This window comes from Mixophyes fleayi, chromosome 4 (genome assembly GCF_038048845.1).
Source record: "Mixophyes fleayi isolate aMixFle1 chromosome 4, aMixFle1.hap1, whole genome shotgun sequence".
Classification (NCBI taxonomy): domain Eukaryota; kingdom Metazoa; phylum Chordata; class Amphibia; order Anura; family Limnodynastidae; genus Mixophyes; species Mixophyes fleayi.
The window spans coordinates 189,787,477-189,931,655 of record NC_134405.1 but is presented as its reverse complement, the minus strand read 5'-3'; positions in this window follow the sequence as shown (position 1 = coordinate 189,931,655).

Genomic DNA, 144,179 nt, shown 5'->3' with positions numbered 1-144,179 from the left:
CTCTAACCTCCTCACTTGAGCTCTCCCTGTGGATTGAAGCTAATCAGGATGGCTACTGTCTTGATCTTGTTTTCTCTAGTTTGTTTGCTCAGTTTCTAATTTCCTTAACACTCCTTTCCCTCTCTCGGATCATTACCTTATTAGTTACTCGCTCTCAGTTCTTTAACCTTCCTACTGTCAAAGCCTTCTCATACCTGCAGGAATATTAACTCAATTGATTTTCAACAGTTTTCCACCATTCATCAACACCTTCTCTCCCCAATTTCTACATTCTCCTCCCCTGATAGGGCAGTTCCTTATTTTCACCAAACCCTAGCAACTGCCCTTGATCAAGTGGCTCCAGCAACTCTTCATACTCCACGTAGACTTCTTTGTCAACCGTGGCACACTAAAGTAACATGCAAAAACTTTCTTGTAAAGCTGAACATCACTGGCGTAAATCTGTACCTCTAATGATTTCAGAGAATATACTGCTATCTACCACTCCTATCAAAATGCTCTGGACTCTGGATTTCTGTGTATGACCTCTGCCTGTTTCCTGGATTTTGATACTTGCTTATTGCCCTGATCTTCTGCCTGTACCCGGACTCTGAACCATTGCCTGTTAACCTGACCTCCTGCCTCTACCCAGACACTGAACCAGTGCTTGTGACCCTGACCCTGCTAGTATCTGACTTCTCCACCAGTGCTCTGTCCAATCCGCAGACCCCCTGGCCTGTCCTAGTCTGTGCATTACCTCCTGTATATGTGCGCCGCCGTGCAGGCATAAACTTGTACTACTCTGAGCATAAGTCCTGGATGCATCCAAGTACCTGTGACCATAACCAGTCTCTAGGGGAAAGGCGGCTGCTAAAGGTGAAGACCTCTACCCCTTGTTCTACAAGTTTATGCCGCACTGGTGACCATAACAATATCAAGGAAAGAATTATGTTGGTGATTTGTGAAAGCTTCTCTAGTCTATGCAGATTCTGAAATTATGACCTCTTGTCTCTACATATAAGAAAGCAGCACCAGTATGAGAAGTATATTTCTGTCCAGAATTTGGAAATAGATTAAGAATATTTTTGGCCACTAGGAGAGAGTTTGCCAGGCAAGACGTCAAAGACATAGTTATGATGGGGTTACAGGGTGTCAGAAATTTACATAATACATAATTAAAACATAGCACTCAATATTTGTTTTTTAAAAGTACATACATCAACTTCTACAACTCTCATCTTCTCCAAATCTGAGACTGAGCCCTTCTCACTGTAACTTGTGCGTCACATTTGTGCAACTGTGTTTTTTAAAAGTACACAATAGGAATTTGTTAGCTATTGTTATAACCTGTGTTGGGCTGCTGATCAGTGAGGCATATGACATAATTCGGGCCTTGCTCTCATCTAGCCTAAGACCAATATATTTTCTTTTGTTCAGCTGATCAGTGAGCACAGCTGTAACTACTTTCTTTTCTTTCCAAATATACTTTAGCATTGACTCTAAGGGGAAACATGTTGAGGTGTGAATGTAGTGTTTTTTTTCTACACTTTGTATATTTACTATGCGGCAGTTCCATAGAACCGCCAATTCCCGCGCTTTGAAGTCATTTTTTAAAACAGCACTTTTATTGAAGACAATGCCCATCGGGTTTTGACTTTATTAAAACTGCAGTTTGAAGAAAATTGCTTTAAAGCACCGTGAATCGGCGGTTCTATGGAACTACCACATAGTAAATATACCACTAAGTGTTTTCTCTCACAAAGTGCAAGGAATTGCAGTTAACACAATTGAACAAACAGGGAACAACCTCTGATGCCTGCCAATAACTAAATTGCAACCTTCAAGGTAGTTATTAGCAGTGCCGTAACTAGACATTTTAGTGCCCTGGGCAAGACAATGCACCGGCACCCCCCATCTAAATGGGAGTGACATTTGCCGAGTGGGTGTGGCCAACCTAATGTGGGGGTGCGGCGACGGCACTGCCCGCACCTGCCTAGATACGGCTCTGGCCTTACAAGAAGCATTGCTGAATTCTGAAGATGTAAAATTGACACCAGCTACATTTATTCATCACCAATGACAATACTGACATACAGTAAACAGTAGATTTAAATAGATTTACAAAGAGTGATTTGGAGAAACCCCAACCCTTTAGCAACTGTCACTCCCCCCTCTCCCCAACGGAGAAGCAAATCAATTTAAAACAAAAAAAAGGTTGTACACATCGCAAATGGTGCAAAACTGCAGAGGTTCAATTGAAAAAAAAATCTCACTAAATTCAAACAATTATAAAGTAAAAGTGTTATTTCTGCTGTGATTACAGGCTATGTATGTACTGTACTTTCTAATCACTAATATAAGCTTATAAATTGTATCCCCTTAAAATCATTAAACCAAATCGAATTGTTCACACTAATAGGTTAAAAAATGCATGGAAAACAAAAATACATATTTACAATAGCAGTGCCACCAACTGAAAACATTCCACTAAAATGCTGCTCCTCCTAGCCGAAGCCCTCTGTGCAGCCAGGCATTTTTTTGGGGCTTTGCTAGTTCTGTAAGGACCAATCATTATTAGGTAACAAGTACCAACCTCAGTAGTTGTCTATTGCAGTCACTGGTACCGGTAAATTAGAAAGTTGTATCCGGGAGCAGGGGCAAACGCAGGATTTAAAAAAGGGGGTTCCAAATGTTTGTAAGGGGAAGCCTATTTAACAAGCATCATGGTGGTAATTGCACCGCCATAATACCTGTTCTGTTATTGCCATCACAGGATGGAAACAACAGATTAATATAGTTTGAAAACAATTTATTCTTTGAATAAACATTTATAATGAAAGGTTTTAAAATAAATAAATATATTTTTTATTAAATTTAATCTATTTCTTTAACCTATTTTTTCCACAGTATTGTAACTGAAAGCCCTAAACACTTAGTATAGTTTACAGCTATAAAACTCCTACATATTGCTGAACTGGGGGGCGCTATTTATAAATAGGCCTCAGTGTCTCAAATATAGTTTATAGCATACTAACAGCCACTCACTTCTCAGCAGAACTGCTGTCGTCCCTGTTGTGGGGGTATAAGGGGTGCCACCTCTGCTGTGTTACGCTCAGGCTGCGTCATGTGACGGGCATGAAATCATGCATGCGCCCCTTTCTTTCTTGTTGATCTATCTGCGACCGCAGACAGCTTCAGCATACGTGCAGATTCCGCTTTCAGGGTGGTTTGATTTGAATGTGAGGGGGTTCTGGACAACTGTAAAATACACCTAAGAGCCACATGGCACACATATGTAATGAGATGGCAAAATGAGATACACACAAAGGGGAGGAAAATAAAGGTACAATCACAATTGGGGGAGGGGGGCAGAGAAGCACACATAGGGAGACAGCATACTTGCCAACTCTCCCGGAATGTCCGGGAGACTCCCGCATTTTGCGAGAGTCTCCCGGACTCCCGGGTGAGTATGGCAATCTCCCAATTCTGCCCACTTCACTGGGAAGTTCCCCGCCCCCCTCACGCCCACCTCCACTGGCAGGTTCCCGGAAGAGAGCTGAAGAAAGTTGGTAAGTATGGGAGACAGGCACACAAATGGAAAGGCAAAAATGGACATAAACACACAAAGGGAAGAGCTATGCACACATAAACAGGGGGGGGGGCACACAAATACAGAGGGAGAAAGAGGGCTTTACATGAAAATTTGGATAAAGAGAAAACACAACCAGGGATAGAAGCTGATACAGACAGATACACTAGGAGGGGGAGGGGCAAGAGACACTGATACACAGTACACACAAACATGGGGGGAGACAGGAGTCAGGACTGGGCTGCTGAAAAGTGTGAATGAAGACAGTCACCTGCTACTCTGAGTAGTGGATCTGCTCTGTTTACTAGCAAACATGAATCAAAGTATAAAGAAAGGGGAAACCCCTTCCGATTTCAAAATATCCCTTATAATCTTCTACCTCTCTTTACCCCCCCCCTCTCATTTAGTTCATCCCCATTTCCGTTCCTCTGTCTCTTCTTTTTACATAACAATTACTTTCACTTACCTCTTGCTGTCTGCTGTAGTGTGTGGCAGCAACAATCTCCTTTTTTCTGTTCCTGCAGGGGCTGTCAGCAGGGTCCGTGAGCTGCAGTAATAGGCTGCACGGACCCTACAGTCACACAGTAAAGAGGAGGGTGATTCCTGGCCCCGCCCACTTTTTTAATAATGATTAAAAAAAAATGCAAAAACCCTCCGATTACCGGAGGTGGGGATACAAGCACAGGGGAAAGGGTTTTCTGGGCAATTGAACCTCCCCCACCCCACCCCTGAGTGCGCCCTGCGGGAGGTTACAATTCATTCCCTGCATCAGAAGCAGTCACTGAAAGCAGGAAGTTGGCATTTGGAAAGCAAGTTTGCGTTCCAAATGCCAAACTTCCTGCTTTCGGTGACTGCTTCTGATGCAGGGAATGAGCTGTTGCTTGTGGCACTGTGTGGAGCGATTGAGCCTGGGCATAGAGGCAGGTATCGGGTGGCTGCGCCCCCCTGGGCTTGCGCCCTGGGCGACGGCACCGCCCGCACCTCCCTAGTTACGGCTCTGGTTATTAGTTATTTCACTCTCCTGGACATTGTAACTTGTTAATTATATATTTGTTTTCTCTCTTATTTCCCTGCTTCACTCTAACCTTCCAGATACTCAACTCCTGCTTTCTCTCTGACCATACCCTTTCCAGTGGTAGTCATTATCACTATGCTGAAAATGCCCAATATGGAATAGCCCAACATGAAGAGACAGAAGGTGTCATGCACCACAGGGTGCTAATGGTGACAGCTTTAAAAGGAAACTTTAAACAGTTCTGACAAATGAACATCCTGTCAGCCTACAATGAGGTCAGTTTCAAGGTCCCACTGCTACTAAGCTGCTATTTTAAGGAGGCGCTGGCTGTACAATGTATTAGGTTTTATAAAGAACATTGTACAGCTGGCGTCTCCTTAAACTAGCAGCTTAAAAGCAGAAATGATAGTGGAAAGCTTGAAACTGAGGTCACTGTAGGCTGCTGGAATGTTCATTCCTCAAAACTGTTTCAAGTCTCCTTTTCAAGCTGTCACTATTGTCACTGTCATGAATGACATCTTCGGTCTCCTCCATGTCAGCATTTTCAGCATCGTGATAAGGTTGGCAACCCACCCTTTCATTTGCTTCTACTTTCCACAAATTCTCTCACCTCTATTTTCTCACCACTTCACTACAGTCACTGTCTCTTCTCTGCTCTCTTGTCACTAATTCTCACTCCCAACCTATGTTCCCACTGATTTTGTGTTTACTGTTCTTAAATCTAACATTATTGTACTGCACTACCTTTGCCATCATCATCATTTATATAGCACCATAAATTCCGCAGTGCTGTACAGATAATATCTGTCATTCACATCCGTCCCTGCCGCATTGGCGTTTACAGTTTAAATTCCCTAACACGCTAGGGTTAGTTTAGTGAGCAGCCAATTAACTTCCCTGTATGCGCCTTTACCATTGTTTTGCTCTACTATAAAGTTGCTGTGCCATAATATTGCCTTGATGTTGTTTTACCACTTTGATTACATTGTTACTATAATATTTCCCTTTCCACCATCCAGACATTTATATTAGGTCCAGAAAGTATCATGGTCCCTGCACCATCTGGACCATATATGACTCTGTACCCCCCAGGCCCCTGCAATCTCATGGCCCAATCTAACATAGTAACATAGTAACATAGTTGATGAGGTTGAAAAAAGACACCAGTCCATCAAGTTCAACCTATTTTGGATCTCCTGCGATCCTGCACTTATATTTGAAATTAATCCAGAGTAAGCAACCGCCAATCTGTTTTAATTTTGAAAATCCCCCCAGACTCAATATTGCAATCCAATTTTTACCCTATATCCACTACTATCCTTTATTTTAAATTAACGGTCGTATCCCTGGATACACCTTTCCGCTAAAAATTTGTCGAACCCTTTCTTAAACATATCTATTGAATCTGCCATCACAACCTTCCCTGGCAATGAATTCCATATCTTGACTGCCCTTACTGTAAAGAACCCCTTCCTTTGCTGGTTGTGAAATTTCCTCTCCTCTAACCTTAGGGGATGACCACGTGTCCTGTGTATGGTACTGGGGGTAAAAAGTTCCCATGAAAGCTCTCCGTATTGACCCCTAATGTATTTGTACATAGTAATCATATCTCCCCTTAGACGCCTCTTTTCTAAAGTAAACATGCCTAAACTGGCTAACCTTTCCTCATAACTTAATGACTCCATACCCTTTATCAATTTTGTCGCCCTTCTCTGAACCCTTTCTAGTTCCAAATTATCTTTTTTATAGAGTGGTGCCCAGAACTGTACTGCATATTCAAGATGAGGTCTTACCAAAGATTTATACAGTGGCAAAATTACACTGTCTTCCCTTGCATCTATGCCCCTTTTTATGCATTCCAATACTTTGTTTGCCCTTGCAGATGCTGCTTGACATTGAGCACTATTGCTAAGTCTACTGTCTACGAGCACTCCCAAATCCTTTTCCATTATAGATTCTCCTAAATTAATTCCATTTAATTTATAGATTGCATTCTTGTTTTTGATCCCTGAATGCATAACCTTACATTTATCTGTGTTAAACCTCATATTCCATTTGGCCGCCCAATCCTCCAGTTTATTTAAGTCCCTCTGTAGAGAAGCTACATCTTGCTCTGATTTTATTACCTTACAGAGTTTAGTGTCATCTGCAAAAATAGAAACTTTACTCTCTAAACCATCACCAAGGTCATTAATAAATATATTAAAAGGAGTGGTCCCAGCACGGAACCTTGAGGTACTCCACTTAAGACTTTTGACCAATTACAAAATGTTCCATTTATCACAACTCTCTGTTCCCTATTCTCTAACCAGTTTTCGATCCAAGTACAAATTTTGATTCCTAGACCCAGTTCCCTTATTTTGTAAACCAACCTCTTGTGTGGCACTGTATCAAAGGCCTTTGCAAAATCTAAGTAGACCACATCTACTGTCCTGCCCTGGTCTAAGTTCCCACTAACTTCCTCGTAGAAACTAATTAGATTAGTTTGACATGACCTATCCCTCACAAATCCATGCTGATTCCCACTAATAATTTTATTGCGTACCAAGTAATCCTGAATACTGTCCCTTAAAATACCTTCCAGTAGTTTCCCCACTATTGATGTCAGGCTTACAGGTCTATAATTCTCTGGTTGTGATCTCGTCCCCTTTTAAAACGACGGCACCACATCTGCTATTCGCCAATCCCTTGGTACTGAGCCTGATGAGATTGAATCTCTGAAAATTAAGAATAGCGGTCTAGCTATTTCCGAGTTTAACTCCATAAGGACCCTTGGGTGTATGCCATCTGGACCTGGAGCTTTATTTATCCTAATATTCTTCAGTCGCCTTTGGACTTCTTCCTCTGACAACCAAGTATTAATTAATGGCATGGTTTCATTTCCATTTTTATGTATTACTCCTGCCATTTGTTCCTCTCTGGTAAATACTGAAGAAAAGAACGTGTTTAATACCTCTGCTTTTTCCTTAGTATCATTTATCAATTCACCCATCTCACTTCTTAGGGGTCCTATATTATCTTTTTTAATCCTTTTGCCATTTATATACTTAAAAAACTTTTTGGGGTTTGTCTTACTTTCTTTTGCAACGTGCCTTTCATTTTTTAATCTATTCCTCTCTACATCATGACTTCAGTATCTTGCAAACCCATGCACCATAGTGGACCCCTACCGTGCCTATTGTTCCCATTTGCTGATTTTGTGTACCCTTAGAATATAAGCTCTCCCGTGCCTCAACCCTATGATTATATCTCATGTCTGCCCATTTTCCATCCTTCTAGTACCTGTTTATTCTGGTAATTGTATCTATGCATTTATAATTCTGCTTACCTTTACCATCATCATCATCATCATCATCATTTATTTACATAGCGCCAACATATTCCGTAGCACTTTACAATTGGGGACAAACATAGTAAACTAATAAACAAACTGGGTAAAACAGACAAAGAGGTGAGAAGGCCCTGCTCGCAAGCTTACAATCTATTGGACAATGGGAGTTTGTCACATGAGGTTAAGTCTACATATGCAGTCGGCCCAGCCAGACTGCAAAGGTAAAAGTGACTCATAAGCTAAATGATCCTGTCACACAACAATGTTGGTCAAGGGGTATTTGTATAACAGGTGGTAATAGGGTAGTGTAGTGAGGTTAAGAGGGTGGTCGAGGAATATTAAAACTTGTCTGAAGAGGTGGGTTTTCAGAGAACACATGAAAGCTTGTAGACTAGAGGAGAGTCCTATTGTGCGAGGGAGAGAGTTCCATAGAGTGGGTGCAGCCCGGAAAAAGTCCTGTAATCGGGAATGGGAGGATGTAATGAGTGTGGATGAGAGACGCAGATCTTGTGCAGAACGGAGTTGCCGAGTTGGGAGATATTTTGTGACAAGAGAGGAGATGTATGTTGGTGCAGCTTTGTTGATGGCCTTGTAGGTTAGTAAGACTATTTTATATTGGATTCGGTAGAAAACAGGCAACCAGTGTAGAGACATACAAAGTGATTCAACAGAGGAATAACGTTTTGCAAGGAAAATCAATCTTGCCGACTGTAAGGGTTTGAGTCTGTTTTTGGGAAGAATAGTAATGAGGGAATTGCAATAGTCAATGCGGGAGATGATAAGTGCATGAACTAAGGTTTTTGCAGTGTCTTGGTGAGATTTCTGTGCAAATTCTAGAAATGTTCTTTAGATGTGTGTAACATGATTTAGATATAGAGTCAATGAGGGGAACAAAGGATAGGTGTGAGTCAAGGATTACACCTAGGCAGCGAGCTTGTGGGATGGGATTTATGGTCATGTTATCAACAGAGATAGAAATGTCAGGTATGCTCTTGTTGGTGGGTGGGAACATTATTAACTCTGTTTTAGAAAGATTAAGTTTGAGTTGGCGAGAGGACATCCAAGATGAAATGGCAGAAAGACAGTCAGTTACACAGTACAACACAGATGTCGAAAGATCAGGAGAGGATAGATAAATTTGGGTATCATCCGCATAGAAATGATACTGAAATCCAAAGGAACTTATTAGATTTCCAAGAGAAGCGGTATAGATAGAGAACAGCAGAGGACCTAGCACTGAGCCTTGTGGTACTCCAACTGATAAAGGAAGCGGAGCAGAGGTGGCCCCAGAGAAATTAACAGTGAAAGAGTGATTAGAAAGGTAGGATGAGAACCAGGATAGAACAGTGTCTTGAAGCCATAGGGGTTGCAGCATTTGTATGAGAAGAGAGTGGTCAACGGTGTCAAATGCAGCCGAGAGATCCAGGAGAATTAGGAGAGAGTAATGGCGTTTAGTTTTAGCAGGGATCAGATCATTGACAACCTTAGTCAACACAGTCTCTGTGGAGTGTTGACAACGAAAGCCAGACTGAAGAGGATCCAACAGCTTGTTTGCAGAAAGGAAGCGTGTGAGGCGAGTGTAGGCAAGTCTCTCTAGAAGCTTGGAGGGGCACGGCAGCTGAGAGATGGGACGGTAATTTGAGAGAGAGTTTGGATCGGAAACTTGTTTTTTTAGAATAGGAATGATCACTGCATGCTTGTATAGTGACGGAAAGATGTCAATGGAGAGCGAGAGATTACAGATTTTAGTTAGAGGTGAGATGAGAACAGGAGACAGGGATTTACCAATTTGTGAGGGAATAGGATCAAGAGGACACGAAGTAGAGTAGGAGGATAAGAAGAGAGTAGAAATTTCCTCTTCATTTGTGGGGTCAAATGAAGAGAGGGTGTCAGAGGTTGGGAAGGAATTGAGCCAATTGCTTGTCAAGGAAGAGGATACCAATTCTCGTCTCATCTTATCAATCTTGTCCTTGAAATAGGAGGCAAGATCCTGGGCACTGATAGTAGATGGAGGGTTTGGGGTTGGAGGATTGAGAAGAGCTTTAAATGTCTTAAAAAGGCATTTGGGGTTAGAAGCCTGAGCATAGATAAGAGATTGGAAGTATGTTTGTTTTGCAGTGTCCAGAGAAAATACTCTTACATTTATGTACTTATGTAATTTTGTTGTATTTCACTGCAGAAGCCTTGTGATGCCTTATAAATAAAAGATAATAATAATAATATGAACTTCCAGATTAGGATTGCTGAAAAAACCCTGTGACATTGAAAATACATCACTGAGACTTCCTCCTAAATGGGCTGGTGTTGGGGTATCGGGGTTCACCGATAGTTCTATCAATCACGTTCAATGTCAGTCAGATCTTCATTGATTTTCAGTCGACTGGTAAACAGAAAAACACCCAACACATGTATGATATAATGCTGAGTAATTCTGATTCTGTTCTCACCAGAACTTACTTCAAGGTCTTTATTTATACATAAAGATGTATAGGTGCTTAACAACCAATTATAAGACAGTAGATTATGAAAACACCATGAAAACAACAAGCTAATTATACATTATGCGTACTCTGCAACTTGTAAGTTTAAACAAATCTTTCTATGCTTTTATCTTCTCAAGCATTCTGCCACCAGTCTTGTTGTTACTTTACATAGAACATTCAGCTGTGCGTCCTTGGGTTGTTCATGATCTCTGAGAACTTCTTGTTGTAACATTTCTCAAGACTTCAATCTTTTTCTCTTCTCATTTTGAGTAAAATATCTGCTAATTTATTTTAAGGCTATAACATATTATTTTCTAAAGCTTGGCACATGAAAGATATTAAATCAATAATCATACAATCTTACCCTTACACTCTCCTCTTTTGATTAAATATCTATTCTTAAAATCTACCTATCAGTTATGGTGATAATCAGCAGAAGACAGCTAGCACTTACCTTTACACTATATGGTATCTTAAGCACCCCATATAGGTAGAATAATGATTTATTCAGCATGCATCCCCTGGTATCTTTATCACCATGCCTCTTCTTTCCCTATTTAATGTTTTATCTAGGTATATAGAGGGGAATACTTTGCTGATATCTATTTAGATTTTTCCTTGTATTACATGTTAGGTAACAGTTCCACATAATCATTATAGTTAATGCAAGAATGATTAGTAACAATGGATGAATCTAGATATTCATTGCTTTCTTCATGGAATAAGATCCATTAACAAATATGTCCCACTAATGATGTGACAATCCATTTTACAATTCCATCGCACAATTGTTTGCCCATTCTGCTCATAGGTTTTTTTATCCGACCTAGTATTTGACCCAGGGTCCACGCCTGCCCTAGGATTCTCATCAATCCCACCACAAAAAGGATATAAATTTTCTTTCTGGTCACTGTCAATCTCTTGTTGCAGACTGTGCAGCTTTTTGGTTTGATTGCTGACCATTGTACATAATGTTCACTGTTTGTCTCAGGCATTAAACTTGTAGAAATTTCTGTGATCATTACTGGTTCAGGAAGCTTATTATTTTTCCTGCAGGAACAACAATCAAGTGTCAGTAATTTCTTAATCAGCCATATAACAATTTTCACTACCACATATACGATCAACAGTAATTCCAAACCCTTTGCTACTAATGCCAATATTCCCAATATCCAAAATGAATCATTACTGACAACTTTGTCAATGAGGTTATGCATCCACACAAAGGCATTTTCAGAGTTTACTTTCCTATGAGTGCAAATTGTTGAGCACTCCTTCCCCTTCTGTTTCTCATAGTGGCATAGAAAATGTGTTATTTATCTGTCTGTTTTCACACTGGGTTAGGGAGGCCTTGATCCCTACTTCAGTCACAACTATTCTGGCAAGACATTTCAATACCATAAGACAGTACATTTCTATTTATCAGAACAAGACTCCCCTGATTTGAAGATTTTGCAGTGTGATGCATGAATCTAGGTGTCTTTTTTCCTGTACTTTCACTGCCATGGGAGTCATCAACAGGACTTGATAAGGACCCTTGTATCTGGGTTCAAGACTTCTCCTGATGTGCTCACGACCACCCAGTCCCCAGGTTAAAGTCTGTCAGTACCTGTATCAAAATTAGGGTCTGGAATGGAAGAGAACACTTGACCATGTATGTCAATTAGTTGTTTCTGTAATAAGACAACATAGTTCAACAAATCACCATGTACATACCATAGTTGCTGTGGAAAATAACAGACTGTTCTGTGTGCTGTGCCAAACAGAATCTCATATGGTGTTAAAACTGTGTCTTTCCTAGGAGTGTTTCTTACTGAATGTAGGTCATAGGTAAACATGAGATCCATGGCAGGCCTGTTTCAGCCATTATTTTCTGCATTTACTTTTCTGCATGCCCACGTCTCCACCCAGTGACTGAAAAGGTCCACACACACAAGTACATTTTCATACCCTGAGCATTTGGGAAGCTGAGTAAAATCTAACTGAATCCTTTGAAAAGGATATAGTGTCTGAGGGATTCTTTTCTGTGGAGTTGGGACAGACTTACTCGGGTTGTTTTGTGCACAGATTAGGCAACCAGCCACTAATGCCTGGGCTGCTTGGGCAAACCCTGGTGCTCTCCAGTATTTATTTGTTAGTGCTACCATAACACCCTTCCCCAGGTGCACTTTCCCATGTACTATATTGGCCAGAGTCGGGTAAAGTGCTTTTGGCAGACATAATTGCTGAACTTTACACCATTCTCCTTGCACTTCTAATGCACCTATTCTAGCCCAAACTCTTTTCTCATTCTCTGTTGCTTGCTTTTGCATAGCTTGGAGTATGGTTCGGTCAATCTTGGGGTCTGGGGCTACCACGCAGATTTCCACAAAGGAGCAGTCCCCAATATCACAAACAGGGAATATCAAAGTTACGTGACCTGGGCGAGTGTTCAAAGCCACTTCTTTCTCATCATCACCTAGTACAGCCCCCTTGAATGACTCCAATTTGTTTTTCTGGTTTTCAAACATTCAATGAACCAGTTCTCAAAAGGTTCCAGGCAATCAGCCATTTTGAAAGCAACACTGCTCCTCTCATAAATACGAGTACTTTCGTTAGACACTTCGTATTGTGTCTGCAAATGACTCAGTATGTTCTCAGCAGAATCTCCCATCACCAAATACTCACATATATTTCTGCGATATTCACTTAAACAAGTCTTGCTCACAGACAGCATTTTAACTCGTAACATTTCTTTATGGGCATAACAAACCCCCCTGATTTCTGAGAACATTCATTAGCACCATTTTCACACAGATTAAAGCCGCTTATGATATCTACATGCAAAACCTCACTACCACCTTTATCTTTTAACTTAAAGTGAAAGCTATTTTTCCTCAAATTCACAGACAAAAACATTTTGCTCAACTACAGAAACAGCTAGTTGGACCTCAGACAGCTGAAGGTCAGTGTTTTCTTCTGACACTATCTGTACAATATTTACAGTCTTGTCCATCCACTGAATTGTGCAGTGACGGACCAAATATTTTAAAACTTCTTTTGCATCTCTTCAAAAGCTTACAATTAAGCATTGCAGGCATAACATTTACAAATGTACAACTTTTTCAACCTTGAAACATGTATCTTTTAAAACGGTCAAGACAGACAAACACGGATCTCCCTCACACACAGTAAGACAGAGACAAAACTCATATACAGGAAGAAAAATTAACTCATATCTTCCAGCCTACTGATGTGGAACTACAAGTCCCAGCATTAAACTAAATGCAAGTCAGCTTCAATATATTATTGCCACTCACCCCTCCGGACACATTTTAGTTACTCTTGAATTATTGAAGCATACTCGAAGAATCCTTTTATCAATGTTAAATACATTGTCAGATAGCAAAAACAGAATCCTTCTTCAAAATTTCTTTCACATTGTACGGATAGGGGGAGAGCGATTTGCAGTTTCCCTGCTGCTCATAGCCCCCTTCTTATCTCAACACACTGAAATCTTTTACACAGAATAAGGGGGGCACGTTTCACTCATTCAGTTGCGCAGGATCAAACATACATTTATAGTACACAACCTACTTGATTCATTATATCATTCAGCTTCTCATGCATTTAGCATATCCACATATTGACCTGATCTTCATAGCCAAGCCTTTTTATTCATTCTTTATTATTTAAATAAAACCAAGACCATTTCTCGACATCCAATGTCCCTTCTGGGGGAAATCCTGCTCTCTTGAGTACTTTATGAATCCCTTTAAGAGTTTTACTATCTTCTCTTTCCTTCATTATATCCATGGGTTTGCCTATAATAGGCATCTTAATGTTCTGTGCCCCCATTACTGGGTTACTGGTCACAGTACTGTCAGTATCTAGGATACAATGTCCTGTAAGCGGAATAAGGTAATACAATTTTCCCCTTTGTACAGACTACAAGTGTCTTTAATCCTTTGCCTAGTCTGCCCTAGGAACACCAGATGTAAGTTTTATAGGCTTTAGATTAAAAGATTGGCACTTATGGCTGATCCGATTCTTCCCCTAAAGTCCGTGTATGGGCATATGGGTTTATAATCTGGTAACATATGATTTCTTGGCCAGTAAGTGATAATGTGAGACCAATCATGGCCTAAATTTTTCGCTAATGACTCTTTATTTAAATGGCAGCCTAATGTGCAGTATAACTCTCTTTCATTACTTATAAAACCTTAATGTACATTTTTAGTTGTACCACCCTCTAAACTGGGTCCTTTACACCCTGAATATTTTCTCAAGATGGAGTAGGTACAATTTTTACATACATCCCTCTTGTTATCTTCTAATTCAAAATGTCTACACCCATCACAAAAACTCTATCCATACATTCACAATTTCATTCTCTTTTCCTCTGACTGAACTTTGGCTTCATGAGATACCCTCTAATCACCACAACTGACTGTCACGAAATCTTTTGAAATTTAGAGAGTCCTGTGTATCTGACAATAACTGATGCTCGAATTGGGGCGCGGAGTCTAACGGTAGGTGGTATTCACCATTCACCCCTAGGAGAGGGTATGGACTTTGCAGCACCTATTCCCGCAGGTCGCGGTTCCCAGAAGGAGTGATGGCAGAACAGTAGGTGGAGCCTAATATAGCAGGAACGCTATGATAGCGGGGACTTCTCCGGCAGATACAAGTAAATTACCAGTAGGAACTTAGCTTATCCGCCAGATGGTAACTGTAACAATTATGTAATGTGTACAAAAATGCAGTAATATAGGTATGAAATATGGAGTACTTGCCTTACTCTAGATCAGCGCTGGCCGGCCGGTGGTGCGGAGTCTAACGAACCCCCTGGTGTTCACCAAGAACCGCCGCAAGGCGGGATGGGCTTTGCTGCGGAGGATCGCAGGTCGCGGTCCACTGGTCTGCCTCTAGAGGAAAGGATGTAGGAGGTGTAGGAGAACTGGAAGGTAGTATCAGGATAGCCGGGTCTGGTACACTGGATACAGATAATGCGTAGTCAGCAAGCCAGGGTCTGGTACACTTGGAGTGGAGATACACACGTAGTCAGCAAGCCGGGGTCTGGTACACTTGGAGCGGAGATAATACGTAGTCAGCAAGCCGGGGTCTGGTACACTTGGAGCGGAGATAATACGTAGTCAACAAGCCTGGGTCTGGTACACTTGGAGTGGTGATATACACGTAGTCAGCAAGCCGGGGTCTGATACACTTGGAGTGGAGATAGCCTGAGAAGTCAGCAAAGAGAACTGGTACACGGAGAGTCACGCAGAAATCACCAAGTCAGGGAACATAGGAAGATGCTCTGACGCTGCCCAGGCGTCAGAGCAGGTCTTTAGTAGTTTGCAGGTTTGAATTCCCCGCCCCGAACTGTCATGTGACAGTGCCGCCGCGACCCGGAAGAGAGAGAGGATCGCTGCGCTGGAGCGAGGACAGGTGAGTTGTAACAGTAAGTCAGAGCAACGGTATGTGAATACTGGTGCATCGACAGTTCGAGGGAAACAATAATGATGAAGAACTAGCTGATCCGTTAGATGGTAACTCAGTGCAACTAAAGATGAATCACTGGTACAGCAACAGTTCGGTAGAAACAATAATGATGAAGAACTTAGCTGATCCGTTAAATGGTAACCCAGAGCAACAGCGGGTGAATTACTGGTACAGCGGCAGTTCAGTAGAAACAATAACAATGAAGAACTTAGCTGATCCGTTAGATGGTAACTCAGAGCAACAGCAGGTGAATTACTGGTACAGCAGTAGTTCATTAGAAACAATAACAATGAAGAACTTAGCTGATCCTTTAGATGGTAACTCAGAGCAACAGCAGGTGAATTACTGGTACAGTGGTTGTTCAGTAGAAACAATAACAATGAAGAGCTTAGCTGATCTGTTAGATGGTAACCCAGAGCAACAGTAGGTGAATTTCTGGTACAGCGACAGTTCAATAGAAACAATAATGTTGAAGACTTTAGCTGATCCATTTAGAGGGTAACTCAGTGCAACTAAAGATGAATCACTGGTACAGCAACAGTTCGGTAGAAACAATAATGATGAAGAACTTAGCTGATCCGTTAAATGGTAACCCAGAGCAACATTGGGTGAATTACTGGTACAGCGGCAGTTCAGTAGAAACAATAACAATGAAGAACTTAGCTGATCCGTTAGATGGTAACTCAGAGCAACAGCAGGTGAATTACTGGTACAGCAGTAGTTCATTAGAAACAATAACAATGAAGAACTTAGCTGATCCTTTAGATGGTAACTCAGAGCAACAGCAGGTGAATTACTGGTACAGTGGTTGTTCAGTAGAAACAATAACAATGAAGAGCTTAGCTGATCTGTTAGATGGTAACCCAGAGCAACAGTAGGTGAATTTCTGGTACAGCGACAGTTCAATAGAAACAATAATGTTGAAGACTTTAGCTGATCCATTTAGAGGGTAACTCAGAGCCACAGCAGGTGGGTTACTGGTACAGCGATAGTTCAGTAGAAACAATAATGTTGAAGCACTTAGCTGATCCATTAGATGGTGACTCAGAGCAGCAGGTGTGGAGAGATCATAATGAGGCTAGAGTTCCAGTAGTGAAGTGCTGAAGTCGGGGCAGTAAAGCGGAACAGGAAACACAGAACACGGCTGCAGAGGACAGGTATTGTAGAAGTTTCAGTGGAGGCACCAAAGAGAAACTACAGCTGACTTTGGAGCAGCAATGCACAGCAGCCACAGGTAAGTCACACGAAGGAAGCCCAATCCTGATGAGAGTTAGTAACTCGAAGAACAGACATCAGACAGCAGGAACTGGGAGGTTTAAATAGCCAGGGCCAATGGGAACGGGTAGGAGGTCATAAAAGAGTGTGGTGGCTGACACATGCGCAAAATGAACAACCAAATCGAGACTGATAAGCAAAACACTGAGTTCAGGGTGCCGTGATAACAGCTTACGAGATAAAGGTAACAAAGCCAGTACCCGATGTGTGACACTGACTTTCCTTAGAATACAAAGAAATACTGAACAGAGTAAGATGGTAGAAATATACACTTTTTCTTACTCACCGTACGGAATTTAGTTCAGCAGTTCTCTGGACATGAGGGGAGTCTGGCGTCAGGTGTGGAGATATTGGGGCATCCCGGACAAGAGACCACAGAAATGTTGGGGTTTCGGGGTTCACCGATGCTTCTATCAATCACCTTCAATGTCAGTCAGATCTTCATTGATTTTTAGTCGACTGATGAACAGAAAAACATCCAACACATGTATGATATAATGCTGAGTAATTCTGATTCTGTTCCAACCAGAGCTTGCTTCAGGATATTTACTTATACATAAAGATTAGGGTTATAGATGCTTAGCAACCAATTATAAGACAGTAGATTATGAAGACAACATGAAAATATGAAGCTAATTATACATTATGCATACTCTGCAACTTGTAAGTTTAAACAAATCTTTCTTATTTATGCTTTTATCTTCTCAGGCATTCTGCTACCAGTCTTGTTGTTACTTTACATAGAACGTTCAGCTGTGTGTCCTTGGGTTGTTTATGTTCTCTTGTTGTAACATTTCTCAAGGCTTCAATCTTTTTCTCTTCTCATTCTGAGTAAAATATCTGCTAATATCTTTTAAGGCTATAACATATTATTTTCTAAAGCTTAGCACATGAAGATATTAAATCAATAATCATACAATTTTACCCTTACACTCCCCTCTCTTGATTAAATATCTATTCTTAACATCTACCTATCAGTTATGGTGATAATTAGCAGACGACAGCTAGCGCTTAGCTTTACACTATATGGTATCTTAAGGACCCCATATATCTAAAATAATGATTCATTCAGCACATATCCCCTGGTATCTTTATCACCATAACTCTTCTTTTTGGCCATATCAGGACATTGTCACGCCTGAGGTTTTGTCTGTCCCCAGACTTGGTTGTTTCTCTGGAGCTGAACTGGTGACTATGTGCACAAAGCTGGCTGGCTTGATTATGTCCTTTCGCATGAGAGAGAAAGCGCAGTTGGAAGTAATGAGCAGCAAGAAGGTGATCAGATTAGCAAAGAAGACCAGACTGGAACAGAAATTTTGGACCGGACTGGAACCAGAATGCTGAGGCCGGAATGGAATCGAAATGCTGTAGCCAGAATGCTGAGGCCGGAATAGAACCGAAATGCTGGGACCAGAATGCTGGAATTGGAATGCTGGAACATGAATGGAACTGAAATGCAGCCTGCGTTTTCTGGGCAGAAGGAACTGAGTAGACTGCAGACTGCTAGAAACCAGGTTGGCGTCTAAGTAATCAACGTTGGACTGACAACAGGTTTGGGCTCCAGGATGTCCTTCCATGGTAACTGCTATCCACTGATTGAAGACTGCAGTCAGCTGAGGTGAAGCAGCACTCTGACTTGCTGAGAGGGATCAGGTGATTGGATCCAAGATGGAGGCACCCAGGTAATGATTTTGGAGGGAACTCTGCAGTGTAGACAGACTAGGCAACTTCTGTCACAAATCGGGGTCATAGTCCTGTTTACCCCATTCGGCGGTACCATATCACCGTACATCTACCCCCTGGTCGAATACAGCATTCTATCCTGGGACAAGAGTGACTTCTGTCTGCAGTACTGGAGGCTGCCATCTTGGGTAAGACATTTGCTAAACATCCTGCTGATTTCGTCCACAAACTAGCTTCCTCTGCAGATTATAAGAGTCTCCTCCTACTCTCAGAAAATTGCCAGTGCAACACTTTCCTAGTTCTTGGTTCCTGATCATCACAGTTGCTGTTTGTTTTGCTGCTTCATTCAGCCTGCTATATACAGATCTCAACCCTTCATGTGAATTGAGCATCATCCTGGTTGCTGCTTCAATCCTCCTGCAGTATACAGATCTCCACCATTTACCTCTGAGTGATTTCAGCCTCATCCTTCTGCTGTGTTATGGACATCTCTGAGTGAGTTCAACTTCATCTTGTTGCTGTTATATGAACTGCAAACCATTAACCCTTCGAGTGAATTCAGCTGCTTCATCTTGTTGCTGTTATATGAACTACAAACCATTACCCTTGTGTAAATTCAGCTTCATCCTATTGCTGTTATATAAACTGCAAACCATTAACCCTTCGTGTGAATTCAGCTGCTTCATCTTGTTGCTGTTATATGAACTGCAAACCATTAACCCGTGTGTGAATTCAGCTTCATTCTGCCTGCTGAAATAAATACTTTGGTTATTTATTCCTTGTGTGGATTCACCTTCATTCTACCTGCTTATGTACAGATTCCAGCTGTTATCTTCTGTGTGGTTCCTCATCCTAACATCCAGTATACAGGACTAGAGCAAGCTCTATGAGCAAGGCATTCATCCGGCCCACCCAGTTTCCACTACACTCCTGCCACAGCTAGTCCCAGGGGTCCCGAGACGGATCCCAGAAATCTATTGTAGTGACAGCTTCCAGCAGAGAGATCTGAGACCAGCAGAGCCTGTGGACTTCAGGAACAGGTTAGAAAGACAGCGGAGGAGTAAGGAACAGGACCTGGGGCCCTGGTGGGTGACAGACAAGAGAGATGCAATCCATGTCACTGTCAATAGTCACCTAACATTGCTGAGGAGCAGGGGAGACGTGTCAGTTTAAAAACAAAACAAGAAATTATTTATCCTTGAAAAATAATATAAAACTTACTTAAGTAGATTAAGAACTTAAAAAAGTAGTCCCATTTAAACTTATGCCCAAAAAGAGATTTGAGGCTAGATTTACTAAAGGTCGATTTGATGAAACCGCCCGTTTTACAACATTTTTCTAGTGGTTTTAAAATTGCCAGATTTACTAAACGCCAAATTACCATTAAACCGTCCAGAAGGAACAGTTTCAAAAAACAGCACTTTATAGATCGCTATCCCGATTTCAACAATGATGAAAATACAAACAGCTGGATTTACAAAGCTGGGTGTTGCTAAACCTCTGCAAAACTGCCATCCACACAGCCAAAACAAAAGAGATTGTTGTGAGAGGCGAGATTGCTCAAACTGCATGCTGTAAAGGCTATCTGGCCATTCAGGGGAATCACCATTGACTTTAAATTATGGAGGCAATTATTATTTATTGATTAAGGGGCAAAATTAATTTATAATTAACTTAAGAGGCAAATTTTAATTTTCATTATATTATGGGGACTATATTATTGTATTATATTATGGAGAAATATGAATATGTAATTATATTAACTGGACAAAAACTATTTGATTGCCAATGGGGGCAATAATTATCTATGATGCACTTATGTGGCACTATATATTGCCCCCAAGAAATAATAATATGATATTGTCCCCTTAATATAATGAAAAATAAATTTTGTCCACGTAAGTTCATTATAAATTAATTTTTCCCCTTAGTCAATAAAGAATGATTTCCCCTATAATTTATTTGTCAGTAGTGCCTCCTCTTATGTTTTTAATGGCAAGATAGCTCAAACTGCATGTGTGAACTGTTAAGCCAATCTGAAGCAGGTATAAGAAAAACCTGCCAGGCATTTTACAGTGCAGCCTCAAACCGCCCTATACTAAAAGTAGCGGTTTAGAGTACTAAATTACCTTCAATAGTGTGGAGGTTTAACACCACCCCCCAAATGCGATTTTCAGTAAATGTATCTCTTGATTTAACTATGCAGGCACAGAAAATCCCTGATCATTATTTAGTTAATTAAGTAGTGTTACCTTAATGTATTTTCATCTATACTAAGTCAGTGTCAGGGATTAGAAACTTATTTCTAATGTGACTGTTAAAAAGAGTAAATAAACCAAAGTGAATTGAACTCATTAGCTGAAAGCATATTAAAACAGCCATTAGTTTAAAGTGTCAATGGTTTCTTTTAGCCCATCTAGTATTAGTGATTCCAGGTGATACATCCAATAGGAATTGCTGTTTATAAGTCTTTAGAATTTATCATATTCAATACGGGTATAAACTCTAAGGCAGGTTGTTATTGTGAAAAGCTGCAAAATGCATGAACACCTCTTCTGAGCCCAATGTAGGATTACAAAGGTGATGGGTGTCATTTCTTTAATGTCCTCATTTAGCTAATTTACCATTAAGCTGAATGTGTCTGAAGAACCTTATGTTGTTTCTGTGTCATTTGACTCAGTATGTCAATCCGTGCACCCAGGTAAGAAGTTTTGGGACATGGCAGGGGGGAGAGGATATTTAGCTGTCAAATTCTGGAAGGCTACGGGGGTATAATTGTGAAACAAATGGCTGGCAAAGAGGGTAGGATACAACAAGGGAAACGTAAGTAAACATTTTGCTGTTATGTCAGTGGTACTTTCACTATGCCTGCTGCACCCCCTCTCTTTTGTATGGGGGTTTCATATCTCGCTGCTTCATATAGTCAAACTACTGTTCTTCCATATTAAATGTGTAAAGTTTAAGTTTAGAAGATGCGGTATGGAATTTTAGAAGCAGCAGTATGGAAAACGTAAGTGAATGGTATTTCATAGTTTTAAAATCGAACCAGTCGGAGAAGTGGCAGTATGGCATACCACTGTAAACCTAACACTATAAACTACTGGTAAGGTATAAACTACTGGTAAGGAGGAATTTGCACTCTCTATGCAATTTTTTCTCCATGTCTAATTAGGAGAGGCACAGTTTGGTTCACCATGACAGCAAGTTTGCCTAGAAACAGTTCAAACTGGTGGTGTACATGGACAGGTTTTGAATGGAGTCCAAGTACTACCAATGACACTTGGTATGATTTACTATACCTTGTAATTGATCTTTCAGATAATCTGAACATTTTACTTTCACTGTGGTAACCTTGTGAAACATCTATAATAGTGACAGTATGCATGACATGATTAATGGATTTTATTTTTCTTTTTTGTCTGGAAATAAAACAGTTTAATGTTTTGAAGCATCCTCCCTGCTGACTATGGAACTGCATTATTCAGTCACAGCTATTCAATTTCGAAGTGATTTATACTACTGACGAGCCACAAAGATTTGGCTAGTGATCAGATCTGTTTCCAGTGCTGAGAAAGGTATTAAAGACTGAACTATGCCATCTCTGGCCATTTTTCAAAGACTGACAATATTATGTTATTAGAACATTTACTTTTTCCATTGTAAGAAGGAATCAGTTTGCATATTTGTGTTAAACCTCTGGACACCTCTAATATTTTAATTAAAATGGCCATGCCACTTATAAAATTGCATTAAGGTAAAAATACTAATCCATTACAACGATGTTAAGAGGACAGTACAAAGAGACAATGCTTAATACATATACAGAGGTTAAGCCTAAGCAGACAGCTGTCTTAAGAAGTCTTTAGGGGCAACAAATTGTAGGTAATTATGGTATTAAAATATCAATATTTTTTTTTTAGATTGCAAACAAGGGACACCACACCACTAGAATTTAAACTACTAATGGTAATAAACTTAAATATAAAATTCTATTTAGCAATAGAATAAAAGCCATATGTTTTACTAAATTGTTAGAGGAACAGAGAAACTGAATATAGAATACATAGAAAACACAATATAGTAATGTCTCTTTGCTGTGAGCTTTGGAGGACCACTTACTATTGATCAGGACTGCTGGGTAGCTGGCAGACAGTTGACACAGAGGCGATGGGTTCAACACAGGACAGCAGGGCATCGCACTGGAATGTAAGTTTTTATCTGTTGGTCACAGGATACAGCAGGTAATAGTCGCAGGCAGAATCTGCAAGCAGTGATGGTTTATTGCACAAGAGTCCTGACAAGTTTCAGGTACTGGTGATCATCCAGGAGTGTACAGATGGAATGATACATTACATGGTAAGACAGTGCTCCTTTTATACACCTTCTGATACACATGTTAGCAAGGGGTAACACTGCCCCCTGATCCTAGATGGCTCTGCAAAGACTGAGATATTACATCAGAAATTTAACATCAGGATATAATCTAATCTTGCATCTAACACAATTTAACTTTTACACCAATCTGATTTCCTCAAATTTGCTGTCTATTTTGTTAGCAGGTTTCCTGCCTCTCTAACAAGACATGCTAACAGATGACGACCTTCAGGCTAATGCATGTGTTTGTCACTTCTAAGATAAAAATAAGATAAAAATAATTAATTAACTTAATTTAGGATATCCTTTCCTCCTTTCTTACACAAACACATTATCTCCACCATGGCTACGGTACATTTCCAATACCCAATACACAATACACAATATAACACAGTATCAAAATCAGTACATTTGTAATTATATACAGAGCTCCACCACACCCTTATTAAAATACATATCAACTTAAAGTTATTTATAAGACATCCAGCCACACTCCCCCCCCCCCCTCGCCGTCTCCATGCGGGCAGCCAGCAGGTTATGTCCCCATGATTTGGCCTCTGGTCCCGCAGTTTCTTGGAGTTACCGGAGGTGACACAGGGAATCTGGCTCTTCCTGCTGAGATAGTTCATCCGCATTGCTGTGGGCCTTTACTTGCATGTGAATGATGTGAAAGTCATAAACTTGAAGTGCAAGGCTCCATCGCAAAAGTTTGCTATTCTCCACTGAGGCTTGTTGTAGCCATTTGAAAGCATTATGGTCAGTCACCACAGTAAAATGTCATCCGTACAAATAATGTTGAAGTTTCTTCACTGCCCAAACAATTGCCAAATATTACTTTTCAATTGTGGTATACCCCACCTAACAGTACAGCAGTTTCCTGCTCAAATAGGCCACAGGGTGCTCCTGCCCATCTGGCCCCACCTAGCGAAGTACTGCTCCAAACCTGTACTGCGACATCAGTTTCCTCAATAAAGTCTTTGTCATAATTGGGCACCTACAATACTGAAGCATGACCGAGGGCATCCTTTAATGATTTAAATGCCAGCTCACAATTGTGGGTCCAGTCAACTACTTTGGGGAGTGTATTCTTAATTTCTTAGTGAGATCTGTCAGGGGCTTCACTACAGTACTAAAGTCTGGGACAAAACGTCAATAGTACCCTGTGGTCGTTAAGAAGGCCAGTACATGTAACTGGGTTGTTGGCCGGGGCCAGTCTCCTAACCGTTAACGACCCCTTGCCGGGCTTTCAGACCAAAGCAGGTGTTTGTCACTTCTGGGATGAAAATAATTCACTTAATTTATTATTTCCTTTCCTTCTTTCTTACACAAGCACATTTCCTCCACCATGGCTACAGTACACTTCCAATACACAAATATAACACAGTATCAAAACCGGTACATTTGCAATGATATACAGTGGTGCACCGCACACCTAATTAAAATAAATATCTACAATATATTTATAAGCGATCCAGCAACAACATTTGTATATCTTTTTGGTGCTGTGAAAATGGGTTACAAATTAAGGTAAAGTTGTCCATTCCAGTAGATTAAGGGTTCTTTCAGTTTTATTAGACAACATATAAAATATAATACACATTTTTTTATTTGTACATATAAGGACGACAGCATTTGTGGCTGTTACCTACCATTGCTAAAGATGTACCAGGTTATCCAGGTTAAAAGAAGTGACCCTGCTTATTATTTTAGGAGGAAACTAACACTCTTCTACAGGCAACATGCCACTATATATTAGCAAAGCGTGTCAATCAAATATCTCCCAGAGCAAGTATACATAGCTACATAGCTGACAGAATCTGTCCAAGAAGCAGACATAAAAGGACAGGCTCAGTTAAAGGACCAGCAAACTTTAATGTATTAACTTTTTTTAATGCCTGCTCCCCATTCTGTATTGTATAAGGTTTCATTGAGAAGCTCTTACTGGGGTACCACTGTTGCCCCATGGCTATAGAGAGGCCATTTCCATGTGATCAACTGATGTGCAAAAGCTGTTGTTATAAACTGCAGAACCTCATGAGAGAAGTGGAGCTTTGTAATCGTTGTATATTTCCTCTTTTCTTCCACCCCTTCCTGGTATAAAAACATAAGAGGAACGGGCATGTAAGTGTAAAGAACAACCTTATGCCAGTAGAGCTTGCCACTGAAGCCCGGCGCAAATGGAGAAAAGCACAGTGGTTATACAGAGTATGTTAGAATAGATATGGTGGGAAAACATCATGTTAGGGTTTTTTGGGCTTTTAAAGGTTTTCATGCCTGAGTCTCCAGCATCTTGCTAATGTTGTCCTTTTGCTATTTTTTCTTAGTTTAATGTCTAAAAGTGTGATTATTGAGGCACATGTCATTTTTATTTTACAACATTAAAATTTTCTCAGAGCAACCTTTGTCTGTCAATTATCCCAATTGGACTGCAATTTGGTTGCTGTAACTCAAGATATTATCACAAAAATAGAGAAAAAGACTACCCAAAACCTACAAAACCACAAAATTTTGCAATATTTTTTAATGCAGTCTTTCCTAAATGTATAAATATATGTGCATGAAAGTTATTTTCATGAAGACATCCATACTTAAATGAACCAGTATCAAATATGTCTATTATACAGAGTAACAAAGTGACACAAATCTGAAATGTATCTTTTTTAATTACTTTGTTGTAAAGTACATTGTCTAATATTCCGTATCACAATACTTTAGAACATAACTGTGCACATTGATAAGCACATATTCCCTGAAAGTACACTCCAAAAATAACTTGCTTCTTTTAATTAGAGATGGGCGGGGTCGGTTCCTCGAGATCCGAATCCTACCGAATTTAGGGTATCCGAGTACCGAGCTGAGCATTTGCTTTTGGGGTGTCCCCCATTATTTTGCAGAAATTTATCTGGCTGTGAAAAAAGTACTATATTGCAGCACTTTAATAATAAATATATTTAGCACTTCCATTTGCTTTTGGGGTGTCCCCCATTCTTTTGCTGAAATTTATCTGGCTGTGAAAAAAGTACTATATTGCAGCAGTGTCAAAAACAATTTGTAGCACTACAAGTGCTTTGGGCTCAGAATGGATTCAAAGCAGTCCACATATGAGCAAAATGAGCAACCAGGTTCTATCACCAGTCCTGATGGTAGTGTTCCCAGTACGTCATCTGGGAAAGGCGATGTCAAACTACACCGTCTTTTGAAATCATCTAATAAAACACACACCAAAAATTTTTTTACAGTGTTGAAGCGAAAACAAAGTCTAACTGAGGAAAAGTTAAGTGCCGATAAAAAAAAAAATTGCCAACATGCCATTCTACACACACATTGTGGGAAAGAGAGAATGAGGCCTACGCCTTTCTCTATTAGTGGCAGATCCAAAAATGTTACCGAGCCTACAAGTGGTGCACAACTACTGTTACGCGTCAAAGCCGAGCTGCAAGATAACAGTAAGGCATTAGAGGATAATGTTTGCTCTGAATCAGAAATCAGAAATGACACCAATCCCTGTGGAGAGTCCATCCAACAGTGGTATGTCTAATCGTGAGCATTCTGTTTGTGTACCCATAAAGGAGGGCCCATTCAGCAGTGTAGCCGGTGATACACAATTTGAGGATGCCACTTTGGAATTAAAAGAGGATGAGGGGGAGATTTGTGTAGGCGACGAGGGCGCTAATGAGGATGTTGATAAGGATGAGGTTGTTTGTGTAAGTCCTGTACTAGTGGCAGCAGTTCTGGCACGTGACAAGAAAAAGGCCATTGTCATGCCTGGCCATAAAACAAAAAAATCCACTACTTATGTGTGGAATTATTTCTACCCAAATCCAGACAACAATTGTCTAGCCATTTGTAGTGTATGTCAAGCCACAGTCAGTCGAGGGTGGGACCTTAACCATCTTGGAACCTCGTCTATGTTACGCCATTTAACTAGAGTTCATAGGAAATTGTTGGGAAAAGCTAAAAGTTCTTCCAAAAATAAAACAGCACTCCATCATCAGCTAAGACCCTCCAGTCAACGACTGTCAGAATCACTAGGTGGAATTGATGATACCTGCCAGCAGTTGGCGCTATGAGTACTGAGGCGCGGAGTCTAACACGCCCCTGGTTTTCACCAGGAACCCCCGCAAGGAGGAATGAACTTCGCTGCAAGGGAAGTGCAGGTCACGGCCCTCAGTATCAGTCAGCTGGCGAGGTAACAATTGAGGCAGCGGTGAGAGCCCACCAGGATGCAGGATGGAAGAGTAGTCAGCAAGCCGGGTCAAAACCAGAGAAACGGATATAGCCAAATCAGAAGCAGGAGAATGGTCGGGAAGCCTGGTCAATACCAAATATCAGTCTAAGCCAGAATCAGGAACCAAGGAGAAGTCAGGAACAAGCCGGGGTCAGAATCCAAATAACAGCAACACAGGAACAAACACTGGAGCAAGGCTGAAGACCAAATACTCTGGCACTAGACATGTGTCAGAGGCTGACTTATATACGCTAAGGTGCCACCTGATAGGGTTAGGGAGATTTTGGCTGTAAAAGACCTGCTGGCTGCAGACAGGTAAGCAGAGATAGCGTCCTGCTGCTAGGCAACAGGACGTGGTTGCTTGGAAGGTGCAGGCGTCCGTCTCCTGCACCAAGTGTCAGTGCGGAGACGGCGCCTGACAGTACTCTCCCCTTTCTTCTTTTTCAGGGCTTGCAAGGTCGCCTCTCTCTCCTTCTTGAATTTGGCCAATAAGCGAGGGGCATGTATCTCTTGTACATCGATCCAAGATCTCTCCTCGGGGCCATAACCCCTCCAGTCAACAAGATATTGGTGGCGACCCCTGGAGATCCGGAAATCCAGAATCTGGTTGATCTCATATTCTTCCCCATGATCAGTCTTTACTGGGACCGGGGGTGGGGTTCTTTTGACAAATCTGTTGAGAACGAGGGGTTTAAGTAGAGCAATATGAAACACATTGTGACTCTTGAGTGATGGAGGAAGAAGGAGTTTGACTGTCACGGGATTTATAACTTGAGTTATTTGAAAAGGTTCGATATAACGGGGTGCGAGCTTCACGGTGGTAACTCAAAGTTTTAAATTCCTTGTGGACAACCACACTTTGTCCCCAACTTGAAGTCTGGGGACTGGTCTACGGCGACGATCGGCGCTAGCTTTGTAGCGTCGGGAGGATTCCAATAATTTGGACTTCGCCTGAGACCATATTTGAGAAAAGTCCTGAATGAGATTCTGCACGGCCGGAAGTACTGAGCAGGTTGGGAAAGTTCAGGAAGGAGAGGGTGAAACCCATATGTAAGAAAAAATTGAGACGAACCAGTAGATACATGCACCTGGTTATTATGAGCAAATTCTGCCCAACACAAGAAACGACTCCATTCAGCCTGATTACCCGAAGAGTAGGTCCTGAGAAATTGTTCCAAGTCTTGGTTGACCCTCTCCGTTTGGCCGTTGGTTTGAGGGTGGTACCCTGAGGAAAACTTTAGATTGACCCCCAACTCTTTGCAGAATGATCTCCAGAACTTGGACACGAACTGTACTCCTCTATCCGAGATAATATTCTGGGGACAGCCGTGAAGACGGAAAATCTCCTTGATGAAGAGGTTAGCAAGGATAGAAGCCGAGGGAAGTCCCTTGAGAGGTATGAAATGTGCCAACTTGGAAAATCTATCCACTACCACCCAGATAGTATTGAATCCATGGTATCACACGCCGGGTGTGCGGGCAGCGCACCCGACACCCGGCAGACTTACCTGGCTCCAGCGCTCCGCTTCCCGCTGGGCGCCGCCATCTTGGATCCGGGTCTGCGCATGCGCAGACCCGGCGGTGACATGAATCTCCCTGCCTGCAGCTGATTGGTCCTTCTCATTGGCGGCAACTTTAAAAGGCACCTCCTCCCTATCCTCAGTGCCTGTTCTTTGAGTCACCTCCTGGTGATAGAAGTGGCTTCCTGGCATCTCCTGCTACTTTCTTCCTGCCTAGTCTGCAGAGCTGACGCTCACCTCCGGACATCGTCCCTACGTGGTCTACAGAGCTTACGCTCACTTCTACTGAACTCTATACCACATAGTGGTCTACAGAGCTTACGCTCACTTCTACTGAACTTTACACCACATAGTGGTCTGCAGAGCTGACGCTCACCTCCGGACATCGTCCCTACATTGTCTGCAGAGCTGACGCTCATTTCTACTGAACTCTACACCACATAGTGGTCTGCAGAGCTGACGCTCACCTCCGGACATCGTCCCTATATGGTCTGCAGAGCTGACGCTCATTTCTACTGAACTCTACACCACATAGTGGCCTACAGAGCTTACGCTCATCCTACTGGACTCCCCGCCACATAGTGGCGTGCAGAGCTGACGCTCACCTCCGGACATCGTCCCTACATTGTCTGCAGAGCGGACGCTCACTTCTACTGAACTTTACACCACATAGTGGTCTACAGAGCTAACGCTCACTTCTACTGAACTTCACACCACATAGTGGTCTGCAGAGCTGACGCTCACCTCCGGACATCGTCCCTACCTTGTCTGCAGAGCTGACGCTCATTTCTACTGAACATAACACTACATACTGGTCTGCAGGGTTACACCGAACTGCATCTTCTTCAGTGGCTCTACTTATTCTGTTCCCACTCTTTCTACGGTACAGCTGCCGAGTCTCTCGCAAGAACCGTGACACATGGCTAGCTGGTAAATCGGTGATGAAATCCATAGAAATACTAGTCCATGGTCTCTCTGGAATATTAAGTGGTACCAAGGGTTCTGCAGGAGACTGCCTAGGTGTCTTGTGTCTGGCACAGATTCCACAAGCGGCAACATAGGCCTTAACGTCCGCCCGGATGGAGGGCCACCAATAATGCCTAGAAATCAACGAGAAGGTCTTCTTGACACCCGCATGCCCGGCAAACAGAGAATCATGGGCCCACTTGAGAGCCTTAGGCCGAAGCCTGAAAGTGAGAAAGGAGCGACCAGGAGGAGGAACCTTGGTTGAAGTTCTGGTGAGGGCCACAATGGTAGTAGGATCCAAGATGGTTCTGGGGGTGGGGGCGGGTTGAAGATCTTTATCATCAAATGACCGGGAGAGAGCATCCGCCCTGATATTCTTAACCCCAGGTCGAAAGGTCAAAATGAGATTAAAACGGGCAAAAAACAAGGACCATCGGGCCTGACGTGGGTTCAGACACTGAGCTGTTTGCAAGTACGTTAAGTTCTTATGGTCCGTGTAGACAGTAACATGATGCTCATCCCCCTCTAGCAAATGTCTCCACTCCTCTAATGCTGTTTTGATGGCCAATAACTCTTTATCCCCGATACCATAGTTTAATTCACTGGAGGTAAATCTTCTGGAACAGAAACCACAGGGATGAAACTTTCCATCGGAATCTTTCTGTGAAAGAATGGCTCCTATGCCAATGGAGGATGCATCAACTTCAACAAAGAAAGGCCGAGACAAGTCAGGTTGTAGCAAAATAGGGGCGGAGGAGAACGCCCTTTTTAATGACTGGAAGGCACTGAGGGCTTCGGCAGACCATGATTTTGCTGCTCCCTTGCAGGTGAGAGCAGTAATGGGAGAAATGAGAGTTGAAAAGTCTTGGATAAAGTATCGATAATAATTGGCGAAGCCAATAAAGCGTTGGATCGCCTTAAGGCCCAATGGTTGTGGCCAATTGAGAATTGCAGCCACTTTCCCAGGATCCATGGAAAGACCAGCACCGGACACAATATATCCCAGGAAGTGGACCTGAAAGGCTTCAAAGACACACTTCTCCAGTTTGCAGTAAAGGTGGTTGGAACGTAGTCGAGAGATAACCTCCTTGACGTGACCTTTATGGGATTCTAAGTCTCTGGAGAATATAAGTATGTCATCCAGATAGACAACAACTGAGAGATAGAGTAGGTCTCAGGAGATGTCGTTAATGAACTCCTGGAAGACCGCTGGGGCATTGCATAGGCCAAAAGGCATCACCAGGTATTCGTAGTGGCCACCCCGAGTGTTATAAGCGGTCTTCCATTCATCGCCCTCACGAATCCTAATCAAATTATAGGCGCCCCTGAGGTCTAGTTTGGTGAATATTGTGGCACCTTTGATCCGATCGAATAACTCGGAAACCAGGGGTATGGGGTACCTGTTCTTCACGGTAATGGCATTGAGTAGTCTGTAGTCGATGCATGTTCTTAGAGGACCATCCTTCTTCTTTACAACAAAAAATCCTGCACCGACAGGTGAGGAAGATTTTCTAATAAATCCTCATTCGAGGTTTTCAGATACATACTCGGTCATGGCTCGAGTCTCAGGGAGGGACAGAGAGTACGTTCTGCCACGAGGAATCCTTTCTCCAGGAATAAGTTCAATAGAACAATCACAAGGATGGTGGGGTGGAAGAGTCTCAGCGGCAGTCTTACTGAAGACATTCACGAAGGCAGCGTATTCAGATGGCACCCCAAGACTGGGTCTGAGAGCGTGACATCTAATAGGTAGGTTATTGAGGCATCGATCAGCACAGAGCGGACCCCAGGAAGTAACCTGAGCATGATGCCAATCAAATTGGGGTGAATGGTCCCTTAACCAGGGTAGTCCTAATATTACCGGATTAACTGTCTGTGGAAGGACTAGAAATGAGATCCATTCAAAATGGAGGAGATCAACTTGCACTCGGATCGGCTCGGTGGCCTGACAGATAGATCCATTGGACACTCTGTTACCATCCACCGCTGTCAGAACCAAGGGTTGCAAAAATGATTCCAGGGGGAGATGAAGGTTAGCTGCTAAGGATGCAGAAATAAAGTTTCCAGCTGCCCCTGAATCCACGAAGGTCCGAAGGGAGACCGGACCCTGGGAAGCATGGATGATGATGGGCATCAAAAAGTCCATCTTGTCTGGGGAATAAGGGGAAGATGTACTCAGTCCTAGATCAGCTTTCCCGGCACCGACTAGGATCTGGCGTTTCCCCGGTCTCTTGGGACACTGAGATAGAATGTGACAGGGGTCAGCGCAGTAGAGGCATATATGGTTTTTAAACCTTCCTTCCCACTCCTAGACAGTTAGACGCGAACGCCCGATCTGCATGGGCTCCTCAGGTAGAATTGGTGGGTTCTGAATAGTGGAGACCAAACGTGGACTAGCCTGGCGAGATTGTTCTCGTTCCTGATTACGCTCCAGATACCGGATATCGAGCTTGATGCATAAGGAGATCAGATCATCTAGGGTAGCTGGTAAATCCCTGGAGACCAACTCGTCCTTGATCCGATCTGTCAGCCCCTGCCAGAAGGTAGCTATAAGGGCCTCATTATTCCAGTTCAGTTCAGAGGCGAGAGTTCTGAACTGAATCGCGTACTGACCCACGGGAAGGCTTCCCTGACGTAGCTTCAAAATGCTGAAGGCCGCAGAGGCAATTCGACCAGGCTCATCGAACACTTTTCTGAAGCTTTGTATGAAGGAGTATGGATTTTGTAACAGGGGGTCATCATGTTCCCATAGAGGAGAGGCCCAGGCAAGCGCTTGATCCGTGAGTAACGAGACAATATATGCCACCTTGGCTCGTTCTGAAGATAAATTTCCTGGTGATAGCTCGAACTGTATAGCACATTGGTTGAGAAACTCTCTGCACTTTTTCGGATCACCACCAAATTTATCGGGAGCTGGGATGCGAATCCCTTCAGTAGGATTAGGTGCAGCTGCAGCAGGAGAGCCGACAACGGGTGGTGCGGGAGCAACAGAAATTCCAGGAGGAGTCAGGGTTCTCTGGAGGGTATCCATATGCGTAGTCAGTCCCTGAAGGCATTGCAGGAGCTGAGTCTGGTTAACCTCTTGTTGATCAACTCGGCAAGTCAGGTGCTGCAGGAGGTCAATAGCAGAGAGATCACCGGTGCCTTCGGCATTTGACATGGCCAGAGTATACTGTCAGAATCACTATGTCACTCACCGGACTGTGAGTGCCATTTCCCGTGTGTTCAGGAACCGTGGCCGTCCGCCATCCTGAGGGTCTGCGCATGTGCAGCCCTTATCAAACCTTCAGTACCTGTTGCTTTTAATTGATTGGATGATCAGGCAACCCTCCCTATTTAAACCACCTGTGATCATTACCTGGTTGCCTGATCTTGGAGTCTCATTCCCCATGAGCCTCTGAAGGTGTTCCTGTGTTCCTCGTGTATTCAGCTCCTGCTGATTCCTGTTTACTGCTATTGTGGTTTCCAGACCACTTCAACTCTCCTGTGTTCATCGTGCCTGCACTCAGCTGATTCCTATCTGCTATTACTACTGGACTCCTGTTCGTTTCAACTCTCCTGTGTTCATCCTGCCTGCACTCAGCTGATTCCTCTCCGCTGCCTCCGTTACTACTACAGAGTTCCTGATCGTCTCAACTCTCCTGTGTTTATCGTTTCAGCTCTCCGCTGCCTCCGTTACTACTACAGAGTTCCTGATTGTCTCAACTCTCCTGTGTTTATCGTGTCAACTCTCCGCTGCCTCCGTTACTACTACAGGGTTCCAGACCGCCTCTACTCTCCCGTGTTCAGCGTGCCTTCTCTCCACTGCCTCCACCACTACAACTGGATACCAGACAGCCTCAACTCTCCCATGTTCATCATGTTTCCAGTTTCACTTACTACTGCTTCCTGAGTATTGCTTCGTTGATTCTGGATTACCTGCCGTGCGCTGCACCAACCTGATTACTGCTTCCACCCTCCAGTGGTCTCTCCTCCTGCCGGCCTTCAGCTGTTCAGGTATCCCTGCACGTCTCTCTGACAGCCTGCTCTCCTGAACCGCGGTATGCATACTTTCCATTGATTTTGCTTTTGTTTTGCATATCCATCTGGACTGAGTTGTGTTATCCTCCGGAGCCTCCTATCCACTGAAGCTATTGTTACCATTGACTTTGTTTCCTATTGCCTGGATAGCTATTGTGACTTTGTATACTTCTAGCAGTGCTTGTCAGTTATCGTTGTATTGTGGATATCATCGTGGGATCAAGTTCTGTGTGCCCCGTGTATACTCTGCTTTACATTCATCTCCTCGTGCCCCTCCTCACATATATATATCAGTGGTACAACTTGCTGACGCAGACCACTGACTCCTGTTCCCTGTGACACCAGTTTCAAGTATCCTCTCACATAAGCAGTGGTACAACTTGCTATACGCAGACCACTGACTTCCACGTTACCTACTTTCACCTGGATTCCATTCCTTCACTATAGACAGCGGTACAACTTGCTATACGCAGACCGCTGACTCTCACTACCTCCTCGCTACTCCTGGACATTCCTCCTCACTATAGCAGTGGTACAACTTGCTATATGCAGACCACTGACTCTTCTCACGTTTCCTTGTCCATCTGGTTCCTCGTGTACATTCATCTACTCATTACCAGTTGCTGCTAGTCATAGACTTTCCTTGAGCATTCTCTCACCATCTGCTGTTTCTCCTATTCCGTTGTCACCCTGCTACCAGAGAACCATAGTACCAGCTATATTACTCTGGTAAGTCCATCATCTGGTGATATCATGGGCAAAGACGCCTAGTGCCCGTGACAGTAAGATCAGGCCATGACAGACCCAGGTGCGGAACCTACAGCTAAAGAGATGCTGCAGTATCTGGTTACCCGTATTGAACAACAGGATGTTCGCCAACAACATTTGCTGCAATGTTGCCAGGCGTTAGCCTCCCAAAGAACATCTGTGCAAAATATCACAGCTACTGTTGATGCTCCTGTGCCTTCTTCCGTTTCCCCAGTGTCATCCCAGGTGTCTACTGCTTCCACGCTACACCTGCCTACTCCCTCAAAATATGATGGAGACCCCAAAACATGCAGGGGTTTTCTAAATCAATGCTCAGTTCATTTTGAGCTTTAACCTCACAATTTCTCTACTCATCGTTCCAGAGTGGTCTATCTCATTTCCTTGTTTTCCGGACAAGCTCTCGCATGGGCTTCCCCTCTGTGGGAAAGAAATGATCCATTATTACAGGATAGTGTCAAATTTATTTCCACGTTTTGAAGTGTATTTAATGAACCTGGTCGTGTTATTTCCGCTGCATCCAGCATCCTCCGTCTACGTCAGGGTTCTCGTACTGTAGGCCAGTACGTCATTCAATTTCGGATATTAGCCTCTGAACTTCAGTGGAACACTGAAGCGTTAATTGCCGCCTTCTCGCAGGGGCTTTCTGATAAAATTAAAGATGCACTGACTACTCAAGAATTACCTACTTCTGTAGAAGATTTGATTTCTCTTTGCCACCGTGTAGACATGAGATTTCGTGAAAGAGAGTCTGAAAAAACAACTTCATTTAAAGCACCTCTTCGCTCAAGCCCTCAAGTTCGCCCAGTTTCATCTCCGGCGATACCCATGGAGATAGGACGCTCCAAATGAACTTCCGAGGAGAGGGACCGAAGAGTAAAAAATAGACTTTGTATCTATTGTGCTGATTCTACTCATATGCTCAATTCATGCCCTAAAAAATCGGGAAATGCCAGGCCCTAACCAGTTCTGGAGAGGTGAAGTTAAGGTCACTGGAGTCCTCTCCATGTTCTACGAAATTAAAAGTTTGTGCTTTTGATGTTACAGTTTTCTTTGCTACCAAATCCTTTAAGTCCCAAGCACTTATTGACTCTGGAGCTGCAGGAAATTGTATTTCTAAATCCCTCGTGAATCAATGGTCCCTACCAGTGATTACTTTGAAAATACCTATTACTGTGACTGCTATCGATGGATCACGCATTATTAATGGTCTCATCACCCAGAGTACGTCTCCAGTAACCCTTCAAATTGGTGTATTACACCAGGAAGAAATTTCATTTTTAATTCTTCCTGTTACTACCAGTCCGATTGTATTAGGCCTTCCATGGCTTCAACGTCACTCTTCTCAGATTGACTGGCACACTCCTCAAGTTACGTCTTGGGGGCCTGAATGTCATCATCGTTGCCCCTCTCAAGTTGTTCCTCTCAAAATACAGCAATCCTCCATTTCACCTTGTTCACCGGGACTTCCTCCTCAGTATGCTTCTTTTGCCGATGTATTTAATAAAACTCAGTCTGAACGTCTTCCTCCTCATCGTTCTTGGGATTGTCCGATCGATCTTCTACCTGGCAAGACTCCTCCTAGGGGACGGGTGTATCCACTTTCGTTACCTGAAACTCAAGCTACATCTGAATACATCCAAGAGAATCTCCAGCGAGGATTTATTCGACCTTCTACCTCTCCCGCTGGAGCAGGGTTTTTCTTCGTAAAAAAGAAGGATGGGTCATTACGCCCCTGCATAGATTTCCGTGGACTTAACGCCATAACTATCAAAAATCGGTATCCCATTCCATTAATTACTGAGTTATTTGATCGTATCAGGGGAGCCCGGATCTTTACCAAGTTGGATCTTCGTGGTGCCTACAATTTAATTTGAATCAGGTCCGGTGACGAATGTAAGACAGCTTTCAACACCAGAGACGGGCATTATGAATATTTAGTAATGCCCTTCGGGTTATGTAATGCCCCGCTGTTTTCCAGGGTTTCATTAATGAGATCTTCCGGGACTTGTTATATGTTTGTGTCGTCGTCTATCTGGACGACATATTGATCTTTTCACAGGACCTGCCTTCTCATCATCAACATGTGGCAGAGGTCCTTTCCAGACTCCGGAGAAATTCATTATTCTGCAAGTTAGAAAAATGTTCATTCGAGTTGCCCCAGATTCCATTTCTGGGATATATTGTCTCCGGAGTTGGTCTTCAGATGGATCCAGAAAAGGTGAATGCTGTGTTACATTGGCCTCAGCCAACTACTCTTCGTGCAATTCAGCGTTTTTTTAGGTTTTGCCAATTACTATAGACGCTTCATTCAAGATTTTTCCTCGATTGCATCTCCTATTGTGGCCCTAACTCGTAAAGGGGCCAATACTAAACAATGGTCCTCTGAGGCTCTTCAAGCATTCCAGTTTCTCAAAGAGTCCTTCTCCTCTGCTCCTGTTCTTCGAAAGCCTGATGTGACGCTTCCCTTCTTCCTAGAGGTAGATGCCTCTAATGTTGGTTTAGGAGCCATTCTCTCCCAAAGATCGGAGCAACAAAAATTCCATCCTTGTGCCTTTTACTCTCGGGGTCTTCTGCCTGCGGAGAAGAATTATACCATCGGGGACAAGGAGTTGCTGGCTATAAAAGTAGCATTAGCGGAATGGAGATATTTGTTGGAGGGAGCTCGTCATCATGTGACAATTTTTATTGATCATAAAAATTTGTCATATTTACAGTCTGCTCAATGTTTGAATCCTCGTCAAGCAAGATGGTCTCTTTTCTTTTCTCGTTTTGAACTAATCATAACCTTCAAACCAGCTGCAAAAAATAAAAAAGCAGACACCCTATCTCGAGCTTTTGTGACGTCCTCAGACGTTGAAGATGGTCCCAACCACTCTATATTAGACCCCAAATGTGTTTCTCTGGCTGCTTCTTCCACTAAGGTGCTACCATTTAGAAGAACCCTCGTGCCTCCTGCTCTTAGGAAGAAAATCCTTTCGTGGTTTCACTCTTCTCGTTTTTCTGGACACTCTGGTGAACGCAAGACCTTTGAAATTCTTTCTCGAAGTTACTGGTGGCCTTCTATGAGGAAAGATGTCAAAGATTTTGTGGCTGCGTGTGATTTGTGTTCCCAGTTTAAGACTCCCCGCAGAACTCCAGCGGGTTTGCTTCAACCACTACCCATTCCTTCCAAGCCTTGGACCCATATTAGTATGGACTTTGTTACTAATCTTCCTGCTAGTAAAAACTGCAATACTATTTGGGTAGTGGTGGACAGATTTTCGAAGATGGCACATTTCGTTCCTTTGACCGGTTTACCTTCTTCATCTACTCTGGCTGATTATTTCATCAAAGAAATCTTCCGTATTCATGAATGTTCTTCCGAGATTGTTTCAGATAGAGGAGTACAATTCGTTTCCAGATTCTGGCGGGCCCTCTGTAAGACCTTGGGTATCCGATTATCACTCTCATCCTCCTACCATCCTCAATCAAACGGACAAACTGAAAGGGTCAATCAAGATCTTGAGACTTTTATAAGGATGTTCTCTTCAGCCAACCAAGACAACTGGGTAGATTTGCTTCCATGGGCTGAATTCGCTCATAACAACATGTATCATGAGTCATCTTCTAAAACTCCATTCTTTGTGGTTTACGGTCACCATCCGTCTTTTCCGGAATTTCCTGCCCTCCCTCCCACCCAAGTTCCTGCTGTAGAGACTGTTTGTCAGACCTTCAAAAATATTTGGTCTCAGGTCAAAACCTATTTAAAGAAAACATCTGCCAGATATAAGTCTTTTGCAGATAAAAAGAGACGGGCTATTCCCCCACTGAAAATCGGAGATCGTGTTTGGTTATCAACCAAAAATATTCGTTTGAAGGTCCCATCTATGAAGTTCGCTCCCCGTTTTATTGGTCCATATAGGATCATTCAAGTGATAAATCCAGTTTGTTTCAAACTTCTACTACCTAAGAACCTTCGTATTTCCAATGCCTTCCATGTGTCTTTGCTCAAACCTCTTATCATCAACCGTTTCTCGGTCCCTCCTTCAGCACCTCGGCCAGTTCAAATTCATCAAGAGGAGGACTTTGAGATTACTCACATATTGGATGCAAAAATTTTGCGAGGAGTTCTTCGTTTCCTCGTTCATTGGAAGGGCTTTGGTCCTGAAGAGCGGTCATGGATCAAAGCAGAAGATCTCAACACTCCAGCTCTTCTTAAGAAGTTTTATTCCAAGTTTCCGGACAAACCCGGTTCCAGGTGTTCTGTGCCCACCTTTAAAAGGGGGGTACTGTCATTCACCGGACTGTGAAGTCCATTTCCCGTGTGTTCAGGAACCGTGGCCGTCCGCCATCCTGAGGGTCTGCGCATGTGCAGCCCTTATCAAACCTTCAGTACCTGTTGCTTTTAATTGATTGGATGATCAGGCAACCCTCCCTATTTAAACCACCTGTGATCATTACCTGGTTGCCTGATCTTGGAGTCTCATTCCACATGAGCCTCTGAAGGTGTTCCTGTGTTCCTCGTGTATTCAGCTCCTGCTGATTCCTGTTTACTGCTATTGTGGTTTCCAGACCACTTCAACTCTCCTGTGTTCATCGTGCCTGCACTCAGCTGATTCCTATCTGTTATTACTACCGGACTCCTGTTCGTTTCAACTCTCCTGTGTTCATCGTGTCTGCACTCAGCTGATTCCTCTCCGCTGCCTCCGTTACTACTACAGAGTTCCTGATCGTCTCAACTCTCCTGTGTTTATCGTGTCAGCTCTCCCCTGCCTCCGTTACTACTACAGAGTTCCTGATCGTCTCAACTCTCCTGTGTTTATCGTGTCAGCTCTCCGCTGCCTCCGTTACTACTACAGGGTTCCAGACCGCCTCTGCTCTCCCGTGTTCAGCGTGCCTTCTCTCCGCTGCCTCCACCACTACTACTGGATACCAGACAGCCTCAACTCTACCGTGTTCATCATGTTTCCAGTTTCACTTACTACTGCTTCCTGAGTATTGCTTCATTGATTCTTGATTACCTGCCGTGCGCTGCACCAACCTGATTACCGCTTCCACCCTCCAGTGGTCTCTCCTCCTGCCGGCCTTCAGCTGTTCAGGTATCCCTGCACGTCTCTCTGACAGCCTGCTCTCCTGAACCGCGGTATGCATACTTTCCATTGACTTTGCTTTTGTTTTGCATATCCATCTGGACTGAGTTGTGTTCTCCTCCGGAGCCTCCTATCCACTGAAGCTATTGTTACCATTGACTTTGTTTCCTATTGCCTGGATAGCTATTGTGACTATGTATACTTCTAGCAGTGCTTGTCAGTTATCGTTGTATTGTGGATATCATCGTGGGATCAAGTTCTGTGTGCCCCGTGTATACTCTGCTTTACATTCATCTCCTCGTGCCCCTCCTCACATATATATATCAGTGGTACAACTTGCTGATGCAGACCACTGACTCCTGTTCCCTGTGACACCAGTTTCAAGTATCCTCTCACATAAGCAGTGGTACAACTTGCTATACGCAGACCACTGACTTCCCCGTTACCTACTTTCACCTGGATTCCTATCACTCACCAGACTGTGAGTTCTTCTTCCCGTGTGTTTAGGAACCGTGGCCGTCCACCATCCTGAGGGTCTGCGCATGTGCAGCCCTTTCAAACCTTCTGTTCATGTTCCTTTTAGTTAATTGGCTGATCAGGCAACACTCCCTATTTAAAACACCTGAGTTCCATACCTCGTTGCCTGATCTTGGAGTCTCATTCCCATGAGCCTCTGAAGGTGTTCCTGTGTCTCCTCGTGTATTCAGCCCAGCTGATTCCTGTGGTTTCCAGACCACTTCAACTCTCCTGTGGTTTCCAGACCACTTCAACTCTCCTGTGTTTCATCGAGACTGTATTGCTGATTCCTATCCGCTGCCTCCGTGCACTACAGTTATCAACTCACTTCAACTCTCCTGTGTTTCATCGAGACTGTATTGCTGATTCCTATCCGCTGCCTCCGTGCACTACAGTTATCAACTCACTTCAACTCTCCTGTGTTTCATCGAGACTGTATTAGCTGATTCCTATCCGCTGCCTCCATGCACTACAGTTATCAATTCACTTCAACTCTCCTGTGTTTCATCGAGACTGTATTAGCTGATTCCTATCCGCTGCCTCCGTGCACTACAGCTATCAGCTCACTTCAACTCTCCTGTGTCCCATCGAGACTGCACCAGCTGATTCCTATCCGCTGTCTCCGTGCTCAACAGTTCCAGCTCATCTCAACTCTCCCGTGTTTCATCGAGACTGCACCTGCTGATTCCTATCCGCTGCCTCCGTGTACCTGCGGTGTCCTGCTTGCCGCTACCCTTCAGTTCTATTCGTGTCTGCAGCCAGCTGATCCACTCTCCGTGCTTCTACAGTGTTCCTGCCTGTGTCAACTCGCCTGTCTGCATCGGATCAACGCCTCGCTGCTTTCATCTCGGCTAGACCATCTCTACACGTCAGTGTTCTCCAGGTGTCCAGTTCTATATACTACTGCTTCCTGAGTATTTGTTCCCTTCTCCGCTGGTCTACCTACCTGTGCGCTGCACCTACTTGACTACCGCTTCTACCCTCCTGGGACTTCGCATCCTGCCGGCCTCCAGCCGTTCAGGTATCTCTGCACTCCTGTCTGACAGCCTGCTCCTGAACCACGGTATGCATACTTCTCATTGACTGTGCTGGTGTATTGCATATCTTGCTGGACTGAGTTGTTCTCCCCTGGAGTTTACTATCCGCTAAGACTATTGCCATCATTTGACTGTGTTACCTTTTGCCGGATAGTTCCTGTGACTTTGTAGTATTGTGCAGTGCTGTTCAGTCATTACTATATTGTGCATATCATCGTGGGATCAAGTTCAGTGTGCCCGTGTATACTCTGTATTGCAGTTCTCTCCCCGTGCTCCTCCTCACATATATATTCAGTGGTACAACTTGCTAGAGGCAGACCACTGATCCCTGTTTCCCGAGTCACCTGTTCTAGTATCCTTTCACATAGCAGTGGTACAACTTGCTAATGCAGACCACTGACTTCCCGAATACCTCCACCTGGATTCCATTCCTTCACATAGACAGCGGTACAACTTGCTAAACGCAGACCGCTGACTCTCATCACCTCCTCGTTGCTGCTAGACATTCCTCCTCACTGTAGCAGTGGTACAACTTGCTACCGCAGACCACTGACTACCCTCACGTTTCCTTTGTCCATTCAGTTCCTCGTGTACTACTATCTGTATATTACCAGTGCTGCTAGTCATAGACTTTCCTCGAGCATTCTCTACCATCTGCTGTCTCCTGTTCCGTGATCACCCCGCTACCAGAGTACCATATTACCATCTATACTACTCTGGTAAGTCTATCACCCGGTGATCCCTGGGTAAAGACTCCTAGTGCCCGTGACAGTAAGATCAGGCCATGACAGACCCAGATTCGGAACCTACAGCTAAAGAGATGCTGCAGCATCTGGTTACCCGTGTGGAGCAACAGGATGCTCGCCAACAGCTGTTACTACAATGTTACCAGACATTAGCCTCCCAAGGAACATCTGGACAGAATGTTACAGCTAATGTTGAAGCTCCTGTGCTTTCCTCCGTTTCCCCAGTGCCATCCCAGGTGTCTATGGCTTCCACGCTTCACCTGCCTACTCCGTCAAAATATGTTGGAGACCCCAAAACTTGTAGGGGTTTTCTCAACCAATGCTCAGTTCATTTTGAGCTCCAACCTCAAAATTTTTCTACCCATCGTTCCAGAGTGGCCTATCTTATTTCATTGTTTTCAGGACAAGCGCTGGCTTGGGCTTCTCCTCTGTGGGAGAGGAACGATCCAGTATTACAAGATAGTGCCAAATTTATTTCGATGTTCCGAAGTGTGTTCGATGAACCAGGTCGTGTGACCTCCGCTGCTTCCAGCATTCTCCGTTTACGTCAGGGTTCTCGTACAGTAGGACAGTACGTCATTCAATTTAGGATATTAGCCTCTAAACTTCAGTGGAACACTGAAGCATTAATTGCCGCCTTCTGGCAGGAGCTCTCCGATAAAATTAAAGATGCACTGACTACCCAAGAGCTACCTACGTCATTAGAAGATTTGATTTCCCTCTGCCATCGTGTAGACATGATGTTTCGTGAGAGGGAATCTGAAAAAACAACTTCAGTTAAAGCACCTCTTCGCTCAACCCCTCAATTTCGTCCAGTTTCATCTCCTGTGATCCCCATGGAGATAGGACGTTCCAAATTAACTTCTGAGGAGAGGAACCGAAGAGTAAAGAATAGACTCTGTATCTATTGTGCTGATTCCACACATCTGCTCAATTCTTGCCCCAAGAAATTGGGAAATGCCAGGCCCTAACTAGTTCTGGAGAGGTGAAGTTAGGGTCCCTGGAGTCCTCTCCATGTTCTACGAAATTAAAAGTCTGCGCTTTTGATGTTACGATTTCCTTTGCTACCAAATCCTTTGAGTCCCAAGCACTGATTGATTCTGGAGCAGCAGGAAATTTCATTTCTAAATCCCTAGTGAATCAATGGTCCCTACCAGTGATTATTTTGAAAACACCGATTACTGTGACTGCGATAGATGGATCACGTATCATCAATGGTCTCATCACCCAGAGTACGTCTCCAGTAACGCTTCAGATTGGTGTGCTACACCATGAAGAGATTTCGTTTTTAATTCTTCCTGTTACTACAAGTCCGATAGTTTTAGGCCTTCCATGGCTTCAATGTCATTCTCCCCAGATTGACTGGCGCACTCCTCAAGTTACGTCTTGGGGAGCTGAATGTCATCATCGTTGTCTTTCCCAAGTCATTCCTCTTAAAATACAGCAATCTTCCATCTCATCTTCCTCACCGGGACTCCCTCCGCAGTATGCTTCATTTGTCGATGTGTTTGATAAAGCTCAGTCTGAACGTCTTCCTCCTCATCGTTTTTGGGATTGTCCGATCGATCTTCTACCTGGCAAGACTCCTCCTAGGGGACGGGTGTATCCACTTTCGTTACCTGAAACTCAAGCTACATCTGAATACATCCAAAAGAACCTCCAGCGAGGTTTTATCCGACCTCCTACCTCTCCCGCTGGAGCCGGGTTCTTCTTCGTAAAAAAGAAGGATGGATCACTACGCCCCTGCATAGATTTTCGTGGACTTAACGCCATTACTATTAAAAATCGGTATCCCATTCCTCTGATTACTGAGTTATTCGATCGCATTAAGGGAGCTCGGATCTTTACCAAGTTGGATCTTCGTGGTGTCTATAATTTAATTAGAATCCGGCCCGGTGACGAATGGAAGACAGCTTTCAACACCAGAGATGGGCATTATGAATATTTAGTAATGCCTTTCGGGCTATGTAATGCCCCCGCTGTCTTCCAGGGCTTCATTAATGAGATCTTACGGGACTTGTTATATGTATGTGTCGTTGTCTACCTGGACGACATATTGATCTTTTCACAGGACCTGTCTTCTCATCACCAACATGTGGCAGAGGTCCTTTCCAGACTCCGGAAAAATTCATTATTCTGCAAACTAGAAAAATGTTCATTCGAGTTGCCCCAGATTCCATTTTTGGGTTATATTGTCTCCGGAGTTGGTCTACAAATGGATCCAGAAAAGATGAATGCTGTGTTACATTGGCCTCAGCCAACTACTCTTCGTGCCATTCAGCGTTTTTTAGGTTTTGCCAATTACTATAGACGCTTTATTCAAGATTTCTCGTCCATTGCATCTCCTATTGTGGCCCTGACTCGCAAAGGAGCCAATACTAAGCAATGGTCATCTGAGGCTCTCCAAGCCTTTCAATTCCTTAAAGAGTCCTTCTCCTCTGCTCCCATTCTTCGACAGCCTGATGTGACACTTCCCTTTTTCCTAGAGGTAGATGCCTCTAATGTTGGCTTAGGAGCCATTCTCTCTCAACGATCGGAGCAACAAAAATTCCATCCTTGTGCCTTTTACTCCCGGGGTCTCCTGCCTGCGGAGAGGAATTACACTATCGGGGACAAGGAGTTGCTGGCTATCAAAGTAGCATTAGAGGAGTGGAGATACTTATTGGAGGGAGCTCGTCACCCTGTGACGATTTTCACGGATCATAAGAACTTGTCATATCTACAGTCTGCGCAATGCTTGAATCCTCGTCAAGCAAGATGGTCTCTTTTCTTTTCTCGTTTCGAATTAATCATAACCTTCAAACCGGCTGTCAAGAACAAAAAAGCTGATGCTCTATCCCGAGCTTTTGTGACGTCCTCTGACGTTGAAGAGGTTTCCAACCACTCTATACTAGACCCCAAATGTATTTCGCTGGCTGCTTCGTCCACTAAAGTGCTACCATTTGGGAAGACCCTCGTGCCTTCTACCCTTAGGAGGAAAATCCTTTCGTGGTTCCACTCTTCTCGTTTTTCTGGACATGCTGGTGAACGCAAGACTTTTGAGATTCTCTCTCGAAGTTACTTGTTGCCTTCGATGAGGAGAGACGTCAAAGAGTTTGTAGCTGCTTGTGAATTGTGTTCCCAGTTTAAGACCTCCCGCAGAACCCCAGCGGGTTTGCTTCAACCACTACCCATTCCATCCAAGCCTTGAACCCATATTGGTATGGACTTTGTTACTGATCTTCCGCCTAGTAAAAATTGTAATACTATTTGGGTAGTGGTAGACAGATTTTCGAAGATGGCTCATTTTGTCCCGTTGTCTGGTTAGCCTTCCTCTTCTACTCTGGCTGAGCATTTCGTCAAGGAAATCTTTCGTATTCATGGATGTCCGTCTGAGATTGTGTCAGATAGAGGAGTACAATTCGTTTCCAGATTCTGGCGGGCCCTTTGTAAGACCTTGGGCATACGATTAGCACTCTCATCTTCTTACCATCCTCAATCAAACGGACAAACTGAAAGGGTCAATCAAGATCTCAAGACCTTTATAAGGATGTTCTCATCAGCCAATCAAGACAACTGGGTAGAATTGCTTCCTTGGGCTGAATTCGCTCATAACAACATGTACCATGAGTCATCTTCCAAAACTCCATTCTTCGTGGTTTACGGTCACCATCCGTCTTTTCCGGAATTTCCTGCCCTCCCTCCCACCCAAGTTCCTGCTGTAGAGACTGTTTGTCAGACCTTTAAAAATATTTGGTCTCAGGTCAAAACCTGTTTAAAGAAGACATCTGCCAAATATAAGTCTTTTGCAGATAAGAAGAGGCGGGCTATTCCACCACTGAAAATTGGAGACCGTGTTTGGTTATCTACCAAAAATACCCGTTTGAAGGTCCCATCTATGAAATTTGCTCCCCGTTTTATTGGTCCATATAGGATCATTCAAGTGATAAATCCAGTTTGTTTCAAACTTCTACTTCCTAAGAATCTTCGCATTTCCAACGCCTTCCATGTGTCCTTGCTCAAACCTCTCATCATCAACCGTTTCTCGCTCCCTCCTTCAGCACCTCAGCCAGTTCAAGTTCATCAGGAGGAAGATTTCGAGATTACCCATATATTGGACGCAAAAATTTTGCGAGGAGTTCTTTGTTTCCTCGTTCATTGAAAGGGCTTTGGTCCTGAGGAGCGTTCATGTATCAAAGCTGAAGACCTCAATGCTCCAGCTCTTCTTAAGAAGTTCTATTCCAAAAATCCGGACAAGCCCGGTTCCAGGTGTTCTGTGCCCACCTTTAAAAGGGGGGGTACTGTCACTCACCAGACTGTGAGTGCTTCTTCCTGTGTGTTTAGGAACCGTGGCCGTCCACCATCCTGAGGGTCTGCGCATGTGCAGCCCTTTCAAACCTTCTGTTCATGTTCCTTTTAGTTAATTGGCTGATCAGGCAACACTCCCTATTTAAAGCACCTGAGTTCCATACCTCGTTGCCTGATCTTGGAGTCTCATTCCCATGAGCCTCTGAAGGTGTTCCCTTGGTAAAGACTCCTAGTGCCCGTGACAATTCCATTCCTTCACTATAGACAGCGGTACAACTTGCTATACGCAGACCACTGACTCTCCTCACGTTTCCTTGTCCATCTGGTTCCTCGTGTACATTGATCTACTCATTACCAGTTGCTGCTAGTCATAGACTTTCCTTGAGCATTCTCTCACCATCTGCTGTTTCTCCTGTTCCGTTGTCACCCTGCTACCAGAGAACCATAGTACCAGCTATATTACTCTGGTAAGTCCATCATCTGGTGATATCCTGGGCAAAGACTCCTAGTGCCCGTGACACACTCGGTGGAATTAATGATACCTGCCAGCAGTTGGCGCTACTGAGTACTGAGGCACAGAGTCTAACACGCCCCTGATTTTCACCAGGAACCCCCGCAAGGAGGTATGGACTTTGCTGCAAGGGATGTGCAGGTTGCGGCCCTCAGTATCAGTCAGCTGGCGAGGTAACAATTGAGGCAGAATTGAGAGCCCACTAGGATGCAGGATGGAAGAGTAGTCAGCAAGCCGGGTCAAAACCAGAGGAGCCGATATAGCCAAATCAGAAGCAGGAGAATGGTCAGGAAGCCGGGTCAATACCAAATATCAGTCTAAGCCAGAATCAGGAACCAAGGAGAAGTCAGGAACAAGCCGGGGTCAGAATCCAAATAACAGCAACACAGGAACAAACGCTGGAGCAAGGCTGAAGACCAAATACTCTGGCACTAGACATGTGTCAGATGCTGCCTTATATACCCTAAGGTGCCTCCTGATAGGGTTAGGGAGATTTTGGCGGTAAGACCTGCTGGCTGCAGACAGGTGAGCAGAGATAGCGTCCCGCTGCTAGGCAACAGGACGTGGTTGCTTGGAAGGTGCAGGTGTCCGTCTCCTGCACCAAGTGTCAGTGCGGAGACGGCGCCTGACAACGACATCCCGACGGCTACAAAATACACCCACCACACCATCCTCATCAATATCCTCAGTAGCTCTTGGAGTTGGCCCTGCATCCCACTTATTAAGGCTGGTCTTCCCAAAAACAGACTCAAACCCCTAAAATCTATTTTGCATGCTTCGGCAAGACTGATTTTCCTTGCAAATAGCTATTCCTCTGTTGAATCACTCTGTATGTCTCTACACTGGCTGCCTGTCTTCTACCGAATCCAATATAAAATACTTTTACTAACCTACAAGGCCATCAACAAAGCTGCACCAACATACATCTCCTCTCTTGTCTCAAAATATCTCCCAACTCGGCAACTCCGTTCTGCAAAAGATCTGCGTCTCTCATCCACCCTCATTACATCCTCCCATTCCCGGTTACAGGACTTTTTTCGGGCTGCACCCACTCTATGGAACTCTCTCCCTCGCACAATAAGACTCTCCTCTGTTCTACAAACTTTCAAGCGTTCTCTGAAAACCTACCTATTCAGACAAGCTTATAATATTCCTCAACCACCATCTTAACCTCACTACCTTTAGCCTGTTACACAATTTCACACAAGACAACTACCCCCGGACCAACATTGTTGTGTGACAGGATCATTTAGCTTATGAGTCACCCTACCTTTGCAGTCTGGCTGGGCCAAGATGCAAAATGTATACTTAACCTTATGTGTCAATCTCCCATTGTCCCATAGATTGTAAGCTTGCGAGCAGGGCCTTCTCACCTCTTTGTCTGTTTTACCCAGTTTGTTTATTAGTTTATTACGTTTGTCCCCAATTGTAAAGCGCTACGGAATATGTTGGCGCTATATAAATAAATGATGATGATGATGATGATGATGATGGATGACTCCTACACTCTAATTGATTTCTCTGAAGAAAGCGTTAGTCCCACTGCTGCTGCTGTTGCTACTGCTCGGGGTGAATCGTCAGCCCAGAGGCAGGTAAAGAAAATGAGCAGTCCTACATTTCAGCAATTAACTGTGAAACAATCATTTGCTAGGGGAAGCAAATATGACAGCAGTCACCCAGTCGCCAAGTGAATCACAGACGCAATGGCTGCAATGTTAGTGTTAGATCTGTGTCGAATCTCCACAATAAACGCAGCTGGTTTTTCACAGTTAATTAAGGTTTTGTGTCCGTGTTACAGAATTCCATTGCGACACCATTTTACCCGTAAAGCAATTCCACAACTATACCAAAAAGTGGGTAAAAATGTAGAGATTGCGCTGAAAAATGCCATTCTGCCCACTGTCCACTTAACCACAGATATGTGGACAAGAGGAAGTGGCCAAACCAAAGACTATATGACTGTGATAGCCCACTGGGTTGGTCATTCACCTTCACCAGCAGGAACAGCAGCAGCATGTACACGACTACGTAACATTTGTCACAGGCAGGCCACTCTTTTTATCAACGGCTTCACTAACAGGCATACAGCTGACAATTTGTTACGCAAACTAAGAGATGTGATTGATACATGGCTTATACCACTTGGACTCTCCCCAGGATATGTCATTTCTGATAACGCCAACAATATAGTGCGAGCATTACAGCTGGGTGATTTCCAGCACATTCTCTGTTTTGCTCACACCATCAACTTGGTGGTGCAGAGCTTCCTACAAAATAACAGTGAGGTACAGGAGATGCTTTCGGTGGCCCGTAAAATTTCCGGCCATTTCAGGCATTCTGCCACAGCATGTAGGAGATTACAGCAGCTCCAAGAGCAGTTTAACTTGCCCTGCCACCAACGTAAGCAAAAGGTGGTAACTCGGTGGAATTCCACCCTGTACATGCTTTAGAGGATGGAGGAACAGCACAAAGCCATCCAAGCATATTGCACAAGCCATGACATTGGGAAAGGAGGGGGGATGTATTTCAGTCTTGCACAGTAGGGAATCCTTTCAGTGCTGTGCAAGGTGCTGAAACCATTTGAAGTTGGGATGTGTGAGGTGAGTACAGACTCTGCTAGTTTGAGCCAAGTTATTCCTTTAATTAGATTATTGGAAAAGCAGCTTGAGAAACTGAAGGAGGAGCTGAAAGCAAGCAATTCAGCAAAGTATGTTGGCCTTGTCGATCAAGTACTTCATTCGCTTTACCATGATCCTCAAGTTATTAAGATCTGGATCAGTACGTTTTGGCCACTGTGCTTGATCCAAGGTTTAAGACCTACATTGAGTCTTTACTTGTAAATGAGCGAGATGTGAACTGTTGCAAGGAGCTATTGCTCAGCAAGTTGGCCGCTGACCTGGGCCTCGGCTTGACTACGTGTCCTCCTTCACTTTCTCAAGCTGCTGCTGCTTGAAAAAAATTAAATTTCCAAAAAAGAAGCAGGGAAGACGCAGGGGTAGACCAGAACCATTTAACATCTGGGGGTAAATGTATCAAAGTGCGATTTTGCAACTCCAGTGATTTTCTCGGGAGAGTTGAAACTCACAGATCTATGAAGCTGAGCTTTCTTGCAAAATCACTATTTGCAAAATCGCCAGAGATCAAACTGCAGCTATACAAGTCTCCAATGTATGAAGCTGCGAGTAAGCAAACTCAGGAGAGTTTGCTTCAAAACACGCCAGATACAACACGCTGCTTGATAGCAGCGTGTTGTATAAACACATCACTGTTACACTGCCCTGGCAGTGTTAAAATGTTAAAGAATAGAAGTTGAAAAAAACAAAAACGTGAGCCCCCCCCGCTATTCATGCTTAACCTTAACTAGGGTTAAGCATGAATAGCGGGGGGACCTCACGTTTTTTTTTTTTCACTTTGATCTATTCTTTAACATTTTAACAGCTGCCGGAGCTCCAGCAGCTGTATGACAGGTCAGTGTAACAGTGTTGTGTTTGACAACACGCTGTTACAACACAGGAGAGTTTGCGAAACACAGGAGAGTTAGCTAAACTCGGGAGTGTTTGCATCGCACAAAATCGCCAGAGATGACCAGCGATTTTGAACATCAGTGTCAAAATCGCAGCTTGATACATTTCAGTTTTTTTTTTCAAAACTCGCGGGTAAACACCCGCGATTTTCCGCGATTTAAACATGCTGGCAAACTCGCACTTTGATACATTTACCCCCTGGGCTGGTTTGAAGGATTTTTCTAAAAAATGTGTCACCTTGTCCATAACTCCATGCAATACGAGTATAAACATGCAAAGGATGGTGGAGGATTATTTTCAAGAGGTAATTGATATGGAAATGTCAGACAGTCCCTTTCCTTACTGGGAGGAAAAGCAGGCCATTTGGAAACCCATGTACAAACTTTCTTTGCAATACCTAAGCTGCCCCCCCTCCAGTGTGTACTCTGAACAAGTATTCAGTACAGCCGGGAACTTAGTCAGTGATCGCCGTAGATGGTTACTTCCCAAAAATGTGGAGAAAATGATGTTTATAAAAATGAACTACATCTTCCACGAGGAAGGCCTTCACCATCAAAGACATCCAAGCACTGACTGTTCTCTAATGGCGGATTCAAGCGGCGATGAATTGATAGTCTGTGATGATGACATACACACTGATGAGGGTGAGGATGAAGATCCAGATGATGACAATAACATCTTTTTAAAACTTTCTATTTAAGTCTAGGGTTCAATCTATCCCAAAGAGGAAAGGGACTTGGGGCATTTCCATATCACGTACCATCTTGAAAGGTTGCTGTTTTGGCAATTTCTCATTATGGGTAGGGTTTCATACACAGACTGACCCCAAACTGCCTTTGTCCATTTCAAATAATATTGTACAGTCCATAACGGCTGATTTTTTTTGTGTTTTCTACAACTGGAGGGGGGCCTATAGAGACAGAAACCAAACTGCCTTTGTCCATTTATTTACATATTTAACTATAAGTGTAGGGTGTAATATGCACCCAAAGACAATGGCTGCATTGCCAATAAGTATAGATGGAGAGGAAGACAATCTGGTTTGTGTGTAGAATTAATGAAGGCCTACCTATAATTTATTAGCTTTACAATCACATTACTTATCCAAGAAACAGGTGGAGCACTAAATTTGGTTATTTTAGGCCCAAAAACATTGATTTTCCAACAAAATAGCAAAACAAAACCAAAACACGCAATGGCGGTTTTGCAAAACCAAAACCAAAACATGACGGTAATCCAGATACAAAACCGAATACAAAACCAAAACACGGGGGTCAGTGACCATCTCTACGTTTAATAAACTCAGGCTCCCTCAAACGTCTCCAAATGTACCAAAAATCATTAAAAATCCTCATCAATGGGTGTAGAATTGCATGATTTTCTAGTTTCTGGGACAGGTTCTAACCATACACGGGTGATCCCCTTTATTGATACAGGCCATTAAGGTATGGTGATTTTCATCCCGGATTGGGGGTGGACTGTACTTGGACCCATGTACTCCACTTTGGGATAATTTGGACTTTGGAGAATTGGTTAGGATAGAGGGAGCTGGAGCTTGGCGAATTTACAATATAATACATATTGGACAATTGTATGAGAATGGGATACTACATTCATTTGAGCAACTACAGGGATTACATGAGTTTACTTTTATAGGTATTTACAGTTAAGACATGCTCTTGCCTCGCAGTTTTGGGGAGCTGCCCCGAGTTTCAATGCAGATTCTTTGAGGGTGCAACTGTCAAGGTTGGGCCAGAGGCGGCAAATTTCATTTCTGTACTCATTATTGGTGGAAGGATCTGGTGTGGGAGGCTTGCTGGAGGGTGATCTTGGGCAAATCAGTGATAAGGCATGGGATAGGATGTTGTGTATTCCGAAAGAGGTCACTGCATCAGTTAAATTTCGTCAAGTTCAGTTTTTTCTGCTGCACAGAGCGTATCTTACCTCTCTTCGGCTCTCTAAAATTAATAGGAGTCAGGTGGTCCTGTGTCCTAAGTGTGGGAGTGAGAATGGGAACTTTTGGCATATGCTCTGGGAGTGTCCATTGGTTTCATGCTTTTGGGGAGAGGAGGAGGATTGTATTAAACGATTGGAGGTGGGAGTATCTGCCTTGACGCCAAAACTGTGTATATTTGGTTTGGGCTTGAACAAAAATATCCGTAGACTTATCAGACTGCTCATTAATACGTTACTTATGTTGGCAAAAGTGGTCATAGCTAGGAAGTGGATGGCATCGGAAGGCCCGACTGTGAGTAGCTGGATTGACCTTGTTAACAATACAGTAGGCCATGAAAGGTTCATGTACACCAGTAGAAACCTAGTAGATAAATATGAAAGAATATGGTACAGGTGGAGAATATCCCCATATGTTACAGAAGGATTGAGGGAAGTGGAGCTTTCCTAATGCAATGCTCGGGGCAGTCATCCGGCCACCTCCTTTGTTATTAAAGTCAACGATTGTATTTTGTATTAGTACTACGGTGTTATTATCTTATTGTATCTTGAAATTTTGGATAAAGTGTATACCCTGATTTGAAAATCTGAATACCAATGCATTTTGAATCTACTGTGCATGAATATTTGACACTGCTTGTATCACTGTGTGGGCTGTAGTTATTGTTTTAGCCTAATGTTTTGGGCTTTTTTTTGCTGTTAAAGTGTAAAAAAAGAAAAAAAATGCAATAAAATTTTACCTGACTTAAAGAAAAAAAATAAATATCCACATCAGCTCACTGTCCACGAAAGTATTCAGGGAGAGGAATAAAAAAAACCTCTTATTTACCTTCCTTGGATAATTAGTGACCACTAAAATTCTCTTAAGCATAACACAGCGGTTCCCAAAGTGTGCGCCGCGGCTCCCAGGGGTGCCGCGGCGCAGTCACTGGGGTGCCGCGGGCCAGACCTAGAAAAAAGAAAGCAAACAGAAACTTACCAATCCGCGCGGCGCTAGGACCCTGCAGCCTCCTCTCTCCCGTAGCTGTCACTGAATATCGACGTCAGAGATTGGTAAGTTTCTGTTTGCTTTCATTTTTTTCTATAGCTGGCGCCTGGAGGGGGGCAGAGGGCAGAGGAGGGGGACAGAGGGCAGAGGAGGGGGGCAGAGGGCAGAGGAGGAGGGCAGAGGAGGAGGTCAGATGGCAGAGGAAGAGGGCAGATGGCAGAGGAGGGGGATAGAGAGCAGAGGAGGAGAGCAGATGGCAGAGGAGGGTGACAGTGTGAGAGAGGGCAGAGGAGGGTGACGGCGTGAGAGAGGGCGGAGAAGGGGGTCAGATTGCAGAGGAGGGGGACAGAGAGCTGAGGAAGAGGGCAGATGGCAGAGGAGGGGGACAGAGAGCAGAGGAGGAGAGCAGATGGCAGAGGAGGGTGACAGTGTGAGAGAGGGCAGAGGAGGGTGACGGCGTGACGGAGGGCGGAGAAGGGGGTCAGATGGCAGAGGAGGGGGACAGAGAGCTGAGGAAGAGGGCAGATGGCAGAGGAGGGGGACAGAGAGCAGAGGAGGAGAGCAGATGGCAGAGGAGGGTGACAGCGTAAGAGAAGGCAGAGGAGGGTGACAGCGTGAGAGAGGGCAGAGGAGGGTGACAGTGTGAGAGAGGGCAGAGAAGGGTGACAGCGTGAGAGAGGGCAGAGGAGGGTGACAGCGTGAGTGAGGGCAGAGGAGGATGACAGCGTGAGAGAGGGCAGAGGAGGGTGACAGCGTGAGAGAGAGCAGAGGAGGGTGACAGCGTGAGAGAGGGCAGAGAAGGGTGACAGCATGAGAGAGGGCAGAGGAGGGTGACAGCGTGAGAGAGGGCAGAGGAGGGTGACAGCGTGAGAGAGGGCAGAGGAGGGGGACAGCGTGAGAGAGGGCAGAGGAGGGTGACAGCGTGAGAGAGGGCAGAGGAGGGTGACAGCGTGAGAGAGGGCAGAGAAGGGTGACAGCGTGAGAGGGTGACAGCGTGAGAGAGGGCAGTGTGCCTGAATGCAAAGGGGGCAGTGTGCCTGGATGCAGAGGGGGCAGTGTGCCTGGATGCAGAGGGGCATTTTTGCATACAACTAAATAAGTATTTCTGTCGCGACCTAAATACTTATTACAATTTTTTGACCCAACTACTTCTAAAACAGGACTGCTCAATAATTATTTTGGAGGGGTGCCTTGAAAAAATTTGGAGACTCTAAGGGTGCTGCGAACTGCAAAAGTTTGGGAACCACTGGCATAACACATTTTGTATAAGAATTGTGAAGACATTGTGATGAAAATTCCAGACTTCATCCCCCCTCTCCCAACTGGTTACCCTGCTCTCCTGACACTTCTCCTCCATGACATGCCTGGGTCCTTTTAAACTGGCTATGAATATCACTTCTTTAGCAGCATCTGTTTTAACTAATCTCCTCGCTTAACTATAATGCTTTTACAGGAATGTTTATTATTTATTAACAGGTTTTTTTATATAGTGCCTACATATTATGCAGGAAATTTACAGAGAATATTTCACACATCAGTCCTTGCCCCATTTATTTTTATTTATCTTGTCTATTGCAGGTCTACCTGTACTATTGTACTCTTGCATCTTCTGTCTATTTGTCTGTATATACATGTATTGTTACTTACTACTTGACTTGTGCAATTCAGGTCCACCTTGTAAATAATCTTGTTCAAAGGTGTTCGCCTGTATAAATAATATGATTCAATGATTGAAATGTTACATTTTCATGCAAACATTTTCAAATATGACTGTAGAGGGTATAGTTACTAAACTGCGGGTTTGAAAAAGTGGAGATGTTGCCTATAGCTAACGCAAGACAACAACCTTCTGACCAACATTGCAACACACATAGCCCACTCAGTACTTTTACCTTTGCAGTCTGGCTGGTCCATTGTGCAATATGATGTAGCACATGCCCTTGTGTTTCTAACTCCCATTGTCCTATAGATTGTAAGCTTTCGAGCAGGGTTCTCTTACCTCTCTGTCTGTATGTATTGGTTGCCTATAGCAATTTTAGGGCCTGATTCATTAAGGATCTTAACTTAAGAAACTTCTTATTTCAGTCTCCTGGACAAAACCATGTTACAATGCAAGGGGTGCAAATTAGTATTCTGTTTTGCACATAAGTTAAATACTGACTGTTTTTTCATTTAGCACACAAATATCAACTTTAAATTTCAGTGTACAAATAAGCTATCAAGTATTTGTGTGCTACATGAAAAAACATGCACCTGGGCAAAACCATGTTGCATTGGAGAGGGAGATAAATTTAATATATGGGGACAGATGTATAGTTGGGATAGGGCATGTCCTAGATCAACTTTAAATTTCAGTGTAAAAACAAAGCTATCAAGCATTTGTGTCTTACATGTAAAAACAGCCAGTATTTAACCTATGTGCAAAATGATTTTTTCCGGGCTGCACCTACTTTGTGGAATTCCCTCCCACGCACAGTAAGACTTTCCTCTAGTCTTCAAACCTTCAAGCGTTCACTGAAAACCCACCTCTTCAGACAAGGTTATGATATTCCTCAACCATCATCTTAATTTCCCTAGATTACCCTATTACCATCCTCTACACTGCTAACGCAAGACAACAACCTTCTGACCAACATTGCAACACACATAGCCCACTCAGTACTTTTACCTTTGCAGTCTGGCTGGTCCATTGTGCAATATGATGTAGCACATGCCCTTGTGTTTCTAACGCCCATTGTCCTATAGATTGTAAGCTTTCGAGCAGGGTTCTCTTACCTCTCTGTCTGTATGTATTACCCAGTATTGTCTTATTAATTTTTGTTCCCAATTGTAAAGCGCTACGGAATTTGCTGGCGCTATATAAATAAATGTTGATGATGATGATGATGATAATAAACTAATTTGCACCTCTTGCAAGGTAACATGGTTTGTCCCAGAGAACATTTACTCCTTTTTTTGCCTTACTTTCCTTAATGACTCAGACCCATTGAGTATATAAATAGCAATTTATTGTGTTCTTTAAAACACCCCATTACTAATGTAATTAAAGTTATTTAGTATGAGCTTTAAATCATAGTTGCCTACTCTCCCGGAATGTCCGGGATACTCCCGAATTTCTGGGAGTCCTCCAGGACTCCCGGGAGAGCGGGTAATTCTCCCGGATCTTGGGCAGTTCTGTAAATTAAATGGAGAGGGTGCGGCTTAGTGACGCTATACACACGTCATCGTGGCCCCGCACCTGTTTTTATTTGTCAAAAATAGCGATGACAGCTTATGGGTTGGGGCCCCCTCCCCACGCACTCACCTGCCCCCTGGACCTCCTGGGAAACAAGTTGCCTATGTTGGCAAGAATGCTTTAAATCCCACAATTTTCTATTTTGTACTTATTGGAAAGAGCCACAACAAGAATATCTCCAAATAATAGTAATCTCTGAGCTGACATTGAATAAATGTATCTTTATTTTCCTTCAGTAAAGTAACAGCATGAATTTCAATTTCAGAAAGCTGACAATCGCTACTTTCATAATCTGAAGGAAAATGCCACTAAAATTTGATTTTGATTGAGTTGGTTTTTAGATACATTGTTCCTTAAGCATATGTGGAATGGGCCATTACATAACAACATGTTTGTTATATTTTAATCTCAAATTTGTTTGGGTGTTCTATGTGGGCTTAGCAAGTATAACTACAATTGTACAGTTTTGGTTGATTTTGTATAACTATACTTCTACAGTTTTGGTTGATTTTACCTTTTCAACATCTGTCAGCTAACTTGCACCTCCTGCCTTGCTTTAACCTTCTTTACATTTGATTTTAACCTCACTGTTGATGTATACTGTTTTAAATCTTCTGGTTTGGGGTCAGCAACAAGCTTCGAAATTGAAGCAAGGCTGGTTACTAAAGTTTTGGTTATATTTTAAATTATGTGCTCCCAGGTACCCTGTGGCTGCCACTTGTTTAATTAAGACCAGGGGGTAAATGCAGAATGCGCAGATTAATACAAGTCACCGATATTTGGTGAATTTGCTGTGCAGATTTAAAACAGCAATGTCTTGCCCCCTCCCCCCCGTCTGGAATTTCGTGCACGCAGTGAACCTCCAAACTGTGCTTGTGCCACCCTGAGTACTGAGGCCCTTTTTCGATCACAGCTCTGTTCCCAGCAGGGATTCGGAGACTAAAGCAGAAGGCACCCATGTAGAAAACAAATAAATATTTTTTTATTATTATTCTGGATAACCTTGATGTACTCGGCCAATACTTGCCCACCTACTTGCGCTTTCCTTTCATTCTCCAGACAAACATTTTTCCAGATGCCCCAAACAATCTGAAAGGGGATTTATCAGAGAAAATTACTTTACCCCAGTGCTCAGCAGTCCAATCCCTGTACCTTTTGCAGACTATCAGTCTATCCCTGATGTTTTTCCTGGAGAGAAGTGACTTCTTTGCTGGCCTTCTTGTTACCAGGCCATCCTCCAAAAGTCTTCACCTCACTGTCTGCACAGATGCACTCACACCTGCCTGCTGCCATTCCTGAGCAAACTCTGCACTGGTGGGAGTGGGCTCACTCACAATTTTGCCTAAGAACACAGCCATGAATAAAGAATGGTACCAAAACATCCTCCAAGAGCAACTTCTCCTAACCATTCAAGAACAGTTTGGTGATGAAAAATGTCTTTTCCAACATGATGGGTCACCTTGCCATAAGGCAAAAGTGATAATTAAGTGGCTCAGGGATCAAAACACTGAAATTTTGGGTCCATGGCCAGGAAACTCCCCAGAACTAATCCCATTGAGAACTTGTCGTCAATCCTCAAGAGGCGGATGGACAAACAAAAACCCACAAATTCTGACAAACCCCAAGCACTGATTAGAGAAGAATGGATTGCCATCAGTCAGTATGTGGCCCAGAAGTTGATTGACAGCATGCCAGGGTAAATTGCAGAGGTCTTCAAAAAGAAGGGTCAACATTGCAACTATTGACTCTTTGCATACACTTCATGTAATTGTCAATAAAAGCCTTTGACACTTATGGAATGCTTGTAATTGTACTGCAGTATAACATAGCAACATCTGACAAAAAGGTTTAAAAGCACTGAAACAGCAAACTTTGTGAAAACTAGGGGTGTGCACCGGGCACTTTTAGTGCTTTGTGTTTTGGGTTTTGGGTTCTGATTAGCTTGAGGTTTTGGGTTCTGATTTGTTTTGCCAAAACACCTGGTGAAAGGTTTTGGTTCTGATGTAGGGTTTTGGGTTCTGATTTATTTTTAAAAAAGCATAAAAAGCGCTAAAATCCATTTTTTTGTTTTTTTTTTTACACTCCTACGCTATTATTAACCTCAATAACATTCAATAACAATCCTTTCCACTAATTTCCAGTCTATTCTGAACACCTCACAATATTCTTTTTAGTCCAAAACGTTGCACCGAGGTAGCTTTCTGGACTGCGTAGTGGAGTGGGCCCGGTACCCAATTTGGTACCGGGGCCACAATATATCACCCTCAACTGGTCTGAATTCCACTGCACAGCTGCCTGCTCCTACATCCTCTGCAGCATATACAGGGTGTAGTTTGAGCGCGTCAATACCTCTTGTTTTTGACAATGACAAGTCATTTTCATTAACTTTGGATTTGCCCCCAACACTGAATGTAGTTTAATATCTGATACGCATCTATCTGGACTGCGTAGTAGAGTGGCCCCGGTACCCAATTTGGTTCCGGGGCCACAATATATCACCCTCAACGGGTCTGAATTCCACTGCACAGCTGCCTGCTCCTACATCCTCTGCAGCATATACAGGGTGTAGTTCGAGCGCGTCAATACTTCTTGTTTTTGACTATGACAGGTCATTTTCATTAATTTTGGATTTGGCCCCAACACTGAATGTAGTTGATACGCATCTATCTGGACTGCGTAGTGGAGTGACCCCGGTACCCAATTTGGTACCGGGGCCACAATATATCACCCTCAACAGTTCTGAATTCCACTGCACAGATAAAAACGAAGAACATAGTATTAAAAATGGCAGTTCCCCTTTTTTGGAACTACAGAAACAAGGAACGTAGTAATAGAAATGGCAGTTCCCCTTTTTTGGAACTACAGAAACAATGAATGTAGTAATAGAACTGGCAGTTCCTATTTTTTGGAACTACAGAAAGAATGAACGAAGAAATAGAACTGGCAGTTCCTATTTTTTGGAACTACACAAACAATGACCGTAGTAATAGAACTGGCAGTTCCTATTTTTTGGAACTACACAAACAATGACCGTAGTAATAGAACTGGCAGTTCCTATTTTTTGGGAACTACCCAAACAATGACCGTAGTAATAGAATTGGCAGTTCCTATTTTTTGGAACTACACAAACAATGACCGTAGTAATAGAACTGGCAGTTCCTATTTTTTGGAACTACACAAACAATGACCGTAGTAATAGAAATGGCAGTTCCTATTTTTTGGAACTACACAAACAATGACCGTAGTAATAGAACTGGCAGTTCCTATTTTTTGGGAACTACACAAACAATGACCGTAGTAATAGAACTGGCAGTTCCTATTTTTTGGAACTACACAAACAATGACCGTAGTAATAGAACTGGCAGTTCCTATTTTTTGGAACTACACAAACTATGACCGTAGTAATAGAACTGGCAGTTCCTATGTTTTGGGAACTACACAAACAATGACCGTAGTAATGGAACTGGCAGTTCCTATTTTTTGGAACTACAGAAATAATGAACAGTATATAAATAAATAAATAAATAAATAGTAAATAGCAGTACCTATTATTTTTTGGTACAGCAGCAACAGTGAACGTAGTTTGACTTTGAAATAGCAGTACCTAGTATTTTTTAACTAATTTTTTTATCTTTTTTTTCAATTATTATTTTATAATTTTTTTATAATTTTTTTTAATTATTTTTGTATACGTTTTTTATAAAAAAAAAATAATTTTTTATAACTTTTGAATAATTTATAAATGACAATGCCATCAGCAGAACAGAGCACAGGACACAGGAAGCACCACTGGACTCAGCAGGACAGAGCACAGGACACAGCACCACTGGATTCAGCAGGACAGAGCACAGGACAAAAGCACCACTGCACTCAGCAGGACAGAGCACTGGAAAAAATAACCACTGGACTGATCAGCAGGACAGAGCACAGGACCAAGTAACCACTGGATATTAAGCAGGACAGAGTGACAGGACACAGGACACAGGATGGAGCACCACTAAACCTATAACCTCCCTCTTCAATGAAGATGCCGGGCGCGAGCCGGGAATTTATGCAATCCGAGTCTCGCAAGATCCGACGCGAGACTCGGACGTCAGAGCCTCAGTTTAATTTTTTGGGCGCCGGAAATACCCGAACAGTGCTCGGATCCCCGTCGGATCCGCACTGTTCGGGTGGGTTCGGATTAGAGAAATCCGAGACCGCTCATCCTTAGTGAAAACAAATATTTGTGTCATTCTCAAAACTTTTGGCCATGACTGTACTTTTCTTGTCTGCCACTTGCTAGTGAACCGTGCTTTACTTATCAGAGTTGGTTTATCTATAACAGTGTTGGCTAACCTATGACACTCCAGGTGTTGTGAAACTACAAGTCCTAGCATGCTTTGCCTATATATAGCAGCTTATTGCTGGAAGGGTATGCTGGGACTTGTAGCTTCACAACACCTGGAGTGTCACAGGTTAGCCAACACTGATCTATAACTTGCTTCTGATATTGGACAGTAACTTAGACACAGATTTCCCTTTTGCCTTCCAGGGCAATTACCGAACATTTCCACCTGTTAAGACAGTCACTGTTAGCAGGATAGATTAATGTTGCTGAACAGTTTGGCAGCTTGCTTTATCCAGAGGTAAGTGGTTACCTTCTAGTTTTTTTACTTGGTGTTACTCACATAACTTAAAAAAGTAACAGCACTCCTTTCATGACTGACTTTCCAAGACCTTCATCTCCTTGGAGAGCCATTGCTTATTTTTCTTAGTATTTATATGATTCTTGCATGTGTGACAAAGAGGCTTATTTGTCACACCTCTCCTATATGGAAAGAGGTAGAAACCCAGACAGTCTGCAGGAGCCAGCTACAGACAGGGTTAAATTGTCCCTGGGCTCGTCTTTCAGCACATATACACATAGGTGTTCCACATGGATCTAACTGCTTCGATGTTTGCTGCAATTTGTTTGTAGTGCTTGGGTGGAGGATAACAACACATTTTGTATTTGTGGGTTGGTCCACCGATGCCAGTTAGTGGCCGGCTAGTATTGAGGAAACAACTATTTAGCCAGACGTAGGGTTGTGGGAGAATTGGGATGCTTTACTGGATATGTCTGCTGTAACCATCGCTGAAACTGTCACAACAAGCCACCCTGACAACTGCCTATAAACAGTAAAATGGTTCAGCCAAGCTGTGTGAAATTCCAGTGAATGCCGTGCTTTATCACACATGCTAGTGTGTCTCATCCTTTTTAAACTTTGAACCTGCTTAAGTTTTCACTAATGGAGATAAAGTCCTTGGGGAATCTGAGTACAATTGAGCCTATGACACTCTTGCAGAAAGGTGGTTCCTATAGGTGAACAACTTCACTAGAAGGTTCTGCAATTATTACTTTAATATCATTTCATAACACTGGGAAGGCACCTGCAGGGATTTGGGACCAATTGTCAAAGCCCATAGATTACATGTAATAGTAATAATGCCTTACATGGAGAGCAGTCTGTGCAGAAGGAGATATCAAAATTATGCCACTGGGTTTCCGTGGCAACCACAATGCAGTAATATTGTTTCTGCATTGAGATACCTACCGTACAAATTGAAAGCAATGCATATAAAGCAATCTTGCGCCTGAGTTCAATTGGTTCATGGCCATAACCCCGAGGTTAGCAGCTGTCACTGACAGCCTGGTTCCGCCACTCTTAGGAAAAGCCTCAACCGTTGTTATGTTCCCACACTATTTTTAAATGGAGATTGTGAACCTCTTGTAAAGAAGTATCTAAAAGGTGTTAAGATTCCCAGTATGAATTCCACGGAGAGTAGTTGCAAAATATTGAGTCTTTATTTAAACACAGAACACACAGATATAACTAAATGCAGGCAATAATTAAACGGCAAACAAATGTCGATAGGAGGAGCAGGTACAATGGGTGGAGTGCAGGCACAGGACAACAATATTACCAGGTTTAGCTTGGAAGCTGGAGACGCTGGATACCAGATGCAAAGGCTAACCTGCAGATAGTGATATCAGAAGATACCAGGTTTAGCTCAGAAGCTTGAGATTCAGGTTCCCAGGTACAATGGGTGAGGTGAAGGCACAAGACAGCAGGAATGCCAAGTCTAGCAGAGGAGCTGGAGACCAGACACAATAGAATGATTGCAGACACAGGATACCAGATATTTTTTGTCAGTCTCATACACATATACATCTGTGATCAAATGTCCACCTTGTAAGATGATCTTTATGTCCAAATAAGTGATTGCACTTGAACCTATACTCTAGGTCAGAGGTGACCGAACAGTAGATCGCTATCTACCAGTAGTTCCCGGACAGTTAGTTGGTAGATCACAGCATTAGTTTCAAAGTTGTGCCACTCCCCCTTTTTGAACCATAACTTCTTTGGCTGCACCTAGTAAAATTGATTTGTTGAGAAAAGGTGAAAATGGAACGGAATAAATTTTGCATGGGATGTACTGTTTGGACAGAGTCTGTGCGTAGTTATTGGAATTCCTATGAATCTGATTTAGTAATGAGTTGGACTGCTATATACTTTTAGTTCATACATATTTATAAATGTAACTATTCATTTTCCACATGTTTTAATAGGATTTTTATATGAACTTTCATAATTTCCATTATAGAATATAACTTTCCTCAGGGACATATTATAGTGGCTATATATAACCATGTATCTGAGGTTAGATTGGTAGATCGCAAAATATTTTCGTTATTTAGTAGAGTAGAGTCAAAAAGTCTGGCCTGTCTTGCGCTTGGTTGAATGACTAGATACATTCTCATAACACCAATGCACAAGATCAAATAGAGCTATATCCAAATTGCAAAAGAAAAATAAAATCTATATAATTAAGTCAATATGTGACATGTTTTTTGCAAAATGGCACCTGTATTTACAAAACTATCCTCATGTAAACCAATGAAAATATTTCCAGATTTCCAGTGGGATGGGATGGGTACTTTATTCCATATCTTTCTCACATACAATGTGCATATCCTTGAAAATAAACTAGTAAAACAAATCTCTAAACAACAAGCAATAAATACATTTTCTCTGTACTTCCACAACATCGGAGCAAATCTGTAAAGAATGATCAATGGCCTCTGCTCCGCTACCAAAATGGGATGAAAGTGTAGTGGCTTTCCACAATCAATGTCACCAAGAGACATCTTATCACTGGAAGAGTTATATGTCTCCTAGACTCCAGAAACATGCATTTTAAAGGAGCTGCATCCTTACAAGATAAATTAGTACATGCAGGCACAGTTCCCAAAAGAACTACAAGGCAAACTTACATGACTACAAGAAAAAGCATGGCATTCTTGTGTCTTCGATTACATCTTGCAAACAGAGTATTCCGTTTGTCATGTATATTTGCTGGACACGGATAGCAGATAATGTTTTTTTAAATGGTTCACATTTCATGCACACTGACCCCCGTGTTTTGGTTTTGGATCTGGATTACCTTCGGGTTTTGGTTTTGGTTTTGCTTTTGCCAAAACCGCCCTTGCGTGTTTTGCTTTGCTATTTTTTTTTACAAAATTCCATTTTTTGGGCTAAAATAACATAATGTAGGTATTATTTTGTACCTACATTATTATTAACCTCACTAACACTAATTTCCAGTCATTTCCATTCAATTTTGACCATCTCACAGGTCACAATATGCTTTTCATACACTTTCAGCCAAATAGTGCAGCGATCTGTCTGGATGGTAATCGACAGAGCAATGACTCAAACACACAGCAGTTCCTACCACATCTAGGAAACATTGCAATGAGCGCTTCACGTGTTTCTTGGGTAAGTGAGGTAATTCTACAGGTAATGCATGGCAACGATCGATCGCTCCACCTGTTTCTTGGATAAGTGAGGTAATTCTACAGCTAATATATGGCAACGAGTGCTCCACCTGTTTCTAGGATAAGTGAGGTAATTCTACAGCTAAAATATGGCAACGAGTGCTCCACCTGTTTCTTGGATAAGTGAGGTAATTCTACAGCTAATAAATGTCAACGAGCGCTGAACTCCCTGGGATGTGTGCTTTTATCAGACACACACCAATCCAGAGTGCCAGACAACACACTAAAAAGAGATATTGAAATTCAAAGTAAAAAGCCAGTTGGGTGTCTAACTGTATATTACACACTACACTTATAGTGAAATTGCAAAAAAAGCAGCCTGCAAAGACAGTATGATAAATCAAAATGCCCCAAGACCCTTTTCTCTTTGGGGGTATATTACACCCTACACTTATAGTGAAAGTGAAAAAAAAACAGTCTGCAAAGACTGTATGATAAATAAAAATGCCCAAAGCAGCTTTTGTGTTTGGGTGTATATTATTTCTATACACTAATAGTGAAATTGAAAAATAAGCAGTCTGCAAAGACTGTACGATAAATAGAAATGCCCCAAGCCCCTTTTCTCTTTGGGGGTTGATTACACCCTACACTTATAGTGAAAGTTTCCAAAAGATGTTGTCGTCATCATCTTCACCCTCATCAGTGTGTATATCATCATCACAGACTATTAAGTCATCTCCGCTGGAATCCGCCATTAGAGAAGTGACAGTACTTTGATGTATTTGCCGGTAAAGGCCTTCCTCGTGGAAGATGTTGTTCATTTGGATGAACATCATCTTTTCCCCATTTTTAGGAAGTAACCTCCTACGTCGATCAATGACAAGGTTTCCGGCTGTGCTGAATACTCTTTCTGAGTACACACTGGAGGGTGGGCAGCTTAGGTATTGCAAAGCAAGTTTGTACATGGGTTTCCAAATGGCTTGTTTTTCCTCCCAGCATGGAAAGGGACTGTCTGACATTTCCATATCAATTAATTCTTGAAAATAATCCTCCACCATCCTTTGCATGTTAATAGTAGGATTGGATGGAGTTATGGCCGAGGTCACACATTTTTTGGTAAAATCTTTCAAACCAGCCCAGATATCAAACTGTTGTGGTCTGCCACCTGCATCATCCCTGCTTCCCTTTGGAAAGTGCAATTTTTTCCGAGCAGCAGCTGCCTGAGAAACTGAAGGAGGAGACGTCGTCAAGCCAAGGCCCAGTTCAGCGGACAACTTGCTGTTCAATAGCTCCTTGCAACTGTTTTGGTCTCGGTCCTTTGTAAGCATAGAATCGATGTAGGTCTTAAACCTAGGATCAAGCACAGTCGCCAAAACGTAGTGATCCAACTTCAAGATTGTCACGACTGTGTGTAGCGTACCTGCTATCGTTGGCACTACTCGAAGGAAGGTGTGGAGTCTAACGTGCCCCTGGTTCACCAGGGACCCCCGCAAGGAGGTATGGACTCAGCTGCCGGAAACACGATGGTCACGGTCCTTCCACGAGTCAGATAGTGAAACACGAGAGGAATTGTCAGACAGGCCGGTTCGGCAACGGTGCGGGCAAGGCAGGTACACAAGGAGAATCCAAAGGGGTGGTGAGTCAAGCCGGGACGGTAGCGTTCTGGCAGCACGGTACAAAGGGGAGGTCCAAAGGGGTAGTCAAGGCAATCCGGGTCACAGTGGTCACAGGCAATATGGCAATAATCAGGAGACAGGCAAAAGGTCAGGAGAAGAGTAATCACAGGAACACTGGAAACGCTGGAGGACAGGAATGGACCTGAAACTCTGGCACTGGAGGTGGGATCAAGAGAGGCTTAAATACAACAGCTGCCCAATCAACTTCAGTGCCGCAGCGCCGTCATACTGTTAGCGCCGTAGCGCTTCCTTGACGCAACGTCCTGTTGCCTAGCTCTGTTCCAGAGGAGGTTTGAACTGGACGAGGTTGAGAAGGAGGTACAAAGAATTTATTAAGCACCAATGGACGAAGTAGGGACACATGAAAGGTGTTATGACACCGTAACTGTTAGGAACTCCCAAGCCAGTACAGTGAAACTCGGAACTACTCTGAAGGCCCGGTGTTCGCTGGAGCCCCTAGTGGTGGGGACAGACTTGGCTGCGGGCCGACCGAGGGTCGAGTAACGTATACTGACTTAAAGGAGCACCCAGGAGTGGAATAGATTGGCGGGCTGTAGAAGAAGGAATCCAAGGTCAAAGGTCACTAGCACAGGTAAAAAATCCAGGGACAAGCGAAGGGTCAGACACACAGGCATAGAAGCAAAATCCGGAGTTCAGGCAAAAGGTCAGGGTCAGAAGCGAGGGTTCAAAGGTCCAGGAACAAGCAAAGGTCAAAACACGGGTAGTCAATCCAAGGTAGAAATAACCAACAGATAGAACAAGCAGGCAGCAGAACTGAGGACAGAACGCTATAACCGGCAGTGAGGCTGCAGACCTCACTGCCTTAAATACCAGTAACAGCCAATCAGAGTTTAGCTCTGATATCACATGAGCAGGTTCAGATAGCCACAACTAATTAGCCCACAGGCTTGAGAGCACTCCTGCGTATGCGCCCGGCTGTCCCCAGCTGCCGGGATGCAGCGCTACTTCTGCTGGCGTCCGACCGTTGCGCAACGGTGGGGTGGTTTCCGGAAGTGATGTCCCGGTCGCCATAGCGACGGCCGGGACGCCTGCAAGAGGAAGGTAAGAGTCGCGGCGGTGTCCACGGCCGCCGCGACTGCTGACAGTAACGAAGCAGATAGCTTTAACTAGACACATACAAGATTGATGACCTGTGAGATGGTGTAGGGACCAATAAAACGTGGAGCCATTTTCATAGATGGTACCTTTAGCTTTAAATCTTTAGTGGAAAGCCATACCTGGTCCCCTACCTTCAATAGAGGAGTAGCGGTCCGCAAAAGTCTTGTGGTGCTGTGTAGCCTTTAGCAGAGCAGTCTTAGTTCTTGCCCAAATGAGGGAAAAGTCTCGATAAAGAGAGTCCACCGCTGGAACTGAGGAGGAAGAATTCGGAAAAGGATCTGGAATAATAGGATGCGCCACGGACACAATAAAAAATGGAGAAAAGTCGGTGGATTCATGGACGTGGTGATTGTGCAAGAAGGAAGAAATTGTGACCATCTGCTGTGATTGTCAGCAGTAAAGCAGCGAAGAAAGGTCTCCAAATCCTGGTTGATCCTCTCGGTCTGACCATTGGTCTGGGGGTGGAACCCCGACGAGAATTTCAATTCCGTACCCAACTTCTTGCAGAAGGCCCTCCAGAAACAGGAGATGAATTGGACCCCTCTATCAGAAATGATTTCTTTTGAACAACCATGTAGTCTGAAGATCTCTTTGATAAACGTGTCGGCTAAGTGACTGGCCGTGGGTGAACCAGACAAAGGGATGAAGTGCACCATTTTGGAAAACCGATCAATGATGACCCAGATGGTATTGAATCCCGAACTGCAGTGTCACTGACCGGACTGTTAGTGCCTCTAGTTTGGGACATGGGTCTCTCTCGCTCCTACCGGCGCCTCTCCTGAGCCGCGGCCGTCCGCCATCTTGACTAAGATTGCGCATGTGCAGAAACCCTGAACTGTTAAAACCTCGCCTCTAGTCTCATTGGTTAAATAATCACCTCTCATTACTTAAGGCACCTGTTGCCCTATTACCTTTGCCTGTTCTTGGTTCTCATTCCCTTGAGACTCTGAGGTGTTTCCTGTTTCTGCTCGTGTTATCCGTTTGCTGTGGACAAGTCTCCTCTTCAAATAAGTAGTAGAACTCACCCGCTGCAGACTACTCTCGCTACTCTGTTACATGCCTGCACCTGGACAAGTCTCCTCTTTACATCAGTAGTAGAACTTACCCGCTGCAGACTACTCCCGCTACTCTGTTACATGCCTGCACCTGGACAAGTTTCCTCTTTACATCAGTAGTAGAACTTACCCGCTGGAGACTACTCTCGCTACTCCGTTACATGCCTGCATCTGGACAAGTCTCCTCTTCACATCAGTGGTAGAACTTACCCGCTGCAGACTACTCTCGCTACTCCATTACATGCCTGCACCTGGACAAGTCTCCTCTTCACATCAGTGGTAGAACTTACCCGCTGCAGACTACTTTCGCTACTCCGTTACATGCCTGCACCTGGACAAGTCTCCTCTATACATCAGTGGCAAAACTTGACAATTGCAGACCACTCTCGCTACTCCGTTACATGCCTGCACCTGGACAAGTCTCCTCTATACATCAGTGGCAAAACTTGACAATTGCAGACCACTCACGCTATCCTGTTACATGCCTGCGCTAGGACAAGTCTTCTCTACACATTAGTGGTAAAACTTGCCAATTGCAGACCACTCACGCTATCCTGTTACATGCCTGCGCTAAGACAAGTCTTCTCTACACATCAGTGGTAAAACTTGCCAATCGCAGACCACTCACGCTACTCTGTTATATGCCTGCACCTGGACAAGTCTTCTCTTCTCATCAGTGGTATAACTTGCCAACTGCAGACCACTCACACTATCCTGTTACATACCTGCACTGGACAAGTCTTCTCTACACATCTGTGGTGAAACCTACCAGCTGTAGACCACTTATGTCTCCTTGTGACATAGCTACTACTCTGTTTGGTACCTATTAGTTGGACTAAAGTCTACAAGTGCCTCTGTATTATAGCTGCAAGTCGCTGACTCTCCTACCGCATTGTTGATTGGTCGTTGCCTAACGTTATCCAGTTATCAAGTACTGGCCTGCTATATGCTACCTGCGTGCTAAGGCACTTGGACTCTTTCCTCATTGTTTCCTGCTTACTAATCTGCTGTACCATCACAGTTCCACAGTGTCAGGACTCAGTATTTATACTATTGACATTCCTTTCCTCTATTCTGTTGTATGGTTCCACTAATTCACCACACTACCGAGAGGTCCGCACTTTTGGTAAGTGTAGCCACACCTTGTGAATTCTGGGTAAAACTCCTAGTGCCTGTGACATGCAGGGAAGGTCAGTGATAAAATCCATGGCTATACTTTCCCAAGGAGCATTAGGCGTGGGCAAGGGGCGAAGCAATCCAGGAACCTTCCTGGAAGACTTGTGTTGGGCGCAGATGGTGCAGGCTGCAATAAAATCACGTATGTCAGTGCATATAGTGGGCCACCAGAAACGACGACAGAGAAGGAATGTGGTCTTCTTTATTCCAGTGTGACCTGCGATACGGGAGGAATGAGCCCAACGCAATACCTTGAGTCGTAACTGTGGTTCCACAAACAATCGCCCTGTAGGGGGAGCAGCTTTCACAGTATTGGTAACTGCCACAATGTTAGAAGGGTCGATGATGCTTTGGGGAATCAATGGATTCAGGTGGTCCGTATCATCAAAAGAGCGGGATAAAGCGTCTGCTTGCCCATTTTTAGCACCTGGACAGAAAGTAAGTCATATTGAAGCAAGCAAAAAATGATGCCCAGCGGGCCTGCCGAGGATTCAAACAGCGGGCTTCACGAATGAATGTCAAATTTCAATGCTCTATGAATATGGTAACAGGATAAAAAAAAGCCTTCTAGTAAGTGTCGCCACTCCTCCAGAGCTGCTTTGATAGCGAGAAGTTCATTATCTCCGATTATATAGTTAATCTCATTAGGGAGGAATCGTCTGGAGAAGAACCCGCATGGAGAATGGGTACCAAATGGTGTCTTTTGGAATAACACGGCTCCAATGCCTATTGAAGAGGCGTCCACTTCCACAAAGAAAGGTCGCTGTTGGTCCGGCTGAGAGAGAACAGAGGCCGAGGAAAAGGCTTTCTTAAGAGTAGCAAAAGCAGAAATAGCCTCAGGAGACCATATCTTCGGGTTGGCAGATCTCCTAGTTAGTGCTGTGATGGGAGCAATAATAGAAGAAAAATCTTGGATGAACTGCCGATAATAATTAGCGAACCCGATGAATCTTTGAATTGCTTTAAGGCCCTGTGGTTGAGGCCAGTCCAATATGGCCGACAACTTGGTGGGATCCATCTGTAGCCCTGAGCCGGATACGATAAAACCAAGGAAGGATACTTGAAGAACTTCGAAGACACATTTTTCCAATTTACAATAGAGATGGTATTTGCGCAGTCTTCGTAAGACCTCCCTCACTTATTCTTGATGAGAACTCAAGTCTTTAGAGAACACTAGAATGTCATCTAGATAAACAACTACAGAGGTGTATAGTAGATCTTGAAAGATGTCATTAACGAAGGTCTGAAAGATGGAAGGGGCATTGCAAAGACCGAAGGACATTACCAGGTATTGAAAATGGCCATCCCTGGTATTGAAGGCGGTCTTCCACTCGTCGCCCTTCTTTATACGAATGAGGTTGTAGGCCCCTCGAAGGTCCAACTTGGTAAATATTTGAGCCCCACTGATCCTGTCAAATAAATCGGAGATAAGAGGTAATGGGTACTGATTTTTGACTGTAATACGATTCAGGGGTCGATAGTCGATACACGGGCGGAGGGACCCGTCTTTTTTTTTTTTTACAAAGAAGAATCCGGCTCCAGCAGGAGAAGTAGACTTGCGAATGAACCCACGTTTCAGATTTTCTGTGATGTATTGGGACATTGCCAAGGTCTCCGGGCGAGATAGAAGATAAGTTCGCCCCTTGCGTATGGGTTGGTTGGGAAGCAAAGGAATGGAGCAGTCCCAAGAACGGTGGGGAGGTAAAGTCTCGGCCTCAGTCTTGCAGAATACATCCTGAAACTCGGCGTATGCTGCTGGAAGGACAGATTCCGTAACAGTGGAATGAGCAATAACTTGAGAACCGGGAGGGTGAACACTGGACAGACATCTATGATGACATTCCGTACCCCAACGGGTAACCTGAGCACGATCCAAATCCATTTGCGGAGAATGCTTTTGTAACCAAGGTAGCCCCAAGATAAGGGGGTTAATGGATTTTGGCAACACCAAGAACTGAATCATCTCGCTATGAAGGGCTCCTACCATCAACCGAATAGGTGAGGTGACGGAGAAGATGGAACCACTGATGACACGGTTACCGTCCACTGCCGTTAACAATAATGGTTGTGGCAAGGAAAGTATTGGAATTTGAAGCCCAGCAACGAGAGTAGCAGATATGAAGTTCCCGGAGGAGCCGAAATCCACAAAGGCCGTTTTGGAGAAGGGACCTCTAGGGGTGCTCAGGGTGACTGCCTTAAGAGGCTCTGGAGTGTATTTAGAATAGGGAGCAACTGTGGATTCTCCTAAACCGGCCTCCCTGCTACCGTTTAGGAGGACGGGTTTCCTGGTCTCTTAGGGCAGACTTTGAGAAGATGTCCGGAATACCCACAGTAAAGGCAGAGCCATTGCTTGAAACGCCTCTCCCTTTCTTCCGGAGATAAGCAAGAGCGTCCCACCTGCATAGGTTCGTCCACGGGCAGCACCGGGTTTTGGAATTGTAGAGCCAGACGAGGTACAACGCGCTTAGTGACAGCACGTTCTTGAGTGCGTTCTTGATAACGCAGGTCTATTTTGATACATAGTGCAATAAGGGTATCAAAGTCAGAGGGAAGATCCCGGGACACTAATTCGTCTTTAATGCGGTCGACTAGACCTTGCCAGAATGTTGCTACCAGTGCCTCGTTGTTCCACTTTAGTTCAGACGCCAAGGTCCGAAACTGGATGGCATACTGCCCCACAGATAAATTTCCTTGACGAAGACTCAGAAAACTGTAGGCGGCAGAGGCTACTCTCCCAGGATAATCGAAGACTCTCCTGAAGGCTTCAATAAAGTAGGCGGTGTTGTTAAGGAGGGGATCTCCTCTTTCCCATAAGGGCGAGGCCCAGGCTAGTGCTTGACCGCTCAGGAGGGAGATGATGAATGCCACCTTCGTACGTTCAGAAGGGAATGCTCCTGAGTTACACTCGAACTAAATGGAGCACTGGTTTAAGAAACCCCTGCATTTCTTGGTATCTCCATCGTATTTCTGGGGCGCGGGAATACGCATGCCTGAGGCTGCTGTAGACACGGAAACCACGCTAGAGGACGCCACCGTGGAGGAGGTTATGGCTGGAGTAGCAGTCAGAGAGCCCTGTAAAGCATCGAAGCTGGTAGCGACACATTGTAGGAGATGTGCTTGGGATGCTGCTTGCTGTTCTACATGCTGAGCCAAGTGAAGGAGTAGCTACCGGGCTGAGGGTTCTCCTGCTCCTTCCATAGTCATGGCCAGAGTTTTTTGTCACGACTGAGTATAGTGTACCTGCTATCATTGGCACTATTCAAAGGAAGGTGCGGAGTCTAACATGCCCCATGTGTTCACCAGGGACCCCCGCAAGGAGGTATGGACTCAGCTGCAGGAAACACGCAGGTCGCGGTCCTTCCACGAGTCAGAAGGCGAAGCACGAGAGGAATTGTCAGACAGGCCGGTTCGGCAAGGGTGCGAACAAGGCAAGTAATGTAACGGACTTACCTGATCCCCGCCGCTCCGTCCGGATGCCGCACTTCCGGGTTCAGCGGTCACATGACCGCAACCCAGAGGCGGTAATTTTGAATCCCCGTCAGCATAAAAACCTCACTCTGACACTCGTTGAGTGTCAGAGCAACACTTACCTGTTCCTGGCTCCTGTGCTTCGTGGATTGCTGTGTCTTCCAGTCTCCTGTGTCTTCCTGTGTGCTGATCTCTGCCTGTTTGACTACTCTGGCTCTCCTATCCCTGTGTACCGACCCGGCTTGCTGACCATCCCTCTGTTCTTGTGACCCGTGTACCGAACCTGGCTTGTTGACTCTGAGTTGCCTCCTGATTCTGCCTGACTTCATTCCTGTGTACCGAACCGGCTTGTCTGACTCCGCAACCTCCGCTCCACTCCGCTGTACTACATCGTGGGGCGAACCTGAGGACTGCTACCTGCGACTCCTGGCAGCGAAGCCCACCCCGCTTTGAGGCAGTTCTTGGTGAACACCGGGGAGATCGTTAGACTCCGCACCTCAGGTAAGCCAGCGCTAATCAAGATTAGTAGTAGAAGTATCCAGAATCTGTTACAGTTTGCTCTGACCATGGATGCCGCAGCTAAAGATCTGTTGGAGCATTTAGTGGGAAGGATGGATAAGCAAGAGGCTAACCAAGAGCAACTTTTAAAATTCCTCAATAGTCTATCTACCCGGTTGGATGTTGTCCAGAACACCCTAGTAGCTGGTAGACCACCCGGGCCGGCAGTGGCCCCTGAACCCTTAGGCCGTAGCAGCCGCTACTTCCTCGCAGTGTCGGATACCTAACCCACCCAAGTTCGATGGGGACCCCAAATATTTCAGATGATTTCTAAATCAATGCTCCATACAATTCGAGCTACTACCAGGGAACTTCCCTTCTGAAAAAACGAAAGTGGCCTATGTGATTTCTTTATTGTCCGGTCAAGCCTTAGCATGGGCTTCCCCTTTATGGGAGAGGGATGATCTCATTCTACATAACTTCAGCGTCTTTTTGTCCACTTTCAAGAAAATATTTGATGAGCCTGGAAGGGTGTCCAATGCCGCTTCCGGCTTATTACGTCTTCACCAGGATAACCAGTCTGTGGGACAGTATGCGGTTCATTTCAGAACTATGGCCTCTGAACTTAGCTGGAACGATGAGGCTCTAGTAGCTACATTCTGGCAGGGCCTTTCAGACCGGATCAAAGATGAACTGGTATCTCAGGAACTCCCTACGTCCTTGGATGATATTATCTCCCTCTGTGTCAAGGTTGATTTACGTTTTAAGGAACGTAATTCCGAGAAGGAACAATCTCGGCGTAGTATGATTCGCTTAGCTCCCAACTTCCAAACCCCTATTCTTCCTCCAGAAGAGCCCATGCAACTGGGGAGGACCCGCCTATCAGTCGAAGAAAGGGAGAGGAGGTTTCGGAACAAGTTGTGTTTATATTGTGGGGAGAGCGACCATCTCCTGAGTTCTTGTTCTAAACGCCCGGGAAACGACAGGGCCTAACGAGTTCCGGAGCTGTATCGTTGGGCCTCTTCTCTCAGTGTCAGTCAGTTCCTGGTAGTAATGATTGCCTGTCTATTCCCATTTTCCTTAAGTTAGGACAAAAGACTTTCCCGCAGTCGGCACTTCTTGATTCCGGAACCGCAGTCGTTAAACAATCTGTTATTCCCACACAACCTTTGGAACAACCCATCTCTCTGCTGGCCATTGATGGGGGAAGAATTCCTGAGGGGTCCATTCTGGTACGCACCATTCCCCTCCTGCTTCAGATAGGAGCGCTTCATCGGGAGAAGATTTATTTTCTAGTAATTCAGAGATCTACCAATCCAGTCATCCTTGGACTTCCATGGCTTCGTCTCCACTCCCCCACCTTAGACTGGAGATCAGGTCACATATTGTCCTGGGGACAGTCCTGCTTCTCCCACTGCCTTCAGAAAGTGATTCCTCCGGTATCCTCTGCCACTGATTTCCGAATTGTTTGACCGGATTAAGGGTGCCACCATCTTCTCTAAACTTGATCTCAGAGGAGCGTATAACCTCATTCGCATTAAGGAGGAGGATGAATGGAAAACGGCGTTTAACGCCCGAGATGGCCACTTTGAGTACCTGGTCATGCCCTTCGGGTTATGCAATGCCCCGGCCATCTTTCAGGGCTTTATGAACAAGCTTTTTCAAGACCTCTTGTATAAATCCGTAGTCATCTACTTGGACGACATCCTCATCTTTTCTCAAGATCTATTATCTCATCGCAGTCATGTACTGGAGGTCCTCTCTCGTATCCGGGAAAATCATCTGTTTTGCAAACTAGAAAAATGCACCTTCGAGCAGAAACAAATTCCTTTCCTGGGATATATTATTTCTGGCACCGGTCTACAGATGGATCCCACGAAATTGAAAGCCATACTTGACTGGCCCCAACCTTCGGGTCTTAAGGCCACCCAACGCTTCCTAGGATTCTCCAACTATTATCATCAATTTATCAAAGGGAACTCTTCTCTTGTGGCTCCCATCACGGCATTGACCCGTAAATCTGCTGCTGCTAGTATTTTGTCCACTGAAGCTATCCAAGCCTTTATATTATTAAAGTCTCTCTTTTCATCTGCACCCATTCTTCAACAGCCGGATTATTCACGTCCATTTGTCCTGGAGGTAGATGCCTCTTCTGTTGGCACTGGAGCCGTACTGTCACAGCGAAACCCTTCTGGCAAACTTCATCCCTGCGGATTCTTTTCCCGTCGCTTGTTACCTGCTGAGAGGAATTATGGGATCGGCGACAAAGAGCTCCTGGCCATCAAGCTGGCTCTTTCCGAATGGAGACATCTACTAGAAGGGGCGCAATTTCCAATCACCATATATATACCGACCATAAGAATTTGCTTTACTTACGCACTGCCCGATGTCTAAACATTCGGCAAGCAAGGTGGTCCTTATTCTTCTCACGCTTTGATTTCAACATCACTTTTCACTCTGGATCCAAGAATACGAAGGCAGACGCCTTATCTCGCTCTTTTGATCCAGCTGACATGGAATCCTCGGAAGATAATAAATTCATTGTAAATCCATGTCAAGTATTGGCAGCTACACACCTGAAAAAGGGTTGTCCTCCAGGCAAAACATTCATCTTGCCACATCTACGCAAGAATAAGGACCACCTTGCTTGATTCGGTCTGAAAGGCCCTGCCAGAATGTAGCTACTAGGGCCTCATCGTTCCAGCGAAGTTCAGAGGCCATAGTTCTGAAGTGCTGCCCCACAGACTGGTTTCCCTGGCGGAGACTTAGTAAGCCGGAAGCGGCATTGGACACCCTTCCTGGCTCATCTAATATTTTCTTGAAGGTGGACAAGAAGAGGTTGAAGTTATGTAGAATGGGGTCGTCCCTCTCCCATAAGGGGGAAGCCCATGCTAAGGCTTGACCGGACAATAACGAAATCACATAGGCCACTTTCGTTTTTTCAGAAGGGAAGTTCCCAGGTAGAAGCTTGAATTGTATGGAGCATTGATTTAAAAATCCTCTGCAATATTTAGGGTCTCCATCGAACTTGGGTGGGTTAGGTAACCGTAACTGCGAGGAAGAAGCTGCTGCTGCGGCCTGAGGCACAGGAGCCACTGCCGGCCCAGGTGATCCACCAGCCACTAGGGTGTTCTGGACAACATCCAACCGAGTGGATAGACTATTGAGGAATTTTAAAAGTTGCACTTGGTTAGCTTCTTGCTTATCCATCCTTCCTACTAAATGCTCCAAGAGATCTTTAGCTGTGGTATCCATGGTCAGAGCAAACTGTAACAGATTCTGGATACTATATTACTAATCTTGATTAGCACTGGCTTACCTGAGGTGCGGAGTCTAACGATCTCCCTGGTGTTCAACAAGAACCGCCGCAAGGCAGGGTGGGCTTCGCTGCCAGGAGTCGCAGGTCGCGGTCCCCAGGTTCGCCTCAAGATGTAGTACAGCGCAGTGAACAAGCCGGTTCGGTACACAGGAATGGAGTCAGGCAGAATCAGAAGGCAACTCGGAGTCAACAAGCCAGGTTCGGTACACGGGTCACAAGAATAGGAGAATGGTCAGCAAGCCGGGTCGGTACACAGGGATAGGAGAGCCAGGGAAGTCAAACAGGCAGAGATCAGCACACAGGAAGACACTGGAAACTGGAAGACACTGCAATCCACGAAGAGCAGGAGCCAGGAACAGGTAAGTGTTGCTCTGACACTCAGCGAGTGTCAGAGTGAGGTTTTTATACTGAAGGGGATTCAAAATCCCCGCCTCTGGGTTGTGGTCATGTGACCGCCTCCAGGTGCGGTCACATGGTCCTGAATGCGGAAGTGCGGCTGGACGGAGCGGCGGGGATCAGGTAAGTCCGTGACATCCGGGTCACAAGGGTCACAGGCAATACGGCAATAATCAGGAGACAGGCAAAAGGTCAGGAGACGAGTAATCACAAGGAAAACGCTGGAGGACAGGAATGGGCCTGAAACTCTGGCACTGGAGGTGGGATCAAGAGAGGCTTAAATACAACAGGTGCCCAATCAACTTCAGCGCCGCAGCGCCTTCATACTATTAGCACCGTAGCGCTTCCTTGATGCAGCGTCCCGTTGCCTAGCAACGGGAACGCTTCCTGTACTGTAGTCGGGCGGCCGAGTGGGGCGGAAGTGACGCGTCTGGTTGCTAGGCAACCAGACACGCAGATCGGCAGGAAGAGGAGGCGCCCGCCCGGGATTACCTGCGGCGCCTGACAAAGATTTCTCTTGGATCATAGGTTTTACCATATGACATACAGGGATAACTAGTATCAGGACTCGTGGCAGCAGCTGCTTGGTGCTCCTACTAATCAGTGTACTGCTACTACTGTGAATCCATTTTACTAAGACCCCAAACACTTTGTAGTGCCAATTCAGACAAATACAGTGCTATATTACAATTTCAGCACTCAGCAAATACAGTTTTTTTTGACAGGGGAATATGACACCCCAAACACTTGTAGTGCAAATTCAGAAATATATAGTGCTGGTATATTATAATTTCAGCAGCCAGAAATTTTTTTTTGTAGAAGGTGGGAATATGTGACACCCCAAATACTTGTAGTGCAAATTCAGAAATATATAGTGCTGGCATATTACAACTTCAGCAGGCAGAAAATAGTATATTTTAGAAGAGGGGAATATGTGACACCCCAAACACTTTGTAGTGTAAATTAGGAAATATGCCTCCTCTATACTCCTCTCTTCCTGCTCTGTTACTGTTCTATTACTGCTCCATTCTTTCCTGCGACCTAACCCTTCTCAAACACAGCAAAGAGTCATATAAAGGAATCTGAGACTATCTGTAAGGAACATGGCACTACTCTAAATGCTTTGCCCCCACAATTATATTCTACTGTCGGTTTCAACTGCATGGATGGAGCACAAGTCGCCAATCCTGCAGAGCTGTTATGTTTGGCCGTGATCACTTTGTTTGAGAGTCCCTCCTCTCTGCTCTGGGATTCACTGGTTCTGGCACCACTATCACCTGCAGTGGTAGCCATACCAGTGCAGGTAATAATATATGTATAAGAGACAATGGTAAATTTGATAGCAGCCAATTAACCTACTAGCATGTTTTTGGATTGTGGGAGGGAACTGGAGTGCCTGGAGGAAATCCACACAAACATGGGGAAAACATACAAACTCCACACAGATAAGGCAATAGTCGGGAATTGAACTCATGACCCCAGTGCTGTGCAGCAGAAGTGCTAACCAATAAGCCACCATGCTGATGATATTATGCCCTCACCCCCGAGTGTCTGTCCCTGAATCTGGGATTCAATGAATAGAATCAAATTAAATATAATTGCTATTTGCAAGCATAGTAAAACAAAAACAAAATTCTATACTGATTAGTGAATTTTAGGCCGAAATTCAGCCAAATTGCAGCAAACAGAAATTCTGAGGATTCATACAACCCTAGTCATTACTCTAAAACACTAATTGTAGATGATAATCTGACTGCTGTGTAGTGACCTGTAATTAATCCTATCCAATTGTCATGTCTTTTCTGATTAGATACATTTGGCTTGTACATGGTGCAGCACTAAATTGAAAAAGCAAAATCTTTATGAAGGTTGGCAAATCAGGTTCCCTTTCTTGAATTGTAATTATTCCTTGCCGCAGAATCCTACTTAAAGAATTGTGGAATCCGTGACAAATGAGTTTCTTGAATAATTACTCAGCTCCTTTCCATATCGCTTGCTGATAAATGAAGACTGCAGTTCAGGATTCCACATCACTGATTGTAGTAATACTATCCATTACAGTAAAATGCCAATATACTTTTAAGTATTGTGTATTTTCAATTATTTTTCTGTTATTTACAATCCAAGCCAAAAGATGGTATGCACTTGACAAATGGCTAGTTCTACAAAGAATACAAAACAGGTCTATTGCATAACATAATTGATGGATTCTGACTTAATGTTAACATGTCAATAACAACAAATAAATAAAAGTAAAGCATGAGATAGTATTGGTAGTACCATGACAAACATCCTGTGTGATATGTCTATGTACAAAGTTCTGCAGGTCACAATACTAAAAGTTAAAAAAGGTTTGAGTAACTCAAAATTTATTTTTCTCTCTATAGAATGTATTAATTGCAAGTTGCAAACTAGAGCTCAAAATAGTCATTTTATGTGTTCAATTAAAGTGTGACTCATTTCAAAAATTAAACAGTCACATTCGATCATGAAAACATATTTTTCATTACTCACTATATTAATAAACCAAATGATGTACCCAAACCATCAGAATAAATTATCATTTTTGCCTCTAAATGCAATAGTAAATGCAAATTGGATGATAAATGGCACATATGCCTAAAAACAGACATCAATCCTGCATAATATTTTCAAACACAGATTTACCAAATATATTCAATCATTTTTAAGATGAGAGTGCTTTAGGCACTATACAAGCAGATTAATTATTGTGTCATGCCTGTCCATTAAAGTTAATGATATCTATTCCAAGCTATATACCTTTTTCGATGTTGCACTATAACAGGACAAAGTGCAGTCGCTGTGATATTGCCCATACACATTTTAGTGATCTGCTTGTTAGGTATTTAAAAAAGGGACATTTGTTAGTTTGAAACTAGCAGTTTGATGTGTTATTGGCATCTGTTTAATGAATAGCCATTGAGAAGTCACGTTGAAGAGAACTTGAAATACATGAAATAACACATAAGAACAGTTAGATTTATTGTGGCCTTGTCTCCAAATCCACTATGTAGGATCAAGGCCGGATTAAGGGAATGGAGGCCCCTGGGCTAAGGGGGGCTCCATTCCCCCGTGAGGGCCCCCCCCCGTGATCCGAGCCGCCCCCCCCCCCCCCCAGTGATCCGAGCCGTTCCCCCCCTCCGGCACTTACCTCCTTCTCCTCCGTCCCCGGCGCGCTGTACACTCTTTACTGAGGAGATCTCATGAGAGTGAGACTCACGAGATCTCCTCAGTAAGGAGACTACGGCGCGCTGGGGAAGTACTGCAGTGAAAGTGCTCAGCAGCACTGATCGGGCTGGGGGCGCCCCCGCCCCCGACCGATCAATACTGCTGCTGAACCTAACTTTGACCCCACTTCTCTAGCTAACTACCTCCCCATATCACTTATCCCCTTTGACTCCAAACTATTCGAACAGATTGTCTGCAACCGCCTCTCCAGTCACCTCTCTGCTAACTCCTTGACCCCCTCCTAACTGGCATCTGCCCCTTCCACTCCACTGAAACCACCCTGGCCGAAGTTACAAATGACATCAAGGGTGACAATTCAGGGGCGATTTCTCCCTGCTCCTTCTCTTGGACAGAAGAAACCGTCAGCCTTTGAAACCCTGAACCTCCCCCTCCTTCTGCAGATCCTTCTTTCTCTTGGCCTCTTTGGCACTGTCCTCACTTGGTTCACCTCTTACTTTGCCAACCGCTCTCTGCTGTTTCCCCAACTCCGCTTCCTGGGTGTCACCCTCGACTCCCACCTCTCTTTTGCCCACCACATTCAATCTCTTGCCCAATCTTGTCCCTTCCAACTACAAAATATTGCCCACATCCTGCCCTTCCTCTCTCAGGATTCCGCCAAAACCATCATCCATGCTCTCATCATTTCTCATCTCGATTACTGTAACCTTCTCCTCACTGCCCTTCCCCACTCCCACCTCACCCCTCTTTTCTTAATGCGGCTGCAAGACTTATCTTTCTTTCACACCACTCTTCTTCTGCTTCCCCTTTCTGCCTTGCCTTACACTAACTCCCTTTCCCCTACAGAACCCTCTTTAAACTCCTCACTGTCACTTACAAGGCCCTCTCCTGTTCCATAGCCCCTATATATCTAACCTCCTTTCCACCCACACTCCCGCACATTCTCTACGTTTGGCCAATGACCATCGCTTTTCCTCTGCACTGATCACCTCAACCCATGCTAGAATTCAAGACTTCTCCTGAGCTGCCCCCCTCCACTGAAACGCCCTCCCTCCCTCCATCTCATTTTACTCTGTACTGTTGTACCCTAGTATAATGTCTATATTGTATTTTTGTATTTTGTACGGCACTGTGGATACCTTGTGGTACCATATAAATAAAGAATAATAATAATATAGTATACCATGCATAAAATTACATATAAAACTGAATATTAAATGCACTCACCTAGGTGTTTGATTTATAGGTACTCTAGGATTAGAATTATATACACATAGTGTTGATTATATGTTGAATATGCACGCTGTAATGTTACCTCATATATACAATATAAATATATATACAGGGGAGCCTGTTCTGGGCCTTCCACTCAATGGATTTGAACGAAAACTTCACTGGTAACATTGGATCCCAAAAGACATACTAGGGGGTTGAGGTCCTGGGCAGACCTAACGTTGGTGTACACTGGGCAGAACTTTGATCTGGGGATCCTTGTCTGGACCTTTCACTGGATTGATTTGGTTTGTTTGTTTGTCTGGTAATGAATTCGGACACCCCATGCACCGATTGGGATGAAACCAATGCAAGCTGGTCCAGTTGGATCCTGGCCAGGTTTTAGGGGGATTAGGGTCCCGGTTGGACCTCCATTGGTATATGTTGGGTTGAACATTGACCCAGGGTGCCTGTTCTGAGCCTTCCACTGAATGAATTTGGACAAAAAATTCACAGAGTGGTAACCTTGGATCCCAGAAGACATATTAGGGGGTTGAGGTCCAGGTTGAACCTCCCGTTGGTGCACGCTGGCCAAAACTTTGACCCAAGGAATCTGTTCTGTAACCTACCACTGGATGGATTTGGATGATATTTAATATAAAAACAAAATTGACACCGGGCAGCCACCTCATGGGTGTTTTGTAAGAGCTGCTAAGCTGCTAATCTTTTTAAAATGTTGACAATTACATCCAACTCATTGATAACTTAGTAACTTGAAGATTTAAACCCGAGCAAAGCGGATACTTCAGCTAGTGTATAAATATAAATATATATATATATATATGTAAATATTTGTATTTATATCTATCTATCTATCTATAAATACATATATATATATGTATATATACACACCAATATAAATAAAATTTAGCTTGGCGCTCAATATATTATTGATAACAGTTATTGTATAGAATCCGTTTACACCAAAAAGCACACTGCCTTCTTACAAGGCGGATGCCTCCCTTCAATACATCGGCTGGTAATTCCGAACAAACAATGATTTAAGGAGTAATAGAAGACATAAGGACAACGGCGCCAAATAAAGTAAAAGTTTTAGGAACGGATTCCAGAAACGAATAGGTAATTATTATACGCATACCTAATGTAGGTCTTTTAATGACCCATCAATGGATGAATCCCATATATCTCAGAACTATCAAACTTATATTCTTCCAACATGCGTACTATAAAAACAAAAAACAAGGATGCCAAAGATAGTGTAATATTTTCAGACCAATATTTGCAACCCGTCACACCAAACTATATTTGATTGTGTGTGCCAACAAAAACAATATCAACTGCTTATATGTATTTGGATTTTGTGCCCACGGTGGTATGTCCTGTGGCCTCCAAAACAGTAATTAATAGAGAACAAATCAATAGCGATGCAACCAATTACATCAGATAGGTCCAATATTACAGAATTTAAAAGCTCATGGCTTATCTCTCCCCCTATTGTCACAATGTATATATATATATATATATATAAATATATATATATATATATATATATATATATATATATATATATATATTGTGACAAAGGTATTTGTTTGCCACAGGTCTCTAAGAGGTGAATTAGATACAGCAGTGCATCTAGTTCAAAGGTACACAGGTGGAGGACATGTATGTGACAATTTGACAATTTAATAGTATGGAGTGTCATTTAACTTATTTAGTTTGAAGTGTTTTAGAAGCATAATTTTACACAGCTAACAGCAAACTGACAGGGTGTGTCTGCAGTGAGAGTAATTAAGCAGAACATCTGCAGAGAACTCCTTTTTAAAGGCAGGGTGGAAGGGACACCTGTCCAATGTACTGCACACCAAAGAGACTATTAAAGAAACATATTAAATTTGAATGAATCATAGAGCAGTGATCATGGCAACATGATATATTTCAAGGGCCACATGTATGGTCTTTCATAAGGGCCACATATCACTCTTCATTTCATTAATATAAAACACCTCCAACCCTACTTTAGCACCACCACATCACTCATTCCAAAAAGACCCTACATGTTCTTCAATTACTCCAAAAATGTCCCCACATGCCCTCTGTCCCCCAGTTACCTGCCATACAATCCCACCCAGACCTCCCATTTGCGATAAAATACCCCTATCTGTCCTCAGATCCCCACACTTGCCACAAATATCAAGCTGTCTTAAACTCATGTTGGAATTCTGACTAAATTGTACTTGGACTGGATAAATGTGAACAGCTTTCATCATCAACATCAACATTTATTTATATAGCGCCAGCAAATTCCGTAGCGCTTTACAATTGGGATTTGATTTTATTCCAAAGTAAAATTAATATTGACAGATATTTTTGTGGTCTAAAATCTTAATTTCATGAACTCAGGATCCATTATGTAGTAAGGGAGATTCAGCTAAGCCAATCATAGGTTGCTCATCTCATGTACTTCTTCCATTTGAGGTGAACATATATATATACTGAGATATATTCAAAGCCTTTTTTTCCTCAAATAATTGAGCTTTAAAGGAGAACTCTAGTCCCAATATGTAATTCAAAAAATCAATATGACTACACAACACCTCTTTTGTGTCTCAGTATTTTAGTTCTTGCTTTTAGTGTTTCTTCATAGTCTATTTTTCACTGCCTGTGCCTGGGCTCTAATGGGTAATGAGCTGTTCAGGTTGTTAATGGCTCTCACTTTATTGAATAGACCAAGTGCTTTTGTCAACCTCCTTTCCTGCATGAATGCATCACACTGACTCACACTCTGGAGTAATTATTACCTTTTTTGTTTTATGGTCTTTAGAACTTTCAGAATAATGGTTTCTTGACAAGAGATCTCATATCTGGACAGAAAGATAGATTTTTACATTTTGGAATAAATATCAAGGGTCGCACTGATTGTGTGAAGAACAAATGACAGGGGTATATTTTGCGGATGGAGCCTACGTTTTAAAAAAATATTTATTTTACCATGAATTTGTTTTGAGTAAAAAAAATATTACTTGAATGAATTAATTTTTTTATTTTGTTTTAACTGATTACTACTTTGGGACAGAGTAGATGCTAAACTATTGTTAATAATATGGAGGAGGGAAAAATATATATGATGGTAGTGCACAGTAACAGAAAAATTGAATTCCCTGACCCAAAGTTTGGACCTCACCGGACTCTTTCACTCATTCTACCAGGTGTGCTTCTTTCTAAACTCCACACTATCACGCAGATTTAATTTGTTTGTTTGCATTGCTAATGGTGTCAATACCTTAAAACATAGCACAATGTTCCACTATTAATAGACAGCACTGAAATGGCAAATGGTGCGGGTGTAGGAGCTGTGTCATGTTTAACCTCTATAGAAAGAGCAGTTCAACCCCCCCCATTAAACACTCTGAAATAACAAGGTACCAGCCAAGCCCAGAATTAAGATATTGAAGCACTACTACACCTAATTGTGAAGACAATGAATGGTGTTTTTATCACGGTGTAAGGTTTTGTAAAAATGTGATGTATATAAAGCTGTGACATAACTAAAGTCAGACAGTTTGCAGGTAGGGCAGTCCATTACAGGTTCAGGGTAATCAGACTGATCCAGAACAAAATGTGTCATAGGGATACATGTATCAAACCTTCTAAAAAGGAAAAGTAGAGGTGTTGCCCATTCTAGCTATCATTTATCTAGTACATTCTAGAGAGTGATAGCTAGAATCTGATAGGTTGCTAAAGGCAACACCTCCAGCTTTCCTTTTTAGAAGGTTTGATAAATTTTCCCCATATTCTCTGATCAAGGTATGCACAAATCAAATGATAACAAGAAGGATGCAGAAGATAGTTAACTGCACCTGTAGCTCACTGCATAAAGACTGTAAAAGTAACAATTTACAGTTTAAATAAAGACTGATCCATGTCTGAGTGCCCCTCTTATTTAGCAACTTTCTTATTTGACTTTTTGGAACAAAAAGTCAAATAAGAAACAAAACAAAACAGATATAAACATAAGCAAGGTTGCACTAGAGCAGGAGTTTAAATATAAGCTGGCTCAGGTTTCTTTGATGCATACTTTCCATACTGAGGGAGAAAGAGTGCAGCATTGAAATCACTCACTGGGTTCTAAGATATGGCAGCCTGGATGATAGAAGCTTTCCTGGGACAGAAAGCTATATTAATTGAATATCAAAATTAAGATATACTAATTTTCTACAGGCACAGAAAATGCACTATTAAAAAATAATATAAATGTGATAAAAATCAATAATCAATAAATCTTATTAGTAAATAGATTAATTAAAAAATAGACAAGGCTACAGTAACATAGGAGAATTGTCAATTTAACTCCTCTCAAAGAAAACCACAAAAAGCTAATAAGTACAGCGCTCTAAAATATATTGTAGTTGGTAGAAATATAGAGGGCAAAATGAAAGCCACATAAATCCAATAGATCAAAAACTCTTTTAATTCATATAAAAATATCATATATATATATATATATATATATATATATATATATATATATGTATATCAATACTAAACAAACTAAGAGCATCTAACATATAACTAAACTACTGTTCTATTTAGCAGGAGCGTCCTCCTGTGTAAAAAGATAAGATTATAAATAACCTTCAAACAGATAACAAGATCAATATTTCATCAAATGTCAAATTTAACCTAATACAATGTAAATGTATCGAATAATCACACAGTTCTAGCTGTTAAATGAATCCACCAGACTCCCAAGATAGTTAACTCCATTATTAAGATCTTAACACCAAAGGGTCACTCCACAACACAAATTGGTACATAAATTAGCATGGTTTATCTAATACAATACAAGAAAATATTAGTTGGTTATTTACTTGTTCCAATACTGGGACAGCTGCTATTTGCATCGGAATAGGCAATCAGATATATATACCCAGCAAGCTATCTCTGTATAGAATTTACACTGCTTATTTAGTTACCCGGGTGCCAGGTCCTAGGATGTCAGTCTCCAACATCAGGGGATAAATTTATCAAGCTGCGGGTTTGAAAAAGTGGAGACGATGCCTATAGCAACCAATCAGATTCTAATTATCATTTATTTAGTACATTCTACAAAATGACATCTAGGAACTGATGGATTGCTATAGGCAACATCTTCACTTCTTCAGACCAACAGCTTGATAAATTTAGCGCCAGATGTGCAGTAAGCACAGTACATAATCTCCATACCTTCGTATCACAGCGGAGTCTCAGCTACTTGATTCAAATTACCCAGATCCTTTGACGGAAGTTCTCCCATACAATAAAACGAGTCCTCTCAGTCAGCGGTAATGATTCTCGGTGGCCATCATGGGGACTATTTATTTTTCTTTTTTTCCATGTAAAAACGGCCACTTTCGGGGGACCAACGCACATTTAAGTAATGTGCACATTTAATAACAGTGTATCAGCCCAAGGCTTTCAGACGGCGCATGCGCACATGGACTTTCAAGGCTGCTTGGAGATCGCACTCGTCATTGGGAAAGAAGAGGTAGTGAAAAGGTAAGTTTTATACTTCGCAGGAACAGCAGTTATTCGTGACTGCTGTTCCTGTGGAATATATCTTTAATAAACACACAATGTTTCAATCCTTATCTTTGCAATAAAGATTGAAAGGGATTGAGTTAAAAATGTGTTGAATAATAAGTAGGGGCCCATAAGAGATATTTTTCTCGTCTCCAGACAGCCTGCTCAATAGGAGTTAGCACTCCATATCATCATCGGACTTCCCGGTCACAGTACAGCACAGTTTCATTAAGAACAGGCAGATCTGTTTCTCCTCCACCTTCTGATCAACTCAACCTCTACTTAGTACTCACTGACGCATTTTGTTCCAATGAGAACTTTTTCAAAGCATGAATTTTATATCATCTAGTAAAATAGATTGGATTGCACAAGATTGTCCCATCAAGATCAAGACAGGATGAGCTTCAGACCATAAAACCAAGGTATCACGGTTAACCAATGGCAGAGTCATGTAGAGTGAGGATCTCCCTGTAGCTGACCTTAGTAGATTACAGATCTATACATCATATGGTAGCATAAATTTCCAAATCCACCCATGCCAGAGCATCATGACTTAAATGCCCCCCTTCTGATAGGATAGCAAGGACTGGCAGGTTCCCATTAGCAGGGCAGCACAAACTGGTTGATCTCCAATAGCAGGGCAGCACAGACTGGCCGTTCCTTGGATGGCATGGCAGCACAAACTGGCAGGTCACACTGTAAAAAGAACGCATAGGCTGATTGGTCTCACTGTAGCAGGGCTACATGGACTGGACCGCACAGCACTATCACAGACCAATGGCAGCTGGAAATCATCACATACTTTTGGATGTCAGGCAGATACAGCAGAGTCCCTTTTATGTTGTTTCCATACATTTGCAAATGTGTGCAACTGAGATTTCTGCATTCATAAGTACAAGTAGAAATTGCAGCTCTTTTGCTGGTTATAGTAGTGTGCTTTGGGATTTTTCTCTACAGTATGTTTGTTCCCTTTTATGTTGTGTCAGAGAAAAACTGAATGGTTTAAATGAATGAAATGGTTGGTCCTAAAATGTTAATCGACTGAACACTGACATGACCTTTCTCTATTATCACCAGGCACATTGTCAGGTGTATCTGCAAACCTGGAAAACTAGACAATGATTTATTTTATATTGTGTTTGTAAATTACTCTAAGGGAAAAATGTTCTAAAGATTTGTTTTATTAGAATAGGCTAATCTGTGATTAGCTAAACAGTGTAAGAGACCGCTCCTGATTGGCTGCCCGGCTATTAACTAGCTCGGTTCATCGGAGCTTAGCTCATTGTACATGGTTGCTCCTCAGAAGTGGTCCATCCATTCAATGGATTTTTTTTTATCCTCTAGGTTTGCAATATTCCAGTAGGATAATGCCAGGACAAGATGGAAAGAAGATTTTAGGTAAGTATTAATTATGAAGCGATGTTTTTTTATTATGGGGAAATAATTTATCAAAGCACAACTAATTTATTAGAATGCAATAAACACACTACTTACTTATTTCAATACAACAAGGGGCACTACTTATGTATTTCAATATAATAAGGGCACTACCTTTTTATTAGTATACAACAGGGGAACTACTTATTTAGTAGAATATTTAAAGAAAAGATCACAAGATTATTTATTAATAATGGAGACACTAGTAGTTAATTGCCTTGGTACCTACCAGAGCCCAGTTCTACTCAGCACTGGCTAGGCATCCCTAGGTGCTGGGGCCTGAATGTTTGTTGAATGGCACTGGGCTGTAAGCTAATATATGGTAACACTGGGTGTTTTAGCAGGTGGATTGGGATTAAGGAATTTTAATTTAGGAATTGTGATTGTGATTTAGGAATTTTCAAACTGCCTCACTTCGTCAACAGCACTAGCAGTTTGTGGTTTCAAACCTTCAAACTGATGTATAGTAAATCCTGCAGTTTGGAGGTTAAGACCACTGGCGATGTGTAGAGAGTTGAAAAAAAAACAATTTTTATAAATGCCCTCTTTATATTGCACAGCTCGAACTCAAAATTGTCTATTGTATGGAGTTTATCAGGATATAAAACCGTCCCAAGAGGTAGTCCTTTTTTTAATAAAATGGTTAACTAGAGCAATCTTGTGTATGTTAAATATATTACATCCATTAGAATTTGCAGAACCTTAAACAGAATTGAAGGGAACACCAATGATAACTTCTTCACAATGTATTTTTATTAGCTCCAATTTTTTAGCAACAGACAATTCTCCCCCAGCATTTCCATTTAGCTGTGAAATATTTTGTTCCCATGTCCTAGGCATTTTTGGTGAGAGAGAGAGGGTGTTGACAACTCAGGAATTTTCAACAGGCAGTGTTAGTTTGGATGAGGCCCCATTCTCTTCATTTAGAAGTGTCAGCAATAAAATGATTAATTATGCTTTCTTCATGATATTTGGATTGAGCTCTCTATTCTAACACCATCACCTCAGTGTAGGCATAAACAAACTTCCCAAATTCTGCCTTCTCATTTTGTCTCAGTGCAAGATTCCACTGTTGCCATAAATATGTCATCAAGGTAATCCATGAATTTAAGGAGTTTTAAACCAATTAAATCTTAACTTGTTTAAACAATGCTTATTAGCAGGCTGTACAGTAACATTTCTTACATCAATTAGAAGTTACGGAGACTTAAATAGAACTGAACAAGCCCAAAACAATTATATTATTGGAAATGAATCAGAATATTTACATTAATTGCTTGGTTGGGTCAGATATTTAATCTTCCCTTCGTATAGTATATTGGTGGTATTTGCGTTACAACAACTATATGAAAACTTTCTCGCTGTCAGTCAAGAGCTCCGTGTGTTTGAAAAAGAGCAGACATGACATGTCAAGTGATAAAGCCAGATGGGCTAACAAAGGGACATTCAGAGTGAGCTGTGGTGGATGAATTTGTGCCACCCAAATATTTCTGTGTTTTTTGCTACATCTTAAATTTACCTTTAATACTTTTTGAAAGACTTCAAGCTATATATATATACAAACACACAAACACACACACTATATGGAGAAAAGTATTTGGCCACACCTGTTTGTTATTGAATTGAGGTGTTTCAATCAGACCCGTTGCCAGAGATGTATAAAATCAAGCACCCAGCCATGCAGTCTCCATTGCAAACATTTCTGATACAAAATAGGTCGTTCTGAAGAGCTCAGTGACTTCAAGCGTGGTACTGTGATAGGATGTCACCTTTGCAATAAGACAGTTCATGAAATTTCATCCCTGCTGCATATTCCACGATCAACTGTAAGTGACATTATTAGAAAGTGAAGCGTTTATGAACAACAGCAACTCAGCCATACAGCAGAAGACCAAGTAAAATCACAGAGCGGGCTCAACGACTGCTAAGGCGCATGGTGCGTAAAAGTCTACAACGCTCTGCTGATTCCATAGCTGAAGAGATCCGAACTTCCACTGGCATTAATGTAAGCACAAAAACTGTGTGGCGTGAGCTTAATGGAATGGGTTTCCATGGCCAAGCAGCTGCATGCAAGCCTAACATCACCAAAACCAATGCCAAGTGTCGGATGGAGTGTAGTAAAGCACACCGATACTGGACTGTGGAGCAGTGGAAACATGTTCTGTGGAGTGACAAATCATGCTTCTCTGTTTGGCATACAGATGGGCAAGTCTGGGTTTGGCTGATTCCAGGAGAGCGTTACCTGCCTGACTGCATTATGCCAACTGTGAAGTTTGGTGGAGGAGGGATAATTGTATGGGGAGGTTTTTCAGGGTTTGGGGTAGAACCCTTATCTCCAGTGTAGTGCAATCTTAATGCTTCAGCATACCGAGTTATTTTGGATAATACTATGCTTCCAACTTTGCGGCAACAGTTTGGGGAAGGCCCTTTTCTATTCCAACATGACTGTGCCCCAGTGCACAAAGCAAGGACTACAAAGACATGGTTAGATGAGTTCGGTGTGGAAGAACTTGACTGGCCCGCACAAGGCCCTGACCTCAATTCCATTGAACACCTTTGGCATAAACTGGAATGGAGATTGCAAGTTAGGCCTTCTCGTTCAACATCAGTGCCTGACCTCATAAATGCTCTACAGAATGGATGGTCACAAATTCCCACAGGAACACTCCAACATCTTGTGGAAAGCCTTCCAAGAAGAGTGGAAGCTGTTATCGCTGCAAAAGGGGGACCAGCTCCATATTAAAATATATCTTTTTGAATAAAATGTCATTACAGTCCCAGTTGGTCAAGTGTTTGAATACTTTTGTCTATATAGTGTATATATATCAATGTGAATAATATAGGCCTTTTAAATTAAAAACTGTGTTTGACATCACATTTTTCCACATAAGTTTGGCAGGGTCCTCACATCACTCATAGGCTGTTGGAAAACCTTGCTCTTTTCACTACCTAACTTCCCACTTACCTCCTGTAATATTTCTATCATGTTTCTTTTGGCTTTTCCAGCATAAACACATGTGGTTGTGACAGTTTGCCTTACCTCAAGAAGTCCCCTTTCCCTTACCAGTATCAGTAACTGTGCAGATGTCAGATGTGTGGAGGTAGTAATCCTGGCGAATGGCAGTGCAGAAAAATGTGGTTACGGATAAAAGCCAAATGGTCAGAGGGGCTAGTCAATCAAAATAAATTAGTTGCACAGAAGATCAAGCAGCAACAAGTCACTGAATTATATTTTATATATTACACTGGAGCATATTAATCTGGAAAGAATTCCAGGCACATGGCTGTTTTTATATAGACAAGGCAGTACGGTGGCTAAGTGGTTAGCACTTCTGCCTCACACCGCTGGGGTCATGAGTTCAATTCCCGACAATGGCCTTATCTGTGTGGAGTTTGTATGTTCTCCCTGTGTTGTGTGATGATTAGGTTTGCATGGACGATTTGTGCACCAACTTGGATGCAGTTGCATTGCTGATTACTGCTTTGTTTGCATTCTACTGTTTGGATTTGTCAGTTTATGTTCATGGCTGGACACAGGCACATCTGCTGGTTGCAACATCTCCCCGAACACAGTAATCAGTATAGGTACAAATTTTAATGCCACAGCCCGGGCAAATGTGACTTTACATCTGACCATGACATGCTTGGTGAATGCGACAGTATTATTAATGCTGTTAAAGGGGCAATCTCCTTTAACAGCACTAATAATACTGTCGCATTTACCCATGATGTCATTCGTGGGCACCGGACACTCGGTGTGTGTAATATCTTGCAGGTCAGCTTTTTCAACAGTCGGCCTGCTGAGGATGTCGGGAATGTGAGGTTTGTGATGACGCTGTAGGGTTAAGTAGCCTCGGTGTGGTGGTAGTTGGGAAAGCGACTACCACCGAGATGCAAAGCCATGTATCAGGAACCAGGAAACAAACAAATGCAAAGCCAGGAACTACTGATGAAAGGTCAGAAGCACACAAAAAAACGGGAGGCTACCATGAAATGCTATCACTGGCAATGAGTGCAGGACAGGTGAGAGCTGGCAAAGTGCAGCCCTGCAATCATCACTCAGAGGGATATACACCTTAACTGTATAACAGGTCTGAGTAAGAAGCAGAATGCACAGCAAATGAGAATCTAACATGAGTATCTTAAGGAATGCAGAGCATATATATGGAGAATCTAACAGAAAGGCAATTTGCAGTCCCATGTATGTACTGACTCCTAACATGACATGTCACATGCAGCCCTGTTCTCACTTAATCACACTAGTGCACAAATCGCTAGCTCCACAAAAGCAGTATACTCACCTCCTGAAATGTTCTGTTATGTACATATTGATGATCTGATAGGCTATAAGTTTTTCTATCTCGATCCACTTCAAATCTCTGGACATCTGGGGGTAAATGTATGAACCTCCGGATTCTTCAACTCCGGCGAGTTCAGCGTCTTCAGCACTTAAATTTAAAGCGGCGCTGCCTTGTAAAGGGAGACTTCCCTTTACAAGGCAGCGCCGCCTTAAATTTAAGCGCTGAAGATGCTGAACTCGCCGGAGTTGAAGAATCCGGAAGTTCATACATTTACCCCCTGGATGGGCGGGTAAAAAATGTATGGCACTAAAATCTTCTCTAATGAAAACCAAATTCACCTTAAAGAGAAATTACTATTAACAATTTTCTTGCTTAGTTGTGCCTAACACAGAAAAATGTATTTGCTAAATATAGGTTTATATTATCCCTTTGTGCAGGCTATAAATACACTCAGGTGTTTTCTGTTCTACCTCTGATATATTCTATCTATTCTGGATCTAGCCACACCCTGATGTGCAATATGTTATTGTAATGTAATGTTGTATGGCCCAACATGTACAACATTTTTCCACATGAACAAAAGGACACAGATAGCAACATGGTGCCAGTCATTAGGATTCCACTTCAGTTCAGGGGCTTGCTGTTTGTGCATCGGCATTTTGCAGCTGGCATTTTAGTGCTATGTCTTTTTCTCCATAATTTTGGCATCTTCACTTGATAAACCAGGTTAACAGGTCGGTAACAAGTCAACTGTTATTTGGACATTTTTACACGAGGCACCAGGATGACATCTTTCCTTTGAATACATAATCAACTGTACAATACCATATAGATGGCATACTTATTTTGACAGGGGAGTATATGCCACCAGTTTGTCAACCTGTCACATTTTGGCCATCTTTTGGACTATCGTGTGCAGTTTAGATTTATGCAAGAGATAAATTAGATTTAATTTAAATTTAGATAATTTAGATTTACTCAGAGCTAAAATTAGGTACTCTATTCTATCTATGCAACAATAATGCACCATAAAAAGTGAATGAGATTTAAATTTGCAAACAATAAGTGTTATGATCTGCCTTGTTTCTTTGTGTGCATTTTACCCTGTGTTATGATTTTTTCTGTTCCCTGTGTGCATATTACCCTGCAGTACCTGTGATCCTCCAGAGATGCTGCTGATTGGCCTTTCCTACTATCAGGGGTTAACTTGCACTACTAGTTAATCATCCACACCTGTCTGTGGCCTATATATGCCTGCTTATTCCTGAATCCTTTGATGGTCATTGAAGTGCCTAGCCTGCTCATATGCATCTGTTCCTGGATTACCGGCATGTGTCTCTGTTCCTGGTTTCAGTTAAGTTATTTGCTGCATTTCATTATTACTTACCTGTTGTTTGCCAAGATCTGGAAATCCATTGTTCCATTCAGCCTGAACTGTTTATTTTGCCTACCCTGGACTATACTTTTCTGCAATAAACAATTTAAAACGTTTATATCACATGTCTGGCTCCATGGCTGTAATTAAGGAATTGGTTTTGAACAGAACCATAACAATAAGGTCATACAAAAGTCCCCTAGCTCATGGGTTGTAATCAATACTACTGTAGTACACACATATGTGACTAAGATATGTGAACATTGGAGGTTTGGAAATGCCAATAGTGTGACACAATGCTTTTCATGTATGGTGGTTGGTGGAGGAGTTTCCTATTAAATAGTATATGTCTAAAGTCTCTGCTTATTAAGAGCACGCTAGCAGTTTATTAAGAGGTCACTAGCAGCTTCAAGTGACACTATGGATTGACAAGTTAGACCTTTTATTGAGCGCAGTTCAATGAGTGTGTTTATAGTGTTCGACAGGATGAGGCATTTTGATATTCACTTAGTGCTCACCACCCCAATTTTTTAGCTCCATTCCAAGAATTAAAGCTCCGGATTAACCCAAATTAACATAAAAACTGGGACTATGTTCCTGTAATGTGTTTATTTTATTTGGGGCCTTAAAGGAAGTATAGAGTGTATTTTATGGCCTGAACAAACTTCAGGTCACATAAGTGTTCCAGCCCCTCATGTGAAAGCTATTTAAACCCTACATTTTTTAATTATACAGTAAATAACAACAATAACAACACAGAGCTTTTATGTGCATTATTGTAAAAAACATTGAATATAATTAAATATTTAAATTATATAAAAGCATTGTTAAAATTGTATTCAGTGATTAAATTGTTAATAGGTGTGCATACATTCCCTCTATTAGGCTTTTGCTGTCCAACTGTTCTGTAAAGGCAGATTGTAGACATGAAGGAAATATATTAAACTCTCTTGGTTGTGTTATTTGTTGTGGCAAGTTTAAGAAGGCAGCGTGATATCAGTATTAATGTTTGTCTGTTTATTTAAAGTGATTCCTACCTTCTGGTTTCTCACCCAGAGGAAGTTTTCAGTTATTCATCTGATTACCTGAAAGTGGAATAATTTAAGTAAGACCCCCAAGCCATTGCAAAATGGAGGTTGAAAAGCCACCACTTGCATTCTTTGAGCACAGGAGTGAACCAGCACATGTATTCATGCTGTGCCTATGTAACAAGAGCAAGCCTTCACAACATCACCTCTGGCTGACAAACCAGATTGAGAGGTGTGTGTTGATCTGGTTTCCTGTGTAGCGCCTGCAGGGAACAGGACAGACGCAACACAAAAGAACTTACTTTGTAAACGATGGTCACCTCCAGTCCGCTTCCAATATCCCAGCTGCGATTCGATCCCAGCAGATCAGCAGCCGCAATCCTTGTCACCTCCAACCACATCCCTCTAAGAAAGAGACAGAGATTACGGCCGTGCCTACCAGGAAAGGGCTGTCTGAGAATACGGCAATAAACAAGGACACTCTCAGTCCAAGCCCACTTGCCGCCTTCTCACTTTGCTCTTGCCAAGGCACGGGGGACTACAGGCACTTGAGACCAGGACTAGTCCCGCCTCAAGAACCTCGCACACCACCCGGTGAGGGCCTAACCGAAAGGGGGAATCGAGCGTGATACTCACCGGGACACTCCCACTTCCGATCCGGTTCTCCTGCACCTCCCCGCCACCTGCGGATGACAAGGAACACACAGCCTCCCTCTGCACTCTCAGTGAGACTAAGATGGCCACCCACAAAACTAAACTGACTACAACAGCGACCCGACCCTAACAACGCTCTAATGGTCGACAACGCAACTAAGTCAAACAACTATGACTAACTAGGTGTGGTGAACTAACAAAACTGCTCACTAACCACTATGGGGAACACCAGCCGGTGTTTACGGACTAAACCGGAGGGCGGTTCCTAACCCCCTCACCCAGGCCATACCAAGAAGCTGACTTCTTGATATGGAGTCACCCACGGATCCTTAGGACCGGCTGCACCAGGCCCGACTGAGGCTCACTGGAACAGCACACTAACTTGCGTACAGACTGCCGCCCGGAACAGCCGATCGAAACTGAACCGCCCGACTGCCTCCACCCAGATATCGAACACGTATCCCACTCCGGAACCGCCAGGGAACCTGCACGGAACTGAGGACTGGGACACTCAACCAGAACCATGGGACGCCCCCTGGAACTGCGTTGAGCTGTGCTGCACTGCCACTGACTCACTCAGTCAACCCCTCTGGAAACCAGTGTGACCCAAGGGACCTAAGGGACGGGAAAACTATGTATGTTCTTCCCTGACTATGTGTAAGCTGGTAACTACACTTGTCCCCACAGCACGGGTTAGTACAGGAAAACACAGGGAACAAGAGCCTACCTTTAATGGGGGCCTGACGTCTTGCCCCTGGACACAATTATGTAGCACACCCAAAGATACAGTAATACAGACAATACTCGCACAGACAAAATACAGTACTTTGTACGCTACTCACCAGAGCACACCGCTGCTAGCCAACCAGCCGGTTGCTACAGCACCCACAGGAGCCTCCACTCTACTGTACCTCCTAACTCCGTGTGCTCACCTCACACAGGACCGCACCTACACTCACGAGGCTCTCACGCCTCTATCACACCACCAGGGCCTTCTGCCCTACACACTATGTGCCTCGTGCACAGCTGCCTACAGAGCCTTGCGCTCTGGATATGGGCCTCAGCCTCCTCTCTAACTCAGGGCTCTGAGCCCACTAACTAGGGCCTTGTGCCATGCTACTTAGGGGCAATAGTCCCTGCCTACTCAGGCCTTGTGGCCTCCCTAACTAAGGGCCTTGTGCCCTTCCACCACTTATGGGCAATCAGCTCCTAACCAGGCCCTGTGGCCTTCCTATGGCCTCTAGGCCACTTACTACCTAAGGGCCTTGTGCCCTTATACCACTGGGGCTCTTACACCCCCTACCTATCTAGCTAATAGGGGCTTGTCCCCTTTAACAACAATATGGCCTACTGGCCCACTACTTTATAAGGGCCTAGTGCCCAGTTCCCTGGGCCTTGTGCCCCTAATTTGCTGCTGCACGGGCCTTGTGCCCGACCGTGGCCACGGGCCTAGTGCCCGACCTACTGCTGAGGCTACTTGCCTGCTCCGCGCAGGAATATCGGCTTGCCACACCGTCTTCTGCCTTCTTTCCTGGGTCTTCCAGACCCTCCAGCTGGCGGCGCCTCTTCTCCTGTTCGGCGCCGTTGAGGGCTGCTTGGCGGGGGCGCTCTCAGCCCTTACAAGGGCTCCCCGCCGATGATCTCTGCTCCGGCTGCTTGATTGGAGTCTTCTGTTCTTGGTGCGCTCCGGACGTCCCACGACGTCCTTCTCTCTCCGCCGCCGACTCTCTTCTGACAAAATGGCGCCACCCGGCGACTTATATAGTCGCCGGCGTGACGTCATCAGCCGGCTCGAGCGCCGATTGGCTCGCGTATCCGGCCGCTGATTGGCCAGCGGGGAAAGATGAGCCCTGATTGGCTCATCCTTCCTCCGTGGCCCGAACCTGGAAAGAAGAAGATACTTACCGCCGCGGGAGCGCTGGACGGGTAAGTCTCTTTCTTCCTGCTGGGCACCATCAGGGACCTCTTCAGCCCCTCCAGTGGCGCGGCAGCACCGGGCATCTTCGCCAGCTTGTAGGGCAGCATCCTTACACCTGCATGTGGGAAAGGGGGCCTCTTGCACAGTTGAGAGAGAAAAATGGGGGCTGACAGAGAGCAGAGTGTTGAGAGTAAGAGAAGTAATGAAAATGAGACAGAGAGGAGAATAATTACACTAAGAGAAGTAACAACAAGGGATCTGACAAGGAGGAGAGCATATACTACAATCCAAAGAAGGAAAAAAGAATAATGACCTAAATAAGCACTCCAGGTACATATAGGTAGTGAATTAATACATATTATTTTTATTGGTATACATTAAAAAATGGTACAAACAGATATACCACACAAATAAAAAAGCGAAATATAAAAAAGGGATTATAGTGTTGAGAAATATAGAGTTTAAAAATTGTAAGTTGACCCAGTGGTGGAGCCGATCAGAATTTTATAGTATTTCCCAAAGGAAAGTCACTGATATGAAATCTTTTTGTGGAAATATGCAGCACAGATTAGTCCATAAGTGTCAAAATAGAGTAGCAGAGATTAACCGTGTTCTGCCTAATGACAGCGTATCGCTTGTATAGCTCTCAATATTTAGTATTGTATATAATATAACTGATACATGGCAGTGTTAGCCCAGTACATTCTCCACATATAGAGACTGTATTGGATTATCATGTATCTTAGCTAATATTGGAGATTCATAAAACACGAGCCCTATTTATTGTGTCACAAAGTAGCCCAAAGTCTAATGGCTGGTTATCATTTGTGTACACCTATTTAGGCTGATAAATAGTGTCTCTAGGAGTAATTGGGTAACTCGTATTTAATAAATAATCTCTATGCCAATGGTCTCCTCATTAAGGCACTAAGTTGCTAATAATATGGTATTTTAGGAGGAGAGCAGTTAACATGTGAGAAGTAATGAGTAGAGGTCTGACAGATAGGAGAGTGGTTAGAGAGAAGTAATGCGAAGGAGAATAACAGAGAGGAGATAACAAATGTTAGGGAGTACCAGTGAGAAAACATTTGGGAAAAGTTAAAGTTATCTTTTATTTGCATTCTACAATGGGAAATGATGGAGAGGAAAACATTATTTTTAACATAGTGTGATAATGTATAACGTATCAATTTTTTGACAGTAAAATCCAGAATTCTGTCAAAATATGTGCACAGTGGTCATGAAGCAGATTTGACAAAATGGGCTAGGTGTAAAAATTGCATGTTAACATCCATATGCTGAGCAGTAGGTATCTTAATATCTGTAATGGTCGGCGCCAGTTTTCGTCAGGAACACATCAGACACTTGAGTCCCAATTGAGTCCATGTTTTTACCCATTTGTTTTATGCTCAACAAATGTATTCGGTAATAAGCATCGATAAAACGTAAAAAACTCTGTACTACAGCACCCCGTTCTACCTCTAAAGAGGAAGGCTGCCGTTAGTAGCAGAACCACACAAATCTGCATGGACACTTTCTGGGCATGCAAGGAGTGAATTCACACAAAATACGCTAGGGAAACCAGAGCAGTAGTCATTCTGCCTGCGGAACTTTTACAATAGCACCACCATTATTTAATCAAAGTAAAAACACCTATGAATTTAATTAATAAAATTAAAAAAAGCATTAACCACAATCTGCTCTAGTTTTAGTCCCAATACTTTCTCTATGGATTTTGAGATGATCACCATAAACGCTATGAGGCGTCAGTTCCCTACACACATAATGTATTCCTGCGTTTTCCAACTTTTTAAAAATATGGTAGCTAAAGTCCTAATAAAGTTGTACAATAGTGGTGCAGACATTGGTCATGCTACAGGCTATGCTATGATCATTGCCTTGTCATTTGTCCCTCCTTCCGATATTGAGCCAACATTTGAAGAACTAGAGGTTGTTCTTGATAGTGGACTCCAAACTATTATTTACTGGTCTGAATACATTTATATGGGCAGCCTAAAAATACGAAACTGTCTCCCTTATTTGGCAATCACATCTGGTCATAGATTGCACATCAAATGAATACTATACCAAGTCATGTAGTGGTATCACATACCAGAGCACAAATAGAACTAGTATTCAGCATTATCCACTGTTGAAGCTTATTGATGGATTCAGGAAGGTCCAGAAAGGTTGAGATCTGGTTATTGAAAGATACATTAAGGTAGAGGAACCACGCAGAAAGTGTAAGAAATATCTACATGAGGTTGGATGAATCCTCCATATTGCACAATCCAGAATCAATGAAGCTTAATTAAAGATTTACTTTGAGTGCCGCATAGTCTCTAAATCAATTAAAACTATAGGAAATTGTATTGTATTTTGGAATGACATTTACTCTGTTGTCTTCAGCTAAGTGTTTTATTTGATGTTTGTTAGAATGCTTATATAGCTTCTATGTATTACCATAACAGTTTTGTATATTAAAAGTACAAAAATCTCATTCCAGCCTCTATTTTATTTGTTTATCTAAAAGCAGTGTATTCCATAACATTTTCCATACCTTAAAATATTATATATTAGAAAAAATATTCACCTTTACTCTGTGGCAGTTAGTGAACACAATTAACAATTAAAGGTGTGTTGTTTTAATGGTGTCTTTTAATGTACAAAAGTCTAAAACATTTAAAATGTGCTACAACAATTATAAACACTTGAAAAAAATATTATGCTGATCTTCCAAAATAAGATGTTTGTCGAGAAAAACCTTACAAACAAACCACAATAAGAGTGATTCTCTATTCAGCAATATCTGTATATGTGAATTTGTGTGTAGCTTTGTGTCACTGTTTTTACGTGATTGTAAGAAGGTGAGTGTTTATGAAAGAAAGTGAGAGTTAAGGTTGCATTTACCAAATTAATTGAAACAATGTTTTATGTATTTGGTATCAATTAAAGTATCAGTTAATTCAAATCTAGGAATGAAGTCACAGAGCTGGGGTCAAGTCTTCACTGGAAACACCTGAAAGGATGTGCTGGCATCAACAGATCATCCAAGGCTGCAAGACTCGCTGCACTAATTATTTGCTTGCATCGGACAGATCTGAAGCTTGAGGAAGGGTAGTTCATCGATATCACCTCTTTGACTGTTTAACCCAGTTTGTTGTTGCTGTTTGTCCCAAATTTTAAAGTGCTACGGAATATGTTGGCGCTATATAAATAAATGTTGAAGATGATAATGTAAGACTCAGTAAAAGTATTCTAAGACATTGTTGCCTATTATTGAGAAACTGGAGTGTGAACTCAGCTAAATATTGGACTTAGGACTATTGGACTATTAGTGTCTGCCGTTTTATTGTATGCCTGTCTCTCTGTCTTTGACCATTCCTGTCTGGAATGAATATCTACAAAAAAAAATAAAATAATAATAGTTCAATTCATTTTGATACTGTAGAAAAATATTATATAATTTTTTATTACAGCCCTCTCTTTCTATAAACACTGTACTGAAATGGCATTAACAGAAGAGGTACTTGATAAATATGCATTATAATGCCGGGTGGAGTTATCATCAGTAGCAATGTTGTTACAGGTTATAAATCCAAACATATTAGATAGATATGATAAATCTGCCCATAGTGTAATACATTCCTTAAAGACAGAATATCTATTTCCTACATAAATATGGATACCTTTGGTATTCTAAGGGGCCTCTCATATGGCATCAAGTTTCCGAACATTGTAAAGCTGAAGAGGGGTGTCTCTCCCTCTAATTACAAGTGTTTCCCCTTCTTGACCAGTAAAGGGTATTCCCAGGGACTAGGCTTTAACCATTTAGCTATGGTCATTTTTATGGGGATTTTTCTTTGTTTTTCATTTGAACTATATAGGATTAAGAAATAAATTTGTCCTGGTCACCACAGTTCAGGAGAGTTGTGAAGAGACCCAGCACCTTGTAACACTTGGAGCCACCAGCCCTGTGCTGACCAACCTAGGAATAGTTTTCACTATGGCAAGGGTACCCAATGCTTGTGGTCTACCTCTTATAATGTCCTGAGTTGATGCTGTTAGGTAGGGGGGGGCATGTGATTGTGCATATGGTATGCACAAAATCATCAGAAATGCTCTTTAATGAATGAAGCCCTTAATGTTGGCACTGATTTTGGGTAGTGAGGCCTAATTATTAAACATAGATGCAATTGATTTAACATTGGGGCTGGTTGGGGAGGGGGGCTTAAATGGTTAACTCACTGCCAGACATTCCATATTTTATGTTCCTATCCCTTTTTTCCAAACAGGGCCCAAACATTCCAGGATCCAGACAAGCTGCAACTCGGCTTAAGACATGGGCAACAACGAGTAGTAGAAGTTTCAAGAGCCAACTGTCCTGATTCTGGTGTGACTGTTTTGCTCAGTCAGGACGTTGTCCCGACTTCAAGGATAGTTAGAATGTATGTCACGCTTCCCACTATGCTGCTTGTTAAGGGCCAGCTGTGTGTACTATTGTTAGATGTAAGCAGCTCACTCTTATTAGTCAGTACAGTGTGAAGTGGGACATTCCTCCCACATATCCGTGCAGTCCAAAAAAGTCCTGACTAAGCGGGACAGTCACACAAAATTGGGAATGCTCCACCAGAAAGAGAAGCTGTGGGCTACCATTGCCTGTGTATTTGAAAGGGATGGGTAGAGTTGGAGAGCAGCCTAGCACTTTATCAAATGATAGTGATACTTGTTGGATACACTCCGGAAGCTTGGCATATAAACCCTGGCAGTGGCTACTGACTGTTGCAATAGTATATTACAGTCTATATATGTAATATCTGCCACTGAACGGAAATTAAAAATAATATAGAAGCCAGAGCCGGCTGGGATTGCATATCCCAGAGTCCCTGGCGGCCGGAACTGACAAGTGAGTGTGTCGGTTACAGTGGAGAGAGGTGAAATAACGGTTTTACTGGACACCAGGATGTGGGAGAGTGTCACGATCTGCCTCCTGCAGTTCCTGGCTGCCAAGAACTATGTTGGACTTTGCCATTATATGTTTCCAGCCTTAGTACCACTGTTCTACCAAAGGGGCCACTGTGGTACTTAGATTGTTCTCCTACCTGCTAGAGCTAAGCTCATTACTCTGGGATGCTTAACAGCTGTCTCTCTGAGCAGTTTTTGCCAGTTCATCTTTTGCCATTACCTCTGCTGGTTTTCCTGTGTGTTATCCTTGATTGATCTGCTGGTATTGACCTCTGCTTGAACCTCCGTTTTGGCACAGCTTCCTGTGACCCCTGACTCAGCATTGTTGTGACTTCGAATCTGTTTCTCCCTGGTATCATGGTGGACTGTCTGGCTTTGTTCCCTAGCTTGTTTGTCTCTTCTGTGTCACTGTGTCTGCAGTGTATTTCTCCCCAAGCAATCCAGCATCTACAGTTGGTAGCAGCTATCCAGCTATCTGGCTCCCGTATCTGCAGTTGTTACACCTCATGCCTAATCCAGTCTCCTTGCTGTCTGCCCACCTGGACTCCCGAGTACTCCGCCCTGTAGACCATTACACGTTCCCTGCCCGTCGCTCCTCTGTTGCCTTGTGTCTCCTGAGTATTCTAAGTCCTCACACCCATGACTCATCCTGTGCCTCTTGCCTCTTGAGTTATCCAGGTATCCTGTCAACCATGATTTAACCTGCTTCCCCAGCTTCAGAATCAGACTTGTCATCCGGCCTCTCAGCACTGACTCCTTGAACTATATTATTGTCCATTCTCTGCATCTACTGAGTTATTTTTGCTACCATACCCTGCTGACTTGCACTTACCACTTTACTATTTATTGCATCCTGAAATCTGTGTAACCTGTGTTAAATAAAAACAAAAACAAATTTGTTCCACTTACACTCTCTGTGGTCTTTATATTGGGAATCCTGACAGAGTGTTATGATTCCTAGTGATTTCAGGCTGTGGAAATACCAGTAGAAAAACCTAGTGTCTTTATTTAGGCAAAATATGTAAACAAGAATTCAGTTCATGGAATATGCTGATTTCAGGTAGCAGAATTAACAGGTATACTCCTGTACACAAATATGAACAGGTGTGATGAATGGCAGGAAATTCAGACACTGCGATATAGCATACTTGCCTCTTACCGAGGGTCTCAGTTTGTCGCTCTCTTTTGGAAATCCTTCTGCAATCTACTAGGAATAAAGATTAGCCTGTCACCCATGTATTATCCACAGTCCAATGGTCAAACAGAAAGAACGAACCAGTCCTTGGAACAGTTCCTGCTCTTGTATGTATCTAAATGTTATGATCATTGGTCCTCTCTACTACCATGGGCTGAGTTCGCTTATAATAATTCTTGCTACTCCTCAACCCGTATATGTACATTTTTCTGCAACCTCGGGTTCCATCCCAGAGCAATCTCTCTCTCTTTTATTGTCACTCCTGGTTTTTATCCCCACTACTGCCTCACGACTCAAATGTATTTGGAAGAATGTTCACTCTGCATTACTTCAAGCACCCTTTAAATCCAAATCTCTTTTGGATCGCCATCATAGAGCCTGCATTTTAAAAGTCGGTGATAAAGTCTGGCTTTTCACCCGGACATCAAACTAAAGCAGCCCTGTAAAAAAATTGGGACCCAGATTCATTGGACCTTTTATAATTATCAAAATAATTCTGTGGCATTCAGGAGAGAGTCTACCCGTCGTACCACTTCTCATTTGGCACCTAGGTTCCACTTTACAGAACCACCTGCTGAGGAGCCAATGCAATTGGGTCAAGCTCGCCTCACATCTGAAGAGAGAGAGAGAGAGGCGGTTCAAAAATAACCTATGTCTCTATTGCGGAGAACCTGGACATCTTCTATGTAATTGTTACGAGCCGCAGCGGCTCAGGTATCGCCGCGGCTCGATCCGGCCCCACAGATGCGTCCCGGCCGTCGTCATGACCGGGGCATCCAGCCGGGCGCATGCGCACCCCTCTCACTACATCCCCAGCTGGGGAATATTAATTACCTACCTGCTTGTGATTGATCCTCCTGTGTATATTAGCCAGTTATAGTTCCTGCTTAGCATATTTACCTGTTCCTGGTCCTGCTCCTCTGTTCTGTATATTGGATTGATTCTACTGTGTATGACCCTTGCCTTGCTACTGACTCCGCTGTATTGTTTGTGACCGTGACCTTTGCCTGGTACCTGGATACTCTGTTTGCTGCCAGCCCTGACCTTTTGCCTGGACCTCACTACTGCTGCCTGCTGTTCCCCTTGACCTCAGCCCATTTGGACTTTGCTGTTTCTACCACCTAGCCCCTGCCTGCGCTACGGTAATGTTATAAACCTGTACTACTTTGAGCTTAAGACCAGGGGGCATCCGAGTACCTGTGAGCACGTTCAGCTCTACTGGAAAGGCTGCTGCTATAGGTGAAGACCTCTGAGACCTGTTCTTCAGGTTTATAACACTTGCCGTCAGCCGTAACAGTAATTGCCCTATACGGCCGGGAAACGGAAAAGCCTAACCGGCTCCAGTGAGGCTAGGTTAGGTATAACTTTAAGTGATTCTAATTTCTCGATTGAGGTGTCCCTTCGTTATTCTAATCAGCAACTTTCCTTATTAGCACTTATAGACTCAGGTGCAGCGGGGAACTTATTTTTTGCAGAAACTGGTTCTAAGTTATTCATATCCACCATTTCTCTTCCTCAACCTATTGCTATTGCCACTATAGATGTTAGTAGAATCGTGGGTGGATCAGTTACATTTCGTACTGTGTCTGTGTCTCTTCAAATTGGTGTTCTGCATGTTGAGACCATCTCATTCTTAATTATTCATAAAGATATTAACCCCCTAGTCTTGGCCCCTTGGCTCAAAACACACTCTCCAGTACTGGATTGGCAGAAGCCTCAAGTGTTAACCTGGGGATCATCTTGTCATTCCCGTTGCTTACAAAGGGTGGCTATCCCTGCAAGAAAAAACATACTCCCAGCTTCTACTCCTATGGATATTCTTGTTCCATATGCCTCTTTCTCTCATGTCTTCTGTGAACAAGAGGCCTCCACGCTACCACCACACCGGCCTTGGGATTGTGCAATAGAATTGCTTCCTAACAAAACCACTCCTAGTGAACGAGTATATCCTATCTCTATGCCGGAATCCCTTGCTATGTCCACTTATATTGAGGACAACCTAAAACGAAGGTTCATAAGGAAATCTACTTCCCCAGCTGGGGCTGAATTTTTCTTCATCAAGAAAAAAGATGGAGGCCTATGCCCATGTATTGACTACATGGGTCTTAATTGTATTAAAATAAAGAATAGAAATCTGCTACCCCTAATCTCAGATCTCTTCGACAGAATTAAAGGAGCATCTGTCTTTTCCAAGATGTATTTACGGGGCGCTTATAGCTTAATCTGGATCAAAGAGATTATAGATTAATGGAAAACAACATTTAATACTCATGACGCCATTTTGAATATTTGGTAATGCCCTTCGGGTTATGTAACGCTCCGGCAGTTTTACAACATTTTATGAATGAGATCTTCAAGGACATGCTTTATCGTATTGTAATCATTTATATCGATGACATCCTTATTTACTCTTCTGATCTAAAGTCCAATCTGGAACATGTATCTGTTGTTCTGACTCGCCTTCGGCAGAATCAATTACTCTGCAAACTTCAAAAATGTGTCTTTGAATGTGAACGTCTGCCCTTCTTGGGTTATATAATTTCTAGCTCTGATCTTCAGATATATCCCGCAAAACTTCAAGTAATCTTAGATTGGCCTGTTGGCCTTAAAGCAATTCAGCGATTCTTAGGATTTGCTAATTTCTATAGACAATTCATTCAGGGGTTCTCTTCTCTAGTGCACCTATCACTGCTCTGACTAAACGCTATGCCAATTCTAAAGTTTGTAACACCAGAAGCATTTAGAGCATTCGTTTCACTAAAGAAAGCCTTTACTACTGCACCCGAGTTACAACAACCTGATACCTCTCTACCTTTCAGCTAGAAGTTGATGCTTCCTCCGTTGGAGTTGGGGCGGTCTTATCTCAAAGGTCCCCCATGGGGAAAATCCTGCCCTGTGGATTCTTCTCATGGAAAATGTCTCCTACTGGGAGGCGCTATGGTATTGGAGATTGTGAATTACTTGCTATACAACTAGTGTTGGAAGAGTGGAGACATCTTCTGGTGGGTGCTTCTTTTCCAGTAATCCTCTATAGCGACCATAAAAACTTGTTATATTTACAGTCTGCAACTTGCCTGAACTCTCGACAAGCCAGATGGTTCTTGTTTTTCTCACGATTTAACATCTGTATAACTTTCAGACAAGGATCTAAAAGCAAAAAAGCTGATGCTCTTTCACGTTCTTTCCACTCTTCTGATCTAGAGGAACAGGGCAAGGTAAAACCTATTCTGGATCCTGAATGTATTTTAGCCACTACTCCCACTGACCTAGTGATCCCTAGAGGAAAGACGTTCATACAATCTCATTCCGTGGTAAAGTTCTTAAATGGGCTCACGCTTCCCATTTTTCTGGTCATACCAGAATCAAAAAGACCAAAGAATTAATCACCCGAAGTTATTGGTGGCCATCCTTATCCTTTGATGTTCACCAGTACATCTCCTCCTGTATTACCTGTGCACAAAGTAAAATTCCCAGTCAGCACCCTTATGGGTATTTACAACCTTTACCTGTTCTGGATGGCCGCTGGAGTCATCTATAAATGGATTTTATCACGGATCTTCCATTATCCAAAGTGTACTCTGTGGTCTGGGTAGATACTGACTCTCTCGAGCAGCCCACTATATACCTTTTTGAAAGGCTTTCCCTCTGCTTCTTTCTTGACTCAATTCTTCATAAAAGAGATATTCCATTTACATGGATGCCCGGATGAAATTGTCTCTGACCGCGGTACCCAGTTCGTGGCTAAATTCTGGAGAGCCTTTTGTCATCTTTGTGGAGAAAAGTTAAAATTCTCCTCCGCATATCATCCCCAGACCAACTGCCTCACTGAAAGAACCAATGAGGGACTGGAGAAATTTCTAAGATGTTATATTTCACCTTCTCATGACAACTGGGATGACTTATTACTCTGGGCCGAATTCGCCTATAATAATTTAACTTATGAGTCCACTTCTGTTTCTCCCTTTTTTACTCTTCCAGGATTTCACCCGAAAGTCCTATGTTTACAGATCTTTCTCCCTCTTGAGTCCCGGCAGTTGATTCTCTATTTCAAGATTTCTCCTCACGTTGGTCTCTCACCAAACAAAAATTAACTCAAGCCTCTCTCTCCAGTAAAAGATTCTTTGATACGAGAAGACATCCTACTCCCTTACTCAGTCCTCGAGATAAGGTTTGGCTGTCTACACAGAATCACTGGCTCCAGGTTCATTCCAGAAAGTTTTCACCCTGGTTTATTGGTCCATTCAGAATCTTGGAAATCATAAATTCTGTAGCCTTCAGATTGGAACTCCCCCCCCCACTTTGAAGATTCCTAACGTTTTCCATGTTTCTCTGCTCAAATCGGTGGTCAATTAGTAAATTTTCTCTCTGCAACAGAGATCCCTCTGCAAAATCAGGAATTTGAGGTTAATGAAATGATCAATTCTAGTATCTCCAGAGGAACCATTCAATTCTTAGTTGATTGGAAGAGCTACGGCCCTGAAGAACGTTCCTGGGTCCCGGATTGAGATCTCCATGCTCCTGATCTCCTCAAACGTTTCCACAGAAAATCTCCTGACAAACATTTTAGGGTGTCCAGGGTCCACCCCTAAGGGGTACTGTGAGGATTCTTACCTTCTCCGCGCTCCTGTGTCCTGTTCTGACAGCCGCACGGCACTTCCAGGTTCGTCGCGGGGCCGGTCACATGACTCCTCGGAGGGGATGATCACATGGTCCCACGGCGGGGAGTTTGAAATCCCTTCCTGTATAAAAGAGAGGCTCTGACGCTAAACCTGTCTCGGAGCAGCAGGTTACTTACCTATTGACTCCAGTGAGTTCTGTTTGTCCTTGTGATTCAACAGTCTGCTTATTCGATCATGTGTACTGGACGCGGCTTGCCTGCTGTTAACTCTCCTGGGATCTTCCTTCTGCTGTTCAGTCATCTGACCTGTGTACTTAACCCCACTGTCCTTCTGACTATTCTCTTGCTCCATCAATATGTGATGTCAGCTATCTGAATCGTGTATCGGACCCGGCTTGTTTTCTGACCACCCCTTCTGGATTTCCTCTCTGCAGAGTGTCCGCTGTACCGATCATCTCCAGCATCCTCTAAGGTACTGCTTCTGTTTATTTGCCAATTCTCCTATCCCTCTCACGTCTAGGGACCGAACCAATTGCCGCGACCTGCAGTCTCCTATCGCCTAAACTTATCTCACTTTGGGGTGGTTCTTGGAGAAGACTGGGAGGCTGTTAGACTCAGCGCCTTGCTAGGCGTGTGTAAATCTAGACTGAGAGAACACTCTTGAGCATAACACCCAGCTTGTCTGCATCCCGGCCATCTCCATAACGACTGGAACGTCACTTCCGCCTTCCTCGTCCTGGTTGCCTGTTCAACAGCTGGGACACTTTCTCCTCCCTATCGCCGCGCCCAGCCAGGTGTCAAACAGCCGAGCACAAGTGCAGTTCTTTAAAAGTAATTACAGACTCTTTTATTAGTGATGATTAGTGGAAGTACTTCCAGCCTCCTGGGCTGATTAGTGCAGGTTGGGATCCTGCATCCTTATTGGGCAGCATGTATATTTAAGGCAGAGAGGGCTTAGCCTCCCTGCCAGTTATAGCATCCAGTTCCCTTTTAGCTTGCTTGCTCCTGTCTGTGTTGCTGATTGCTTTTGGATTGATTCTCTGTGTATAACCCCTTGCTTGATCTCCTGGATTCTGGATTGTTTGCTTAATGCCTTGACCTCTGCTTTGCTATCTGGACTACCTTTTGATTGCCGCCAACCCTGACCTATTGCCTGTACCTCACCCCGTCACCTATTAACGAGCCTAGACCACTGCTTGTTCCTGCCTGCGCTTTGCTTGTCGTCAGCCGCTATTCCGCACTGCGCTACATTCATGAGCTTGTACTAGGCTGAGTTTAAGACCTGGGGGCATCTGAGTACCTGTCAGCGCAATAAACTTTACGGGAAAGGCGGCTGCTATAGGTAAAGACCTCTACATCCTGTTTTACAAGCTCATGATAGTAGTCGTTAACCATATTATGATGTTTATTTTTTTATACGGAAAGCTTCATAATTTGGTGAATTATTTCTCTTCCCCCTTTTATGCAACACAAGATTACGCTGAGCTTTTGACAAGCGAATGTTATGGTGAGCAGTGATTACAAAGAGCTGCAGCTGTTATGATTTTGCTGCTGAATATGAATTTTATTTTAAATCGATTACTGGGAATCTATTTTATTGATAGTCCTATTTGAGAGTTTTATATGTTTTGGGTTCAGGAGGACGCTCCATGTAACTTTTTTTTTTTTTTTTAGATTAAATTTGCCTTATGTTTTTTATGCTTTACATGTGATGTATTGGTGTTATAATTTATTAGTTCAATATTTTGTTTACTTTAAGGTTTACTATTTATATCTGCCCTCTTTTTGTTTTAATTTTTTAATGAAAGACATTAGAGGGATGTTTTATTGGTATTTACTGATATAGGCAATCCTTATTTCTACAGCAGCCTTTATTCTGTTCAGAAATTCACTATTTAATCTTTATCATCAGTATACTAATTAAGGATGTTTTTGGTTTATATCTATCTATTTCTATTTTTATATATTTTCCATTCTGCACCTGAGTAAGTTTTGTTTTTTGTTAGGGATTTATATTATGATTCTCTGTTTGGTGCACCGATTATGCAGAGGGAGCTTGTAGAATGGAAGGTATGGCACATTGTAATGTTAAGGGATGGGAGGACCAGACTGAGATTGTGGGATGTCTGTTGGGAGCTGGAGTACTAGAGAGAGGGAAGACTGGGCACTGATGTGTAGGAGGGTGTCTTGGGTCCCAGATTATTGATGTAAGCTTTGAGAGTTAGGCTGGTCAGCAGGGAGCCCAGATGGCAGGGGCAGATAGGAAAGTCAAATGGTCCCTTTGCTATATCCAGTTAGGGAGGCTGAGAGTTTAGAGTTTGAAACTGCATTGGTTGCAATTACAATCCAGAGCCAATGGGGTTTTGCTGAGTAGACCACTGGATTCCACTGTTATAGTATGTTTCAAAAAACACATTAAAAATAATCCTTATAAGAAGTGGTTATCCAGTGCAATCACCAGAAAGGTAAACTGCTTCAAGCATCTACAAGAAAACACTTCTTTTGTAACAATTGTGTATGAGACCTGAATGTGCACAGGGATTGGTGGTGGTTTGATTTAATAACAGTGTAGGGAGGGTTGGCAGACAATGGCATAAGTGAAGGGGAGAGCTATTCCAAGGGTTTGCTGGTGATATAGTAATTGCAAAGGAGGCATGATTAATGATATTGTCAGTGCAATGGGGCTGGCCATATGTTCAACAAAGTGATCTGAGAATGGGACCAGTTCAAGGCAGAAGACAGGCAATGGACTCAATGCAAGAACCAGTAAAGTATTGCTAGAGTTTAAATAAGGCTCCGCGGGGCCCGGGGCATTTAAGACAAGGGGGTTATCATTTATGACAAATACACAGGCAAAACTGTGTGCACTCCTGTTAGGTGAATGCGCTCTGCCTTCACGAGCAGTGCAGTGTGAAGCGGGACTTACCTCCCAACTGTCCATGTAGTCAGACCAAATCCTGACTAAGCGAGACAGTCACCCAAATTCTGAACTGCCCCACCAGATTCAGGACAGTTGGCGGACTGTCCTGCTCACTCCTACCTGTTCTTGTCACTTTCACCACCTGTGGCTGCTGGTGTCTTTAGCTCAGTTGCTGCTTGTCTGGATCCTGGAATGTTGGAGGCAATATTTGTAAAAAAAAAAAAAAAATGGGTACATGAAATTTAGAAAACTCCAACCATCCCCAGCATTTATTCAATAGCACCCACATTTAATAATTAGGCCTCCCTACAGCCCCAACATTAAATTAATAGTATATACATTTAATAAATTAAACTATTTCTCTCCCTCCAAACCGCTTCAGCAATAAATTAATAGCATTTATGTTTAATATAGCCATTTCCCACAAACGCTTATCTCTGCAGACAGGAGGTGGGAAAAGAATCCTTTGCTCTTCAGACTGGGAGTGTGGGCCTTGGCTGTGACATCATAGCCAATAGCCACACTCCCAGTCTAACACCGACATGGACAACCAGCACCTAGCAGCTTCACATGTCAGTGAACGACGCTCCTTGTTGGGGCACTAAAGGGGCATAAAAGCACTGGATTAGTGTTTTAGGTGCCCCCTAATCACTGGCGCCCTACAGCCTAGGTTAGCCTAATAGTAGCACTGGCCCTGTTAGAGAACAGAAATACTGTTGTGGACATTCCTTCCTTAAGCACACTGGTGACCAAAACTACCAATTTCGGGTTAAAAAGCTGAAACTTAAAACACATGCACAACAGTTGATCTTGTCCTACTCAGAGGAAAGGGTACATTTGGGGTAACTATGGTATCTTAAGTGATTTGAAAAGATCAATTGAAATCAGCAGCAACAATTCCTTTTCCAGTGACAAGAACAGAATAGATTTTGTGAGTATTCTACACAACTCTGCTGTTAACCATAGGAGTGCTCAGCTCCTCCACATACTAATTCTTCTTCCTGCTCATAAGATTGGAGTGATGCCAAAGAGACGAGAATAAAAATGTTGCTGTCCAGGTGGGATATTCTTCAGGTACAAGCACCTGTTCTGCAGCAGTTCTGTTGCTGTATAACTTGCTACTGTTGGATACCTGTAACATTACAAGAGCCAGTGACAAATTTAGAAGTGAACAGAAAGTTCATCACTGTATTTTGGTTCCTGTTTTTTCCCTTTAGTAAGTTCTTGACATGTAGATACTATAACTTTAAATGTGTAGTTAATTCAGTAATTTTCCTTAAAATCAGACTAATGACGCTGTCTGTCTTTATCCAACCTATAATGTTCAATGGAGTCAATGTCTCAGTGCTCCAGTCTTATGCATCATACCCACTTTGGGAACAGCTAGATTGCATTAGTCTAAAATAAGATTTCTTCATCTGTATATAACTTGTATTACTATTATTATTATTATGGCTTAAAATGTCTCTTATTTTTTTTTACTTGCGCATTCCCCCCCACTTATGTTATATTGTATCACACATAGTAGAAGTAAAGCACAGCATACCTTACTCAGATATCCTTCACTAATAAGACCTCTAGTGCCCTCTCCTGGAACCATACTGAAAAAACAAATCCATTTCACATTAGTATATATAAATTAGCACTTCTTGTAATCTTAACATAGAAAGTATGTTTTCAAATCATATATAACGTTTATGTTGAAGAAAAACAGTCCATATGTTCTTAAGAATCCTTTTGGTGATATTACCTATGTATAGAGGTATACTTTGGTAACCATTTAACATAACAGTGATACCTATATTAATTTATTTAATTTCTCAATAAAAGTATCTGTCAGATGTAGTTTTAAAGAAACAATATGTATAGAAATGACAAAACAACTATCAACAGCAGATTTTAGATTGTGTAAAATTAAATATTTTCCCACCTTGTGACTTTTTTCATAAAAATTACATTATATTGTATTTATGTTTTCTCGTGTTACTCAATTTTATAGGTTTGTTACCTACCACGTTCACTTGTGGGTATCTCTTATGATTAAATATTTTCTGGTAGAATATCACAGTGCAAGTGAATATTTAAGGAAATTAAAATGATATGGGAAATTTATACTGTACTGTATATAATTTCTCTAAATTACAATAGTATATTTAGTATTATTTATAATATATTTTTAGCTATGGTGCAATTAATTTGACCATCTTTGAATTATTAGCATTTATACATTCATGGCAACCTACCTGGACTGGAATGTAAAATATACAACAAGTCTATAAACTGTATAATTAAAAAGCAATTGAATTGCCTAATTAAAATTACAAGAGTTATTGCAGAAGGCATTCATCTATTTTTTTATATGTTTTGAAGAGTTGCACAGTGCTGGTCTTGTCTGTGACTCTTACTTACTCTGAAGTTAATCTGACATATGATGGAAGGAACTTTATAACCTCATCTACGCCAATAAAATTCCACTGCTGTAGATACCTATACTATTTAATGTATTTTAGTTCTTTCTCATTCACTTTCATCCTCTTTTAAGAAGATAACACATTGTCTAGAGAGACCATTAAAATTAAATTCATTATTCTTATGAGTCCCTGGAGTGTATGCTGTAGTGTATTCTAATCTCTTCCTATTTTAAATTTCTAATAATACTAAAGTTGATACTACTTGCAAATTATATTCCATTCCACAGCGGCTGTTGAAAAAATGTTTTAATAAGTTCATGCCAATGATTTTATAACCTAATATCCATGCCCTTTATCTTTTAATTACTACCACCTAAATTATTATTGTTGTGCCTTTGATTTACTAAAATCTGTGCCTGAGCTTTTTTTGCATAACATATATAGAGTATCTAAAACCTATCAATTTATAAGACTTCTTTGGAATCTTAGTATATTAGTTCTGCTTTAGTTCCCCAAATTTAAATGGCAAATAAAACATATTTTAGCTCATGAATATAAAGAATAATGTATTATATAACCAATGAAATTCACTTTGTAAAGTGTACTACTATATCAGTGAACTCAACATTAATGACATTAACAGTAAACTATTTAAAATTGGCAGTAGACCATTATTGAACAGATATAGCTGATGAACGCTGTGACAAAAATATAAGGCTATAACTTTGATAGTGCAACTTGAAATAAATAGAGAGAGAGAGAGAGATTACATATAGAAAATGTCCCAACAAATCGTATTGGTTTTTTTTCATTTTTGACAGTCAAGCACTTTTAAAATGAAAGCTATTATTGTTAGAAAAAATATTATGCCTCATAATCTTAATAAAAAATATGACATGTAAACATAGGGAAAATATTACCTTGTTTATTTAGTTTTACGGTGAACAACCAGATATATCCACTATGATTCTCATCTCTGTCCAGAATGGATTACATAGTGTTTTGTGGTTGTTTGCTGCATGTGAGTGGTTATATATGTATTTGTACAAGGGTTTTGGTGAGTCTTATTCAATTAAATTTTATTTAAAATGTGTGCATTTGTTTTTATTATTTTTATCTTTTGGTATACTGGATAGGGGTCTTAAGGAGATATAAGTTTGGTACAAAAGTGGTAGGAAGTTGGAATTTGATATTTTCAGTGTACCTCATAAATATTTTTCTTCACATCGAGATATTATTATTATTAATTTTTATTTATAGGGCGCCACTAGGTGTCCGTAGTGCCGTACAGGGACAAACAAAGTTACAATACAAGGTGAGACAGCACAGCACAGTACAGTAAACAATAAGCACAGTAACTCGGTGAGCTCAAAGCACAGCTAGAGGGGCGGGGGAGGGGAGAGGGGAAGGTCCTGCATACGGCTGAGCCCGGGAGGGAGGGCCTGGATGACAGGGAAACCTCCAGAGTGGAGAGGAAGGAGCGAGAGGGGATGGGGGAGGAGGAGGGCTAGGTAGCTGGAGAGCCGAGTTAAGAGTGGTGAGGACAGGAGGAGAGATGACCCTGCTCAAAGGAGCGTACAATCTAAGGGGTGGGGTAGGCAGACAGAGAGACACGGGGGAGAGATAAGGGAAGGGGAAGAGGTAGAAGAAAAGGTAGGAAATTAAGTGGCAGACTGGAAAGCTTTAAGAAAAAGGTGGGTTTTTAGAGCCCGTTTCAAACTGGACAGATTAGGGGAAGTTCTGATAGAGGGAGCTTGTGCCAGTGGAGGGGGGCAGCGCAGGCAAAGTCTTGGATACGCGCATGGGAGAAGGTGATCAGGGGGGAAAGAGAGGCGACGGTCATTGGCAGATCGGAGAGGGCGGGATGGAGCATGAATAAAGAGGAGGGTGGAGATGTAGGGTGCAGTGGAGTTGGCGAGGGCCTTGTATGTAAGAGTGAGAAGATTGAAGAGGATTCTGTAGGGGAAGGGGAGCCAATGAAGGGATAGGTAGAGGGGGGAGACAGACGAGGAGCGGCGAGAAAGGAAGATAAGCCTAGCGGCTGTGTTAGGGACAGATCGAAGGGGAGCGAGATGAGTGGGGGAGGCAAGTAAGGAGGAGGTTGCAGTAGTCCAAGCGGGAAATGATCAGAGCGTGAATAAGACATTTGGTGGCATCTTGGGAGAGGAAGGGCTGGATGCGAGCGATGTTACGCAGCTGGAAGCGGCAGGATTTAGCAAGAGAGAGAATGTGGGGGCCAAAGGAGAGAGAGGAGTCGAGGATGACACAGAGGCAGCGAAGTTGGGGGACAGGGGAGATAGAGGTGTTGTCGACAGTGATAGAGAGGTCAAAAGGGGTCGAGGTGTGAGAGGGAGGAAAGACTATGAGTTCAGTTTTGGCGAGGTTAAGTTTGAGGAATCGAGAGGACATCCAGGAGGAGATGGCAGAGAGGCAGGCGGACACCCTAGAGAGGAGGGAGGGAGAGAGATCAGGAGAGGAGAGGTAAAGTTAAGTGTCGTCAGCGTAGAGGTGGTAGTTGAGGCCGTAGGAGCTGATGAGTTCACCCAGGGAAGAGGTGTAGAGAGAGAAGAGTAAGGGTTCCAGGACAGAGCCCTGGGGGACACCAACTGGAAGAGTGGACGGGGGGGAGAGAGATCCAGAGGTGGTGACAAAGAAGGATCGGTCAGCAAGGTAAGAGGTGAACCAGGACAAGTCTGAGCCAGAGAGGCCAAAGAACTGGAGGGGGTGGAGGAGGAGGAGGGGGTGGTCGACGTTGTCAAAGGCTGCAGAGAGATCAAGGAGGATGAGAAGGGAGAAGTGGCCCCTGGCTTTAGCAGAGAGGAGATCGTTGGTGACTTTAGCTAGGGCCGTTTCAGTGGAGTGAAGGGGCGGAAGCCAGACTGGAGAGGATCAAGGAGGGAGTGTTCGGAAAGGTAGGAGGAGAGACGGCTGCAGACGAGCCTCTCGAGAATTTTGGAGGCAAAGGGGAGAAGTGATATGGTGCGATAGTTAGAGGGAGCAGTAGGGTCAAGATTAGGTTTTTTGAGGATGGGGGATACAAGAGCATGTTTGAAGGAGGAGGGGAAGATGCCGGTGGAGAGGGAAAGATTAAAGAGGTGAGCGAGGTGGGAGCAGGTGGTGGGGGAAAGGGAGCGAAGAAGGTGGGAGGGAATGGGATCCAGGGGACAGGTAGATGAAGGGGAGGATGAAATGAGAGAGTGGACTTCCTCGCCCGTGGTGGAGTGGAAGGGAAGGTGGCTAGGGGGGAGGGTACGGAAAAGTGGGGGGGGTGGATGAGAGAGTGGAGGAGGAGATATCAAGTCGGATGGCCTCAATTTTAGAGGAGAAAAAGGAGGCAAAGTCGGAGGCAGTCAGGGTGGAGAGGGTGGGGCCAGGAGAGTGCTGAAGGTGGCGAAGAGGCGGCGGGGGTTAGAGGATTGGGAAGAGATGAGGGATTTAAAGAAAGATTGTTTAGCGAGTGAGAGGGCAGAGCTGTAGGATGAAAGGATGAATTTATAGTGGAGGAAGTCAGCCAGGGAGCGGGATTTTCTCCAGTGGCGTTCAGCGGTACGGGAGCATATTTGGAGGAAGTGGGTAAATTTGGAGTGCCAGGGTTGGGGTTTGGAACAGCGAGGGTGGATGGAGTAGGCAGGGGCGATAGCATCCAGAGCAGAGGTGAGGGTGAGATTGTAGAGTGAGACCGCCTGGTTGGGGCAGGCCAGGTAGGAAAGGGGAGAAAGGAGGGTATTGAGAGAGGAGGACAGAGAGGCCGGGTTGAGAGTGTCGAGGTTGCGAATGGACAGAGTAGGTTTGGGCAGGGGAGCAGGGGAAGAGGAGAGAGAGGAGATGGTGATCGGATAGAGGAAAGGGAGAGATGGAGAAGTCAGATAGACTACAGAGGTAGGAGAAGATGAGATCAAGGCAGTGGGTAGAGGAGGAGGTCCATTGGGTGAGACCAAGGGAGGAAGAAAGGGTGAGCAGTTTGCTGGAAGCAGGGTCAGTGGGATTGTCCATGGGCAAGTTAAAGTCGCCAAGGATGATGGAGGGGAGGTTGGAGGAGAGGTGGTGAGGAAGCCAGGCAGCAAAGTTGTCAAGGAAGAGGGAGGTGGGGCCAGGGGGGTGGTAGATGACAGTGACACGGAGATGGATGGGGTAGAAGAGGCGGATGGAGTGGGCTTCAAAGGAGGAGAAGGAGAGGGAGGGTTCAGGGGGAATGACATGAAAAGTACAGGTGGAGGAAAGGAGGAAGCCCACTCCCCCGCCTGGGCGGGCACCAGGTCTGGCGGAGTGGGTGAAGGAGAGGCCACCATAGGAGAGGGCAGCGGGGGAGGCGGTGTCCGAATCGGAGAGCCATGTTTCAGTAATGGCAAGATGGTTAAGGGAGTTGGATAAAAAGAGGTCGTGGATAGCAGTCAGTTTGTTGCGGACTGATCTAGCATTCCAGAGGGCACAAGAGAAGGGGGAAGATGGGGATGAGGTTAGCAAGAAGGGCAGTTTGCGGGGGAGGGGCGGGGAGGAGCAGGAGAGGTAGGCCAGGGGGAGAGTATGGATATGGAACGAGAGCGGGGAGGCATAGTAGGGAGAGAGATAGCAAAATAGAGGGTGGAGGGAGGAGGAAGGGAGATAAAGAGCTAAAGATATGAGGGTATGAGGTAGGTAAGAGAGGCCTAGTATGATGGAGCTAAAGATAAGGCAGGGAGGGCTAGGAAGACAAAAACAGGAAATATGGCAAGGAAGGCAAGGAGTAACAGAACAGTGAGATAAAGAGGACAGAGAAATATAGATAAAAACAGAGCAGGGAGACAATAGAAAAATGGAAGACGGCAGGGAGACAATAGAAGAATAGAGGACAAAAGCAGTATGGAAGACAATAGCAGTATGGAAGGAAGACAATAGCAATATGGAAGACAATAGCAAAAGGGAAGACAAAAACAAGGTTAGGGCGTGGAAGGCATGGAACAACAGGACAGAGAGATACTAAGGGCAATGAAACAGGTCAGAATAAAACAGGTACAAATAGTAAAAAATAAATATAGTAACAAAAATAAAATAGTTTGTAGAAAAGAAAAGATATCCGCACTAGGTATGTTTCATAACAAAGTCTAATAATAGGCTCTAATTATTATGGCCTATCAATCAGGATGATTGAATTATAGTACAAAACATCCTGAGCGGTGCACCCTATACACCAAAGTTATAATGAAGTATCAAAGAGAGGAAAAGTAGGTGACTGAGGGGCACTCAGAGACGATGTATGAATATGTATATGAAATAAAATCAATTTTTAATGATATGCCTTAAAAATTATGTATTAACATTTCATCCTAAACCCAAAATCTAGCGAAATATTTAAAAACAAAAAACAAAAACAATAATTGTTAAAATTGCAGATCCACTGCAAACTTAGCTCAGTGGTCATATAATAAATACTAGACTCAATGTAGAGAATAACGCTATTGATATTGATGAGTTCATATAGAAATTCCACTATTTAAGAAGGATTCCCTATTAACAATATTGACTTCTAGGTATCTTAAACAATATATAGGATCAAAAGGATGCCATTGTAGATCAAAGGAAGCCCCTTGATAAGGGTTATAGTAGTGACTAACTAATATATCATAGTCAAAATTATTAGGAAATTAAGTGACCTATCAGAGTAAGCCCCTATTTGTATAGTTGGTTATTAAATGGTAAAGGATAACTTGGGAGAGATGCCTGTGAACCTTTAGAAGCAGTCCCCCTAGTGGTCGCTAATATAGAGAATCTCAGGTTTATCCTGTATCTTCTAACTCTGATAGTAAGTCTCCTAGAGGTCTAATATGAGAACAAGGTGTGTTTGTTAAATAGACTCAGGGAACAACGTGGGAACCCTGATGGTAGTAACGCTAAATATCCTACACTATTTCTCCCTGAATGCCCTGTATTATCTAAAACAGCTAATTGGTCAATCAAGGGTAGGAGAGAATAGTGAGAGCGTGATTAAATGATATTACATATTATGAACACTGAGCTAAGAAACGCCAACGCGCGTTTCGCTGAACAGCTTTATCAAGGCTAACCAGAGCCTCTTGTTCGTATGTCTTAAATAGTCAATCAGATCAGCCCCTGAAATGACGCTTAAGGTTCAGCCAATCACGCCACAGCATGAGTGGCATTGATGGACATGTGCCTTGGCCAATGGAGGGTAATTGGAGCGGTTCTAATTTCTAACAGAACTAGAGTCCAATATGTATAAACAAACCAAAACATATTGGAACAGAATGATGTTCAATAACTATATTACTCAAAAAATGATACCGAGGGGTCTTCGTCCCAAATTATATCCAGCATTTGAGCTGGCTTCAGAAGAGTTAAAGAAAGATTGGGAAAACTCTTCAACTAAATGTTCCAATGATTTAATAAATATCCTAATTAAGCATGACACGATTCTTCTTGAACAATATGATAAAGAAATTATTACTCTTGGAGAAAAATTAAAACAGTTTGAAAATTCTGAAAATTTTCAGAAAATGTATGAAAAAATGAAGATTGACTTAGATAGCTATGAGAAACAGATCATAGATAAAAAAAAGAACCAAGTTTAACCGCGATAAACAGGATTATGCTCAGGATAGAGTTTTCAAATGGGATAATCAATCTATGAAGCGATCTGTTACTGCATATAGTACCTCTGAAGTGGACTCTTCAGAAGGGGAGACCTCTTCAAATCAATCTATCAATAGATATCCCCTCAGAAGGGATTTTTTAGGACGAGGCACTTCAAGAACAGACAGAAGTGGCCCAAATACAAGAAGACGAGAAGGGACAAGAGGTGTAAATCGTTACAATCAAACGCCAGATTCAGATGAAATACCTTACCGTCGGAGCCAAAGGAGACAGAAATACTAGATATGAACCTCAGAGTCATTCATCTGACCGATAGAGAACTTTCTCCCCACCACATACGACTCTTAAGTAAGGGTTTATCCTATTCTCCTGTACAAACTATGAATAGATTTGAATGGGAGAAAGACCTCTCCCTCTTTGCAAGAAAATTACTTCTAAAAAAATTGTTCTGTCCCAAGCCAGACGGAATTGAGACTAATGCTGACCTCTATAACCAGAGTAATGTAAATTCATCCCCATCAATATTACCTAATATTATGACCACGGATGTGACACTTAATAGTGAAATCGACCAACAAGCACTTATCATTTTGGAGGAATTACAAACGGCCTCCCTTGGACAATCCACGGAGATCTCTCCCAAACCACATACAATATTAAAGAAAAAATCATCATTCATGCCAAATATCAATATATGTCCTCAAGTTAAAGTATATATGGATCTCGTATCTAAAGATTTAGATAGACTTTATGCCAACAAGACTAGACATACTAGATTATCATCCAACCTGGATAAAGATGAGATCCAGGCCCTTAAGGACATTGAGGGGTGGGATGATACCATCATAAAACCCTCAGATAAGGGGGGCAATATTGTTCTACTATCAAGGGAAAATTATGTCAAAGAAGTCTATCGCCAGTTAGGTGACACTACTTGTTACCAACGACTTATCTTTAACCCCACGGCTAATTTTATGTCCATATATAAGAACTTGATTAATTCAGCATTTAAAGAGGGCATTATATCCAAACAGGACCATGAGTATCTTGGTGTTGAAAACCCTAAAACACCTACGTTATACATCTTGCCCAAGATACACAAATGTGAACACAATCCCCCAGGTAGACCTATAGTCTCCGGGATCGGAGGACTTACTGAGAGGGCGAGCGTCTATGTAGATTCCCATATACGCAAGTTTTTACTCAGCTTACCATCATACACAAGGGATACCCTAGATGTATTGTCCAAGATTCAAGATATAGTGACTAATGAAGCAACATGGTTAGCATCATACGATGTGGAATCTTTATACACAAACATTGACCATAATCAGGGTGTAGCTGCAGTTAGATATTTTTTAGAAATGGACAGAAAAACGGATTTCAGCAACTTTCTTGTGGTACTGTTACGCTTCATCCTTACTAAAAACTATTTTGTTTTTGAGGATAGATTCTATCTACAGGTGAGGGGCACAGCAATGGGGACATGTTGTGCCCCCACTTATGCTGGTCTTTTCCTAGGCTGGTGGGAGAGAGAGGTGGTATTCAGTGAAAGGTATGACAATTTCACCAAACACATCACATTATGGTTAAGATATATCGACGACATTTTCATATTGTGGGAGGGTGAAAAAGACCTCTTTGAGGAATTCACAAGAATCCTAAATATCAATAATCTCAACCTAAAATTAACATCAGAAATTAATCATACTACTATCAACTTTCTTGATCTCACCATTTACAAGAGTCCAAACGGCTCTCTTGAGACTGATATTTTCAGAAAACCTACATCTACAAATAGTATTCTTCATCACTCAAGCGCCCATTTCCCACCAGTTCTTAAAGGTGTTCCAAAAGGGGAATTTTTACGTATGAGGCGTAACTGTTCAGATACCAAAACATACCAAACAAGATCAGCAGAACTTACCAATCGTTTAAAGAAAAGAGGCTATGGGAATAAGACCATACAGAAAGCTAAAATCTCTGCAGATCAGAGAGATAGACAGACGCTTATTTATCCATCTCCAAATTCAAATAAGGATAAGACCTCAGTCAGAATGGTAGGGACTTTTTGTGCAGAATGGCGTCATTTATCAACCATCTTTCAAAAACATTGGCACATCCTACTATCTGACGAAGACCTTAAGAAAGAATTGGATGATAATATTGCTTTTAGTTGGAGAAGATCAACAAACCTAAGAGATAAACTGGTGCATAGCCATTTACAATCCCCAAGAAAAGAAGATAATAAACCGAAAGGTTTCTTCAATTGTGGCACATGTAAAGCTTGCCAATTCACCACTCCAACAAAACAGTATGTAGACAAATATGATAAGGTCTGGCATATCACTGAATTCTTAAACTGTAACTCTCAGGGAGTCATCTACTGTTTGATTTGCCCATGTGGACTAAAATATATAGGGATGACCAGTCGCCCTTTTAAAAAACGTCTCGTGGAACACATTGGCAATATCAAAAATGCCCTGAGAGACCAAAAGAATTTTAAAAAATTGACTACTGTAGCCAGACACTTTATGAACTGTCACAATTGTGATCCCAAACATATAAAAGCTTTCACTATGGAGAAAACTGTCCTAAATCTAAGAGGAGGTGATCTACAATCACAGCTATTGAGGAAAGAAACTAGAACTATCTTCTTGATGGGCAGTATGGTTCCTAATGGTCTCAACGATTACAATAGCTATTCTGCCTTTCTATAATATCCGATTTATTATTCACACTCTTATATACCGTTCCATGGAATAGGTCCTTCTTATTCACAATATTATCTTTACGAGTTTATACCCCTTATATCACTTTATGTTTTTACATACAAAGTCACACCCCACCTTTCACAATTAATTCTATCACTGTTATTATATATTTTTTTCACTCCCCTTTTATCTTTCCTGTTTCAGGTCTTCAAAGAATATGATGCCAACCTCATATTAATAACACTTACCTTTCACGTGTGGTTATATTTGATCACTCTATTCTCAATATTTGATTACCTCTTTCAATGGTTCTAGCATCAGATCATTATGATCTATTAGCATGACACACGGATATTATCTATATTTACCGTAAAATAGATTCACAAACATTTCTTATATATATGTTCTTTTTATTATCCACATGATCAGATTTCTTAATAATTATAATTTTTGCATATAATAGAGTATATAGAATATGCAAGGGTTTACTATTGTTATCACCTATATATCCATGAATCTAGAGGAACAGCTAACCGATATTAATCTTATTAATAATATGAATGGAATCTCTTTTCTAATAGTATTTATTCTTGGACCACATTTGACAAAGTTTCTGACAAAATCAGCATATATAACAGTAAGAACTGCAGCTGTTTGCTTCTATTCCTAGTCTTTTCATTATCCTTGCATCACGGCGATTTGGGGGCGGAGCCTAACCGCTCCAATTCCCCTCCATTGGCCAAGGCACATGTCCATCAATGCCACTCATGCTGTGGCGTGATTGGCTGAACTTTAAGCGTCATTTCAGGGGCTGATCTGATTGACTATTTAAGACATACGAACAAGAGGCTCTGGTTAGCCTTGATAAAGCTGTTCAGCGAAATGCGCGTTGGCATTTCTTAGCTCAGTGTTCATAATATGTAATATCATTTAATCACGCTCTCACTATTCTCTCCTACCCTTGATTGACCAATTAGCTGTTTTAGATAATACAGGGCATTCAGGGAGAAATAGTGTAGGATATTTAGCGTTACTACCATCAGGGTTCCCACGTTGTTCCCTGAGTCTATTTAACAAACACACCTTGTTCTCATATTAGACCTCTAGGAGACTTACTATCAGAGTTAGAAGATACAGGATAAACCTGAGATTCTCTATATTAGCGACCACTAGGGGGACTGCTTCTAAAGGTTCACAGGCATCTCTCCCAAATTATCCTTTACCATTTAATAACCAACTATACAAATAGGGGCTTACTCTGATAGGTCACTTAATTTCCTAATAATTTTGACTATGATATATTAGTTAGTCACTACTATAACCCTTATCAAGGGGCTTCCTTTGATCTACAATGGCATCCTTTTGATCCTATATATTGTTTAAGATACCTAGAAGTCAATATTGTTAATAGGGAATCCTTCTTAAATAGTGGAATTTCTATATGAACTCATCAATATCAATAGCGTTATTCTCTACATTGAGTCTAGTATTTATTATATGACCACTGAGCTAAGTTTGCAGTGGATCTGCAATTTTAACAATTATTGTTTTTGTTTTTTGTTTTTAAATATTTCACTAGCTTTTGGGTTTAGGATGAAATGTTGATACATAATTTTTAAGGCATATCATTAAAAATTGATTTTATTTCATATACATATTCATACATCGTCTCTGAGTGCCCCTCAGTCACCTACTTTTCCTCTCTTTGATACTGCATTAAAAATAAAATAGTACCAGGTAAGTGTAAAATCAGGAAAAAAGAAACAAAACAGTAAAGGCAGGTGAAATAATATGAAACAAAACAAAATAATGGCAGGTGAAATAAAATCAGGTAAAATAAAACAGATAAAGATTAAAATCGGTAAAGTAGTATCAGGTACCAATCAAGTCTGAGGTGCAGGCAAAGGTGCAGATCCAGGGAGAAAAGGTTAAGACACGGTGAGGAGGTTAAGGACGAAGACAAGAGCCACGCTGAGGGGGTGAGGCAGAGTCACAGGACCAGGGAGATGGTTGTGGCTTCGAGTGAGGAGCAGGGCACCAGATGAGATGAGGGGGAGCAGGAACGTGGAGAAGGCATCAGAGGAGGATAGGAGAGGAGCCACGGCAGGAGGTGGCCATCAGATGAGGAGAGCCAGCAGGGTCGCTGGAGGCCAGGAGCACGGGGGTCCCATCCGATGGCGATGCGTGGAGGAGGAGGTGACCTGGGCGAGGAATAGCGCTGGGAGCTGATCAGCTGATTTCCAAGCTTGCGGGGATCCAGGAAAGCCAGGAGATCCAGGAAAGCCAGGAGCAGAGGCACGGAGGCAGCTGCGGTTCAAGGTAGGGGAAGAGACCGGCACTCGAGGCCGGGGATTCAGCCAGAAGTAGGCCTTGCAGACGTGCAGGCGGGCCGGGCAGCGGAGATCCGAAGGAGGCAGGAAATCTTGTGGGGACAGCTGGGCCGGAGATCCGGGAGAGCTAGGAGCAGGGGCGAGGAGGCAGCTGGGCCATAGCCAGAGACACCAGGAGCGATGAGGCAGCAGGCACCAGGAGCGGTGAGCCAGAAGGCAGCAGGCAACAGGAGCCGGAGACACCAGGAGCGGTGAGCCAAGAGGCAGCGGGCACCAGCAGCCGGAGACACTAGGAGGCAGCGGGCCGGAGCCGGGGGCTCGATTAGGTGGCACCGCGGGATGCAGCCATAGGGAGGATCGCCGATTGGAGCTGAAGCCGGAGACGGGTGAGCGGAGGTAAGTGAGGTGGGTGGTGGAGGGAAGGACAACAGGGAGGCGCCGGGCGGCTCCACGGGAATAAGGAGCCAGGGATATGTGGAGAGCTCGCGCGGCACGTCCTTCCTCCTCCAGAGCCGGAAGCAGAAGTGAGAAGAGATACACTTTTCATTTGCAGAGGCCCTTCCTGAGTATGAGTAAAGAGAAGGTGTGCATATTGATGTGCACTGGGTGGACAAAATCTAGCCTTATCAGGGTTCATCATCATCATCATCATCATCATCATCATCATCAACATTTATTTATATAGCACCAGCAGATTCCGTAGCGCTTTACAATTGGGAACAAACATTAATAAGACAATACTGGGTAATAGATACAGACACAAAGAACCTATTGAAAGCTATGCTGGTTAATAAATAATGCAATCATTTGTATTTCCATGATAGTGGGATCAATCTAAAAGGCTTTGCTGATCTCTTTGTCCTTCTCCTTCCTGCCCTGTGGATCTTCTGACCACGTTGGGTGCCTATCTTTACCAAAAATCAGGTGACCGATGATCAAGTTAGGTACCACTAGCTTCTTTCCCCACCTTAAGGAAGCCATAGAATGACTGGGCAGGAGGTGTGCGTGTGAGGCAGTGCCAGCTTCTCGGTCCAGAGGGCTAATCAATAGGGTTGCTGAGTGTACAGATTAAGGCATTAGGCTAATAATATCCTTGCTACTTCATCAGAAACTCAGAACTTGACTGGGACTTGGTCCTATCCATTCCACTGGACATCTTTGGACCAGAAGTGATACAAAATGGTATTTGGCAGAAAGCAGCAATATTGTAACTAAAATAGCACAAATGCCCAATATTTAAATATACAGTACATGCAAAGTGTACATCATGTATGAAAGAATATAGAATATTGGGCCCACCTGACCACATTAAATTAATAATTTTGGAACAGAAGATTTCAAGATGTGTCTGTCTCAAAGCCATAATCATTTGCACCAGGCGTATGTTAAATGTATGTATGTCAAAGGTAACAAGGGTATACATTTATACCCCATGACATACTAATATCTGCCAGTAACTAGCTACATCTGCTGCAGCCTGACACTCCATTGTATTTCACTGTCCTGGACATTGTAACTTGGCAATTATAGCTTTGTTTTCTCACTTTATTTTATTTCCCTGCTTCACTTTCATCATTTAGCTGTTCTCTCTGAACCCTACACTTTCTCTTGCTACATCTACTGTCAATAAACTCTCTCACTTCTCATTTCTTACCAATTTACTCCAACCCCTGTCTATTCACTGCTCTCTTGTCACTAATTCCTTCCAAACTATTTTCCCATTGCCTTTGTATTTACTGATCTTAGCTCTACCATTATTGTACTGCATTACTTTTGTCGTACTGCTCTGCCACAACATTGTTTTGCCACAAATGTTGCCTTGCTGTTGTTTTGCCACTTATTGCATTGCTGATTACAATTTACATTCTTACTGTCATACCCCCCTTGTCACCATTGGGGCTTGTACACTATCTAGGCCCAGACACCATCATTGACTTCTAGCCCCTCCACCATCTTGGACACTGCAGGACTCTGAATCACCTAACCGTCTGCACCATCCTGGCCACTTCTAGACCTCTCTATATCATGGCCTCAGGATCTTGCAGACCTCTGCACCATGGTTAAAATCACTATGACTTTTGTTCCTATTTAGTCCTTATGTATCTCTTTATCTATATCTATTTAAGCTCTCAGGGTCAGGGACCCTCTACCCTCTGTCTCATGTCTGTTCTATGTTCTTTTGTCTTCTGCTGAATTGTTTTTGCATGCAGTTTGTTCTGTTAATTGTAACAATACGTATATTATTGTCCTTATCTGTATGTACTTATGTAATTCTGTAATTTTGTTGCATGTTCTTACTACTTATGTATGCTGTGGAAGCCTCGTAGTGCCTTATAAATAAAATATAATAATGATTCCCTAGGGATGGCAGAGAGAAAGTGTACACATAGCATAATGATGTGGCTTGACAATGTTAGTAGTAAATGCAAGAATCACATTACCCTGTTTGTACACAATTTTTATATATACACAAGAGACATTTTTTGAGTGTTATTAACAAAACATGCATTTCCATATAAAAAATGTAGCTAAATACAAATACAAATTAAATTAACTAAATCAAATGAAATATAGGTTGTTTTTTTTTTAAATAAAAAACATCTGTTGATTTCCCTTTAAAAAATCCATTGGCAATTTTATTTTCCGTAGTAAATCAAATACAAATGTCAATTAAGTAATGCAAATTGTCCTGGAAGTGCACGGAATTGCAAGCATAGCTGCTATCTCCCTTGTTTGGACATCATATAATTTATCCTACATGGTGATTTTTTTACTTGATTTTGCTTGGCTGTGCTGTCGGGGTCATCTAGTCAGCTGCTGTTCATTCACCTGTGGTGTACCTGCTCTGTTTCCATCCAGAGCTCTGCTGCTGTGGCTTGTGTGCCTGGGCTACATCCATTTCCCGGGATCCTCTTTTTGCCTTGTGGTTTCGTGGTGATGGTGTGTCCCTTGCAGCTGTTGAGTCTTCCCTGAGGCTGCTTGGCAGATGGCACTGATGAAAGACTGTTGGGCTGCATTTTCTGTCGGCTACTTGGTGATTCTGAGTGCTACTACTCACGCTCATCTCTGGAGGTCCCAAGCCATCTTGGGGCCAGCGACAGTGAAAACTTCCACTCCTTCTTTCCACAGGTGAATGGTTCTTCACTCAGTCTAGGCAGCATTCTGTAGCTAGAGATAGTCTGCCAACTATCTGCTGATGTACACAGGCTTGATATAGGCATATGACTGCTGTTTGTGAACACTTTACATTAACATCTGCCTACTACTAGTTTTCAACTACTGTAGTCTCCTGGTATTTTTATCTGACAATACCAGACCTTCCCCTATATATCCTGTGCAGTAAGCTGCCTAGGTGTCCAGAGCCTTCACATTTAACCCCTCTGTGGTTCAGTGAGGGATTATTTTTTGCCTCCTTTTCCTACAGTTGAATCCGGCATGCAATATGGGCAAAAACTCTCATACTACTGTGTCTGAGTGTTTGGATCGCTTTGCCAGACCACCTACTTCCTCTACCCATGCTGAGATGCCAACCCCAGCTCCTCAAGAGCATCAGTCTGCGGCGGGATCCCCATCTCCTGATATCTTTGCAATTACCCTATGTCACGCTTCAAAGTAAGGAACAGCTATGGAGCCCAGGATGTGATAAATAATATAGGTGTTTATTGATCAAAATGCAGATAAATACTATGAATCAAATAATGCTGCAACTGCACAGGGATATCTAAGATGACTGGATACTGCTTGCAAGGAATACTGTATATACAGAAGGAATGGTAGATGAAGAGGGATCCGGAGTAGAGATGTGAAGTCCAAGAGCACAGGAGAACCAGGAGACAAACCAAAGGGAAAGGCAGCAAAACAAAAATGACCAGCAACAGGAGAGGAAGAGAGGCAGGTATAAGTAGGGAAGACCCAGGTGCAGGGGATAATTAATGAGACAGGTTAAATCCTAGTAATAACAAACAAAAAGGCACAATAGCAGCACTTCTGATTCCCCACAGGCTGTTGTTAACTGGTTGGACTTAAGCATTTATTGCTGATTCTCATTGGGACAATGTATTTCGAGTCTTCCTGTATATATGGATATTTCCTCTTTGCCATGATACACTTATTTACAGATGGATGTTGGTGGCATCGTATACTCCTTTCATGTTTCAACTGTTTGTGATTCTCTCTAATTATGTTCTTCATATGCCTGATATTTTCTATGTCTATCTGTATTTGTGTACTCCCTGCTGTTGACTTACTTGTCCTAGTGGGGAGCTCACAGCATATTGAATGAATGTTTTTTACGGTTTTGCTCATTTGACTGAGGGGACCATGATGGCAGGGACTAATGCCCCCCCCCCCGCCCATCTTTTTTTTTGTTTCTAGTCCACTTTTTTGTTTGACTCTGGCCCTCTAAAAGTGTCTTTGTTGGTTGCTTGACTCTGACCCTCTAGGATAATTTTTGTGGGAAGGTGGTTTTTGCAGATGGGTACAGGGTGAGGGGGGGGGGGCAGTTTGGTTGTTTGTTTGTGTCTGTTTGTAGATTTAAGTATTGTGTCATATACTGCATTATGTATTTTTTTCAGGTCCTGTGGATATGTAATGTTTCTTTTGCTGGGATTGGGTGGCTGAGTGTCTGTCTGGGCTTGGATTGACAGTGGAAGAACTTTACTGGCCCGCACAGAGCACTGATCTCAACCCCATCGAGCACCTTAGGGATGAACTGGAACGGAAATTGTGAGCCAGGCCTTCTTGTCCAACATCAGTGTCTTTCGCTTCTTAGTTTTCCATGACTTCTTTATAGATACTTATGCCTCTAGGGCCACCTATCTTTACTCTGACCTTGTCACTTATCTCAGAAATGTTTTTCTAGCTAGACTGAGCTTGGCTAGCAGTAAACATCTGGATTCTTCTATTACTGTAAAGGCGATAGATGAGGCTGTATCCTCTTTTCCTAACAGGAAGGCTCCACTCATGGATGATGTCCCTATTGAGTTGTACAAAAAACATTCTGGGTTTTTGTCCCCAGACTTCTGGACACTTAAAAGGAACTTTATGACTCGGGTTCTGTGTCTCCGTCCATGTCTGAAGCCCTTATAGTTTTGATACCCAAACTGGGGAAGGACCCTTTGTTTGTGGAGTCTTATAGACCCATATTCATACTGACTACTGATGGAAAAATAGTGGTAAATATATAGGCTATACATCCTAATTGGGTTTCACATGCGTAGGATGACTAGGCAGTAGTGGTGTCATATGAGGCTGCTAGGGCCTTCGAATCTGTGGAGTGGGCGCACGTATTGGTGGTTTAATCTAAATTTGGCTTTGGATCTGTCTTTGTTAATTATGTATGTCTGCTTTATTCTTCCCCCACTGCTTGGGTATGTGTGAACAGATATGTTTCCCAGGGTTTTAATCATGGTAGGGGCACAAGGAATGGATGTCCTCTGTTGCCTGCATTATTTGCATTGGCCATTGAGCCTTTAGTGTGTGTGATACGGGCACATCCGGATCTTCACAGGCTTACTGTAGTGGATAGGTCTGATACCATTGCACTTTACACGGACAACATTTTGTTGTTCCCACTCTTTTACAAATAGTAACTAACTATGGGAAATACTCTAGGCTTCAAGTCAGCTGTTAAATCTAATCTCTCCACTTAAAGGGCATTGCTCCGTGGATTCTGTTGTCTTCCTTTGTAGTGGACTTCCAAGTTCAGATACCTTGGTATTTGAGTATTTAATGATATTGGTCGATATACTCAACCTCAAATTTACTATTTGAAGAGTAAGATGCATGCCTGGAAACATTTGCCAGTTATGGGTTGAGTTAATCTCATCAAAATGTTTCTGTAGCCAAAGTTCAATCGTACAATGGGTCTATAGCTATAGAGATTTAGTGTTTGGAAGGGGTTCCCTGTTTAGTTTCTTTTGCTGCTTTCACAATAAATTTTTGCGTTACTTGGTTTAAGCAGAAGGATATCGTTTTTATGCCTGAATAGTTTATTTTTGGGCAGTTTATATCTTATGGTTGGTAGTTAGTTGATGGGTTAGAACCAATTCTAGGAAACTTATTGAGCATATCATTTGATATGCTGCCTACATATACTGTGATGCCTGCAGTGCTAATGAGCTTCATATTGCAGGGTGTGTGGTCCAAACTTGACCACTATGCCTGATAATACTCCCAGATCATTATTGGGCATGTTGTTAAATGCAATTGGAAAATTATCATTTATTGAGTTTGTGGCTATCTTCAGACTGCACTAAAAAGATCCTATAATGTAGGAAGACAGAGGTACCTAGTGAAAAGTCTTGTCTGATGCCAATACACAAGTTGAGTCATATCTACTGCCAAGTATAGAGAGTTGAAATATATCTGGTACAAATGCTGACATGCAGACCATATCTACTGTCAAATCTAATTTACAGAGCCCTATCTACTAACAGTGTCTACCTGGCGCCAATTATAAGCCAAAACTAATTTACAGCCGTATGTGGTGTCAAGTCTAATATGCAGAGCCCTTTTTGCTAAGCTTAATCTGCGGAGGAATATCTGATGCTAGTCTAACATGCCAAACCATATATTCTACAGAGCCATATCTGGTATCAAGTGTCATATGTAGATCTCTACCTGGTTCTAATTATAATAGACTGAGCTGGTACCAAGGCTAATAAGCAAAACAAGGCTAATAAGCATAGTGGTAATCGGTTTTACCACCATAATGACACAGAGAACTCCTACAATTAAAAGACGAATCTTTAAAAAAACGATGTCAAGTAAAGCAGACTTACAAGTGAGTCCGACTACTGAAGTGTCCGTTATTTTAATGTTTTATTAAGTGTTTCAACACTTAACCATCGGAGTTTGACATTGCCGCTTTTAATTAAAAGGAATAGAAGTCGCACTGAAGTTAAAGGCTCCTGACGGACACTTCAGTAGTCAGACTCACTTGTGGTCAGCATCCTGTGCCAATCGAACAGCTGCAACTTCGGTATACAGGTAAGTCTGCTTTTCTTGACATCGTTTTTTTACAGATTTCTCTTTTAATTGTAGGAGTTCTCGGTGTCGGATTATTCCACACCGAAAGCACGTACCCCACCCAATAAACAAAGTCTGGTACCAAGGCTAATAAGCAAAGTCACATCTGGGGGTAAATGTATCAAGCTGAGAGTTTTCCGGCGGGTTTGAAAAGTGGAGATGTTGCCTATAGCAACCAATCATATTCTAACTTTCATTGTGTAGAATGTACTAAATAAATGATAGCTAGAATCTGATTGGTCTTTCAAACCCGCCGGAAAACTCTCATCTTGATACATTTACTCCCTGGTGTCAGTTCTAATTTACAGTCATTTCTAGTTATAGTCTAATGTGCATAACCATATATTGGGCCAAGTCTAATTTAAGGAACTATATCTTGTACCAAGACATACATGTTGCCTAACATAATATGGAAAGCCAAATTTGATGCCAAATCTAATATACAGAGCCAAAGTATAATAGGAAGAGTCATAAATGGTAGTAATCTAATATGCAGAGCTGGGGCTGGCTGGCAAATTTTAGCCAGTGGAGCAAGACTCGGCTCAGCAGACAATTAGGACATTTTAAAAGAAAAAAATGCAGGTAGCCTAGTGACCCAGCCCTAGGTAGCCCACTATGGGACCAGCCTGGGACACATGTTCCCCTGCCCTCCAGGCCAGCAAGCCCCTATCAGTTGCTAAGTCTAGTTTACAGAGCCATATCTGGTATCAAGTATAATATGCAGAGCCACATCTAGGGCAAAATTTAATATGTAGAGTCAAAAAAATGTGCCAAGCCTGGTATACTTGTTGATATGTTTAAGATGTAGAGCTATATCTAGTTCAATATGAAGAGTTATATGTAGTTTCCAGTCTTATAAGGAGAGCTATACCTGGTGCCAATGTTAATATGTAGAGTCCTACACGGTAACTAGTTTAATATGATTATTCATTCCTGGGGTCAAGTATACTATGCAGAGCCATACATGGTGCAAGCGTAATATGCAGAGACATATCTGGTGATAGCTAAATATGCAGAGCAATAATAATGGCAAGTCTAATATGCAAACTACTAGGAACAAATCCAGATAAGTTCATTACTGCTTTTTTCTATGGGTTAGGTACAGAATGGTGACAATGAAAATGTCACTGTTCAGAATGTTGACACCATACTGTTGACAATCAGAATGTCGACATGTTCATTGTGTCATCACGGTTAAAATATTGACACTGTGATTACACTACAATAAAAAATAAATAAATGAAACAGCATGCTCCCCCCACCCAAAACAGCTTCATCAACACTAGTGCTGCCAAACGTGGGGTGGTAGCATGGGGTCCCCCTGATTTTACTAGTACCAGCACTAGGCTTTGTCAGCAGCGGCTGGTGGCACTATAGCAGGGGAACCCGTCGTGTTGGGTCCTCCTAACATAATGACAAACCAGCCCCAGGCAGGTCAGCATTAGGCTGGATTCCGTATGGAGATTGTGTCCGCCACAAAAAATGTGGACGTTCCCCTAGGGGTACCCAGCCCAATGTGGGAAGAGCATTAGGGCTCTTCCGACACCCCTGGCCGGTGGGTGTGGGCTAACAAAGATTTGGAACCTATAGTTCCCCAAGTGCCAGCATATCCTGGCAGCCATTGGTATGCTGGTGCATGTAGTACTACAAGCACCAGCATGCCTAAACAGATAATGGCAGCCTGAGTATGCTGAGAAACAATATACTGGGCACTAAATACCATAACATAGATAAACCGTGCTAATCTTAGCTGCAGCTCTCACAAACAGACTCTGCAGCCTGTGACAACCAAACAATAACAAATAAAGCAGGAGAGCGCTACGCTTTGAAAAAATATAAAAAATTATTACATTATATTAATATTGATAAAAACATAAACCATCAATGGCATTACTTATGGAGTATGATCAATGTAAACTTCAGGAGCAGCAATATGTAATGTAAATATCTCAGACACTGTATATAACATGGTCTGGATTATTGCATAGGATGGTCCAAAACCTTCAAATGCTACTGTCCAGAGAAGTATAATTATATATGATTATCACTGGTTTTGGGTACTGTATTAAAAGGTCTCCTAGGCTGAAGTAACACTTTTCTCACAGCTGTGTGTGAATGATTGAAAACATAGCAAAGTGCTCATAGGATAGAAATAGTAAGCAATTAAGATAATACTCATCCGATTCTTCAGCCAACAATATAGAGAGAAAGTGTAGAAATCAGTCCCACAGTAGATTCAGTGATATGAAGCAAAATGTCATGGTAGCAGATGAAGAAATATCCCCGGGGTTTTGAATGGCACCAAAATCCAAACTTCACTAAGTATGCTGCCAATCTTCTGACGCATTTCTCAGATGTCAAAGCTGTTTCATCAGAGGTGTGGGTATGCTGAGACCTGTAATGCACCAGGGTCAAAATAGTTTATTACTATAAAATCTTTTTTTATTACCCACCGCCCAAAGGAGTGGGAAGAGCCCTAGGGCTAGATTTACTAAGCTGTGAGTTTGAAAAACTGGGGATGTTGCCTATAGCAACCAATCAGCTTATAGGTTTCATCTATTCAGTACCTTCTACAAAATGACAGCTAGAATCTGATTGGTTGCTATAGGCAACATCTCCACTTTTTCAAACCTGCAGCTTAGTAAATCTAGCCTCTAGTGTTTTCAGCATGGGGCTGGATACGACTTGGTGGGGGGAGGGTCTGCATTTTTTTTTGCAGACCCAATCTCCCTAGGGAAACCAGCTTTGTGACGACCAGCCTGGGGCTGGTTTGTTATTATGTCATTATACCTTACGCTGGGGGTTTCCCTGATATAGTGCTACCAGTCAAGGCTGGTAGCACTATAGTGGTAGTACTAGTAAAATCAGAAGGGGGGATGCTTTCTGGCCCTCAATTTTATTAGTACCTGCCCAGGGTGGCAGCACTAGAGTTTTTGAAACTGTTTAGGTGGGGCTTGGGGGATCACAATGCTTTTATTATGCCGTTTTTTTGTTTTTTTTAATGTAGTGCCGTCGGTTTTATTTATTTATTTTTAATATAGTCCCAGAGGTAGCGCCGTTGACGGCAGCATTGCCCCTTTTAATCTAATGCATTATGTCAACATTGTGACTGTCGACATTACAACCTGTCGACAGTCACAATGCCGACATTTTAATTGTGGCGACAAAATGAACATGTCAACATTCTTAATGTCATTTTAACTGGATCAACAATCTGATTGTCAAAATTATGGTACCAGCATTCTGAATGCTGACATTTTCCTTGTCGCCATTTCCACTACATTCCTTGCTCTATATCTCTGTTTCCAATAATGCAAGCACCAGTATGGCATGTATAACAGTTATTGGAGGCTTTCTAAACAAAGAAACATAGAATGAGCAAGAACTGGAAGGAGGTTCGGTAAATGCAGCTAGATAGTCATAGTTGCCAGCATCTGACTGCCTTAAGATTTCTCCAATGACTAATCATCTTTCATGTCTCCATCTTTTAATGTCTGTCCTATTACAACAATTCCACACCACTGGTAGCTGCACACAATTGCCAATGCTGTTTTAATATTGGTGGCTGATAATGTTTCTGACTTGCAGTAGCCAAACACACTTTCCCCCAAACCAGATACAACTGTTATTTAGGGATGTGCACCGGCGACTTTTGAGGTCTCGTGTTTTGTGTTTTGGATCCGGATTTTCGTTATTTTTGAGGTTCGGATTTGTCTCGCAAAACACTTGACGAAAGGTCTCGGTTCGGATTTAAGGTTTTGGATTCGGATTTTTTTGCAAAAAAACATAAAAAGTTTAAAAATCAAGTTTTTGGGCTTATTTTTACTCCTAGGCTATTATTAACCTCAATAACATTCAATAACAAGCATTTCCACTAATTTACAGTGTATTCTGAACACCTCACAATATAGTTATTAGTCCAAAACGTTGCAACAAGGTATCTTTCTGGACTGCGTAGAGGAGTGGGTCACCACAATATATATTAAAAATGCTGAACTTTTATGAATCGCACCAATAAATGTACCTGGACTGCGTAGAGGAGTGGGTCACCACAATATATATTAAAAACCCTGAACTTTTATGAATCGCACCAATAAATGTACCTGGACTGCGTAGAGGAGTGGGTCACCACAATATCTTAAAAACCCTGAACTTTTATGAATCGCACCAATAAATGTACCTGGACTGCGTAGAGGAGTGGGCACTGGGCACCACAATAAAATATATAAAAAACCTTCAACAGGTCTGCATTACACTACACATACGGCTGCTCCTCCATCCTCTCCATCATATACATGTTGGAGTTTTAGCGTGTGACAACCTCTTGTTTTTGATAATGTCAGTGCATTTTGAATATTTTTCAATTTGCCCCACACCACTGAATGTACTTTATCTATGATACGCATCTATCTATCTTGACTGCGTAGTGTGGTGGCCCCGGTACACAATTTGGTACCGAGGCCACAATATAATTAAAAAACCCTCCATGTGTCAGAATTCCACCAAACAAGTATCTGGACTGCATAGTGGGGTGGCCCCGGTACCCAATTTGATACCGGGGCCACAATACCTCCTCCAAACATGGTACAGACAATTCGTCATTGAGATCCCAGACAGACAGGGTCAAAGTGTTATTGTTTGACTTTGTAAACCCAAAAAACTGTCCCTGTTGCACATAGTCGTGCAATGAAGACTGACTTTTTCATTTAAAGGCACGATCTTTCAAGTGTAGTGTTTGTAAGTCTAAGTCATATTATACTTTTGGTAAAATTGGTTTATTTTGTTCCTCTTTATGGTAATTAGTAATAGAATTAAAGTATGAAATAGAATTAAAGTATGAAATAGAATTAAAGTATTAAATAGAATTAAAGTATGAAATAGAATTAAAGTATGAAATAGAGTGGTATATAGAGTTGTAGTGTGGTATAGATAGAGTGGTCCACACAATATAATAATAATAAAACCCTCAACTGGTCTGAATTCCACCAAACAAGTATCTGGACTGCATAGTGGGGTGGCCCCGGTACCCAATTTGATACCGGGGCCACAATACCTCCTCCAAACATGGTACAGACAATTCGTCATTGAGATCCCAGACAGACAGGGTCGAAGTGTTATTGTTTGACTTTGTAAACCCAAAAAACTGTCCCTGTTGCACATAGTCGTGCAATGAAGACTGACTTTTTCATTTAAAGGCACGATCTTTCAAGTGTAGTGTTTGTAAGTCTAAGTCATATTATACTTTTGGTAAAATTGGTTTATTTTGTTCCTCTTTATGGTAATTAGTAATAGAATTAAAGTATGAAATAGAATTAAAGTATGAAATAGAATTAAAGTATTAAATAGAATTAAAGTATGAAATAGAATTAAAGTATGAAATAGAGTGGTATATAGAGTTGTAGTGTGGTATAGATAGAGTGGTCCACACAATATAATAATAATAAAACCCTCAACTGGTCTGAATTCCACCAAACAAGTATCTGGACTGCGTAGTGTGGTGGCCCCGGTACACAATTTGGTACCGAGGCCACAATATAATTAAAAAATTGGGCATCAACTGTCACCGTTGTTTAATATCTGATACACCTAAATATGGACTGCACAGTGGAGTGGCCCCGGTAGTAAATTTGGTGCCGGGGCCACAATACCTCCTCCAACTTCCAAGTGTAGTGTTTATAAAGACAGACAGCGTCGAAGTGTTATTAGTTGACTTTCTTAACCCTAAAATTGTCCCTGTTGCAAATATTCGTGCAATGGACAGTTACTTTTTTATTGAAAGACTCAAGCTTTCAAGTGTAGTGTTTATAAAATATAAACAACAATACAGTAGTTTTAGAGCACGTCAATACCTCTTGTTTTAAATTATGACACGGCATTTTACTTTTGGTTTAATTTCTTGTATTTTTTTAAATTTGGTTTTACTTTTTGAACATGGCAAACGACTGTTGATTGGTCATATAATGCAAAAAAAAAAGGTCCAAGATGGAATTGTCCTTGGGCCCTCACACCCACCCTTATGTTGTTGAAATAGGACATGCACACTTTAACAAACCAATCATTTCAGCGACAGGGCCTACCAAACAACTTTGGCTGAAATGATTGGTTTGTTTGGGCCCCCACACCAAAAAAGCTATTCATCTCTCCCTGTACAGACTAAACAGGCTCTACTGAGGCAAGATGTCGTCCTCATCCTCAACCTCTGATTCCTCTCCCCCTACAGTGTGTACTTCCTCCTCATCACACATTATCAATTCGTCCCCGCTGGACTCCACAACCACAGGTCCCTCTGTACTGTCTGGAGGGCAGTGCTGTACTTCATTGAGGAATTGATTATTCATTTTTATAAACATCATTTTTTCAACGTTCTGAGGAAGCAACCTCCTTCGCCGCTCACTGACCAGGTTCCCCGCTGCACTAAAAACTCTTTCCGAGTACACACTGGAGGGGGGACAACTCAGGTAAAATAGAGCCAGTTTGTACAGGGGCTTCCAAACTGCCTTTTTTTCCTGCCAGTAACAATATGGACTGTCTGACATGTCTACTTGGATGGTGTCAGCAAAGTAATCATCCACAATTTTTTCTATTGTGACAGCATCCAATGCAGCGACAGTAGACATGTCTGCAATGGTTGGCAGGTCCTTCAGTCCGGACCAGATGTTATCAGCATCCCCGCCAGCGCCTCTTTTGGGAAAACTGAGCTTTTTCCTCGCAGCCATAGATGTGGAAGAAAATGAGGGTGGAGCTGTTGGCATGTCACGGTCCTCTTCAGAGGACAATCTCCTGACCAGCAGGTCTTTGCACCGCTGTAGACTTGTGTCCGCCGGAAACAGAGACACAACATACGCTTTAAACCGAGGATCGAGCACGGTGGCCAGAATGTATTCCTCTGACTTTAAAAGAGTGACCACCCTCGGATCCTGGCAAAGCGTACGAAGGGCTACATCCACAAGAGCTACATGCTTGGTGTAATCGCAATGGCTTACCAGCTCCTCCCTCACTTTCTCCAGCTGCTTCTGCAACAGCCTGATCAGGGGAATGACCTGACTCAAGCTGGCAGTGTCGGAACTGACTTCTCGTGTGGCAAGTTCAAATGGCTGCAGAACCTTGCACAACACGGAAATCAGTCTCCACTGCGCTTGACTGAGGCGCATCCCCACTCCTTTGCCTATGTCGTAGGTGGCTGTGTAGGCCTGAATGGCCTTTTGCTGCTCCTCCATCCTCTGCAGCATATAGAGGGTGGAGTTCCAGCGCGTCACAACCTCTTGTTTGAGGTGATGGCAGGGCAGGTTCATGCTTTTTTGATGTGCCTCTAGTCTGCGGTAGGCACTGGCTGAATGCCGAAAGTGTCCAGCAATTTTGCGCGCCACCGCAAGCATCTCCTGCACACCCCTGTCACTCTTGAGGTAATGCTGCACCACCAAATTAATGGTGTGGGCAAAACATGGGACGTGCTGGAAATTGCCCATATTTAATGCCCGCACAATGTTACTGGCATTGTCTGACACCACAAATCCCCATGAGAGTCTAAGTGGGGTAAGCCACTGGGAGATAATTTCCCTCATTTTCTCTAATATGTTGTCAGCATTGTGCCTCTTATTAAAGCCTGTAATGCACAATGTTGCCTGCCTTTGCACGAGCCGCCATTTTGTAGTTGCTGCTACTGATGCAGCTGTTGCTGTTGCTGCGGAAGGGGATGCATCTACCCAGTGGGCTGTCACAGTCATATAGTCCTTCGTTTGCCCAGAACCACTTGTCCACATGTCCGTGGTTAAGTGGACAGTGGGTACAACCGCATTTTTTAGAGCACTGAGGACACTTGATCGTACTTCTCTGTACATTTTTGGTATCGCCTGCCTAGTGAAGTGGAATCTCGACGGGATTTGGTACCGGGGACACAATACCTCCATCAACCCTCTAAATCCCACTCCACTGATGGCGGACACCGGGCGCACGTCTAACACCAACATTGCAGTTACAGCCGCAGTTATACGCTTTGCAATAGGGTGACTACTATCGTATTTTGTGGTCATGGCAAACGACTGTTGGACGGTCAATTGTTTTGTGAAAGACTTAGCGGTCTTACGACTTCCCCTCTGGGAAGATGACCGACTAACAGCAGCAACAGCAGCAGTGGCAGTAGTAGGCGTACCGCTGCAGGATTCCTCGGATGAATCCCGTATTGAGGAGGACTCAGTCTGGCTGCTGACTTGGGCTGCAGGACTGAATCTGATGGAGATTGTGGAGGAAGTTGACGAGGAGGGTGTTGCTGGTGTGTATCCAACTGGACCACGGGATTTAGGTGTCCCTGTACCGATGAGGGTCCTAGCCCCAGTTCCTGAACTAACCACTGAACTATGAAGGTTATTCAGGTGACATATAAGGGAGGATGTTCCTAGGTGGGCAAGATCCTTACCCCTGCTTATTTGAGCTTTACATAAGCTACATATGGCCATACATTGGTTGTCTGGATTTGGATAAAAATAACTCCAGACCGAAGAGGTGCATTTTTTGGTCTTCTGACCAGGCATGACGATGGGCTTTTTCATCCCATGGACATCAGCTGTTTCCCCCCCTGGTGCCTCATTTACAATAACCACATCACCATCCTCATCATCAAGTTCCTCCACAGCGCCAGCTACATCATCAATAGGCTCCTCCCGAGCCACCTCTTCCCGTACAGTGATGGGAAGGTCAGGCTTGACAACCACCAACACCCTTGGACTCGTCTTGAGGATTTGTGATAATTTCTCTTTAGAAGGCAGAGTTGTTTGCTGTTTTGTTGCTGACAGCATAACTCTCTTCAATTTTTTGTAGGGGGGGGGAGGAGGAGGAGGGCTAAGATCCGTGGGTGAAGCTGAACCACTAGTCATGAACACGGGCCAGGGCCTAAGCCGTTCCTTGCCACTCCATGTCGTAAATGGCATATTGGCAACTTTACGTTTCTCCTCAGATGATTTTAAGTTTCTCTTTTTGCTACTTTTTCTTAACTTGGGCTTTTTGGATTTTACATGCCCGGTACTACGAGATTGGGCATCGGGCTTGGAAGACGACGTTGATGCCATTTCATCGTCTATGTCATGACTAGTGGCAGCAGCTTCAGCATTAGGAGGAAGTGGGTCTTGATCTTTCCCTACTTTATCCTCCAAATTTTTGGTCTCCATTATATGTAGCACAAGATACTGCAGAATGTGTGAACTTGGTAATATTGCAGTACCAATGGACTTATACTGCTGTATTGGTTTTGCAAATTTGGTTATAATAATTATTATATATTTTTTTTTTTTTAAATTTTTTATTTTTTTTTACTTTTTTTTTATTTTTTAAAAACTTGGGAATAATGGGGAAATAACTATGCCCTTAGAAGCACAGAGCACAGGACACAGCACCACTGGACTGAACAGGACACGGCACAGGACCCAGCAGCACTACGGAACTCAGCAGGACAGAGCACAGGACACAGCACCACTGGACTGATACTGCAGAATGTGTGAACTTTGTAATATTGCAGTACCAATGGACTTATACTGCTGGATTGGTTTTGCAAATTTGTTTATAATTATATATTTATTTTTTTTAATTTTTAATTGTAATTTTTTTTTTACTTTTTTTTAAATTTTTTAAAAACTTGGGAATAATGGGGAAATAACTATGCCCTTAGAAGCACAGAGCACAGGACACAGCACCACTGGACTGAACAGGACACGGCACAGGACCCAGCAGCACCACTGACCTCAGAAGGACAGAGCACAGCACACAGCACCACTGGACTGATACTGCAGAATGTGTAAACTTTGTAATATTGCAGTACCACTGGACTTTTACTGCTGAATGTGTGAACTTGGTAATATTGCAGTACCAATGGGCTTATACTGCAGGATTGGTTGTGCAAATTTTGTGGTAATTAAAAAAAATTAAATTAGTTTTTGGTATTTTTTTAAATAACTTTTTTTTAATTTTTTAAACACAGGGGAATATTGGGGAAATAACTATGCCCTTAGAAGCACAGAGCACAGGACACAGCACCACTGGACTGAACAGGACACAGCACTGGACCCAGCAGCACCACTGACCTCAGAAGGACAGAGCACAGCACACAGCACCACTGGACTGATACTGCAGAGCACAGCACAGCACAGCACAGCACAGCACAGCACGAGATCTACCAGGACAGAGGACCACCTAACACACCCTCCCTCTACCCTGATCAATGCCCGAGTGAAGATGGCGGCGACTAGCGGGGAATTTATAGGATCCGAGTATCGCGAGATCCAACAACGGGATTATGAGTCAGAGCCTCAGTTTCAGATTTGAATTTGGCGCCAATACCCGGATCTGTCTCGGATCCGACTCGGATCGGCAATGTTCGGGTGGGCTCGGATTTCAGATATCCGAGCCCGCTCATCTCTACTGTTATTCCACTACCTTATGTATCAGTGATTCCTCATTCCTCTTAGATTGTAAGCTCATCTGGGCAGGGTCTTCTTTACCTGCTGCTTCATGTAATTGCACATAATCTACTATATAAATGCCTAGTGACGTGTGTGAAAAAAAAAAAACAAGCTGCAGCGCCACCTGCTGGGCAGAGTTATACACTGACCTATATATTTCTAGAAGGAGAAGTGACAGTTGGGAGTGGTTGGTGGTTGCCGGGGGTGACAGTGGGGAGTTTTTAACACCTTAAGTAGCTTGATGAAGGATGTGGCGATGAAGATGAAGGATGAGGTGATGGAGAAAAATGATGAGGTGGTGACATGTGGACAAAACCACGTTAAAAAAGGGCTCTTGCATCGGGAAGTAACGCTCTTCCCTTGAGGAGGCCTGGGCTAGGCCCAAATGCATGACAAGAACCTTTTTAACACCTTAAGTAGCTTGATTTGACTAGAATGCATGAGTATCATGCACGAGTTAACTTGTTTATATAATAATCCCTCAATGTAAAGCCGTGCATAATATGTTATCACTTTGTAAATAAAGAATGATGATAATAATTATTATAATAATAATAATAATAATAATAATAATAATAATAGCAGCTGTGGCATGGTGGTAAACATTGTTGCCTCACAATGGAGTCATGGGTTTGATTCTGACCAGGACCCTATAGTGTGGAGATTGTATGTTTCTCCCAGCCAGCACTCCAAAAATATACTGGTAGGTTAATTGTCTGCCATATATGGCATTAAATAACTTACAGGTCTGGTTTGTATGCTTGTTTGAGAGCGTGTGAGGATTTTTAGGGAGAGGAGGCATTTATTTAAATATATTATATTTGAAATCTAAGACTTTACAATAGCAAAGTGTTAGTATCTAAATAATATTTTGCCCCTTTTTACAAAATGTTTGCATGTTAGTATGTTTTTATCCTCCTCCTATTGTGTCTATCTTTACTTCTTAAATTTAGTTTTCTTAGCAGTTTTAACACCTGCCACTTAAATGGAGAACCATAGTAGCTTTCTCTGCATCATTTAGTTTATTGCTCTCTTCCTAACATCCACCTATCAGTTCTGTTTAGTTTAGTTTAAACACTGATTTTGTTAGAGGTACCAATAAATATAAGCTTAATTTTATCAAAATTTTTCATTTTTATTCCTGTGAGTGGTTATAT